At 47.0% G+C, this 123,738-nt stretch overlaps 3 protein-coding genes across 7 annotated transcripts; 2 read left to right on the top strand and 1 right to left on the bottom strand.

Annotated features, from left to right (window-relative positions):
• The first annotated feature begins 5,394 nt into the window (after window positions 1-5,394).
• LOC127585675 (protein FAM83F-like) lies at window positions 5,395-29,064 on the top strand. 2 transcript variants are annotated; one of them, XM_052043334.1, is made up of 5 exons: window positions 5,395-5,860; window positions 15,097-15,264; window positions 16,840-16,961; window positions 21,113-21,771; window positions 26,775-29,064. In XM_052043334.1, exons 1-5 carry the CDS (start codon window positions 5,411-5,413, stop codon window positions 26,855-26,857), a joined length of 1,482 nt encoding a protein of 493 aa, XP_051899294.1. In that variant the 5' UTR covers window positions 5,395-5,410; the 3' UTR covers window positions 26,858-29,064. The 2 variants fall into 2 exon arrangements, with proteins under 2 accessions (XP_051899294.1, XP_051899295.1); XM_052043335.1 differs by lacking the exon at window positions 26,775-29,064 and adding an exon at window positions 24,758-24,803.
• Window positions 29,065-32,226: 3,162 nt separating this feature from the next.
• Window positions 32,227-55,508, top strand: eif3d (eukaryotic translation initiation factor 3, subunit D). Of its 3 annotated transcripts, none has more exons than XM_052043308.1 (15): window positions 32,227-32,419; window positions 35,911-36,047; window positions 38,011-38,056; window positions 38,707-38,843; window positions 40,077-40,165; window positions 41,070-41,142; window positions 42,275-42,390; window positions 42,842-42,974; window positions 43,656-43,803; window positions 43,991-44,145; window positions 48,342-48,427; window positions 49,543-49,672; window positions 50,900-51,042; window positions 53,216-53,408; window positions 55,243-55,508. In XM_052043308.1, exons 2-15 carry the CDS (start codon window positions 35,925-35,927, stop codon window positions 55,345-55,347), a joined length of 1,677 nt encoding a protein of 558 aa, XP_051899268.1. In that variant the 5' UTR covers window positions 32,227-32,419; window positions 35,911-35,924; the 3' UTR covers window positions 55,348-55,508. The 3 variants fall into 3 exon arrangements, with proteins under 3 accessions (XP_051899268.1, XP_051899267.1, XP_051899270.1); XM_052043307.1 differs by having other exon boundaries at window positions 32,228-32,419; window positions 35,914-36,047; XM_052043310.1 differs by lacking the exon at window positions 32,227-32,419 and adding an exon at window positions 32,458-32,478 and having other exon boundaries at window positions 35,914-36,047.
• Window positions 55,509-61,967: 6,459 nt separating this feature from the next.
• LOC127585552 (synaptogyrin-1-like) lies at window positions 61,968-103,032 on the bottom strand. Of its 2 annotated transcripts, none has more exons than XM_052043110.1 (4): window positions 102,902-103,032; window positions 71,670-71,907; window positions 71,415-71,563; window positions 61,968-66,102 (listed from the first exon to the last, which is right to left on the bottom strand). In XM_052043110.1, the coding sequence occupies exons 1-4, from the start codon at window positions 103,001-103,003 to the stop codon at window positions 65,887-65,889; spliced, it is 705 nt and encodes a 234-aa protein (XP_051899070.1). In that variant the 5' UTR covers window positions 103,004-103,032; the 3' UTR covers window positions 61,968-65,886. The 2 variants fall into 2 exon arrangements, with proteins under 2 accessions (XP_051899070.1, XP_051899071.1); XM_052043111.1 differs by lacking the exon at window positions 61,968-66,102 and adding an exon at window positions 66,109-68,679.
• Between the last annotated feature and the right edge of the window lie 20,706 nt (window positions 103,033-123,738).

Raw genomic sequence — 123,738 nt, 5'->3', positions numbered from 1 at the left:
GGAACTGTATATAAGAACAGTGGCTTCTCTTCCCTCTCCTCCTCCACTCCCTGCTTCTCCAGAAGGAATTCCTTCTCACTGGAATCTCAGTGAATTGCAATGTTTGTTGCCTTCAGTTGTGAAGGCCTCTCCCCTGCAGAGAGAACCACGTTCACCTTTGTATGATTCTGAGATCTTAGGTGGTGGTTTGAGCTCTTATCAGCCAGCAGCAATCTGAAAGGCTTATCTCAAGTGAAACACACTATACTGCCAGCTGATTAATAGTGAAGATAGATTTCTTAATAACCCAACAGACTGAAAATGATACTGAGAGGATATGGCGGAAAAGAGGGTTGATTTGAAAGATGTTGGTAAACAAAGCTGTTGGCATCTCTGAGACTTCAGGAGATGGGTTGGGAGAGAAATGCTGGGTTTGCCGACAACACTCACAACCTCAAGTCAAGTCGAGTTTATCATCCTGTGCACAAGAGCAGTGAGGTACAGGTACAATGAAAAAGTTGCCAGCAGCACCATAGGCACCTAGATACAGAAAAAACACAGAATATAAATTATACATAAAATTATACCACACAGTGAAAAAAAATTATGCAAAAGCAAGAGCTCAGTACAAAACAAAATCACAATCGAAGACAAGTCCATGGCAGTGTAAGAGGTGGTCCGTAGTGTCCTGTTGCTGAGGTGGGGTTAGGGTTGTGCAGGTCGGTTCGAGAACCTGATGGTTGTAAGAAATTAGCTGTTCCTGAACCTGGTGGTGTGGGTCTTCAGGCTTCTGTACCTCCTGCCTGATGGTAGCAGCGAGAAGAGGGCATGAGCCAGATGGTGGGGATCGTTGGTGATAGATGCTGCCTTCTTGAGCCTTTGAATGAGAACAAAAAAAAGCAGAACACTGGAAGATCTCAATGGGTCAAGCAGCCAGTACTGGAAATCTCTCCTCTCCCCTCTCAGTCCTGATGCAGGGTCTCAACCTGAAACATTGACTTACACGTTTTGCCTCCACAGATGCTGCCTGACCCACTGAGTTATGCCTGAGTTTTATTTTGTTCTAGATTCCAGAATCTGCAACCTCTTTTGTCTTCAAGCGATTTCAAGAAGTTTGCTCACAGAACATACACGTGCCTGATAAGTCTGACATTTATCGCCATCCTTAACTGCTTCTGAACTGAATGTGTCATTGGGCTAGTTCAGTGTCAGCCACATTCTTGTGGGTGTGCAGTCACATACAGCTCAGACCAAGTAAGGACTTTCTGTCCTCAAGGGCATTAGTGAACCAGATTGGGTTTATAGGGTAACTGTTACTGATATTTATAAGTTGACTACAGTGATAGATCACAGAAACAGGCCGTTCGGCCCAATGAGTCCACGCTAACTATCGAGCACCCATTTACACTAATCCTACAGTTCAATACCCAGGTGTTGTGAGAAAAGGTTCTTTGAGGTCTTAAAAGGTAGAGGACTCTGGACACAGTCTTTGGAATTTTAAATATGATTTATTCAGAAAGACAAACACGGGAACAGAATGAATGGGAACGGATGCACACTCTCACACACACACACACACAGGTGATCACGAAACGTGGGGGAAATTGCAACAGGGTGAGATGTGTGCGCGTGCGCACACACACACAACAAACTGCTTACAAACAAATCAAGGAAGAAACAATACGACCCTTGCCACTCTCCTTGACTCAGTGCAAGCATCGGCTCTTTGATCCCAGGAATCCTTAACTAATTACCCTTAAGTTGTGCACAGCTTACCTCGACATCCCTCGGAGAGACAAAGAGGCAGCAGACCAGCATGTGGCACTCTTTATACTGCTGGAGGGCTGGGGGTGGAGCCAGCCCAGGTGATTCAAAAAAGCTAAACGCTCAGGGCCAGGTGCAAAGGTGTTTTACAAAAGCCAATGGTTAGGTGCGCCCAGAGGGGCGGGGTGGAGCCAAACCTTGATTGACAGTGGTGTGTCTTCCAACCCGATGAGCAATGCTGTCATCCGACCAGAGGGGTCAGTGTTGTCACTGTCACATGACAGCCATGCCCTTTCACACTACACCAGGATCTGGATATTGGCTGTTATGGATAACCTCAGTGCACCCTTAGGAACCTGACAATCAGCAAAGCTTGTCCATTGACTTAACTGCTTCTCTCCCAAGGAGCCCATCTGTGTTGTTGTAGTTGACTGCTTGGATTAATAGCAGGAGAATAAGAGTTCATGATCACAGTGTGCCAGCTGGAGAATCTGAATTGTTTTCAAAAAGTCTGAAAGTAAAAGGTAGGTTTCAATAAGGATGTCAATTGCCCTTCTGGTGAAGGGGTATTTGCCACCATTCCCTAGTCTGGCCTCCACACGACTCCAGAACCTGCAACGTGCTTGAATCTTAATTAAACGTTTAACTTGGCTCAAAGGCTCACCGGGTTACGAGGTGAGTCACATTGACTTCTCAGTACAGCTCCGGATGGTCAATAAATTCCAGATTTGCCAGTGATGATCTTGGACCACTTCCCAACGCATCAGGAGAAAGAGCACACAATCTGGTTGGGTTTTTTTCAAGTTAATGTCCAACCTGTGATCAGGAAACCCAAGCACTGCCAATCCAAACCTGGCCCAGCGTAGTCAATCCAAACCTGGCCCAATGTGGTCAATCCAAACCTGGCCCAATGTGACCAATTTAAGTTTGAACCAACCATGACTGATCTGAGCCAAGCTCAAACCTGATCCTACCACCACCAAACCAGACCTGGTCCTATCACAGCCAATTTCAACCTGGTCCAACCACAGCCAATCCCAATCTGACCTATCCACAGTCAATTCCAACCTGGCCCATCCACAGCCAATCCCAACCTGACCCTACCAATGCTAATCCTAGCCTGACCCATTCACAGCCAGTCCAAACCTTGTCCAACCTCAGCTAATTCCCACCTGACCCATCCTCGGCCACTCCAAACCCAAGGCCTTATTTATTTTCCTTACCTAACCAACGTCATGACTGTAACAACCTCAAACATGCTATTGATCTATCTGAGGATGAAATACCAAATGTTAATCATGAACAGAAGACACAAGCCGGGATACTGAGCAAATCATCCTGACAGGAATAGAAGAGAGAGCCAGGCCAGCACAACCTGACCTGACCTATGTTCTTGCATGTCATAGAATCATACAGAACAGAAACAGGCCCTTCGGCCCACCATGTCCATGCAAACCATCATACCCACTTACACTAAGTCAAGCACCCATTCTATGCTGTGGATTAGTACTTTAAAATTTGCTTAATTGTTCCAATCTCCAGACTTTTCAGTGTAAATTTTTAAGTGCTATTGTTGACACACAAAATTCCCCACAGATTGTGAGTGATTAATCTTTTTCTCTGAAGTCCACTCTACAAAAACTTTCCAGTGAACACTGCGACTCTGCAGTGACTCACAGGAACATCTGCACCATTATAGAAGACCTTTGGCTATTTGATGGAGAAGCCAAGTGCAGTGTCCCACAGCCTTCTCACTGACCCACACCTAACTCTGGGTAATAAGAAGTTAATAATAATATGTACTTGAAGCAACAAACAATCTGCTGGAGATACTCAGTGGGTCGAGCAGCATCTGTGGGGAGAGGGGGACCGACAATTCCTTCCCCCCCGCAGATGCTGATTGACCCGCTGAATTTCTCCAGCAGATCGCTTGTTGGTCGAAATTCCAGCATCTGCAGTCTCCCGTATCTCCAATTTACAGTTGATATTTGCTTTGGAGGGTGACTGCTTCTAGTGGTTGAAGAGAGGATCTCACCAGAAATTTAAGACAATAATAAACATCTTCAAAGTATTTGCATGCACACACACACGCAACACACACACGTACAAACATTTATATAGCATCCTTCATGGCCTTTAGAATCAAACATCATCTTTCATTCTAATTATTTAGATAGTTGTTTGCTTACTAAAGTTTAAATTCAGAATAACTCTGAAAATTTTAGAAAAATCATTTAACTGAAAGTGGCTGCATTAAGCTCCAAGGACCTAGATTTGACCCTGGGCCATAAGAGTAGGGAAACAGGCCCTTCGGCCCAACTCGTCCATGCCGACCAAGATGCCCATCTAAGTTAGTCCTATTTGCCCATGTTTGGCCCATATCCCTCTAAACCTATCCTATCCATGTACCTGTCCAAGTGTCTTTTAAATGTTGTTATTGTACCTGCTTCAACCACTTCCTCAGGCAACTCGTTCCATCTAGGCAGCACCCTCTGGGTGAAGAAGCTGCTCCTCAGGTCCCTTTTAAATCTTTGTGTGTGCACACTCTCCCTGCGACCGTGTGGGCGCTCTGGCTTCCTAAAATGTTAACTGGCCCTGTAGCATAAGGTGGTGAAGCAAGAAATTCTGCAAATGCTTGAATCTGGAGCAATACACAAAAAGTGCTGGAGGATCTCAGCAGGTCAGGCAGCACCTGTGAAGGGAAATAAACAGTTGACATTTCGGTCCTGATGAAAGGTCTCGGCCCGAAACGTCGACTGTTTATTTCCCTCCATAGATGCTGCCCGACCTGCTGAGTTCCTCCAGCACTTTTTGTGTGTTGCTGTAGCACAAGTTAATGACAAAAAAGAATCTAAAAGGGGTGTTGATGGGCACATTTGAGAGAACATAATCTACCAGGGCAAAGGGAAATAAGGAGAGGTAGAATGGGATTATAGAATGGAATAGCTCTGCTTGCCTCTTTCTGTGCCATTATAAATAGACATAAGACACGTCAGACTGCATTGATGCTGCCTGAGCTGCTAAATGTTCACTGTACTTCCTGCTTATACTTTAAATTGGTAAGAGTTCAATAATTTAATCAAATGCTTAGTCAGCAGCCTAAGTGAATAAAATAATTGAATGTTGCTTGCCAATAATCAAAAGGGTGGTGTGTTTGGTCTGATTCAGCAGGGAGAGATTAGTTATTTGTTAAGACTTGTTCATCCCCTGGGGAACTTTATACCGAATTTAAAAGTTTTGGGATTAAAAACTTCAACTACTGTAAATTCTCAACAGATCAAGCGCTGCCTAAAAGGAAAGAAACAGAGTTAATACTTCAAGTGAACAACTTGTCACACACTCTCTCTCTCTCTCTCTGCTGCCTGACCTGCTGAGTATTTCTACCACCTGCTGTTTTTTTATTTCAGTTTCCCTGCATTTGCAGTATTTTACTTTACTCATTTGGTTTCATTCTTGAATTACAACACACCTTTAAAAAGATCCCACCTGCTTAACAGCGTGATAGGTCACTCTGACGACCTGCACTAGTTGATTGGCAGCAATGTTTGTCAGCTGGCCCCTAGAGCAGGAGGAAGGTCTGATTTTCTTTTTGTCTAACCTGTTTCCTTACGTCAGCAAGGTAAGTTAGAAGTTGAAAGAGAGAGAGCCAGTACAGGCAGCAGACAATATGGCTGATTCCCAGTTGATGTGTTTGGACGATAATCACATTAATATTAGCATTAATGACAAGAATCCACAATTCTTTTACTGTGAATCACAACGGTTGGCTCTGGAGGAACTGCTGGAGTCTAAGGCAGTGGATTTCAACAAGATTATCAAGAAACAAGGCTTAAAGGAGTTTCTATCCTCTAAGGAAGTGAAGAAGATCTCCAAGAATTGGGATAAATATAAGGTGGAAAAGACGGACTCTCCCCAAGGTAAGGCAGCAGAAAGTGACGACTCCCTCACCTACTGGCCAGAACAGAGTGACATCCCGATACCCGAGCTGGACTTGGGCTGGACGGAGCACGTGGCCTATCGAGGGATCACCAGGGCCACCATCTACATGCAGCCCCCCAGGAACAGCGAGCCTTTCATCAAAGAAGTTGTGCGGAAGTTGATCCAAGAGGCGAGGAAGGTGAGTGAAAAGCCAGAGGCTCCCTCTGGAAGAAAGCCGCGTTTCTGTAGTGCCTTGGAATGTTCCAAGTACTTTGAAGTCAAGGGTTCTGTTACAGTCCAGTCAGTATTGTTGTAACGTAGCAGCTGGTTGGTGCATAGTAAGATCCCACAACAGCAACATGATGATGGTTCAGGTAACCTGTCCCCATGGGGTTTGGTGGGGGGGGGGGGGTGGCGGGTGAGCGGCGGGGAGTCAACATTGGCCTCTGGGTACCTCTGCTCCTTCTTGAAAGGCTGACAGGACGTTTTTTACATCCATCCAAAGGGGCAGATGGGGCTTTGATTTAATGTCCCAACTGGAAGATCAGACTTCCAACAGTGTGGTGCTCCCTCTGCCACCTGACAGTGTGGCACTCCCTCAGTACTGCCCCTCTGACAGTGCGGCACTCCTCATTACTGCCCCTCCGACAGTGCGGCACTCCCTCACTGCTAACACTGGGGTGTGTTGGCCTAGTTTTTGCACATTTCTGAATCCATGGTCTTCTAATTCTGAGGTAAGGCTGAACCACAGCTGACAGTAGACTGGAAACACAAGGAGGGGTGGGGGTGTCAGTCATGATGGGGCAGCCTCCCAAACACCAGGCCATCTTCCTCTTTGGGATAGCACAGTCATGCTGTATTTCACTAAGTTTCCTAAGGCACAGAGGTTCCACTTTCATTATGTTGTGTCTAAGTTGGTTTCACAAGTTCTCTACCACAGTTTTCAAGGCTCTGCAAAATCTTGTCACCTCCTGCACGATTATCAGTCAAAGCTTTTGCTGCAAGGCCTAATTTTCAGGCCTCCCTCACTAATTCCCACTTACTCCCTCGTCTCCCTCCACCTTCAATAAAAGCTCAATGCCCAACTGTTTTAACCACATACACCATTAACTTTTCCAGATCTCCCGCACTCGTTCACCATCGGTGTGGTGTGGACTTCTGTTTTTTTAAAGAGAGATCTTGGGGAATAATCCAGTGAAACCAATTTTTAAAAAATCCCACCAAACCAGTTTGAGGATTTGTTTTGGACTTGGAAATAAAAACTTGGTTGCCAGGAAGCTTTGTGGGATTTTCATAAACTGGTTCTCTAGGGAAGCAAATGTGTCATCTGGGCCCATAGATGACTCAGTCCCACACCGACTCTTAACTGTGCACTGGCCCAGCAAACTCCTCAGTTACACCGAACCATACTTATGGACGTAGTCCACCATCTTCTCAGGGTTACAGGGGACTGGGCAACAAAATATCCTCGTGACGCCACATCCTAAGAATAAACAGGATTAAGAAAAAAAGTTTCCAGAATTTATTTATAAAGTGCAAAGTGAATCGGGTGATTTTTTCTAGTTATGTAAATATTAATTGTTGATACTTTGTACATTAGAAAGATATATTTTCACGCCTATGCAAGCGCTGACTAAGGTGGTCATGGTAACCAGAGTTCTGGTGATCTCCGGCAGATAAGATCGCTGGGCCTTAAACTTTCTGCAGTGTAACATCCTGATTGGTCCACAGCCTCCTGCTATTTGTTTTGCCTGGGGGATTGAGATGACATTTTGCTAAAAATTTCCCTGAAATCAGAGACTAATGTCACCCTGACTATTTCGGCTTGTTGGGTTTGGGTCCCGTCTGCCTTTAAATTAATCATAAACCCTGCACCTCAGGTCAGGCGACTCTTTAGAAATAAAAGCATTAATGCTCAGGTATTTATAAAGAAAACAAGAGCAGGAGTAGGCCACCAGCCCCCTCACGCCTACTCCGCCATTCAATATGATCACAGCTGATTTACCCCACACCTCAACTCCTCTTCTGTGCCAGTTCCCTTGAACCCTCAATTCCTCTGTCTTTTAGAGAGTTATCCCCCTCCACCATCCTCAGGGACAGAGAGTTCCAGGGATTCACCGCCCTGTGGAATGTGCTGCCAGGGATGGTGGTGGAGGTAAATACGATGGGGGCACTTAAGAAGCTCTTGGATGGCAACATGAATATGCAGAGAATGGAGGGATATGGACTAATGTAGGCAGAAGGGACTAGTTTAGTTGGGCACTTAATTAGTTTAGCACAACATGGTGGGCTGAAGGGCCTGTTCCCGTGTTGTACTCTTCTATGTCCTCTGAGAGAAATACCTATTTTATAAATAGATACCCTCCTACATGTTGGATTGAGCAGGTAACAATGCAATCCCAGGACTGGATTGGGATTCCATGTTTCATTACAATGCAGAAGGAGGCCAATTGGCCCATCGAGTCTATGCTGGCTCTCGGAGCAATCCCATTCCCCCCACTTAATTCTTTGCAACTCATTCTCCATCACGTCCATTCTCCTAACGTCCATCCACGCAAGGGCAGTCAACTAACCCACCAACCGGCACGTACTTGGGACATGGGAGGAGACCCAGAGCATCCGGGGGAAACCCACACCGACACAGGGAGAACGTGCAAACCACACAGACAGCACCGGAGGTCAGGATTGAATCCGGGTCTCTGGAGCTGTGAGGCAGCAGCACTAACTGCTGCTCCACTGTGCCAGCTGAATGGTAATGGGCGAGTTGGGTTGTCAAGCCCTAGCGATGAAGAAGTACCCAATTGTAAATCATTATCCTCTTAAGCAGGTTAGCGAGATGGACCAAGTGAACTTGAGGGCAGGGTGGAAGTTAGGAGCAAAGTTGATGAAATTGATGAGTTCTGCACGGACGCAGGAAGCTGTATCAATGCAGTCGTCAATGTAGTGGAGAAGGAGTTGGGGAACATTACCGGTGTAGGTTTGGAACGTGGACTGCTCCACGTAGCCAATGAAAAGACAGGCGTAACTGGGGCCCATGTGAGTGCCCATGGCCACACCCTTGGTTCGGAGAAAGTGGGAGGAGACAAACGAGAAAGTTGTTGAGGGTTTAAGAACAAGTTCTGCCAGGCGGAGGAGAGTGGTGGAGGAGAGGAACCGGTTGGGTCTGTGTTCCAGAATGTCTTAGATAGACAGATATCTTTACTAGTCACGTATACATCAAAGCACACAGTGGAATGCATCTTCTGCGTAGAGTGTTCTGGGGACAGCCCGCAAGTGTCGCCATGCTTCTGGCGCCAACATAGCACGCCCACAACTTCCTAACCCATACGTCTTTGGAATGTGGGAGAAAGCCCACGCAGACAAGGGGAGAACGTACAAGCTCCTTACAGACAGTGGCCGGAATTGAACCCGGGTCGCTGGTGCTGTAATAGCATTACAGCAACTGCTACTGAGGCCTTCTTGATGGAGGAATAGAAGTGTACAGGGACTGGACATCCGTAGTGAAAATGAGGCAGTCGGGGCCAGGGAACTGAAAGCTGTTGAAGTGGTAAATTGGTTTATTATTGTCACACGTACCAAGATACAGTGAAAAACTTTGTTTTGCATGCCATCCATACAGATTGTTTCATGGCATCAGTGCATCGAGGTAGTACAAGGGAAAAGCAATAACAGGATGCAGAATAAAGTGTTACAGTTACAGAGAAAGTGCAGTGCAGGCAGACAATAAGGTGCAAGGTCACGACGAGGTAGATTGTGAGATCAAGAGTCCATCTTATCATACAAGAGAACCATTCAATAGTCTCGTAACAGTGGGTTAGAAGCTGTCCTTGAGACTGGTTGTATGTGCTTTCAGGCGTTTGTATCTTCTGCCTGATGGGAGGGGGGAGAAGAGAATCTCCAGGATGTGTGGGGTCTTTGATTCTGTTGGCTGCCTTACTGAGGCAGCGGGAAGTGTAGACGGAGGTGGCGAGCATGCCAGGTGTCGGGGATGTAGGTGGGAAGGGAAGGCACCAGGGGGAACTGCCTCTTCAGCAGTTGGGCCTGGAACTTGATTTGTGTGATGCAATGCTTTGCATGCTACAAGCAGGCGACCTTTCTCAAAAAATCCTTTGTGCGATGTGGCCTGGATTATCTCCCACTGAGGTACTCCTCCCATGCTCTCCATGCACCTTGACGCACTAATGCACAGGTCATGCAGCCATGCACGGCTCCCAGACAGCAGAGGGCACCCGTGCAGCAAGAGTGAGGGCTGTTATGGCAGAATGAAGGAGAACCCCCCTCCCCCCCCCCCACAACACCAAATCCTGACACCACTGACATATAAATGCCACCCACCTCTCACTCCCCATAACCGGACTCTCGAGTTTCCGTTCCCTCTCCTCCTCAAGACCTCTCTACTCCCCAGCTCCTGCCAACCTGTGACAGACCTATTTACCTGCAGTGTTGATGGTGACAGGTGACTAATGCCTTGGGCCTCATTGCTGTCACTTTGCACACAGCTCTTTTTAGTGTGGTTTATCGGGCCGTGATCCAATCATGGAAACATTGTCGTGTTTGGGAGCTTGCTTTGCAGAAATTGGCCATTCTGCTTCACTCATTACTTTTGGAGCTGTGTTTTGTTGCCTCTAGAATGCCCTCAGACTGCAAAAGGCCTATAGAAATGCAAGTAGTCTATCTTGCTTACTACATATTAGTTTACTGCCACCTGTGAAATCTGACACTGCATTCTGTATGCCAAAGTCCAGGGCACTGATATTGCAGCTCCTTCCAAGAGTTGCAAAATCCTTTCTGTAGCAGAGGGTTGCACCTCAGTCTTTCGTTTCAATTGACCTTTGAAGCCACGAAAACACTTGACATTCAGGGGAACCTGTGGGGCTGGGTGGTGAGGTTCCTATGCACCTGTTACCCTGAGGGTTGGAGATCACAGGGTTGGGAGGGGTGTTGGAGTACCCTTGGTGAGTAAGTACAACGGTGGATGGTACACACTGCAACTACTGTGCGCAAAATTGGAGGGGATGGACGTTTAGAGTGGTTGATGGGGTGCTTTGTCCTGGATGGCGTTGAGTTTCATGAGAGTTGCTGGCACCACGTTTATCCAGGCACGTGGGGTCCTGATCTATGCCTTGTAGTTAGTGGAAAGTCTTTGGGTATCAAGAAGTGAGTCACTTTCCATAGAGTGGAGTTTATGGCTAACTCGAGGGCACATCATTTTAAGGTGATTGGAGGAAGGTATAAGGGAGAAGTCAGGGGTAAGTTTTTTACACAGAGAGTGGTGGGTGCGTGGAACGCACTGCCGGCAGAGGTTGTGGGGGCAGATACATTAGGGACATTTAAGAGACTCTTAGATAGACACATGAATGATAGAGGAATGGGGGGCTATGTGGGAGGGAAGGGTTAGATAGATCTTAGAGGAGGATAAAACGTCAGCATAACATTGTGGGCTGAAGGGCCTGTATTGTGCTGTAGTGTTCTATGTTCTAGAACACCCAGCCTGTGACCTGCTCTGGTAGATATGGGTATTCTTATAACTGAGGAACTGTGACCCCCAGGACAATGATGGTGGGGATTCCGTGATTGAATGTCAAAGGCAGGTGGTTAGGCTCTCGCTTGTTGGAGAGGCTCATTAGCCAGCACTTTAGTGGTGTGAACGTTACTTGATACTCATCAGTGCCTGAATGTGGTCCAAGTCTTGCTCCTGCCGGAATGGGGTGGCTTCATTTTCCGACTTGCCCCTTGTAGATGGTGGAAAGGCCTTGGGGTGTCGGGAAGTGAGTTCTCACTACAGGATACCCAGCCTCTGATCTGCTCTTGAAGCCATAACATTTCTGTGGCAGGTCCAGTTGAGTTTTCTGGTTAATGATGAGCCTCCACCTCATGTCTCTGGGATGTTGGTGGTGTGGGTCAAGGTGTGTTGGAGAGGAGAGCAGGGGGCAGAGAATACTGGTGTGTAAGAACCCCTCCTCTCTGTGTGTAAGAAAGAACGCTACGTTTACAAACACTCCACCACCTCTGGACAGCACATCATCTCACAAGGTTTAAAGAACCTTACGTAGGAAAAGGGGCAGCAAGATCCCGCAAGCAGCAGTGGTCAGTCTGGACATATTTTGAGCTTAAGGTGCTGCCTCTGCCCTTCTTTCCCACTGCCTCCTCCCACTGTACCCTCGCCCTCCCTCCCTCCTCTGCACCCTTGTTCCCTCCCCTCACTGACCTCTCTAAGCTCCTCTCTCACTGGATGCAACACACAAATCCTTCTTTTAAACAAACTAAAATGTGAACTTTTGTACATTAATGCTGTCCCAGAGCCCCCAGGAGAGGGAGTGGAGGGAGCACCTCCCTGTTGGCAGGGAAGGGGTCGCCACGCTCCCATGGGAGGTATATTCAAAGCCGCGCTGTCGGATATTTGAAGTGCAGGTTATCTGATTTGCATGTCAGAAGCAAGGGGGGGAACAGGAGACTGCCTTATCACACTGAGCCCCCCAGTCCCCACCACATCCACACAGCTGCACGTTAACCCTTTGCGAGCTGCGGAGCTTCTCACGAAATCCACCTCACTGTGAACTGCCCTCCGGTAAACTCCCAAGTGTTGGAAACGGCCTCACGAGTGGGAGTTGAGCTGACGCAACTCTGCAGAACTCACCGTGGGTCAATTTCACGGGAAGGTATAAAATACAGCCCGAAATTTTGATCTTATCTGAATCTGAACTTCCACGGTACACCACATAGTGACAGAAATAATCACTCCCTCCCTCCCTCCTGCTCTCCCCTCCCTCCCTCCCTCCTTTCCCTTCCCACCTTTTCTCATCCTCCTCCCTCCCCTTCGCCCTCTTCCATTCCCCCTCCCTTCCTCCTTCCCCCACCCTTTCCCCTCCATTTGCCCTGTGCTCTCCTGTATTCCCCACCCTGTACCTTCCTCCACCCCCTTCCCCTTTGTTCCTCACCATCTGTCCTTTCCCTATACCACTCTCCCCTCCCTCCCCCTCCATGTCCTTCCTCCCTCCCTCTGCTAGCCTCCATTTCTCCCCTCCACTCTTTCCATCCCTCCTCTTCCTCCCTCCTATCTATACCTCTGTTCCTACTCCTCTCCTCCCTCCATTCCAAACTTTTCCCCTTTCTCCCTCTTTCTCCCCCTTTCCTACCCTCCCTGTCCTCTCATCCCTCCCTCCTCCATCTTCCTCTGTCTACTCCCCTCCCTTTTCCAACTCCCTCTCTCTCCCCCTCCTACCTCTCCCTTCCCTCATCCTCTATCCCTCCCTCTCCCTTCCCTCATCCTCCCCATTCCCTCCACCCTCTCCCCAAGGTGTCTCTGTTCATCCACAGTCCTTGGTGCCCCACCATCTACTGTATATGCTCTAACCCCACCAACCCCCCCCCCCCCATTTTACTTGCCAAAATGGATCACCTCGCACTCGTTGGGATTAAATTCCATCTACCAACTTCCGCCAAGCTTTCCATCTGATCCTTATGGTGGGCCGAAGGGCCTGTTTTGCGCTGTATGGTTTTATGGTTATCCTGCAGTAGCCTTAGACAACCTTCCTCGCTATCCACAACGCCACCAACTTCCGTGTCATCTGCAAACTTGGCATTGGCATTGGTTTATTATTGTCACTTGTACTGAGGTACAGTGAAAAGCTTGTCTTACAAACCGATCGTACAGGTCAATTCATTACACAGTGCAGTTACATTGAGTCAGTACAGAGAGCATTGATGTAGTACAGGTAAAAACAATAACAGTACAGAGTAAAGTGTCACAGCTACAGAGAAAGTGCAGTGCAATAAGGTGCAAGGTCACAACAAGGTAGATCATGAGGTCATGAGGTCATAGTCCATCTCATTGTATAAGGGAACTGTTCAATATCTTATCACAGTGGGGTAGAAGCTGTCCTTAAGTCTGGTGGTACATGCCCTCAGGCTCTTGTATCTCCTATCCGATGGAAGAGGTTTAGAGAGAATGACGCAGGTGAGTGGGGTCTTTGATTATGCTGGCTGCTACTCCAAGACAGCGAGAGGTAAAGACAGAGTCCAAGGAGGGGAGGCTGGTGTCCGTGATGCGCTGGGCTGTGTCCACAACTTACTAAAACTTACTAATCAAAGTTCCTACATTCACATCCAAGTCATTATGCCATTACTATATCATCACAAACAGCAGTGCCAATCCCCGTGGAGCACCGCCGGTCACCGACTTCCAAACAAAAATAAATCCTTCCCACCACTACCCCCTGCTTGTTGGAGGGTGAGGTGGGGGAGGGCAGTGGAGGAAGGGCGAGGGGCTAGGGGGCTGTGGAAGTTGAGGTGGGGTGGAAGGCGTGGAGGGCGGGGGGGGTTGGAGGGTGAGATGGGAGGGCTGGAGCGTAGGGAGGATGGCAGGGGGAGGGGTGAAGGCTGAGGGAGGGGGTGTTGGGTGGATGGTGAGGCATTGGCGTTTTGTTGTCACGTGCACTGACGTACAGTGAAAGTCTTTTGTTTGTCCATCCAAATCATGCCACACCCAAGTACGTTGAAGTAGTTAAAAAAGACAACAGAATGCAGAATATAATGTTGCAGCTACAAAAGCAGTTTGCAGGTAGACAAATAGGTGTAAGGACTGGGAGGTCAAGAATTTATCTTTTGCGTTTAAGAGAAGTCCATTCAAGAGTCTGATAACTGTGGGATAGAATGGAGACACCAGAGACTGCAGATACTGGAATCTGGAGCAACAAACAATCTGCTGGAGGAACTCAGTGGGTTGAGAAGGGTTTCGACCTGAAACGTCGACAATTCCTTTCCTCCCACAGATGCTGTTCGACCTGCTGAGTTCCTCCAGCAGATTGTTTGTTGCTGCAGGATAGGAGCTCTCCTTGAATCTGGGGGCTTTGTTCTCTCAATCTTTTCTATCTTCTGCCCAACAGGAGAGGGGAGAAGAAAGAACGACCAGGGCAGGAAGGGTCCTTGATTACGTCAGCAGCTTTCCTGAGGCAGCGGGAAGTGTAGATGGAGGGGAGGCTGGTTTCCGTGATGGACTGGGCCGTATTCACAACTCTCTCCAATTTTTGCGATGTTGGGCAGACCAGTTGCCAGACCAAGCTGTGATCCATCTAGATAGGATGCTTTCTATGATGCATCCATAAAAATTGGTGAGAGTCATTGGGGATGTGCCAAATTTCCTTAGCCTTCTGCGGAAGTAGAGGCGTTCATGTACTTTCTTGGTCATAACGTCAACGTGGCTGGACCAGGACAAATGGTTAGTGGTCCTTACACCAAGGAACTCGAAGCTCTCAACCATCTCCACCTCAGCGCCACTGATACAGACCGGGGTGTGTATAAGGTGGGGTGGGGAGGTTGTGGAAGGTAGGGGTGGGGTTGGGAGGCTGAAGCTTCAGGTGTGGTGGAGCGGGCAGGGGAGGGGTTCTCCCACTGGTCTGGGCGGCTGTGAGCTGGAGCCAACCCCTCTGTGCGCAGGTGCTGGCGGTGGTGATGGATGACTTCACGGACCAGAACATATTTGAGGACCTGGTGGAGGCCGGTTACCGGCACAGGGTGGCCGTCTACATCGTGCTGGACCAGGGCAACCTGACCTACTTCCTGGAAATGTGCCGCAGGATGGAGCTGAAGGAGCTGCAGATCCGAGTGAGTGGTGATGGGGAGGTTCTGGAGATGGGGTGGGGGGGTGAGGAGGTGGGAGTGAGTGAGAAGAGAGTTACGAGGGGGGAGGGAGTGAGGGGTTGGAAGGGAGAGTGAGGGGTGAGGAGGTGAGGAGGTAGGGGGTGAGGGGAAGACTGAAGGGCTGGGGTGAGGAGGGGGTGGAGAGGGAGTGGGGGGTGTGGTCAGTGAGGGGGTCAGGAGGGAGTGAGGAGGGGATGAGGGGAGTGAGGGGGTGGGCAGGGAGAGAGGGGGTGAGGGGAGTGAGGTGTGGGGAGGGAGTGAGGGGGAGGGGAGAAGGGGTGGAAGGGAGAGTGAGGGGTGGGGAGGTGAGGAGGTAGGGGTGAGGGGGAGACTGAAGGGGTGATGATTGAGGGGGGTGCAGAGTGAGGGGGGGGTGGGAGGGGGTTGGGAGTGAGGAGGGGGTGAGGGGAGTGAGGGGGTGGGGAGGGAGTGAGGAGGGGGAGGGGAGGGGGAGGGGAGTGAGGGGATGGGGAAGAAGTGAGGAGGCAGGAGGTGAGGAGGTGGGCCCTGGACACCTCTCCCCCCTTCCCCAAACACTTCCCATGCCGACACTCCCTTCCCCAGACACTGCCTCTGCAACCTCAGGATTCCCCCTCCCGGACACTCTCTGCTCCCAACATCTCCTCCTCCACCCCAGACATTCCCTCCCCCGATCACTTCTCTCATCATTTCCTCCCCCCCCCCACCCCCAAACACTCATCCCCACGCCCCTGGACTTTGCCATTCTCACTGCAGCCCCCAGTCGCTCCCATTCCCCTCTGGACCCGTCGACCCACCATTGCCACTCCCTCCCCACCCCAACAGGGTAAAGAGGGGGAGGAACAGCTGGGTGCCAAATCGCAGAGCAGGAAATGGGTCAGATTGGGGGCAGTAAGTGTGCCCGCTGGAACATAGTCTGTGACTGGGGGGAGGGGGGTGGGGGTTCTGTAATCTCCATCACTGTCCCCATTACGGCATCCAAGGCCAACAACATTTGTGCATTGTGATTGGTACTGGCTTATTATTGTCACACGAACCAAGATACAGTGAATAACTTGTTCTGCGTGCTATCCCGACAGATCATGTTGTACATAATTACACCAAGGTAGTAAAAAGAAAACAGCTTAGAAATGAGATTTAAATGTAGAATATCATGATTATAATAAATTCACCCTCCAAGATGGTGCTGGATCGAGATTCATTACATTTATCATAATTGTCTCTTAAACCTGAATTCTAAGCTGTTTTCTTTTTACAACCTCTGTGCGTTATATGTTGTGTGATCTGGCTGGATGGCGGGCAAAACAAAAGCTTCTCATTGTATCCCGGTACACGAGACAACAATAAACCAATACCAATCACAATGCACAAACATTACTGGCCTTTGAAGGCTCCCAAAGGTAAATTGCCTTCCCATGCTCATTGAAGGAAGTATCTCAGGTGAGCTGCTGGGAGGGAGTTGGGTCTGCTGGGACTCGTGGAAGTCAGTCCCAGCAAGAGGGAGGGAAGAGGGGGAGAAGGACGCTATCTGTTGCCCAGATGTGTTGCCTTCCACCACAGAACATACGAGTCCGTTCCATTGCTGGCACCGGCCTCTACTTGACAGCGGGACATGTGAAGGGCACTTTAAATGAGAAGTTTATGATCGTGGATGGCGATAAAGCCCTTTCTGGATCTTACAGGTAAACAGCTGGGTCTGAATCCTATCCCAGACACTTTCCCCCACCCTGCTGATCCTGGGTGTTACTTGGCAAGAGGCATTTGAATAAAGGGAGGCACCATAGACCAAGTTAGAACGGTAACTAGGGCTGGCACAGTTTGGAGGGCTGCTGCCTCACAGCACCAGAGACCCAGGTTCAATCCTGACCTCCAGTGCTGTCTGCGTGGAGTCTGCACGTTCTCCCTTTGACCGTGCGAGTTTCCCCCGGGTGCCCCAGTTTCCTCACAAATCCCAGAGCCGTGCCAGCTGGTAGGTTAATTGGCTGCTGGAAATTGCCCCTAGTGTGTAGGTGAGTGATGGAATCTGGGGGCAGTTGATGATGTGGGGAGAATAACATAATGGCATTAATGTAGGGGTAAATAAACAGTATCTGCAGTGTCTCTGGGATTAAGGTAGGATTAGTGTAAGCAGGTGGTTGCTGTCCAGCATGGACTCGATTAGTTTATCATGGGCCTGTTTCAGTGTTGCATCTATGACTATTTGCTCCAAACTTCAGCAGTCCCACAGCGAGGGCTCTCTTGTTGAGAAATAGGGAACCATTACAGCACAGGTAAAGGGCAGTCAGCGCATCAGTTCTTTGAGAGGATCCCAGTGTGAAACTGGTATCACAGAGCCATTCAGATTGGGCAAATGCCCAGGCAAGTGCCGTAGCAAAACTGGATCAGTTTAGCCACCTCCCCATTTTGTCTGTGGTGTGTTAGTGAGATCACCAGGCAGAGAAAAGGACACAAAGGTGTTCCTTGAAAAAAACTACAACATCCTCACTGACTCCTGGGATTCTCTGGCCCATGATTGCTCAGAATGGAGGGGGGAGCCTTGGGAATGGTATTGAGGACTGTCGGATCCGGTTATTTTCAAATCCGTGGGTTCTTTCAGGAGTCCGAGAATGAGTTGAAAACAACTTGGTGCTTCATAAAATTTTATTGGAAAAGTTTAAAACAAAGAAACAGTCACAGAGCACGTGGCACTAGCTTTACTACTGGGAGATGAGCCGAAACAAAAGGAACTAAAGATGAGCTGGGGGCCGTGGGGGGGGAAGAGAGAGGAGAGAGAGAGAGAGTGAGAGCGAGAGAGAAGCAAGAGAGAGACTAACAAAAAATGACACCTTTTACACTTGAGCTAAGAGGGATTCCTTAGCTAACAATAGTCCAGTCAGAAAACCGATTAGATACCTGTGGCAAAACCAACCAATGAGAAAATACGTATTCACCTGATGGCATGGTTCTGGATGACTGGAGGGTCGCAAATGTAGTTCCGCTGTATAAGAAAGGAGGGAGGCACCATAAAGGAAATTATGCTGCTAAAAGACCTATTAGTCTGACATCGGTGGTTGGAAAGTTATTGGAATCGATCCTCAAGGATGAGGTTATGGAATATCTAGAGGTACAAGACAAGATAGGTCCAAGCCAGCATGGTTTCATGAAGGGAAGATCCTGCCTGACCAACCTATTGGAGTTTTTTGAGGAAATCTCAGGTAGGGTGGATAAGGGAGAGGCTGTGGATGTTGTGTATTTAGACTTTCAAAAGGCCTTCGACAAGGTGCCGCACAAGAGACTGATTAATAAGATGAGAGGTCATGGAATTACAGGTAGGATAGTAGAATGGGTGGAGCATTGACTGGTTGGCAGAAAGCAAAGGGTGGGAATAAAGGGATCCTGTTCTGGTTGGCTACCGGTTACTAGTGGTGTTCCGCAGGGGTCGGTGTTGGGGCCGCTTCTTTTTACTTTGTACATCAATGATTTGGATGATGGAGTAAATGGTTTTGTGGCTAAGTTTGCAGACGACACCAAGATAGGTGGAGGAGTAGGGAGCATTGAGGAGACAGGAAGGTTGCAGAGAGACTTAGATAGCTTAGGAGCATGGGCAAAGAAAGGGCAGATGAGATCCAATGTTGAGAAGTGTGCCGTTGTACACTTTGGAAACAGAAATAAACGCACAGATTATTATCTAGAAGGGGAGAAAATTCAAAGTACAAAATTGCAAAGGGACTTGGGGGTCCTCGTACAGGATACCCTAAAGGTTAACCACTAGATCGGATTGGTAGTAAAAGAAGCGAGTGCTATGTTGGCATTCATTTCGAGAAGTATAACATATAAAAGTAAGGAAGTGTTGATAAGGCTCTATGGGGCACTGGTGAGACCTCATTGGGAATACTGTGTGCAGTTTTGGGCCCCTTGAAAGGATGTACTGATGTCAGAGAGGGTTCAGGGAAGATTTACGAGGATGATTCCCGGAATGAAAGGGCTTACTTATGATGAGCGTTTGTCGGCTCTTGGACTGTACTCACTGGAGTACAGAAGAATGAGAGGGGACCTCATAGAAACATTTCAAATGTTTAAAGGACTGGACAGAGTAGATGTGGCCAAGTTGTTTCCCTTGGTGGGCGGGTCCAGGACTAGAGGGCACAGTCTTAGAATTAGAGGGTACCCATTTAGAACAAAAATGAGGAGAAATTTCTTTAGCCAGAGGGTTGTGGATTTATGGAATTCTTTGCCACATACAGCTGTGGAGGCCCAATCACTGGGGGTGTTTAAGGAAGAGATTGCTAGGTATCTAGTTAGTCAGGGTATCAAGGGATATGGGGAAAAAGCCAGGAGTTGGGGCTAGATGGGAATAGTTTAGTTTAGCTTGTGGAGCAGACTAGATGGACCGAATGGCCTACTTCTGCTCCTTTGTTGTGATCAAACCAATAAGCTGGGAAGTGGCCATTCCCCGTGCAGCCACTTGAGGTGTCTTAAATGCTACACATGTTAAAAAAAAAACTACTTAAAACAGTCAAATCCAACAGGACCTAGAATCCATGCATTGGGAGCACACAGAGGCCCAGCACACATGGTGGAAGGGGCACAACACCCAGGACTTTGGTCACTCCCGGCCGCACCTGTGGAAGGGTCTGTGGTCCTGACTCTGCCCTCACCAGCCACCTCAGAACTGGAGTGGAAGGAAATCATCCTCCATCCTGAGGGAGCTGCATGTTTTTGTGTGTGCCTGTGTTTTCTCAGTGTGTTTGTGTCACTAAGTGTGTGCATATTGGCATTCTGTGAAACTAGGCATGTAGTATCAATTTCTTCTCTCAGAGGAGAGTGAATTTCTGGAATTCTCTGCCCCCAGAGATGGTGGTGGTGGTGGCCAGATCACCATATATATTTAGGATGAAGAAAAGATAAATATTTGAAAGACTGAGGAATTGAGAGCTATGGGAAACTGGCACAGCAGAGGAGTTGAGGCCAGTATCGATCAGCCACAATCGTGTTGAATGGTAGGGAGGGCTTGAGGGGTGTGATGACCTGCTCCTATTTTCTCGTGTGTACATGCTGTGTGGATGTATGTGGTATATGCGTACACATGTTGTATGCACTTTGAGAATGTATTGTGCATATTTATGTGTTGTGTATGTGGTCTGCTTGAGCTGTCTAGAGTATTATGTACATGTTTGTGCATGTATGTGCACATGTGTTTTCTGTGTATGTGCTGGGTAGGTAGCAACACACAGTCTGCTGGAGGAACTCAGCGGGTCGAGCAGCATCTGCGGGGGGAAAGGAATTGTCGACGCTTCGGGTCCAGAGTTCCTCCAGCAGATTGTTTGCTGCTCCAGATTCCAGCATCTGCAGCCTCCTGTGTGTCGACCTGTGCTGCGTTGCACGTGTATCGTGGTGCTTTGCATGTGACCGTGCGGTGCGTACGTGCTGTGTCAGCTGCATTCTTTGCATGTGTGTATGTTGTGTGAGTGTGCGCTGCATGCACACACCTGGTGCACGCCGCGTGTGTGGCGTGATGGCTCTCGCTGGGTTTGTAGGAAACTTCTCTCTCTCTCCCCAAGGTCCAGGGTGGGGTGAGGTGAGGTGGAGTGGGGGTGGAGGGGAGGTGGAGTGGGGGTGGAGGGGAGGTGGTGAGGTGAGGGGTGGGGGTGAGGTGGAGTGGGGGGTGAGGAGAGGTGGGGGGAGGTGTCAGGGATGGGGGTGGGGGGGAAGAGGTGAGGGTTGGGGGTGGGGGGGTGAGCTCGGGGGGGTGGGGTGGAGAGGCGACCGGACCCCAGTGCGAGCCGGGACCCCACTCACTACCCCTCTCCCCTCACTGCCACCCAGCCGTCTCTTTCTCTCTTCTCTCCGGCAGCTTCACCTGGAGCTGCGCCCGGCTGCACCGCAGCAGCCTCACCCTCTTCACCGGGCAGATCCTGGAGGCGTTCGACGCCGAGTTCCGGGAGCTCTACGCCAACTCGGACGCCGTGAACCTGCCCGACCAGCTGGGCATCAGCCCGGGCTTCAGCCGCCATGTCAGCAGCCTCGTCCCGCCCCGCTCCATCGAGATGCAGCGCAAGTTCCACAACCCCAAGTACCTGCTGGCGATGGAGGGGTTGCGGCGGGCGGCCTCGGACAACCAGCTGTCCCCGGCGGCCGAGGACAAGGCGCCGGGACCCGGGCGCAACCTGACGCGAGACCGCAGGGGGACCCTCCGGGAAAGCCGGAAGGAGAACGACGGCAAGGGCAACCAGGCCGTCCACGATTGGCTGATCGCGAATGACGTCAGAGGGCTGGACCAACCAGAGCCTCTGGAGGACCTGGTGCCCCCTCACAAGATGCCCAATGGGGGCAAGGTGGGCGGGAGCAGGTTCAGGCTGTCCGACTTGGGGAAGGCGATCTCCCGGAGGGACAACCCGGAGCCGGCCTCCGGCAGCCCCGCGCCCGAGGGGCCGAGCGGCCTGATCCCCAGCAAAAGCACGAAGAGCAAGAGGAAGAAGGAAGAGGCTGAAGTGCAGGACAAAGTCAGCGCAGGTAACGGCGCACAGCAGGTGATGCAGTCTGGAGCCGCGCTGGAGGGGCTCAGCGGGTCGGGCAGCGTCCGCGGAGGCAAATAAACGGTCCACGTTTCGGGTCGGGACCCTTCACCGGGGCTGGAAAGGAAGAGGGCAGAAGTCAGAATGTGGAGGGAAGGGGAGGAGCACACGCAGGCAGGGGACAGGTGAGATCAGGTGAGAGGTGAGATCAGGTGACAGGTGAGTCCAGGGGACGGGTGAGATCAGGTGAGAGGTGAGATCAGGTGAGAGGTGAGTCCAGGGGACGGGTGAGATCAGGTGAGAGGTGAGATCAGGTGAGAGGTGAGTCCAGGTGACATGAGAGATCAGGTGAAAGGTGAGATCAGGTGACAGGTGAGTCCAGGGGATGGGTGAGATCAGGTGAGAGGTGAGTCCAGGGGACAGGTGAGCCCAGGTGATGGGTGAGCCCAGGGGATAGGTGAGTCCAGGTGAGAGGGGGAAGGTAGTGGGTGGAGGGAGGGGGAGAAGATGTTATAAGCTGAGAGGTGATGGGTAGAAGAGGCAAAGGGCTGAAGAAGGAGGAATCCGGTAGGATAGGGCAGTGGACCATGGAATGAAGGATGGGGGAGGAGAGGGTATTAGGTACAGTGGCTCAGTAACACAGTGAAATACGTCTTTTTGTGTTACTGAGAATGTTCTGGGAGCAGCCCGCAAGTGTCGCCACGCTTCTGGCGCCAACATAGCATGCCTGTAGGTTAATTTGGGTTTAAAAAATATGGGCGGCGCGGACTCGTTGGGCCTGAAGGGCCTGTTACCACATTGTAAATAACATTTTTTAAAAAAAAAGTACGTCTTTTGGAATATGGGAGGAAACCGGAGCACCCGGAGGAAACCCACGCAGACACGGGGAGAACATACAAACTCCTTACAGACAGCGGCTGGAATTGAACCCGGGTCACTGGCGCTGTAATAGCACTACGCTAACCGCTACACCACGACGCAGTAGATGGAGGCGGGCAGGTCATCAAGGTGGGGGAAGGGAGCCACAGGAATAAGGGAAGACAAAGGACTGTGGGGGGGGGGGGGAAGAAAAAGAAGGGGTGGGGTTACCGGAAGTTAGAGAAATCGATGTTGAGGCCATCAGGTTGGAGACTCCCAAGGCTGACTATGAGGTGTTGTTCCTCCAACCTGCGTCTGCTCTGGCAGCATTCCCTCCATGGATGCTGCCTGTCCTGCTGAGTTCCTCGAGCACTTTTTGTGTAATGCACCCTTAGAATCAGGTTTATTATCACTGACGTATGTCCTGAAATTTGTTGTTTTGTGGCAGACGTAAAAATTACCGTAAGTTATAAAAATATATAAATAGTGCAAAAGAGGAATAATGAGGTAGTGTTCATGGGTCCATGCACCTGTGGAGGGAGAGACAGTTGACTCAGCTTCCTTCAGCATTAAATGTCTCTTCCTCCACAGATGCTGCCTGACCTGCTGAGTGTTCCCTGCACTTCCTTTTCTTTTAAATGCTGGAAACACTCAGCGGGTCAGGCAGCATCCGTGGAGGGAAATACATGTAATGCTGAAGGAAGCTGAAATGTTTCTCTCTCCGCAGATGCTGCCTGACGCACTGAGTGTTTACAACTTTAAAAACAGAAAGTACTGGAAAGACTCAGCGGGTCAGGCAGCATCTGTGGAGGGAGATACATTTAACGCGGAAAGAAGCTGAGATGTCAACTTTCTCCCTCCATGGATGCTGCCTGCTCCGCTGAGTGTTTCCAACGTTAAGAAAAGCAGAAAGTGTTGGAAAACACTCAGCGGGTCAGGCAGCATCTGTGGGAAGGGAAACAGGGTCAGCATTTCCGGTCGAAGATCCTTTGTCAGGAGACAAAGAGGTAACTTCTTAAGTTACAGGGAGGGTGGGGGAGAGACTGTGGAGTATTTCCAGCATTTTCTGTTGTTGTTTTAGATTTCTAGCATCTATGTTTTCATAAATTTTCATTTACTTGAGCGTTTCCGGCATTTTCAGTTTTTATTTCAGAGTTCCAGCACTTTTGACTTTCAAGTCTCCTCGACCATTTGTGGCATAATGTGCCCCATCCCCCTCCCTGCTGCATGCCACACTGGAAGGCCCCCTTCCCTCTTGTACAGTCCCCCTGAGGCCTAACATTCACAGCCTTGGTGTCATATTTAATCCCGAGCTCTGGATGTGATACCCATCCCTTCACTAACCCTGAAATCCCCACCACTGTATAGAGTCATAGAGTCATACAACACTGAAACAGGCCCTTCTGTCCAACCCATCCATGCCTTCTTACGCTAGAGCTTCTAGACCACAGTGCCTTCTTGAGCTAGTCCCATTTGCCTGTACTTGGCCAATATCCCTCTAAACCTTTTCTATCCGTGTACCTGTCCAAATGTCTTCCTCTGGCAACTTGTTCTAGCTCTAGCGGCACAGTTATTGTAGCGGTTAGCGTAATGCTATTACGGCGCTAGTCACCTGGGTTCAATTCTGGCCGCTGTCTGTAAGGAGTTTGTACGTTCTCCCCACGTGTCTGTATGAGTTTCTTCTGGGTGCTCCGGTTTCCTCCCACATTCCAAAGACTTACGGGTTAGGAAGTTGTGGCCATGCTATGTTGGCGACGGAAGCGTGGCGACACTTGCGGGCTGCCCTCAGCACATTCTACGCAAAGATGCATTTCACTGTGTGTTTCGATGTACACATGACTAATAAAGAAATCTTATCTTGTATACTCACCACCCTGTGTGTGGAAAAACCCCTCAGGTGCCTTTTAAACCTTTCCACTCTCACCATAAACCTGTGCCCTCTAGTTTTAGACTCCCCCACCCTGGGGAAGAGACTGCGACCATCCACCTCTGACCATACCGCAGGTCATCCTCTCCGTGGCTCTGTTAACTGGACTGTTCCGCTAGGCGCTGCTGACACCTCCCTCGTCTTCCTCCCCGTATACAAATAGACCTGAGACATCGATATACACCTCTTGCCTCCACAGATGCTGCTTGACCAGCTGAGTCCTTCCAGTGTTCCGTAGTTTCTTGCGTCTTCCTCCCCTGCTGTCCCTGTGAGAACTCACACCAAGTCCTGGACCCCCTTCATCGTCTCTGCTCACTGAGCAACACTGGCTCCTGGAGTAACAATGCCTTGATTTTCAAACTCTGACCCTTGTTAACATACAATGATATGAATAAATGTATAAAACATCTTAAAACATTATTTATACAGCACGGTAACAGGCCCTTCCTGCCCAACGAGCCTGTGTCACCCAATTACACCTGTGTTAACCTACTAATCTGTACGTCATTGGAGTGTGGCAGGAAACCGGAGCACCCGGGGGAAACCCACGCAGACACGGGGAGAACGTACAAACTCCTTACAGACAGCAGCTGGAATCGAACCCCGATCGCTGGCGCTGTAATAGTGTTACGCTAACCGCTACACTACCATGAATAAATATGAATAATTGAATATTAATATTATATAATATGAATATTCATAGATGTCAATAAATATATAACCAATGCATGTGTAAGCAGGATATGACAAAGGTATAACTGAGTAGACCACTCAGCTCATCAAACCTGTTTCACCATTCAGTGTGATTGTGGCTGATCTGACTGCAACCTCAGCCCTGCATATCCACCTACCCCAGAACTTTATAGCCCCTCGTTTGTCAAGAATCTACTTAACACTGCCGTAAAAATGTTCAAAAAAAATTCTCCTCCCGTCATCTTTTGAGAAAGGGAGTTCCAAAGATTCATGACCCTCAATGAGGAAAAAGAAAATGCTTTGGATGATCCTTCATTTTTAAACAGTGACTCCCCAGTTCTAGGTTCTCCCACAAGAAGAAACATGCTCTCCACATCCACCCTGCCAATACCCCTCAGGACCTTGTGTTTCAGTCAAGCAGAAACAAGCCGAGCCTATCCAACCTTGTAAGGCAAGCTACCTGTGAGAGATACCTCTATGGTCTAGGCACTACCCATGCCTGATCCTTCAGCCCTGTAACACACTACGATCTTTGTGCTCCTAAAATTCTGACCTCTTCAGTACCATCCCCCATTGGCAGCCTTGTCATAATCCAGTTAGCTCTGGAATCCTCCTCTGCAAATCTCCCTGCCTCTCTCTCATCCTGCTCAAACCTTCCCCTCTAACTGAACCAATGGCCACCTGCCCCAATAGCTCCTTAATATATAAAAAAAGGAAAATGCTGGAAATTTTCAGCAGGTCAGGCAGCATCTGTAGAGGGAGAATCTGTTAATGTCTTTTTCCCAGAGTCAGGGAATCAAAAAACCAGAGGGCATAAGTTTAAGGTGAGGGGGCAGGGAAAAGATTTAAAGGGGACCTGAGGGGCAACTTTTTCACGCAGAGGGTGGTGGGTATATGGAACAAGTTGCCAGAGGAAGTGGTGGGGGCAGGTACATTAACAACGTATAAAAGGCATTTGGACTGGTACGTGGATGGGAAAGGTTTAGAGGGATATGGGCCAAACGCGGGCAAATGGGACTAGCTTAGGTAGGCACCTTAGTCAGCATGGACCAGTTGGGCCGAAGGGCCTGTTTCTGTGCAGTTTGACTCTAAATCTGACTCCAGTGTTTCAGCTTGACTGGCAAACTATTTCCAGCATTTTCTGCTTTTATTTGCTGACACAGGAGACAGCAGACTCTGGAATCTGGAGCAGCAAACAATCTGCTGGAGGAACTCAGCGGGTCGAGCAGCATCTGTGGGGGGGATGTTTCGGGTCCTGATGCAGAGTCTCGACCTGAAACGTCGACAATTCCATTCTCCCCCACAGGTGCTGATCGACCCGCTGAGTTCCTCCTGCAGCTTCTTCGTCTCCGCGGTGTTTTGCTTTTGGGACTAATTTCTCATGATGTGGATCAGGCAGTTTTTTGATAATTGCTCTTGTGAAGAGCCTAGGGGGGCCTTCCTTTTGCATCATTAAAGGCGCTATATAAATGCAGGTTCTTGTTGCTGCTCTATCTCAGCCTGTGCCTTTCGGATTTTTACAGGGAAGTCCAGTTCCACATTCCTAGAACGACAAGTCAGCACGGCCACCACAAAGAATAAAAAGGAGAAGTGCCGGATTTCGTGAGGAGTTGAAGGCAGAGTCGAGCTGTATGGAAACAGGCCCTTCGGCCCTTCGAGTCTATGCTGACCATCAACCATGCACTTACACTAATCCTACACTCATTTTATTCTCCCCACATTCCCATCAACTTCCCCCCATGATTCTACCCCTCACCTACACACTAGGGGCAATTAATCTACCAACCTGCACGTCTTTGGGATGTGGGAAGAAACCAGAGGCCCCGGGGGGAAGCCCACACGGTCAGAGGGAGGACGTGCAAACTCCACACGGGCAGCACTGGAAGTCGGGGTTGAACCCTTGTTGCTTGAGCTCAACAAGGTGGGAAAAGGCAAACATTTGGGGAGGGTTCACCAATGGATTTGCTTTCTTAACCTGGTGTATCTGTTTGATTTCTTTTTCTGGTCCTGTGTACCATATCGATCTTAGGACCTGAATGAGCTGCACAACACTGGTGTCCTGTGTGTGCTGTGAGCAGCTTTGTGGACAACAGCACCCCATTGTGGCCAAGCGAAGAACTGTGTACTTCATGGTACTGAGCTTCACTCTTCAGGCAGGTCCCACTTGCCTGGCTTGAGTTGAAGAGGCCTTTCAGGACACAAGCCACTGCATTGGGTCTACATGACCCTTTGTTGAGCATGGGGGTGGTTGAAACAGCCAGAACAGCTCCTTCTGACCCCTCTCCCGATTTCGTATGTTAGGACACAGTAAGAGTCTTGGATGAGATCAGAATCAGGTTTATCATCACTGACATATGTCGTGAAATTTGTTGTTTTGCGGCAGCAAGACAGAGCAAGACATAAAAATTACTATAAGTTTCAAAAATAGATAAATAGTGCAAAAGAGGAATAACGAGGTAGTGTTCATGGACCGTTCAGAAATCTGATGGCAGAGGGGAAGAAGCTGTTCCTGAATCATTGAGTGTGGGTCTTCAGTCTCCTGTACCTCCTCCCCAATGGTAGTAACGAGAAGAGGGCATGTCCCAGGTGGTGAGGGTCCTTAGTGATGGATGCTGCCTTCTTGAGGCACCGCCTCTTGAAGATGTCCTCAGTGGCGGGGAGGGTTGTGCCCGTGATGGAGCTGGCTGAATGTACAACCCCCTGCAGGTTCTTTCAATCCTGCACATTGGAGCCTCCATACCAGGCAGTGATGCAACTAGTCAGAATGTTCTCCACTGTACATCTGTAGAAATTTGCAAGAGTCTTTGGTGACTCCTCATGAAATAGAGCCACTGGCGTGCCTTCTTCGTGATGGCATCAATGTGCTGGGCCCAAGGTAGATCCTCTGAGATGTTGACGCTCAGGAACTTGCAGCTGCTCACCCTTTCCACCGCTGACCCCTCAATGAGTTCAGGTTTACAGAGCGGAAGAGGAAGGCCATGGTCATGGTGTCAGCAGTATTGGGTCTGGCTGGTAAAGCTCCATGGTTGACTAGATCTCAGTGCTTGTCTCCTGGGCATGTGTACGAGTGATCTCGCATTGTGTGCACTGGGAGCGATCACAGAACCAGCTCTGGCTTGAGCCGAGAATAGAGAAGGCAGGAACCAATGGAACTGGAACTCGGAGAAGGCCCATACCATTGAGGCTGGGAGTCATGGGGTTTGTGCAGGAGATAAGAGCTCGGCTGTGATCTTAATGCATGGGAGAAAAGATGCAAGGCTGAATGGTGTACTCATGCCTATCAAACCAGGTCTCATAATGGCCTAGCACCCAATTAAGCACAGACACAGTGAGAGTATAGATGTGTCAGCACCCACAGGGACTGAGGTACAAATACAGCCAGCACCCATGGGATCTGAGGTGCAGACAGAGCCAGCACCCACGGGAAATGGGACCCAGACATGTTACACTTACTTCTAGGCCAAGTGTTTCTTGTCAGTATTTAAAGCTGTTCTGAATTCAGAGGCTTAAAAATTCATAAATCATGGGAATAATTGTTTGTAACCTTGATAGTTTTCTAAACGGGGCTTGGAGTTGGGTCTAGCACGGGACAAACATGACCCAAATAAACGTACCAATGCTTAAAAGCGACACAGGACTGTTACATGAAGTATGTGCACGAGACCTGTGCAAGTTTACTTTTTATTACACTTTACAATAACAATGTGAATATGTATGTTACATAATGGAATGGCTTTACACAAAATATTAAATACAAATATTTTGTGCATTTCTGTAATTTTGTTTAATAAAATTTACTTTGAGGACATTTGACCCAAATGACTTAATAGTGGTTGTTTTGGGTAGCAAATTCCGGACTCCACTGAAAGGAATATTTCAGAAATAAGAACAGGAGCTTCACAGCTGGAAAACCAACATCTGTATTTCACCTCCAGAGACACCGGTAAGGATGCAAGAAAGATTTGCAAGTATGATTTGAGGTAATAATTTTAAGCAAATTGGAATAACTCCAATAAGAGGTCTTTAAAATTATGAATGGGTTCACGTAACTGAGAAAGCAACTTGAAGGATGGTCTTCCCATGGCCCTTGACGTTTCTCCTAGGTGACAGAGGACACTGGTTTGGGAGGTTCTGTTAGAGAAGTCTAACCGCAGTGTGGTTGGCGCACTGTGCACCAACAGAGGAGGGGATTGGTTGTTATTGGCGGTGAATGGGTGCCAGATAAATGGGTTGCTTTGTCCAGACAGTTCCCAGTCTAAAATCGGTGACGTGCAAGAGGCCAGAATTGGACGGTGCAGGTGTCAGGGAATTGTAGAGTTGGGTGGGGGAGGTCACAGAGGTACATTGCAAACAGGAACAATGAGCAGGAGTAGACCATTCAACCTCTGGAGCCTGCTCCACTGTTTTATGAGATCGTGGCTAATTGGAATCTAACCTCAACACATCCCTGTCTAACTGCAGTACCTGTCACCCTTTGATTAGCAGGTATCTGTCTACTTCTGCCTTAAAGAGGTTCAAAGACTTTGCTTCCGCCTCCGTTTTGGGAAGAGATTTCCAAAGACCCAAGAGAGAAAACATGTGATCTCTGTATCTTAAATGGCCAACGGTGGAGGGGGGTGGTCACTTATTTTTAAACAGTGACCCCCACGTTCAAGAGTCTCCCACAAGAGGAAACCTGCTTTCCACATCAAACCCTCACAATCTTATATGTTTCATTCGAGTCCCTCCTCACTGTTCTGCGCTACAGTAGATACAAGTCCGGCGTGTCTACACTTCCTGCTGCCTCGGTAAAGCAGCCAGCATAATCGAAGACCCCTCCCACCCCACACAGTCTCTCTTCTCCCCGCTTTCCGCAGGGCAGAAGGTACAAAAGCCTGAAAGTACGTACCACCAGGCTCAAGGGCAGCTTCTGACTCACTGTTATAAGACTATTTAACGGTCCTCTCATATGTTAAAGATGAACTCTTGACCTCACAACCTACCTCGTCGTGGCCCTTGCACCTTATTGCCTGCCTGCACTGCACGTTCTCATTGCTTTTCTCTTTGTATTACCTCAAAGTACTTATGTTTTGAAAGGATCTGTCTGGACAGCATGCAAAACTAAATTTTTCACTGTATCTCACTATATGGGACAGTAATAAACCAATTATTGACCCTTTGCCTCAGGTATCAGGTATCAGAAAATGCTGGTTATACTCAACGGGTCAGGCTGCATCTGTAGGAAGGAAAACGGGGTAATGTTCTGGGGTCAAAGATTTATCTTAGATTTCCAGCATTTCCTTCCAAATATTAGTCTAGTAAATCTTCTCTGATTCCAATGCATTTATGTTCTTCCTTAAATGAGGACATCTGTACTGCACAGAGTTGTCCAGATATGGTCTCACTAATGCCGCATAACTGAAGCACAACCTCTGTACTTCTGTTCAATTCCCCTCACAATAAGAAGCAACATTCTGTAGCTTCGAGGCACAAAAGACTGCAGATGCTGGAAGTACAGGGAAACGCACGATGATGCCGGAGGAACTCAGCCGGTCAGGCAGCATCCGTGGAGAAAAACAGCTGGTCAACGTTTCGGGTCAGGGACCCTCCTTCAGGACTGAAGATAGGAAAAGGGGAAGCCCGATGTATAGGAGGGGAAAAGCAGAGCAGCGATAGGTGGACAAAAGAGGGGAGGTGGGGTGGGCACAAGGTGGTGATAGGTAGATGCAGGTAAGAGATAGTGACGGGCAGGTGCGGGGGAGGAGGGGAGAGCAGATCCACGGGGGGTGGGTCAAAGGTAAGGAGGGAAAGGAAAAAAAACGTAGAAAAAAAGAGGCTCGGAAAGGGAAGAAGAGGCGTGGGTGGGGGGCAGTGTGGGGTGGGGGTCGTGGGAAGCAATCCTGATCTCTGGTGTGTGGAGTTTGCACATTTTCCCTGCAACTGCATGGGGTTCCCACAGTGCTCCAGTTTCCTCCCACATCCCAAAGGTGTTTTTGTGTTGGTTGGTTAATTAGCCACTGCAAAATGCCCCACGTGTGTAGATTCTGCGTGTTGATAAGAATGTGGGGAGAATAAAATTGCAATTGACGTACTATTAGTGTTAGTGGGTGTTTGATGGTCAGCATGAACTCAGTGCGATGAAAGGCCTGTTTCTGTGTTGTGTCTCTCTGTGACTTTGCACCTTTCTGTGCACAAATGTCTTCTCCATCTTCCTCATTACAGGGCTGACCAAACCCCAAAACTTGGCTTTAACATGTTCTGGGGTGAATTGTGCACAATAGTGAATCATTGTTGGGATTGGTATTGGTTTATTATTGTCACTTGTACCAAGGTACAGTGAAAAGCTTGTCTTACAAACCGATCGTACAGGTCAATTCATTACACAGTGCAGTTACATTGAGTCAGTACAGAGTGCATTGATGTAGTACAGGTAAAAACAATAACAGTACAGAGTAAAGTGTCACAACGGATGTGAAGGTCAGTGGCAATGCCGGCATTTATAGGTATAATGTACCAGTTGAGTGTAGTGTACCAGCTTGGTACACAGGAGTGCGTCATCCCGGAGGGCAGCAATGAGTTGATCACAATGCACTGGCTCACTCTGGATGGTAAAAAAAAGCCTGAAGATGCTGGAACCAGAAATAACAACAGAAAATGTTGGAAATACTCAGCAGGTCAGGCAGCATCTGAGGAGGGAGAAGCAGAGTTAAAGTTTCATGTTGAAAACCCTCACCACATCTGTTTGGACCATCTCTCTGCAGAGCAGACTGCTGCGATGCCCCTCCAGGCCACCAGGTGTCAATAGCGGCAGCAAATCCCAGTGAACGCGAGACCATCTTGTCATGATTCAGGCTCCTTGTTTCCGTCAGCGCTGACTCGAGACGTAGTGTTTACGACAATGTCCTGAGAAGGCGCGGGTCTGCTTTCCGGCAGTGTGGCACGGCGACCGTAAAGAGGGTGTTTAGCGACAAATCGAAGTTTAGGCGGTTTGTTTCCTTGCAGCTGAAGTAATGCGGATCCTTCAGACGGAGCAAACCCCCGGGCGGCGTCCGCACCGACCCGGCGGGAGGGACGGCCCCTAAATTCTGCCCCACAAGCGGTCTCACTTTGCGACACTGTCGCGACCCCGGCCGATCCAGTTTGCGGCAGTGAGGCAGCGCTCCCTCCGTGGCCGAGTCGCCGGTTGTTCGTGAGTTTCTGAATCCGTCGCCATCGGGCGGGAGGGAGCGCGGAGGGAGCGCCGAGCGGGTATCCCCGGCGGGAGGGAGCGCCGAGGGAGGGAGGGAGCGCCGAGCGGGTACCCCCGAAGGGAGGGAGCGCCGAGCGGGTACCCTCGGTGGCCGGGTCCCCGGGGCCGGGATGGTGGCTCCGTGGAGGCAGGCGGAGGGGATCCGGGCAGCGGCCCGAGGGGTGGGGAGGAGGGTTTGGGTTGGGGTTGGGGTTGGGGTTTGGGTTTGGGTTGGGGGGTGGGGTTAGGGGTGGGGTTTGGGTTAGGGGTGTTGGGTTGGGGGGTGGGGTGGGGTTGGGTTGGGGGGTGGGGTTGGGGTTAGGGGTGGAGTTGGGTTGGGGGGTTAGGGGTGGGGTTTGGGTTAGGGGTGGAGTTGGGTTGGGGGGTTAGGGGTGGAGTTGGGTTGGGGGTGGGGTTGGGGTTAGGGGTGGAGTTGGGTTGGGGGGGTTAGGGGTGGGGTTTGGGTTAGGAGGTGGGAGTTGGGTTAGGGGTGGGGTTTGGGTTAGGGGTGGGGTTGGGTTAGGAGGTGGGAGTTGGGTTAGGGGTGGGGTTGGGTTAGGAGGTGGGAGTTGGGTTAGGGGGTTAGGGGTGGGGTTGGATTAGGAGGTGGGAGTTGGGTTAGGGGTGGGGTTTGGGTTAGGCGGTTGCAGGGGTGGGGTTTGGGTTAGGGGTGGGGTTTGGGTTAGGGGGTTGCGGGGGTGGGGTTTGGGTTAGCGGGTGGGGGGGCGTTGGGGTTGGATTTGGGTTGGGGGGATGGAGTTGGGTCGGGGCGGTAGACATCTCCTGGTCCCTCTCCGGTCGGGGGTCGCGGGCCCCAGTATCGCGCCCGCCCCTATCACAGGGTAACGCTGTGGGGGAGGCTGGGCCCGGGGGTGAGGGACGCTGCAGCCAATGGTTCCGGTTCTTTGGAGCTGTGAGTTACTGCCGGCGGCCGTTGTCTCACACTGGCGGGGCCACACCCACTGGAGCTGGACCCTCACGGTGTGATACAGTGATCCTCTCTCCACAGTGACCACCCACTGCACTCCTCTGGGGTTTCACAGTGACCCGCTTTCCATCGTGTTACACAGTGACCACCCATTGTGCTCCTCGCAGTGTTACGCGGTGACCACCTCCCAGTGTTACATGGTGACCACCCCCTTTCCCCTCCCCCCACACACACCCCCTTTCCTTTCCCCCCCACCCTCCCATTAGACAATGGCAGAGGCGTGTTCAGCAATGCTGTACCCCAGTGATACACAGCGACTGATCTGCCTCTAACAAGAGTAAAAAATCTGAGGGAGGTTGGGCACGGATGACGATGTAAAGAATCTTGCAGCTCGTTGTACCTGTTTCTGAAGATGTGGTTACTACTGACCAGCTTGTGCCCTATCCCAGTATTTTACACTGTGACAGACCTGTGCCCACTAGAACTGTACCCCTCCCAGTGTTGAAGTGACCACCCACTGTACCCGTGTGTTTGACAGTGCCAAATGATGTACAGTGACTGATCTCTGTCCATCCATACTGTAGCCCAGTCCAACAGTGACAGACCTGTGCCCTTCAATATTTTACCTCTTTGTGAAAACATTGACAGATTTAAACCCACCTCTGTTACCCAGTATACTCAGCAGTATACAACAGTATGCTCTCCATACTGGATATTTAGCATCATATAAGCAGTATTCACAAGGAAAACATGAATTAAACATAAATTATACACAATTTTTCCAAGAAAGAATGTGATTAGAAGGGAAAAAAAGTCCATCTTGGTGCAAAGTGATTCCCGGGAACTGTTGGTGAGCCGAGGGCTGACTAGTGAGCTTGAGGGGCCAGTTTCCTGTGTACAGAAGTTGGTCTCTGCCTCAACACCATCGATTTCTGAAGCCCCAGGGATTTTGAGTTCACTGTTCATCTGGTCCACCGCTTCTTAGGCATACCTTTGGGATAGAGGATGATTTGCTTCCACTTTAGTTTTGTGGGTTCTGGACTACCTAATGAGGTCCATAATGGAACCACAGACTCTTGCACACATGGGATGGGAGGTGGCTAATGGGGCTGACAGGTGGTTAGTTTGTGTGAGCTCCTTCCTCTGTTTCTGTGTGGCCTCTTGTGTGCTCCCCATGCACGACCTCGAGGTCCTCTGTACCATTCCAAACGCACTTGGAGTGATTGTGGGTCAGAGATTCCCAGGAGTCAGTGGGGATATGGCACTTCTTCAGGGAAACTTTGACAGTATCCTTGAACCTTTTTCTCTGTCTGCCTGGTAATCTGCTCCCTTGATAGACCATGGAACAGAGCGTCTACTTGGGGAGCCTCTTGCTGGGCATACGAGCCAGTGGCCAGCCTAGTGTGGCCAGCTGAGAGTAACTCAGACGTCAGTGCTGTGGATGTTGGCCTGGATGTTCGCTTATCCTTCCACTGAACCTAGCACAGCACAGGAACAGGCCCTTCGGCCCACGATGTCTGTACTGGCCAAGACGCCAGATTAAACTAATCTCATGCATGTGATCCATATCCCTCCATTCCCTGCATGTTCATGTGCTTGTCTAAAAGCTTCTGAAACATCATTACCATATCTGCTTCCTCCACACTCCCTGGCACCACGTTCCAGGCACCCACCACTCTCTGTGGTTTAAAAAAAACTTGTACAAATTTGGAGGATTTTGCAGATAGAGGGTTGGTGGTATTTTTCAGTGCCTTGAGATGCGTGCTGCAGGTAGCCCAAGTGTCAGAAGGATCTAGGTGGCAGCAATCACTGACGTCCCATAGACAGTGGGTTTTGCCCCAGACTGATCTTAAAATATCCTTTTCCTCACTTGACCAAAGGCTGTGCTGCAGCATTGAAGGTGCCGATGAATTTCATCATCAATGTGCCTCTTCATCAAGGGGTGGCTCCAGAGATGAGGAAAGTGGTTCACGTTTTCCAGGGTCTTGCTGTGAACCTGCATTGTCCATACACGAAGGAGATTAACCTTCAGAGTGTGTGCGAGTATGAGATAAGTGTGCAATTGTGTGAGCTTCTTGTTCATGGAAAGAGGCTTGGTATATTGGCATGCTATCCAGCAAGGAACGATCCCACACTCCCAAGAATTGCACAGTTCATGTAAGATTTAGAAAGAGTTAAAAAATAATTGGTCTGGAGGTGATTTCTGGAGAGATTTAGGCCCAGGATGTAGCCCTGATCTGGGTTTGGAGAATCTTCTTTCTCTAATAACTCTCCCCTTTCCCCTCTTTGCTCTCTCCCCTCAACTCCCTTCCACCTTCAGTCCTCTGCCCACCCATTCGCCCCCATGTCTCAGACCCATCCCCATCCCCTTCTCCAGTGCCCCTCTCTGCTAAATTGGAGCAATTATGGTAGGAACCTGGGGGACCGGTATCAGATTCATCTGCAGTCAGTGACCAGGTTTCCCTGGTGCTCACCATGTTGCTCCCCACTTCATTAAGTGTTTCATTGCCACCTCTTTGTATAGCAGAACTGTAGAAGATGGCACGATTCCTGACCCCGGTGATCCAGGATAATCCCTTCGGATGGGGACCATGTGCTGTGCCAGAGCAGTTCAAGGACATGCCGTATCAGCCCTTTAGCAAAGGTGATCGACTGGGAAAGGTGAGTCTTTCCCTGGGATGATGATGTGGAGTATGTGGGATACTGGGGAGTCATTGCGGCTTGGAAGGAGGCCAGTTGGCCCATTTGGCCTGTACCAGCTTTGTGTGGAGTCCAGATGAAGGGTTTCAACTTGAAATGTCGACTGTCTATTTCACTCCACGGATGCTGCCTGACCTGCTGAGTTCCTCCAGCGGCTTGTGTGTTGTGTAGAGGAATCCAGTCGCTTCCCTTCCCCCACTCTGTCCGTATAGCCTGCACAATAATTCATCTCAAGTGCCGTGTAATTTCCTTTTAAAATCATTGCTCATCTCTGCTTCCACCAACGGTGTAGGGATGGAATTGTATGTCACTGCATGGAAGAGATGTTCCTCACATTTCCCTATATCTTAACATCTAATTCCTATATCTGTATCCATTAGCCTTTCAATCCTTCCAAAAGCAAGATGATTAGAAGTAAACACAAAACTTTAGTTATTTCTTCATAAAAGTTCAGCATAACTCAGTTTTAAATTGAAGATCTCTACTAATGTTCCAAGATCCACTTGCTTTTCTTATTATGCTGTTAACAGGTTCTGCTGCCTTCACGTGTAGTCCTGACCTCTCTCTCTCTACTTACTCTTCAGAGCTGTGTCATTATACCTCTATTGCCTCAACCCATTACATTACCTCACATACCTCTGTATTAAATTCTACCTGCCACTTATCTTACTTAATCCATTTTTTATTCAAGCAATGACTCTGCCACTCCATAAGCTTCAGTTTTGTTAATCAGCTTTTTGTGTGGTGTTTTGTCAAATACTTTCTTAAAATCTACGTGGAGAACATTAACTGTGTTCCCCGTATCATCCTCTGTAACTTCAACAACAAAGTTCATTTGGGTTAGTTGAACATGACTTGCCTTTTACAAAGCCATGCTGGCTCTCCTTAATTAAATTTCTCTAAATACCTGTTCATTTTTTTTTCTGATTATTGTTTCTAAAGCTTTATCCATCACCATTCTCAAACTGCCCATCTTGAAGTTACTAGGTATATCTTTTAACCCTTTGTTTTTAAACAACAATCCTCAAGCACTTCCCCGATTGGAGATTGTGTGCTGTGTGGACCTCAAGTTGGAAGGTTATTTTCCTGAGTTTCCAAAAAATACTCGGGAGGGCATGCAGCACCTTTGGATAGAGAGAAACAGAGTTAACGTTTGGGCCAGTGAACAATAGTGGGGGCTTCAGACTGTGAACCTTTCAACTCTGTCGTGATCTTTACTAAATTAGTGAGTGCCATTCTCAAAGTGTTGAATAGTTGGATAAAAGATTGTGGGTGATCTGATTTTGGCCTCAGCTTCACTTTCTTGTCTGAACCCTCCCATAACCTTATTTCCCCAGAAATATGTTTCAACCTTGAATGTATTCAAGAAGTGCAGCCTCCGTGGCTCTCCTGGGTGGAGAATTCCAAAAATTCATGGCCCCTTGAGAGGAGAAATTCTTCCTGATCTCCATCTTAACTGGGTGGCCCTTCATTCGGAAACTTTTCCCTCTAGTTCTAGATTCACCCACAATCTCGCAGCATTTACCTTAGAAGCCTCCCCTAGAGCCACGTGTGTTTCAGTAAAAGTACCTTTCATTCCAGTAACCTCCAACAAGTATAGGCCCAATCTGTTCACTCGGTAATTAAAGTCATCCTCCTCCTCCCAGGAATCAGCTTGGTAAACCTCTGAACTGCGTCCAATGCAAGTGAATGGCCTGTAAAATAAATCGAAACTGTACAACATGCTCCAGGTGTGGTCTTACCAAAGCCTTATACAGCTGTAGCAAGAACTTCTAACTCTTGAACACTGGCTTGGTAATAAAGATCAAATGATGTCTTTTACTTGCCCGTCCAATAATTGAAAGCTAAACTCTGTGTAATTTGGATATTGGGGGTTACTTTGATTTTTTTCACTCAAAGAGGGCATAACAATTTATCTTTGCAGGTCGCTGATTGGACAGGAGCTACCTATCAGGATAAGAGATACACCAGTAAGTACCAGTGTGCTGAAAGTCAGTAACCTGGTTTATTTGCTATTTTCCCATGCCCAGAGTCTCCTATCCTTCCTTTCTGGTAGTACAGATACTGGTGTACATTTTAAAGCTACTGCCTACCTACATACATGGTCACGTTAGCCCAGACTTTTGGGCTATTTGAAAGGCATTGCCGCAGAGCCTGTCCATACCAGACTTCCATCTGCATGCTATTATTTACAAGGTTTAGATGACTTTCAACCAAGTGCAGGAATGTTACTCCTTTCCCTCTTGATCCCAGCTATGCCGAACACAATCCCAGGTCCAGTTAGTCCTGGGAATTCCTGGCGAGTACACTTAGACGGTATGGTTGAATGCATTCGTGAATGCATCTTTGCTCTTATGACCAGAGCAAACATTTAACCCCACTCAGCAAAAGTAAGACAGGTTATCTGGTCAAAACCTGATTGCTTTATGTGAGGAAACTCGCTTTGTGCATATTCACTGCTGCACCTCCCATGTGACATCAGGGATTTCCCTTCTGAATTATTTAATTGGCTGTGGAGCACTTGGGATGTCATTCAACTCCAGGACACTCTAGAAATGCAAGTTCTTTCCAGGGTCCAAAGTGTTGCTGGTAAATTGCCGCCTCTCTCTCCCTCCCACAGATAAGTACTCCTCCCAGTTTGGTGGCGGTAGTCAGTACGCCTACTTCCACGAGGAAGATGAGACCAGCTTCCAGCTTGTGGATACTGCTCGCACCCAGAAGACTGCCTACCAGAGGAACCGCATGAGATTCGCTCAGGTAAAGCCCCCTGGGAGCTGTGCGTACTTCCGGTGGGGTTAGGGAGGGGCTTTGCGATTGACGTGCAGACAGAAAGGTAGTCACATCTCAGGAGAGCCTGATGACAGGTCCAAGGATGTCCGACTCTTGAGACAATCTGCAGAGGTACAGTGGCATGGTGGTTAGGTTACCAGACTAGTATCAAGAAGATCTGACAATTGAACAAGAGTTCAAAACCCACCAAGGCAGCTTGGGTATTTAAAATTAATTATTAAAAGATATTATTGTTCACCATAAATCTACCAGATTGTTGTGAAAACCCTTCCTTACTGGACTGGCCCAGACCTCCAGGAATGGATGTAAATAAGGATGGACAGTAACGGCCTTGCCTTATTGCCAGCAAATATCCTAGTGGAAAACAAACAGAATTGCTAAGAAACCTCAACATTTCAAGCAACATCTGTGAAGAAAATGTTTCCGTGGATGACCTTGCATTGGAACTGGAAGATGTTAGAGACTGAAGAGTGCAGAACCAGGGATTCCCCCCACCCCCCCTTCATATTTAATTCAATGGCAGTAGTTGTGTTCATTCTGACTGTGCAGTATGTCCTGAGGGGTGGGAGTCTTTCTGACGTATAGTTATGTGGCGAGATCTACTTACTTCAACACAACGAGCTGTTTGGTGAAACGTCATGCATTATAGAAGCAGACCTTTAGCTCACTGACTCTACATTGACTGTCAAACACCCATTTACACTCATCCCATTTTATTCTCCCCACATTCTCATCAACGCCCTGCAGATTCTGCACACACCTGCACTAGGGGCAATTTATAGTGGCCATTTAACCTCCCAGCTTGCACATCTTTGGCATGTGGGAGTTGGTTTAATTTGTATTTGTAATGTTTATAATGCACTATGCTGCTGCTGCACAAAAAAGCTAATCTTCATGGCATTTATACCCTGGGTATGTACACCCATGACAATAAACTTCAACTTGTAAATGGAACACCCAGAGGAAACCCATGAAGTCACAGGGAGAACATGTAAACCCCACACAGACAGCACCGGAGGTCAGGAATTAACCCAGCTCACTGGAATTGAGGCAGTGGCTCTCCCAGTTGAGCCACTGTGCTGCCTGTGCTTAAGGTTAACTTGCAGGTTGTGTGGAACAGACTGAATGCCTGCCGGTAAAATTCAATAATCCATTGCTGTTCTTTCAGTGCAGGATTGACATTTGTTTTAAACCTTACAGCAAAGAAACATGAGGCGGGAGAAAGATCGCCGTCAGTTGCTGCAGTTCAACATGCAGACTCTTCCAAAGAGTGCCAAGCAGAAAGAGAGGTAAGCAAACCATTGTAGCAACTGTTTGCCATTCCCTTATCACCTGTCAGGAATGTTTCAAGCCCCTTGCTGCAGGTCATTCTCCTGCTCCCTTAACTATTGTTCCATGCACAAGTTGGCAGGCTGTTCGACTGTAGGAGTCTTCAATGTTCTCTTGATGTGATCGGACAGGATTTGGTGTTGCCTGATCCATTGGTGGAAGCAGATTCAACAATGGCTTTCAGAGAGGGATGAAGTAAATGAAGGGAGGTGTTACAGGAATATGGGGAAATATGGGACAAGCAGGATGTTCTTGGAAAGAGCTGGCACATAAAGGACTAAATTCAGTACTGCATCCATCCAACATGTACGTCCGCGTCACAGAGACTGAGATGAAGTAGGAAGTAAGAAATTCAGGTCAAGATGAACAACCTGTCTGTCTCTTTCAACGTATAAAAAATTTTAATCTTTTCCCCAGTTAAGTGGAACCCAATTCCCTCTTCCTGTTATTGTTGGCACATGGGGTTTAATGAGAAAGGAAGAATTGGCCAGTGTAAGTTAGACTTCTGCGATGGGCGATGCAATGGCAGTGTGTCAGGTCCCCTAACCCTAACCGTAATGTATACAATATGTATACGCTCTTTGTAGCTGCATGACATTTCGGTAAAACTGAAGGATGTACCCTTCCTCCAGACCTTGCATCTTGCTAGCCTGTGCTTTTCACACACGAGTGGTCCCACACTGCCTCTTCCTACGCTGGAGCAGTGGGACGCCCTCGGCAAGGTTCAGTTGCGATGCCTTCTTGAGTTGAGCAGCTGGCCAGTGCATGGGGCTCCATGAGCCTAGATGGTGGACTGCGTGGTCAGGGTCGTTTCCTTGTTATCTAAAAATAATTTCAACCATTCCATCCCTGATGTCGTTCCAGAGATCGTTTGCGACTACAGAAGAAATTTCAGAAGCAGTTCGGTGTGCGGCAAAAGTGGGACCAGAAAAACCAGGTCAGACCTCAAACTGTTCCATCAGGAAGGCAAAAAGTGTTGTTCCAGTCTGAGGTTAAGGAATTTGAGTCCCACACATTGTTGGAGGGGCTGTGTGTGTAATATTTCTGTGGATGTTTCAGAACTCCACAGCAGACAACCCTTTGCTTCCTGTTAACAAGCTATTTCAGTATGTTCACTTTGAGTTTTTTGCGCACTAGAAGATAAATGAGTCACCTGTCTCCAAGACCATTGTGATGAATAGCAAATATATTTAATGTCGGAAGGACAAGTAGATGGTTTGATTATCTGGGATCCCATCCATGGGATAGGTGGGCAAGAGTCTAATCTCTGGACAGGTTTGGTCCCATGGCTGTGGCCCTAACACAAAAGGTTATTGGATTGACTCAGTGATGTTTGGAGTATGAATTAATGTTCGTCCAATCTGTAGCTCACCTCTTTTAATCTCCCATTTCCTCCTTTTTGACTTGGGAGGGATTGCAACTGGAGGCCCATTTCTAGACTACGAATGCCCACTTTGTCAGGCAGCTGACAAGCTGAGGTGACTGGAAACGCAGTGAATGTCCCGGTTCACTCACGGGCTTTCCCTTTGCGGTGAGTGGCCAGAGACATTTGAGATGTTTGAAACTGGGCTTCCCAGGTAAATTAGCTAAGATTTAACACTTGCTGCTTTTGGCAATTGGGAGGACATTGTCCTTGTGAACAAAAGTGAGAAATTTTCCACTGCTGTATTTGAGAGCTTTAGTCCTATGTGCGTTGTGCAGAGTTACTGCACAATAATAGCCCTCCACAGTTCCATCTCTCCTGCCTCCCCCCCACCCCCATGGGATCTTTGAATTTCATGAAGCCTTGAACTTTGCTCGTTCCTAAATTCAATCCCTGCACCACTACTGTCATGGCCCAAAGCTCTGGAACTTGCTCCATAATCCCTTCAAATTATCTTTCCTCCTTTAAAATGCTCCTTAAATCTTCAGTCACCTGGCCTAATGTCCTCGTAGCTCAGTGCCTTTTTTGTTATTGTGTATTTGGTAACATTCCTTGAACCTTGCCGTACTTCTGACACTTGAAAGGATCTGCATAAATAGAAGTTGTTGTCTGTGTTTAACACGTTCCTCGTTCATCACTGAAACAGCTGAAACCGAGAGATTCTTCAGTTGAAGTCCGGAGTGACTGGGAAGTGAAGGAGGAAATGGACTTCCCGAGGCTGATGAAGATGAGATACATGGAAGTGGCTGATCCCAGTGACATGTGAGTGTTTTTAATATGAATTTCGTTTCCCATCTCTTAACTCCACCAGCATTGTTCATCCCACCTTAGCCAGCGTGAACAAAGCAGACAGGTGACATTCTCTGGTCCTTTGCTGTTGTGCCTCTTGTTGGCAGGTAGACTTGGGCAATTGACTCTGCAGTGTGATTCTGACTCGCACAGTGCAGCTCTCATTAGAAAACCCCATGATCATACAGTACAGCCTGCTGTCAGTGTTTTGCTCTGGTGGTAGTCTCAGCTGAGTTACACATGTGCTAAGGGTGTGCTGTATTGTTAGAGGTGCCATCCTTTGGATAAGACATTAAACATTTCTGTTGAACTGGTCATTCCTAAGGGATTCCAGTGTACTTCCTGAAATTTGTATCTCAACAGTGGCATTAGAGTGGGTGATCTGGCCACCTGTGATGTTACGTGGTGTCTTTTATCCCCTCAGAGAGTGCTGTGGTACGTTGGAGTACTATGACAAGGCCTTTGACCGAATTACCACGCGGAACGAGAAGCAGTTGAGAAGTATCAAGAGGATTTTCCACACTGTTACCACCACTGACGATCCTGTAATTCGCAAGGTTAGCAGACAGATCGAATGTTGTTCACCACTTCTGGGGGCAGGAACATCTCGTAAACTAACACAAGGCAACAAAGGGCTGTGCAGAGTGACACCACAGGTCTGAGGCAGACTGCAGACGAATGGAGAATTTTCTCTTGTCAAGTCATGGCTGGAGGCTGCATCGCTGTAAATAACCAGGATTGATCTTACACACATTAGTTATAATGGTAGCTGTCTGGGGAGCAGGAGAAATTGTCCTTCCCAACCCTGGAGACTGATTGCTGCAACTTTGGTGATCAGTTCAGAGGTTGTCTGCTGTAGTTCTGAGAATATTAAAGTTATCCCTTCCCCACTAATCATTGACAGCTGCTTTCTGTTCTCCTTCATCTGGTAACTCCCCATCCCAACAATGCCGGGTGTGGAATGTCATTGAGGGGAGGGAATGGAGTTATCTATCCATGTCTAGGGTAGGGTGTGATTAGGATGGGAGCTTGGAACTACTGGTATGCCTGCCCTTTTCCATGTATAGCTGAGGTTAACGCCAAACACAGTAAGGACCCAGGCCAACGTCAATCCTGAAATTTGCTGACTGTGGCATCGGAATTAATACCAACCCTACTCCTGTGGTCCAGTGGAGATTGAAGTTTGTCTGTTTCTAGATTGAAAGGAATGGTATATTCGAGCCTGTGTTTATTTACAGCTCGCCAAGACTCAGGGAAATGTATTTGCAACAGACGCCATCCTGGCCACACTGATGTGCTGCACCAGATCCGTGTATTCCTGGGATATCATCGTGCAGCGGGTCGGTTCCAAGCTCTTCTTTGACAAACGTGACCACTCTGACTTTGGTAAGGACAAATGTGTGACAATCCAGACAGAATCCGCTGTGCCTTTCCGTGTATTGTGTCCCTCAGCCCCTATGCAACCCACGATTTAAAATGCTTGTCGAATAGAAATCTCTTTATTCTTTGGGTGGTGATGGGATCTGACGGTCAGAGTTAAAGCCATGGCTAATTTGCTCTTGTAATCCCTCAGATTTACTGACGGTCAGCGAGACTGCGAACGAGCCCCCTCAAGATGAAGGGAATTCTTTCAATTCTCCCCGAAACTTGGCCATGGAGGCCACCTACATCAACCACAACTTCTCCCAGCAGTGCCTGAAGATGGTGAGGAAAGGCGCACCCAGTGATGTAAGTGACTTTTCCCTAAGGTTGTGCTTAAAGACGTTAAAGCTTTGTAAAACTCTGTTCAGATTGCAGCTAGAGAGTGGTGCTTCAGTTCTGACCTTAGAAAGTGTGTTGAGGGCTTGGGGCCAATGCTGGAAAACTTGACTGGAACAGTCCCAGGAGTGAGGGCAAGTGTTGTTCTCATTTGAATGTAGGTTGAGGGGGAGATTTGATAGAGGTGTTCTAAATTGTGAATGGTTATGAGAGTAGATCGAGACCTGTATCCAGTTGCAGAGGGATTAGTAACCCTCTGGGAAAGGGCAAAGGTAAAAGAGTCATTGAGTTACACGGTGCGGAAACAGGCCCTTCGGCCCAACTCGTCCATGCTGACCAAGTTGTCTACCCGAGCCTGTCCCATTTACCTGTATTTGGTCCATATCCTTCCGAATCTTTCCTCTCCATGGACTTGTTTAAATGTCTTAACATTGTAATTTCTTTTTCACACAGTGAGTTGTGGTCTGAAGGACACTGAAACAGCAGTGGGGGCAGATTCAATTATAACTGTTGAAAGGCGGCATGGTAGCGTAGCGGTTAGCGCGACGCTATTACAGTGCCAGTGATCGGGGTTTGATTCCCGTCGCTGTCTGTAAGGAGTCTGTATGTTCTCCCGTGTCTGCATGGGTTTCCTCCCAAAGACGTACGGGTAGGTTAATTTGGGTTTAAAAAATGGGCGGTGTGGACTCGTTGGGCCGGAAGGGCCTGTTACCACGCTGTAAATAAAATTTAAAAAAATTTTTAATAAAGAAAATTAGGGCTCTGGTGATTGAGTAAAGAGACTAAATAGAGAGCTGGGACAAGTATGAGAGGCTAAACGGCCTCCTTCCCTGCAGTGTCATTCTATGACTAAGACGGGATTTCAACCTGCTGCATCTAGAGGGGGAAATAATTGGTTAAATGTAAAGCACCTACTTGTTCAACAACTCAATGCAGCCTGTGTGCCACTAAAGACATAATAAAGTCACCTCCTCGAGCCTCAGAAGGCTTGCTGACGTAATCCTGCGGTGTTGACGTTGTAGCGCCTCATCGAATGACCTGTGAGTAGGTGGATTGTCTCCCTTGTTGAGACTGGTTTGCTCAGTTGTGCTGTTTCCAAAGAGCAGTGCTGTCAATCTCAAGCTTCTTCCCAGGAGTCTCGCTCACTTTTAAAATATCACAGGCTCCCCTGATCAATACATCTCTTGCTAATCATGAGCAAGCAGAAGCTTGAGTGTGGGATGTTGTTCAGTTTGGTGTACGGTGGGGAGAATGGATGGAGGGAGAGAAGTTTGCTTCCTAAGCTAGTGGCCTCCAGTATCGGTGGAGACTCCCATTGCATTTCCACAGTCAGGGTAGAGTCGCAGACTCTGACAAAGTGGCAGAGCTACTGCCAGGTGTCTGGGTTTTGCTGCTGCTTTAGCAGCATCAGAGTGTCTCTGGAGGACATGAGAAGAGAGGCTGTTTGTGCAGACGTTTCCTTTGTTGGGTAAAAACAAGGGGCGGGGGCAGCAGAATCAGCCCTTCTCCATTGGTGGTGAGAATACCCCCGTGTTGATCCCCATCCCAGGGTTGTGGGAGGCAGAATCCCAGAGAATGTCCCCTCATCTAATAGCTCCAACTCCAAAGGCTGAAATCTCCCTTTCGTGTTAAATGTGGATCCAAGCATTAGGATTGGACCTCCCTACTTAGCCTGAGTGAAGCTTTACACAAGCATCAAGACTGCTGAACAATGTCTTGTCGGCTGCTGAGACTGCCAGAACCTGAGTAAAATGGGGGTATGAGTCACCCCCTCTCACCTTCCCAGCGTCCCTGCTCCAAATTAACAATGCAGCAGTGTATCATCCTGCCTCATGGTCACAATAACATGCCGAGAAAGAATTTACTGATCTGTTCTGCTCCGTATTACCAGTTCTGATAGAGTCATGGAGTTGTACAGCATGGAAACTTGGCCCAACTCGACCAATGAGCTAGTCCCATCTGCCTGTGTTTGGCCCATAGCCCTCTAAACCTCTCCTATCCATGGACTTATCCAGATGGCTTTTAAATGTTGCTAATGTACCCGCCTCAACAACTCTTTCTGGCAGCTCATTCCAAATACCACCACCCTTTACGTGACGAGATCTCCCTTTAAATCTCTCACCTCTGATCTTAAACCTACACCCTCTTGTTTTTAGCACCCCCTCCCTGGGAAAAAGACTGTGTGCTTTCACCCTGTCTATGCCCCTCATGATCTTATACACCTCTGTCAGGTCACCCCTCAATCTCCTACGTTCCAGGGAGTAAAGTCCTAGTCTCCGCAACCTTTCCTTGTAACTCAGGCTCCCAAGTCCAGGCAACATCCTGGTAAATCTTTTCTGCACTCTTTCCAATTTAATAACATCTCCTATTACTGTGTGCAGTACTCCAAATGCAGCCCCACCAATGTCCTGCATAACTTCCCAACTTCAAAGGCCAGCGTGCCAAAGGCCTTCACCGGTGAAGGGTCCTCAACCTAAAACTTTAACTTTCTCTCTCCACAGATGCTGCCTGACCTGCTGAGTTTTTCCAGCATGTTCTGTTTTTACTAAAGAATTTACTGTGCCAGGATTGGTGGGGAAGGTGTTAAAATGACTGGTTAACAGTTGAAACATAGGATTGTATTGAAATTAGGTCTGTATTCTTTGGAATTTGGAAGATTGAGGGATGACTGTTCAAAGATGGAGGATCTTAACGGGGCTTGACAGGGTAGATATTGAGATGTTGTCAGTAGTGGGAGAATCACAAAGGGATTTAGCAACAAAATAAGGGGCTGGTCATTTAACACTGAGCTGCGTAGAAACCTCTCTTGGAGGGCAGTGAATCTCTGGAAATCTCTGCCCTGAGAGTTGTGGAGACCAGGCCATTGGATGTATTTAAGGTGGAAATAGATGAATATTTGAAAGATTGAGGAATTTGGGGAACTGGCATGGAAGAGGGGTTGGGACCAGCCTGGTGGCATACTCCTGCTATTTTGCTAGGTGTACTGTTCTTTTAATGGAGAATACAATTAAGCAGAATGTAATTTGTGGGGAGCAGGCATTCTGCCGACATTTAATGTGGGATTTATGGGATGAGCTGTAGAGGCGGGTGCAGTTGCAATGTTGAAAAGACATTTAGACGTACATGGTTAGAAAGGGTTTAGAGGAATATCGGCCAAACGCAGGCAAATGGGACCAGCTTGGATAGACCTGTTGGGCGTGGATGAGTTGAGCCGAAGGGCCTGTTTCTGTGCTATATAACTCTGACTTTATTTAGGGTAGTACTTACGGTACCTCATTCCGTGAGACAGACTCAAGCTCTAAATCCTCTACCATGACAAAAAGCGGGATGTGATTTAAGCAGCACTTTGATTCCTGGGTTGATGAACTACCCAGTGCTAGGTTGCCATGGTATCCAGGAATGAGATCAGATAAAGCAACAATAGTGGAAATGTGCCACTCAGATCGTGGCATCAGAACATCACTCATAATCATTGCCGTGTCAGGAAGTTCGTACGGATTTATTTGAGAGGCTTGCCTATTTCTCTTGAGAGAGAGTCGGGCATCAAGCGAGATGCATAGATTGTTGAGGAGAAATATGCGATGACGTAGAATGAAAATCAGACAAGTCTGAGAGACAATTGGAAAGGGGCGACCTGCTCGGAGCTGAACAGAGCAATTGTTACAGAACAAATTGTTTTTTATTGACCGTTTGTTGACCAGCAGTGCCAAATGAGATTTTTAAGACAAGGAAAAGCAAGCAAGTTAAAATGCACCTCCCTCCCATTCAGGACTTTTTCGTAGTTTTAATTCTGTTCAAGCGAATTATTGTTCATCAACTGACCAGATGAAGGGTCTAGACCCAAAACATCGACTGTCCACAGATGCTGCCTGACCCGCTGAGGTCCTCCTGCATTTTGTTTGTCACTCCAGATTCCAGCAACTGCAGTCTCTTGTGCCTCCAATTAAATTAAGGTGCTAGCTGTCATGAAGCCTGATTTAATAATCCTAAATTTAAATCCCACTGCAGCGGCAAGGGAATCTGCATTTACTTAATTAAATAAATGGCATTGCTGACTCCCACTGTGGCCAGTTGATTAATTGTTGGTTAGTGTCCAGGGCTCTGCGTGGTTTTCAGCTGCTATGCTTACCTAGTTTACATTTTCTTTCTCCCTCCACTTGCTGCAGGGCACTGAGAAGTACAAGTTCCCGAATCCAAACCCTTTCGTGGAGGATGACGTGGACAAGAATGAGGTGGCTTCAGTGGGATACAGGTAGGGGACGCAAGAACCAGGGGCAGGAGTGCACCACGTGACCCCTCGAGCTCGGCCTTTGTCAATCAGCTCCACTTTACGCCCTTCTGCCCACTGTGTCCATCCTGACCTTTTTGCCCTTCTACACTAATCCCACTTTCCCACAGTAGGGCTGTATCCCTCTATGCCTTGCCTATTTAACCGTCCATGTAAATGCCTCTAAAATGGTGATTGTATCTGACCACCGCCTCCTTTGGCAGCCTGTTCCCTATATCAACCACTCTCTGTGTGTTTAAAAACAACTTGCCCCTCAAGGTCCCCTCCAAAACTCCTTCCTCTCGCATTAAACATGTGCCCTCTTGTTCTTGATACCCCTACTGTGGGAAAGAAGTTTTGACTATCTACCTTGTCTGTGCCTCACAGAATCTTATTCTTTCAGGCCATCTCAGCCTCCTTCACTCCAGGGAGAACGAGCCCAGTCTTTCCAATATCTACCCATAACCAAAGTGTCCTTCCTGATTTTCCTCGATTCTGCTACCATGCAGAAATCAATTTATCTCGGCATTGAATAGACTTAATGACTCTGCCTCTGCAACTCTCTGGAAAAGGGAATTCCAAACTTTCAGACCCCCTTGAGCAGGAATCCCTCCGTCCATAATTCCTAAATGGATGATCCCCTCACTCTGAAGCCATGTACTCTGAGGAAGCTGGCACTTGCGGTGTAGATCCACCACCCTGGACTGTGTGTTACAGCTGAACTGCCACTTCACACAGTAGTTAAGGGTCAGCAAAGTGGCCAGAGACTGGAGTCTCACATTGGTTCCAGAGCAGCTAAGAATAGCCGGTTTCCTTTCCCAAAGGGACATCAGTGAACAGATTAGGAACTCATGACAACCTGAAAGCTTCATGGTCACTTTTCCTGATCCCAGGTTTTTATTGCCCATCAAAAGCAAATTGAATTTAAATTATTGCACTGGTGGGATTTTGAACTCCTGATGGTTTGTCTTGTGTGGGACTATTACACCTCTCTGCCCAGAGCTGTCATTGCACCAGGCGTTCTGTTTAAGGGAAGCCTTTTGGTTTCAGGTTCTGTTCCCTCCCCCAGCTCACTCTTGGTTCCTATGACTCTCCTGCAGGTACCGGAGGTGGAAGCTGGGGGAAGACATCGACCTGATCGTGCGATGTGAGCACGACGGTGTCATGACAGGAGCCAATGGCGAAGTGTCCTTCATCAATATCAAGACTCTGAATGAGTGGGACTCGCGGGTAAGCCACCAGAAGCAGCGTGGTGATGAGGCTGGAAGTTAATTCTGCGGGGAGGGACCTTGGAACTGATCATGACAGATAACACAGCAGTTGCCAACAGAGCGGATCTGCCCCACCGATTGTGCAATGCAAGCTCCTCCCCTCCATGCCAGAGTTAGGATTCTCTTCCCTCAGTAACCCTGTGGTTCCTGACCTGGGTGACTTCTGTGGATATCTGTGGGGTTGGGTTGGAGTCACCTCCACTGTGACTGAATGTGCTCTGGATATTTCATATCCTCTTACGACATGGGAACATTCAGCCCATCGAGTCAATGCCTGCTCTCAGGACAGTTCCATCAGTCCTATCCCCCCATTTATCCTCCTGTAACCTATCCTTTCCCACATGCCCATCTGTTCCCCCTTGACTCTCTATACTAGGGGTAATTTACAGTAGCTGGTTAACCTTCCAGCTCCTGTGTCTTTGGGATGTGGGAGGAAAACGGAGCACCCGGAGGAAACCCACACGGTCACAGGGAGAACATGCAAACTCCACACACACAGCGCTGGAGGTCGGGATTCAGGACGTGAGGCGGCACGACTAGGATACTGAGCAGTGCCCGACGATCGGAAAGCCAGCCTGTTTCTTCCTACTTCTCACCCCCCCACCCCATTCCTCAGAAGCCCCAGGTGCAGAGACTGGTGGAAGTACCCAACTGCAAATCAAGGAGGAGGCTTCGAGCCGTCTGGTTCACGTTGCTCAATGGCAATCATTGCCGCTGTTATGTGTGTCTCTTGAGAAGGGAGCGGAGCTCAGGGGAAGAGTGATGGGTGAGGCAGAGGGAGAATTTCAATCTCAGAGATTACCCCAAGGGGAAAACCAAGTTGCTTTGCATTCTTTTACATGTTTACACAACACCGTCTGCCTGCCTCGATCGGAGTATCAATGCTTGCAGGAGTTAGTTTCCAGTGAATGGGGGTCGGAGTGTTGTAGGTTGCTAAAGAGAGTGTCTGTACTTGCAGGGGTTGGAGGATATTGGAAACTGAACCAGTGATGTGTGAGTTTACCACTCACTGTTTACCTCTGCTCTTCCTTCCAATCCCAGGGTAGTCCTTCAGATGAGTGTGTTAATAAAACTCACCATTTTTTGTTTTTTAATTCTGCTGTTGGAGCTTTGTTAGGTTTGGGCTCTACTGGGGGATAGGACACTGCCGACTGACTAAATCTTGAATTTCTGCTCCCCTGGACAGTACTGTAATGGTGTGGACTGGCGTCAGAAGCTGGACTCGCAGAGGGGAGCTGTCCTTGCCACAGAGTTGAAGAACAACAGCTACAAGCTGGCTCGATGGACCTGCTGTGCATTGCTGGCTGGATCAGAGTATCTCAAACTAGGGTAAGGGTGCTGGGCTTGGGAAGCCGAGAGGGGAGAGAGAATCTGACAAAATCTTAAAGTAGCAGGTGTAAATAAAAGACCAGAGATTTGCAAGGATGTTCAAAGATCTGAGGGACCCAGGTTATGGAAGTGAGTGGAGGAGGAGAGGAACAGTGGTGCAGTGGGTAGAGCCGCTGCCTCACAGCTCCAGTGACCCAGGTTTAATCCTGTCCACCAGTGCTGTTGGTGTGGAGTTTGCACGTTCTCCCTCATGACCATGTGGTTTCTTCGCAATATCCCAAAGATGCACAGGTCGGTAGGTTAATTGGCTGCTGTAAGTTACCTCTGGTGTGTGTAAGTGAGTGGTTGAATTTGATAAGATATCTTTATTAGTCACATGTACATGGAAACACACAGTGAAATGCGCCTTTTGCGTAGCGTGTTCTGGGGGCAGCCCGCAAGTGTTGCCATGTTTCTGGCGCCAACGTAGCATGCCTGCAACTTCCTAACCCGTACGTCTTCTGGAATGTGGGAGGAAACCGGAGCACCCGGAGGAAACCCATGTAGACACGGGGAGAATGTACAAACTCCTTACAGACAGTGGCTGTAATAGCGTTGATCAGCACAGACTTGGTGGCCTGAAGGGCCTGTTTCCCTGCTGAGTGACTCTGTGACATAAGAGCAAGTTATAAAGGAACAAATAAGAAAAGACTGTTCCACTTTCAGGAAGGTCAGTAATCAGGACACAGCTTGATAGTAATTGGCAGATGAACCAGAGAGGACATTTGGAAACTTTTACTGAGTGAATTGCTGTGATTTGTAATGTGTTGCCCATGGATGTAAATTCAGTTGGAAAATTGAAAAGAGAATTGGATAAATCCTTAGAAAGAAAACAGTTTAAAGGGATATGTATTGGTTTATTATCCTCACTTGTATTGAGGTACAGTGAAAAACTTGTCTTGCATACTGATCGTACAGGTCAATTCATTACACAGTGCAGTTACATTGAGGTAGTACAGAGTGCATTGAGGTAGTACAGGTAAAAACAATAACAGTACAGAGTAAAGTGCCACCGAAAGGACTGGGTCTCTCTGCCGAGGGCTGGCTCAGGCCCAGCTGCTGAATGGATTGCTGCTGATTGTACCATTCTATGAATGCATGTGTCTGATTGATTCTGTTTGACTCCTAAGCCCCTTGTCTCATAGGTTGCCCTTGTTTGTTATGCACGTCCTCCGCCTTGACCCAGAACTTTAGTTCACTTGCCGCTGAATAAGAGGCTGTGGAACAAGTCCATGGACCCCGCACAATGTCCAGGCCAGCGCTTCTGATGCAGGACTGAAGGGTCATTGCCTTCAGAGGGACAACACTGAGAGGGGGCAGCACTGAGGGGAGTCCCTCTCTGTCCGAGGGGCAACACTGAGGGGTTGTTGTGCTCTTGTGGTTCAGTCCTTAAGGCAGGTAAATCGTGCTCTGTCTGACCTCTCAGGTAGATTAAAAATATCCAGTGACCCTGGGGATCTCTCTCAGCTATGTTTTACCCCAGCCTGCATCACTAAAACACATCCCATCCAGCTATTCTTTCGTTCTCTTTTGCTCCTTGGTGCGGTTTACCTTCCTCTGAGCTCCCTTATTTCCGTTGAGCTACAGACAGAGTCATACAGCACAGAAACAGGCCCTTCGGCCCAACTCGTCCATGCTGATCAAGGTGCCCACCTAATCTAGTCCCATTTGCCCACGTTTGGCTTGTATCCCTCAAGTTTTCCTCTACATGTACTTATCCAAATGTCTTTTAAATGTCAATGGTTTACCTGCCTCAACCACTTTCTCTGGCAGCTCGTTCCATATATGCACCACCCTCTGTGTGAAGAAGTTGCCCCTTTTAAATCTTTCCCCTCTCACCTTAAACCCATGCCCCCTAGTTTTTGGTTCCCTTTCTCTGGGAAAAAGACTGTATGCATTCACCCTATCTATGCCCCTCTGATTTTATACCCCTCAAAAAGGTCCAGTTCCAACATCCCTGCTTTCCGTTGAGGTTCTCTGTCCTTGCTTCCTGCTACGATTCAAAGCCTCTTAAAACCAACCAATGTACAGTCCTGTAGCCATGCTAAAGCACGACCTCCCTTGCCCTGTTGCTGTGCCTGTAAAGTACCGGGTGCTGTATGGGTGACTGCTACCCTTGTTTTTCTGTTTGAAGGTACGTGTCCCGATTCCACATCAAGGACTCCTCCCGTCACGTCATCCTGGGGACACAGCAGTTCAAGCCCAACGAGTTTGCCAGTCAGATTAACCTGAGCATGGAGAACGCCTGGGGCATCCTGCGCTGTGTCATCGACATCTGCATGAAGCTGGACGAGGGCAAATACCTCATCCTGAAGGACCCCAACAAGGTGAGGCATTGGGGGTGGGGGGGGGGGGGGGTGCAGGAGGAAGGTTTAGAGGGATATGGACCAAACGCAGGCAGGTGGGACTAGCTCAGGGAGGCATCTTGGTCGACATGGGCTGAAGAAGTCTCCATGCTGTGTAACACTGTGTAGGAGGCATGATTACCGCTTTACACAGATGCACTTAAGAGGACACCGGCTACTTGGGAAAGGAGGAGACATTGGTGGGGTGGGAGAAGGTTGAGAGGCAACGCGCACAAAATGCTGGAGGAACTCAGCAGGTCAGGCAGCATCTACGGAGGGAAATAAACAGTCGACGTTTCAGGTCGAGACCCTTCGTGAGTCCTGATGAAGAGTCTCAACCCAAAGTGTCAGCTGTTCATTTCCCTCTGTAAACGCTGCCTGACCTGCTGTTCCTCCAGCACTTTGTGTGCGTGGCTCCAGATTCTGGCATCTGCAGAAGTACAAGGCAAGTTGGGCCGAATGGCCTGTTTCTCTGCTGTAATGCAGTCCCCTGGAGTAATGAGAAGTAGCTGAATGTTTTGCAGTGTCTGATTGGTGTTGGTTTATTATTGTCACTTGTATCGAGGTACAGTGAAAAACTTGTCTTGCATACCAATCGTACAGGTCAATTCATTACACAGTGCAGTTACATTGAGTTAGTACAGAGTGCATTGAGGTAGTACAGGTAAAAACAATAACGGTACAGAGTAAAGTGTCATAGCTACAGAGAAAGTGCAGTGCAATAAGGTGCAAGGTCACAACAAGGTAGATCGTGAGGTCAGAGTCTACATCTCATCGTATAAGGGAACCATTCAGTGGTCTTTTCACAGTGGGGTAGAGGCTGTCCTTAAGCTGTGGTCTTTGATTATGCTGGCTGCTTCGCTAAGGCAGCGAGAGGTAGAGACCAGAGTCCAAGGAGGGGAGGCTGGTTTCCGTGACGTGCTGGGCTGTCCACAGCTCTCTGCAGTTTCTTGTGGTCCTGAGCAGAGCAGTTGTCATACCAAGCTGTGATGCGTCCAGATAGGATGCTTTCTGTGGTGCATCGATAAAACCTTAGGTGCCGTGTGTGCCCGAGGATCAAACATTGTGTGGGATTTGGGCATGATGTCTACAGTGGGTGAGACAGTGGCACAGCGAGCTGCTGCCTCGCAACACCGGAGACCTGGGCTGCATGGAGTTCACATGTTCTCCCTGTGACCGTGTGGGTTTCCCCCGGGTGCTCTGGTTTCCTCCCACGTCCCAAAGTAGGTTAATTGGCCACTGTAAATTACACCCCCCCCCACCCCCCCCCCCCCCACCGTGTGTAGATGAGGGGTAGAATCTGGGGGAGTTGATGGGAATGTGGAGAGAATAAGATGGGATCAGTGTGAAGGGGTGATTGATAGTGCGGATTCAGTGGGAGGAATAGCCTGTTTCCGTGCTGTATCTCTCCACGACTACATCTGTTGTGTGCTTTGCTGCCAGCTGTTGGTGTGTTCCCTCACCACCGGGATTTACACTGGGACTCCATTTGAAAAATAATCAGAGAAGAATTCGGGGCATCAGGATCTACATTCGAGGGGTTGGGACTGCATTTATTGAATGACTTTAATTTTTAAAACAAGTGGGAGTTTGTATGAAAGTTGAGCAGGAGGGAGGGAGGGAGGTGGGGTGAGGTATTTTTGGGTTGGGTAGGAGATGGTGAGAGACTTTCCAGAGGGAAGGTTAGAATCTCAGCCGTGACGAGAGGCGCCCTGCGCTGGTGACCTGCTCTCCACTGCATGTGCTCCTTGGTTGCTGAGCCCAGGGTTTCTTCAATAGACCCACTGCTGAACCTGCCCCTTTTCCACCCCCACAGCAAGTCATTCGTGTCTACAGCCTGCCCGACGGCACCTTCAGCTCTGAGGAGGAAGAGGACGAGGATGATGAGGACGAGGAGGAGGAGGAGGATGGTGCACAGTGAGGAGCCCGGCCACGCCTTGACTCCGCACGCCTTGGATAGTCTCATGGCTGGGTGGCCCACATCTCACTGGAACCACGCCAGTGATGTTCACCCATGAGGACAGTGAGACTAGAGTAAAGCCGTGTACAGTCACTCAAAATAAAACTCAAATACTTCCCCCAGCAGGTTTTCTCCAGAAGTTCCTGCCTACCAGAGGGTGTTGTTCTGTTCCCTCTCTCCAAGCGCAGTAACTCAATACAAGACATAAGTGTATGAGTTGGGGGGGAGGGGGGCACTGTTCAACCGTGGGGGCGTGGAGCTGAGAGGTTTGAGACAGAAATATTGACCTGTGTCATTACGCACAGAGCAGTTCCACCAGGATGTGTACTTGCAACAATCTCTGTCACCAACTCTCCCCTCAGCTGAAATTCCTGACTAATCCCTTGTTCCCGCCTGCTGAGCACTTGTGCTGAACTTGGGTATGTTATCTCCCCCTCTTCCACCCCCCCCACCCCCGGCGTACACTCATTCACACAGTCTCTCTCTCTCCCTGCCTCTCTCCAGAGACATTGGAAGGTACAGCTGAGTGCTGGGCCAACGTGCAGACTGCTTCCTCTCCCCTTTCTCCTCTTATTTGAATAGTTAATCTGAGACAAATTTCATTGCTTTTAAATATAAATTTAACTAAAGATCTGATTTTTTAACGTCCTCCCGAACACCTTCAGGAAGAAAACTAGTCCATGCATCTTTACTGCCTTTTAAATTTAAGCTCTAGTCCCCCCTTTTTATGACAGAGTTGTAAATCCGGTGCACAATTGCACTGAGGAACTTTATTTGAAACCTCAACCAAGAAATCCATTGAGTGTAGTGTTGGGTTCATGTACAGGGTCAGCCTGGCTTGAGAATAAAGTATTCCATTTTGAAATGTTCTACTTTTCCCCAATTCAGTTTCAGTTACGGCAGCCAGTACATCAAGAATGAGGGCCTGTTGTTGGTAGCTTCCAGCACATCAGAGTATCACAGAGCACGGTTCCGTCAGGCCAGTCAGTTGCGGTGTAGGAAACAGCAAGAGCCCACAGACAGCGGCGTGGTAATGAGCTGATGGTCTGTCTTGCTGTTTGAGGGACAAGGATACAGAGTCCGTGCCAACCGTCAACTGGTCGCTGAGGAAAACTCCATTCAAGTCAAAAGTCAAAGTGGAGTGTATGGTCACATGCACAAGTACATGCATGTGCAGGTGCAGTGAAACACTGGAACAGCGTCACAGGCACAGAGCAGCAGATAAGCAGCATTAAAATTAAACATCAATTGTACACAATTTTTACAAGAAAAAATACAATTAGAACAAAAAAAAGTCCACTGTAGTGCAAAGTGGTCATAGTGTTGCTGTACTGAGGTAGTGATTGGGGTTGTGCTGGTTGGTTCAAGAACCGAATGGTTGGAGGGAAGTTGCTGCTGGTGGTGTGGGACTTCAGGCTTCTGTACCTCCTGCCTGATGGTAGCTGTGAAAAGATGATTCAAGTTGATGTTGAGATGGTGCAGAAATTCCTTACAATTACACCCAGGCTAGTCTGCATTTTGTTCTTTGATCCAGGCTTCAATTCCAACCCTCGCTCGGTAGTGCTCTCCACCGAGCTTCGGCTGAGAATGGCTGTGGTCCGGGTGGCTTTTATGTCACTGATTCCACCCGAGTCTTTGGTCTTGAGTTTCCACCACCAGGTCAGCCTCTGCTACTGAGGTTCTGGTCCCCACCAGTGAGGACCTCTGAGAATTGGATGCCATGCAACTTGGATTTGACCCCTGGTTAGGTGGGAGAAGGGACTGTCGAATTGTCAGCACAACTTCTTCATGGCACCTCTAAGACTGGAACACAACAGGGCGCTGGAGGTTATTCAGCGGGTAAGGCAGCATCTATGGAGGGAAGTGGACAGTCGACATTTCGAGTAGAGACCCTTCATTGGGACTGGAAAGAAGGGGGGAGGATAGCCAGTATAAAACTGGAGCAGGAGCTGTCTCCAAGACTGGAACCATGGCAGAGGTAATGCCATTCAGCACAGTGCAGGAGAATGGACACATACTACTTGCTGCTTGTGGCTAAATGTCCCTACTGGTTTTTGTTTGACAGGGCTGCTCACTGTCTGCAGATCTAGCTCATTGGGAGTGGTACCACTGAGGCTGGGTTTTAACAGGAACAGGCGGCTTGCAGAAGGCGAGAATATTACCCACTCGGTTGATAGCAAACCCTCCAGGGCTGCAGAAGCAGCCACGCTCTTCTGTTGAGTGGGTTTCTTCCTCTTTAAGGCTCTCCTGGTGAAGTTGCAGGGCACTTGCAAAGAGCACGTCAGCCTGTGCGACCATTAGCCAGTGGGCTACCCCCGAAGTGTCGGCTGCACCCAGGGACCTGTGTCATTTAGTCCTGCCAACAGCATGCAGCAAACTAACTGGATAACTTGCGACCCAGGCAAATGTGTAATCGCAGGGGCATCGGCAAGGAAGTGCAGCACTTTCAGAGGGAGTGCAGCCCCACCGGACAGCCATCGAAGAGGTACGACAGCAGGAGGGCCGCATGGTCAGAGGAGTAGGATAGATGGGTTACTACGTTAGAGGAGGTGCAACACTGTCAAAGAGGCAATATGGTTGGAACACTGATACTGGGGCAGTGCAATGCAGGAACAGGCCCTTCGGTCGACCATTGTCTACCCCAAACACAATACCAAATTAAACTTTTCTCTTTGGAGAGGAGGAGGATGAGAGGTGACTTGATTGAGGTGTACAAGAGGCATAGATCGAGTGGACAGTCAGAGACTTTTCCCCAGGGTGACAATGGCTCACACGAGGGGACATAATTTTTAAGGTGATTCGAGGAAGGTATAAGGGGGATGTCAGGGGTAAGTTTTTTACACAGAGGGTGGTGGGTGCGTGGAACGCACTGCCTGCAGAGGTTGTGGGGGCAGATACATTCGGGACATTTAAGAGACTCTTAGATAGCCGCATGAATGATAGAGAAATGGAGGGCTACGTGGGAGGGAAGGGTTAGATAGATCTTAGAGCAGGATAAAATGTCGGCACAACATTGTGGGCCGAAGAGCCTGAACTGTACTGTAATGTTCGATGTTCTAAATCTTCTGCATGTACATGATTTACATCCCTCCATTCCCTTGCAGCCCATTCCAGGCACCCACTGTTCTATGTATATAAAAACACAACTTGCCCTGCACATCCCCTTTAAACTTTCCCCCTCTCGCCTTAAATGCATGAGGAAGGAGTGCTGCACTATTTGGGGTGTGAAAAACACGATGATGCTGGAGGAACTCGGCAGGCCAGGCAGCATCCGTGGAGAAAAGCAGGCGGTCAACGTTTCGGGTCAGGACCCTTCAGGACTGAAGATAGGAAAAGGGGAAGCCCAATATATCGGAGGGAAAAGCAGAGCAGTGATAGGTGGACAAAAGAGGGGAGGCGGGGTGGGCATGAGGTGGTGATAGGTAGATGCAGGTAAGTGGGAGAATTCATGCCATTAGGCTGCAAGGTTCCAAGACAGAAAATGAGGTGCTGTTCCTCCAGTTTGCACTTCGAAATCTGGCAGTGGAGGAGGCCGAGGACTTCTATTTGGGGTGTGGTGAGCGGTACTGGGAACATTGCACTGTCAGAGAGGCAGTATTGCGGAAGTGGCCGACTGTCAGTGCAGTACTGCAGAGATACAACAGCTGCTGCAGGGACGATGGTGGGGGAATCAGCAGTGCAGCACTGTTCGTGCTGGGCTCCCACAGTCGCGCCCCACTGCAGGAATACTGGGCAGTATTGGCTCGGAGGGGCATTTCACTGGAGGGGGGGGGCGGTACTGAAGGGGGTATCATTGCAGTCAGAGGCACAATTCTGAGGGAGCCCTCCACCGACGTAGGGGCGGGACTGAGGGGGCGGTGCAGTGTTCAAGGGTAAGTTGATGGGGAGGGGGAGATCTTCAATCTTCCCCTTGGAGACTGTGGGGTGGGAGGATTCTCAGATCATGCCCTGTTGCATGGAGATGTGAAGACAGTCTCCATGGTTGCTGGCTTTCCCTATCCAACGTGGGGATGGTGGTCCTACACAGCAGGGAGGTCTTAGACTCTCAAACCAGGCAGTGGGGGGCTGAGATGTGAATACTGTTGAATCTGCTTCTACCATCACGTCGAGTAAACCGTCTCCTCAGCACCAATCTTTCTCTCTCCATTCACCAACCCTCCCGGGCTTGGAGCTCCACCAACCCACAGGGGGTTCCATCCAGGACCTTCTGACTCGAAGCTGTGAATTGTAACCAAGCCATACAGGTTTAAACTTAACGTACCACTTCTTATAAATCAGGATCAGATAAAGAGAAGAGGCACCAACAAAACAGACAGTAATTAGAGGGCGTGTGCTATCAGGAGAGGCTGGACAAACTTGGGCTCTTTTCTCTGGAGCGGTGGAGGCTGAGGGGTGAGCTGTTGGAAGTGCATTCCGCGCACGGTTGTCCTTGGAGAGTGAGCACACGGTATCCGCGGACGCCCTGGTTGAGTTCTGCGATCGGTGGGCCCCTCGGGATTGCGTGTGTTGTGGACGGTGAAAATGGGATTCTTATCTGAAGTGTTGCGTGTGCATTTGGTGGTCGTTAGTTGGTTAGCATTATTGCTGTAGTTCTGTAGTTTGCATAGTTTTTCTTCAACTTTCTGTATTAGTTGTAGTATGTCCTTTTGTAGTGCTTTTAGCAAATAAACGTTTGTAAATTTTTTTTAAAAAGAGCATAGATTGGGTGGACAAGCAATATCTTTTTCTCATTATTGAGTGATCCAGTACCAGAGGGCATGCATTTAAGGTGCGAGGGGGTAGGATCAGAATAGACGTCAAGGTACGTTTTTTACTCAGAGAGTGGTGGATGCCTGGAATGCGTTGCCTGATAGGGTGGTGGGGGCAAAGTCATTGGGGGCATTTAAGAGGGGTTTGAATGGGCACCTGAATGAGAGGAATATGGAGAGATATGGGCAATCTGTAGGTAGGAGAGATTAGCTATGTCGGCACAACATTGTGGGCCGAAGGGCCTGTTCTGTTCTGTTCTATGTATCTGGGCAAGGAATAGATAGAAAATGTTTAGAGGGATATGGGCCAAAAGCAGGCAAATGGAGCGAGCTTGGATGGGAATCTTGGTCGGCATGGACCAGTTGGGCCGAAGGGCCTTTTTCCGTGCTGTATGACTCTGTATACACAAGATACTAAGGGCGAAGGGCTGAATTACACCTTCAGTCAGTGATGTGGCTTTTGTCTCCCTCCAGTGGCCATGCCTTTAGTTGCAGCCTGCCTCTGCTTCAAATAGAAAAAGATCAAGGAGGCCATTCAACCCATTGCATCTCTGCTGGCTTGTCGAACGAGCTCCCCAATTAATCCCAATACTTTCCTCTTACCCCTCAGCCCTGCAAGCTTTTCTCCTTTTCTAGTATTTATCCAATTTTCTTGCAAAATGTATTGATTCTGCTCTCACTGTCACAAGATCACAATTCAGGTTTGTCATCTCAGCTCTGGTTCCTTTGCCATTCACCTTAAACCTCTGGCTTCTGATTGCTAACCCCTTCTGCTATTGGAATCAGTGCCAGTGATGCCTCAGTCAATGTCTATCCCATGCACTTTCAATTAGGATTTTGTCCAAATGAAATTTCTCAGGATGCACCAACACTGACCAGAACAAGAATGCATTCAGTGAATGAGTGAGCAATGGCCTGACTATTCCCACCTCTAAATCATCCTCACCTCCTCCTATGCCTCTGCTCCCTGCTGCTGAAACCCACATCTGTGGCTGTGTTGACCCCAGACTTAATGTTTTCCTTTGATTTATGACCTGCCTCCACCTTTCCAAACATCAGGTCAGACAAACCATTGCCGCCCTACCTTACATGAACACCCCTATGTATTCACAAACCTGCACCGGCTCCAGTTTAGGTCTCAGTTTTCACGAAATCCTCCACTGGGTTTGTTCCCCCCATTTCAATAATCTCCCACCACCCTCCCCAACCCTCCCAGATCTTGTGTTCCTCTGGTTCTGGCCTCTCTGCTCATCCTCAAATTTAATCACTCCCCTTGTTGGCAACCAGAGCCTTGCCTCTGGAAATCCCTGCCACTGTTGGAGTAAGAGTTCTGCCAGCAAGAGAGCTGGAGGAAATGGGAACAGGTCCTATGTAGGTTTGAGGAACAACACCTCTTCTGCCTGAGCACCTTACAGCCCTCAGGACTACATATCAAATTCACCAACTTTTGGCAACTCACTTCTTCGGTCTGTATCAGAATGGACTAATTCTGCTGTTAGTCATCCATCTGATTACTGGCTGAGTCTTTCTTCATTAATACAACCTGATCTGGGCACGTCCCACAGCCCCGTTATTGACAACATACAGCATAAATCACCGTCTGTTCCCAATAACCCATTTGAGCCGGCCTCACCCTCTACAGACAATCCTGCCAATTCCCTGCCTTATCTGCAGATTAAATCCTTTGTTTTATTCTCTTTCCCAGTTCTGACCCAGAGCTAACGTCTTCTCTCTGCACAGAGACTGCCTGACCTGCATTTCTCCAGCATTTTTTAATTTCAGATTTCCAACAAGACATTAAATTCAAAGTGAACAGGAAGCGGTTTTACTACATCAAACATCTTTATTGAGAATCACAATTTTACAGTTAAATATTTGCTATCGTATCAACGTACCACAAACACAAGCCGCGGTGTGAGGGGAACGCACAGCGGCAATGATATTTAAAGCCACAAGGGCTCCATATACACACCATGAAGTCTATACACAGAATGCTACACTTGTTCGGCAATAAGTTAGTGGCTAGTGCAGTGCTCTCTCTGACGGCTGGTGAGTCCGGCATCATGTGGAAAAGATTCCAAGTATTGGTAGAGGTGACACAGGTGTTTGAGGTGATAGGGAGACTTACACCTCACGGGCAAGTCACACTCGGATAGATCCCACTGCTGTTCTATGTCCCACTCACCCATCAAATGTCTCACAGTCCCCTGGCTGGCTGTAACTGCTGGCAAGGGCAGGGGTAATTCCGCCCCCCACACCCACAAGTTGTATTTGGGAGAAATCAGCTTGTGTTTCTACAGCACCTTCCACGTCCCTTTCAGAATATCCTCCCAAGCTCTTTACAGCCAATCAAGTGTGGTCATTGTTGTAGGAAACAGCAGCCTATCAACGCACAGGCAGAAGTGTGACAATGGTTAATGGTGTGGAGCGAGAACTGTTTGAGTAGAACCCCGGGGAGAACCTCCCTGCTCCCATTCAAGGCAACGTCCCATAGGATCTTTTCTCCACACCCGAACTGGGAAGGTTGGATCTTGGTTTAGCGACGGTACCCTGGCACTACAGTGGAGAGCTGCTAAAACCCACAACCTCCTGCCCGGGAGATGAGAGGGATAAGTAACTGGGTCACTGCCAGTGGGTTGCTCTGGTCTTCTCTCATAGAAATGAAATGGAATCAGGAGAGGTGAAACTCAGAGCAAACAGCATGTGTGCCTTCTGTCCGCCTCGGGACAAAAGTTTCACGGATCTCCATCTCCACACTCCCAGGACCTCTCGCTCCTGCCCCCCCATCCCCCCAGTACCTGACAACAGCAAGGACTGGGACAGACACAAGTCTCCAAGAGCAGCTCCCCCAAACTCATTTGGCACCCCATCATGGGCAATGATCCTCAGTCCCACCTCACGCTCTGATGCTCCTTCTCCACCCCTTCAGCCTCGTCTTCTCAGTACGTAAAACATCAGACGCAATGGATTTCAATAGGTTACCTTTTACAGACAGAAGATTCTGATGCCTTCACCCACAACTATTACCTCAGACAGCTTGGGCCTAGCCCGTATACATAGTAACACAAAAAATGTATTTTTTTAAATACAACAGTAAAATACTATATGAAATACAGATTTATACACTTTTAAGGATCTGTTGTTTAAAGTTGCAGTTGTTCCCGGTCTGTACACAGAATACTAGGCAATCTGTAGAACGACGTTTGATAAGACAGCATATTTAGACAGGCAGTTCCACCCCTCCCCACCCCCCCCCCACCTTCTCAGACCTTGCCATCAAACCGCAATCTTGTGTGTTGTCCTGTTTAATGTCAGTCTTAAGATGCCGGCTTTGTGTGCTGTGGAAATCCGACCCTCTGCCTACTACACCCAACTCTACCCAGTTGTTGATTCTCTCTGTTGCACTATTGACTGATGACCAATCGGTTCACTGACTGTAACTATCCCTCCCACTCCTCCCTGCTGAGGGTGGTGGTACCCAGCACCATGGGATCTTGCTCTCCATCTGATAATAGGTACAAGAGCTTCAATCCATGGGCTTCTTGACTGCAAGAGGCCATCCCATGCCGACTGTCCTAGATCGATGCTTCCCAAGTGCCAATCAGTGGCTGGAACTCTCTCTGCCCAGAGGTTCTAAAACCGTCTACTGCCTGGGTCGAGACCAACTCCGTTCCCAGCCCAGAAACCAAAAGGATGTCTCTTTCCAATCTGTGCCAGGCTCTGACCTCGCATTGAGACGCAGGAAGTACCAAAGATCCCGGCCAAGGATTGGCTGGATCTTGAGAGGGCACAGGAGAGAGAAAATGGCTGACCCTCGGGGTGGTGAGGGGCCAAGCTGTGACTAAAATGGAAGCCACCCCTGTTCTTGTGCGGTGCCAAGACCTGCCCTCGACAGCCTGGCTCCAAACTGTGTCCCTGCTTAAACACACAGTGGTGGCAGAGCACAAGACAGGAACAACATTGCAAAAGTGTTCTTAGAGACATCCTCCCCCTCCGTCCCTGCATCTAGATGACCAAAGATCTGGCTGAGGTGCTTACAATGATTAAAGGATGGAATAAGAGAGAAAACTATTCTCTCTAGTGTTGGGCTGGACCAGGATAAGACAGGACAATGTTAAAATGAGAGCCAGGCTGCTCGGGATGAAGTCCGGAGTCTGTCCTTCACACAGAGTGTGAGGGAATCAGATTTCATTCCCACTCCCCCCACTGGCTTTTCTCAGGGTGGCTGAATATTTCAAAACAGTGATAGACTTTAGTTGTTAAACGGATCAAGGGATTTGGACTCGGGCAAGTGGGAGCCAAGGTTAGCGTCACCTATGATCCAGCAGAATGAGGGGATGGGCTGCAAGGACTGAAGACCCTCCTCTACACAACGGCTCCCAGCCAGTGATGGGGCAGAAGCCACAGCCACGCCACTCCACACCGTGCACCACCTCCAGCCGCCAGCGGCTCCCGTTGGCCCTGGGGAGGATTTTCACCCCCTCAGTCTCACGTGGACAATCTCCTTGAGAGGGGCGTTTAACAGATACGATCCAGGGACCTCCCTGCTGCATGGGTGGAATCTCTCAATTTCCCACTCAAAGGACCGCCACCATCCCAGAGCCCAGTGAGGGTCCAATTGGCAACTTGAGGCCAGGTCTGTACCAGGGAAAACCAGACTGAACCCGACCCTCTGGGTAACGGGTTCCCCTGAACACTCTCGCCTACAATACATCCTTTGACAGGACTTTTCCAGCTTCCCCCATCACACCTGGTCCCTTCCCGAGTCCCCGCGACCCCCTCCCCGTTAGCCCACCTTCCGTGATGTGGGACAGAGCTTGGCGAGTCAAGGGGTGTGGGGACAGTAACTGCACCCCTTCCCCAATGCCCTCTGGAACCAAAACCCAAAGGACCTGCTTCAATGGCACCCACTCTCCCCCACCATCACGGCAGAGAGCTTCCCCCACCTCCCGCGCCCCCTCCCCCAACATCCTGAGGGGGCAGTGCCTGTTCTCACAAGGCCAACTCCTCGCCCCCCGCTCTCGGTTTGGAGGGCCAGGGTGGATCGTCAATGGGGGCAGAAACCCCCTGTAAGGGCTTTCTCAGTGGAAGGGGGGCTCTGCTTCCTCCCCCATCCTTACCCCACCCAAACGGTTGCTCCTATTGCTACTTTGTGCTTTTAAGAGGTAATAACAAGTTAACACCCCAAGGAAGCACCTGAGCACTCTGTGCTCTCCCACCAACCCACTCCCACCTCCCCCGATCTGGCATCAGTGGGGAGGGATTCGGAACGACACACACACATCCCATGTAAACGGTGGATGTCTGTGCCACACGTGCATGCTTATACACCAGGGAAATGGGTTCTGCACGTTCTCCAGAGACCCCATCAAGCAGGGAAAGGTGGGTGAACAGAGAGTGAGGCGACCCTCAGAGGAAGTTGCTGTGAGAGGGATCCAGCTTTAACTGGCCACAAAACAATAAGTATTATTATTTTAATAGTGATATACATTTCCCACCATCTGCCGTCAGCTGGCCCAGGTTGATCAGAGCAAGAGGTCAGGAAATTGGAAATCTGTCTGTTTTCTGGAGGTCAAAGATTTATAAAGTGCGATTCAAACACAAGGAGATTACAACCTGCCCTAACTACTTCAGACACACTGATGGCTCACACGTGTTGGAGCTTTCTCCGGCTCGGATCAAGAGTTGCCCAGTAAAATGTGTACCTGCCCCGTGCGAGGGCCTCAGTTACTCGCCCTCACTGTGGACGTGCTCAGTAGCCCTGCGACTGGTATCCGTCTGAGCTGGTGCTGTAGGGGCCCGTGGGCAGCGGCTGCTGGTAAGACCCTGGGGGTTCCATCTCATCGCTGGAGACGTACGGTGCGTAAGGGACGGAGGCGTCCTGGCTCGGGTCGGTGTAGTCCTGGGAGAAGAGGGCAGAGTCGGCGCCAAGACGGTACCGCTGGTACCCCAGGAATGCCTGGCCGGCCTGTTCAATGAGGGGAGGGGAGAGGGGCGAGGGCATGCAAGAGAGGGGGGTGGGGCCGGAGGTGGGAGGGAGGGAGGTGGCAGAGGTGGAGGTGGGAGGGAGGGGGAAATGGGGGAGGGAAGAGAGGGGAGGGGGGAGAGGGGAGGGGTAGGGAGGGGAGGGGCGAGGGGAGACAAGAGTGGTAAAGGGGAAGCAGAGAGAGTGAGTGTCAGGCAGAGGCAGAGAGAGAGAAGGGGAGGGGTTACAGGCAGAGCAGAGAGAGAGAGATATGGGGTGCAGGAAAGACAGGGTGAGTGAGCAAGAGAGAGGACACTGCTGTTAGTGCTGTTAATATGTGCAGATTGTTAAAATATAACCCGACAGCAAAGCTTATTGTGAGTTAGACCAGAGCCTGTAGGTTAAGCAGTCTGAAAAGTCTGACTACATGCAGGCAGTACACTCGAGCAGTAAATCCTTCTGCATTTGCAGGTAGGATTACACAAAAGGTGCAGAGAGAGCTATTACAGAATCAGGCAGGGGCTCAGCTGGTAACTCCATCGAGGTGATTAACCCGGCAAAAGTTGCTGGCACTTCCTCAGAACACGGGGACATGGAGCCTGCAGCCCACTGTCCTAAGAAACAATTGCTTGGGAGGAGAGGAAATTCATTGAAACTCAACAGGCCCCTAGACTGGATCAGGATTGGGCTGCGTTTAACGACTGCATCCATGTTTCTTTTAAATTAACTGTACCAGTAGGGTGACCGGGTGATAAAATTCTCACATTTTTCAAATCACAGCACTGTCTTGCCTCATCCCCATCTCTCCTTCAACCCTGTAAGAGATTGGTGCTCCTCCAATCAAGACCTCTTAATCAAGACCCAAATTTATTCCCACCCACTGCCCTCCCCTTAATTGGCATCCGTGCCTCAGTTGCCTGAGCCTCTCAGCCATTTTAATTGCGGTGTCTTGCCACGTTAAAGGGCACGGTGTAACTGCAGGGGATGTTAAACGTGGAGGCTCATTCCCCAGCCTGCTCTCTCATATTTGTTCACAGGACGTGGATATCAATACCAGTGTCGGCATCAAGTGTCCATCCCTAAATGCCTCTGATCTGAGGAGGCAGTGAAGAGCCAACCTCACTGTGGGTCTGCCAATCTGGGTAAGGAGGGCAGAGTCCCATCTGAGATGAGCCTTTCTAAAAAATATGAATTCCAGATTTTGTCCAATTATGAATCTAAACTCACCAACCTAGAGGTGGGATTTGAACACGTGTCTGGACCAAGGGCTCAGAACGCTGTCTGATGGACGAGAATCACAACCACTGCCTACTGTGCCCAGCACCTCTGCTCCCTGGGGATGAACGCTTCCCAACATGGATCCCATGGAGAAAGTTCCCATGGTTTCAAGTCCCCAGTGGCATTTGTTGGTGGAGGAACCTCTTGGGTTCTCACTATACTCTGGCTTGGGTGAAGCTTCAGGCAATTTGCATTCAGAACCTCCTGACAGCAAAAGAAGTTACTGCTTTTCTGTAGCACCTCTCACATCTTTTCAGGTAAACCAAAATTCTGCACTGTCCGCCAACTATAATCAGGAAATGTGGCACCAATTTGTGCAGAGCAGGTTCCCACTGACAGCAACATGACTAAACCAGATAATTGTCTTTTTAACCAGATTTCTTTTTAAAGAATAAATGTTGATACCAGAATACTGAGGCCTCACCTGTTTTCTCTTTAAAATGGCCCCACAGGATCGTTTATATCCAGCTGAAGGGGACTGCCAAACACCTCATGCTAAAGCCTCTCCAACAATGCAGCACTCCCTTGGTACTGCACAGGAGCTGGACTCGAACCTACATTGCTGACTGATAGGAAGGCGAGGGCTGGGGGTGGAGGCGGTGAAGGTAATACTGAAACATGCCCAGGCCCACAGCATAGGGCAGGAGCTGGAGATGAAGGGGGAAGGGGTTGGTGGGGGCAGTGTGAGAAAGTGGGGGCAACTCGCAAGATCACCCCTCGAGAAGGCGGCATTCATCATTCTCACCGTCCTGGACATGCCCTCTTCTTGTTACTACCATCGGGGAGGAGGTACAAGAGCCTGAAGACCCATGCTCAATGTTTCAGGAACAGCATTTTCCCCTCCTCCATCAAGTTCCTGAACGTTCCATGAACCCATGAACACTACCTCGTTATTCTTTCTCTTTGCATTATTTATTTTTGTAATTTTTAATAATTTTATGTCTTTGCACTGTGCTGCTGCCACAAAAACAAATTTCACGTCATTTTAGTCAGTGATAATAAATCTGATTCTGAAGTCCAAAGAGTGCCAGTGACAAATACTGACTGCCGTCTCCCATGTTAATCTGGTCTAGTGGTAGCGGATCGAGTGGTCAGAGAGTTCCCAGTGAAGGTGTCAGCTTGCACACCTCTCAACCCCTGAACTTCAGACAGTGAGTGAAAGCTGGAGGGTAAGGGAAGCGACAGAGCGTAGGGGAGCAGTTAAGCAAGCACGGGGGTTTGCTGTGGTGGGAACAATTTATTGTATTCCTCAGTGAAGGTGATGTCCTTTAAACGTTCCATTGCAAACAGCACCAGGTAACCCTGCAATAGGAAGGTGCAGGAACTGGGTGAAACAGGCAGTGAAGATCAGGGAGGCGATGCAGCGTGTTCTGTTACGCAGCGCATTCTGTTATGCGGCGCTGACACAGCAGCCAAGTGTCAACCTGCCAGCATCGAGCGTTTGCTGCTCCCCCTTCACCCCAATCAAGCACAAGGTTTAAACAATGTTATTAATCTGTGCCTCCTTGGCTCACTTCTCCCTTGAAAGTGTCGGAGGGCACACATAGAATGTAGAACAGTGCAGCACAGGAGCAGGCCCTTCAGCCCACAATGTCTGTGCCAAACATGATGCCAAATTAAACCAAAACTCTTCTGCCTGCAGATGATCCACATCCCTCCATCCCCTGCATATTCATGTGTCTGTCTAACAGCCTTTTAAATGCCACTATTGTATCTGCTTCCACCACCACCCCTGGCAGCCTGTTCCAGGCACCCACCGCTCTCTGTGTGGAAAAAAAACTTGCCCCGCACATCTCCTTTAAACCTCCCCCCCTCACCTTAAATGCATGTCCTCCAGTATTAGACATTTCTATCCCGGGAGAAAGATTCTCATCGTCTACCCCATCTATACCTCTCATAATTTTATAAACCTCTATCGGGTCTCCGCTCAGCCTCTGACACTCCAGAGAAAACAAACAAAGTTTGTCCAACCTCTCCTTATAGTTAATACCTTCCAATCCAGGCAGCATCCTGGTGAACCTCTTCCACACCCTCTCCAAAGCCTCCACATCCTTCTGTAATGGGGTAACCAGAACTACACACAATACTCCAAGCGCAGCCTAACCAAAAGGTTTTATACAGCTGCAGCAGGATTCCTTTACTCTCATACTCAATGCCCTGACCAATGAAGGCAAGCATTCCATATGCTTTCACCACTCTAGCTCCTTGCATGGCCACTTTCAGGGACTTGGACCCCAAGATCCTTCTGTACATCAAGGTGGTTAAGAGTCCTGCCAATGACTGTATACTTTCCCCTGGGGAAGTACTCTACAGGCACCGACTGCTTTCTGGTGTTTAGCCTGTGAAACCAGAGGGAGAGCATCTACAGGATATTTAACATGGGGCATCGCTGCTAAACCTAGTGACTTGATAGAGGTGTACAAGATGATAAGAGGCATAGATCGAGTGGACAGTCAGAGACCTTTTCCCCAGGGCGACAATGGCTAACACGAGGGGACATAATTTTAAGGTGACTGAAGGAAGATGTAAGGGGGATGTCAGAGGTAAGGTCTTTACACAGAGAGTGATGGGTGCGTGGAAGGCATTGCCTGCAGAGGTTGTGGGAGCAGATACATTAGGGACATTTAAGAGACTCTTAGATAGACACATGAATGATAGAAAAATGGGGGCAATGTGGGAGGGAAGGGTTAGATAGATCTTAGAGCAGGATAAAACGTCAGCACAACATTGTGGGCCGAAGGCCCTATACTGTGCTGTAGTGTTCTATGTTAAACCCAGTCGTGCACTTGTCAGGCATCCCAGAATTTACCCGATTTCCTCGGGGTCATTAGGGAACGGTGAACCAGGATGGATTCCCCTCCCGGAGCCCTGGGTTATTCAAGGCTGTGAGGATAACTAGTTTACTTCATACAGTTTGCCTGGAAGTGATGGGGCCCCCAGAGTTTGCCAACAAAAGTAGAAACCCCTGAATGTTCAAGGCCCACAAAACAGTGGGCGGCACAGTGGCACAGCTGGTAGAGCCGCTACATTGCAGCGCCAGTGAACTGGGTTCGATCCTGACATCCGGTGCTGTCTCTGTGGAGTTTGCATGATTTCCCTCCAGGTGCTTCCCACGTCCTGGACAGGTTGGTAGGTTAATTGGCCACTGTGCCCCTAATGTAGGCCAGTGGTAGAATCTATGGTGGGGTGGGGGGGGAGCTAATGAGACTGTGGGGAGAATAAAAGTGGGGTTCATCATGGATTAGCATAAATGAGTGGTTGATGGTCCGCATGGATTCAGTGAGCCAAAGGGCCTATTTCCATACTGTCCTCTCCGTGACCCTTTAACCCCTTAAACAGGCTTTATAAAGAAGGTTAATGTAAGGAACAAATCAAATTTCTCTCTGCACTCTCCCATCAAACACTCCCAGGGGGCAGGTAAGGCACAGGTTCAGTACAGATATAGCTCCTTCTACACTCTCCCACCAAACAGTCTCAGAACAGATAAGGCACAGGTTAGATATAGAGTAGAGCTCCCTATACACTATCCCATCAAACACTCGCAAGGCAGGAACAACATAGGTCAGATACAGAGTAAAGCTCCCTATACACTGCACACCAAATGCTCCCAAAGCCAGCTATAGCACTGGTTAGATACAGAATACATCTCCCTCTACACTGCTCTGTCACACGCTTATAGGATCAGGTACAGCAAGAACTAGGCACACAGTAAAGCTAACTCTACAAAATATTTCACATCCCCATTATTGAGACACCAACCTACTGCTCTGTCCATGGAGAAGCTGAAGGGGAGATTCCACAAGGTTCACTGTCACATGCTCAAAGTGGTGGAGCACTTCAGGCTATCCAGGAAGACCTGATGAACAGCGCTCGGGAACTCCCTTGTGGGGCTGCTACAATCAGGACTTGCAGCCTCATCTAACTTAACAGGCAGGAGAAGATGACACCAGGCCTCAAGAGGGTGAAGTGAACACCACCATCTCGCTCCGTGGGCTTTGGTAATGTAAGACACTGGTCTACAAGTGTCAAATACTCACCCAGGTGAAGATTGAGAAGAAGGAGAAGGTGATCGCGGCGCGGGCAGCGTCTGCGCCTTCCTTCAGCGGGTTATCTTCGGCCAGGTTCGTGGCCTGCCACTGGTTGGTGAGGAAACAGAACCCCACAAACCACAGGAAGGCCCAGCAGGCTGCAGGAGGGAAAGGGGAAAAAAATCAAAGGAAAGCTGGAACACTTTGCCCCAACACGTGTTATCCCCTGGAGACCCGTCATCCCACCGGGAATCCGGCGCTCACCTGAAAATCCGATGTCCCCCAAGACCACCTTCTTGCGGTCCTTGACACTGCTGATCTGTGGGAAGTAGGCATCGAGGGCAAGGAAAGCCAGGCACCCGAGGAAGGCCAGCACGCCGATGGTGATGCCATAGTTACAAGCGTTAGCATTCCGATTGAAGATGCAATGCTCCTCAATCTCGTTCGGTCGGTTCACGTAGCCCTCGTTGACGATGGATCCAAAAACAACAATGGAGAAAAGCTGTGGAGGGTGCACATGAGAGAGAGCGAGAGCGAGAGAGCGAGAGCGAGAGAGAGAGCGAGAGAGAGAGAGAGAGAGAGTGACAGAGAGATAGATAGAATGAGAGCATGAGATAGTGTGAGAGAGGCAGTGGGATAGAGAGATTGAGTGAGTTCCAGTGATGGGGTGTGCACATGAGATAGAGGGTGAGCGAGCCGGGGGGTGGTGAGCCACCAAAAGTGTGGACACAAGAGAAAGAGCCAGGGAAAGGGGAAGGGAGAAGATAAGATGAGATAAGATTTTTTTTATTAGTCACATGCTCATCGAAACACACAGTGAAATGCATCTTTTGCATAGAGTGTTCTGGGGGCAGCCCGCAAGTTTCGCCACGCTTCCGGCGCCAACACAGCATGCTCACAACTTCCTAACCCGTATGTCTTTGGAATGTGGGAGGAAACCGGAGCACCCGGAGGAAACTCATGCAGACACGGGGAGAATGTGCAAACTCCTTACAGACAGCGGCTGGAATTGAACCCGGGTCGCTGGCACTGTAAAGCGTTACACTAACCGTTACACTACCGTGCCTGCCTACACAGTAAGAGAGAATGAGAGAAATATTAGCATTCAATATATTCAAACAAAGTATTTCTGAAGCAATTTTGACAGCCCAGAGGCACCTCATCCCCAGCTGGAAAAATATAAGATGATGCTGAGGGACATGTTGATGTTAGAGCAGGTTAACAAAACCTTGGTGAAAGAGACAATCCTTAAGGAGCATCATAAAGAAGAGGGAGGTGAAGATGTTTAGGGAGGGAATCTCAGACTTGGGGCCCAGGTAGTTTAAGGTAAGCCCAGTGATGATGGCGAGATTAGGTTTACAAATGGTCAAGAGGCCGGGATTGGAGAGTGCAGAGATTGGAGGATTGTGGTTGGAGGAGGTCACAGATACAGGGTGGGGTGAGGGCAAAAGAGAATTTGCAAACAAGGATACAGATTTTAAAACAGTGTAGGGCAGTGAGCACAGGGGCAAGGGAGAATAAGGTGGTGCAAGTTAGGACACGGGCAGATTTTTGATGAATTCAAGTTTAGGGAGAGTTGGATGGGGAGTTTGGCCGGGAGAATGCTGGAATAGTCATCTAGAGGTACCAAAGCTGAGGGTGAAATTTCAGCTCAAATAACCCAAGGTGTGGAGTAGCTAGGCAAGGCTACAAAGGTAGAAATCGCTGACATCAGCTAAAAGCAAAGAAATATGGTCCAAACTCATCTTAAGATCAAGTATAAAACTGAGGTTGTGAGGAATCTGGTCCAACCTGGGACTGTTTCTTTAATTTATTCATTTCTTGAGATCTCAGTTGGTATTGATATTGGAAGTAGCCTAGTCACTGACAAAACCAGCATCTATTACCCATGCCAAATTGTCACTGAGGTGGTGGAGGAGCGCCTTGAACCATTGCAGACCTTCTGGTGAAGGTTTTCCCACAGCGTTTTTCGAGAAGTTGTTACAGATGTTACACCCAGCAATGATGAACCAGCAATAAATTTCCAAGAAAGAATATGTGAGACATAGAACATAGATCACTACAGCACAGTACAGGCTCTTCGGCCCACAATGTTGTGCTGACATTTTATCCTGCTCTAAGATCTATCTAACCCTTCCCTCCCACATAGCCCACTAGTTTTCTATCATTCATGTGTCTAAGAGTCTCTTAAATGTCCCTAATGTATCTGCCCCCACAACCTCTGCAGGCAGTGCGTTCCACACACCCACCACTCTCTGTGTAAACAAACTTACCCCTGACATCCTCCTTATACCTTCCTCCAATCAAAATTATATCCCCTCATGTTAGCCATTGTTGCACTGGGAAAAAGTCTCTGACTATCCACTCGACCTATGCCTCTTATCATCTTGTACACCTCTATCAAGTCAGCTCTCATCCCCCTTCTCTCCAAAGAGAAAAGCCCGAGCTCGCTCAACCTATCTAACATATAACCAAGATATGCTCTCCAATCCAGGCAACATCCTGGTAAATCTCCTCTGCGCCCTCTCTAAAGCTTCCACATCCTTCCTATAATGAGGCAACCAGAACTGAACACAATACTCCAAGTGTGGTCTAACCAGAGCTATAGAGCTGCAACTCTATAGACACTTGGACAAGAACCCAGGGGTGGTGGTATTCCCTTGCACTTGAGGCCCTTGACCTTCTTAGTGAGTAGTTGAGACCGCTGGTTTGAGAGATGGTATTGGACGCAGTCTAGACAAGTAGCTGGTTATAGAAGAAGATGGTGTAGGATGATGGATTGGGTACCAATCAAATAGATTACTTTGTTCTATATGGTGTCAAGCCCCTTGAGAGTTGTTGAAGCTGCACTCTTCCAAACAAATTGAGATAATTCCATAAAACTCATTTGCAGCATGTGGAAAGACTTTGGCTATCAGGGGGTGAATCATTCACCACAGAATACCCACCCTCTGACCTGCTCTTGTAGCCACAATATTTATGTGGTTGGACTAGTTGAGTTTCTGGTCAATGGTGACCAGAATGTTGATGGTGGAGATGCAACGATGGTAATCCCATTGAATGTCAAGGTTAGGTGGTTAGACTCTCTTGTGGGAGGTGATCATTGCCGACCACTTTAGTGGTGCAGTTGTTACTTGATACGTTTATCACCCCATGGCTGAATGTTGTTCAGGTCTTGCTACAGGGCAGCATGGACTGCTTTATTTGCTGAGGTGTTGAGAATAGAATTGAACATTGTGTAATCAACTATAAACATCCACCCTTTTGACCTTATGATGGAAGGAAGATCAGTGATGAAGCAGGTGAAGATGCTTAGACCTAACACACCCCATTCCTGCAGTGATATCTTGGGACTGGGATGATTAATCTACAACAACCACAACCATCCTCCTTTATGTGAGGTAGGACGCCAACCACTGGAGTATTTCCCACTTGGTTCCCACTGCCCACTTTTACCGGGGCTCCCTGACACCACTCCTCGATGTCAAGAACAGTCACTCTTACCTCAGGAACTTAGCTCTTTGGTCCAAGTTTGGACCAAGGCTGTGATGAGGTCTGCAACCAAGGTCATCTTGGCAAAACCCAAATGGACATCAGAGAGCAAGTTATTGGAGAGTGTGCACCGTCAACAACCCCTTTTATCACCTTGCTGATGATCAAGAGGAGGCTGAGCAGTAATTAGCTGGATTGGATTTGTCCTGCTTTCTTGGGCAGGACACAGCTCGGCAATTTTTCACACTGGCGGGTAGCTTCTCCTGTTGTGACTGTGTACCCGAACAGCTTGGCTAGAGGAGCATCTAGTTCTAGAGGGCTACCACACGTTGCTAGGTCTCGTACACTTTGCTGTTTCCAATGCTCTCAGCCATTTCTTAATATCACCCAGAGTGACCAGAGTTGACTGAAGAGTGGCTTCTGTCATGGTGGGATCTCAGGAAGAAGCAGAGATGGATTGTCTACTTGGAACTTCCGGCTGAACGTGTTCAGAATGAGACTAAACGTTGCTTCAACCTCATCATTAGCATTCACATGCTGAGCACCACCATCACCGAGGATTGCGATGACCTTGGAACCCTCTTCAGCCGTTAGCTGATTCCCTGTCCCCCCATCATACACAACCACACGTGGACAGACTGCAGAGCTCTGAATCAATCTGTTTATCATAAGGTGACTTAGCTCTGTCTGTTGCATGCTGTTTAGTGTTGCTGCTTGATTAGACTGGCACCTTGACATTTTTAAGGTTTGCCTGCTGCTCCCCCCAGCATTCCCTTCTGTATTAGGGTTGATCCTCTGGCGTGATAGTAATGGTAGCACGAAGATCGAGGTGGCATACATTTCAGAAGGTCCCGGCACTTCACGGAGGCCCAACTACGAACTGCCGGATCTGGTCTGTCCATCTCATTTAGCATGACAGTCATGCCAGGCAACAGAGTAAAAGGTTTTCTCAATGTGAACATGGGTGTCTCCACAAGGACTGTATGGTGGCCACTTCTACCAGTGCTGTCGTGAACACTGGTAGATTGGGGAGGACAAGATCAAGCAGCTTTATCCCTCATGTTGGTTCACTTACCTGGTGCAGACCCAGACTAGCAACTACGTCCCTCAGAAGTTAGCCAGTTAAGTGGTGGAGCTACCAAACCTCTTGGTGATGGACACTGAAGTCCCCATTCACAGTACATTCTGTGCCCTTACTACTTTCAGCACTTCTACCAAGTGTTGGTCAACATGGAGCAGCCCTTGAGGGAGGTGGGAATCAGGAGGTTCCTTGTCCAAGTTTGACTTGATATGGCAACTGCTCAGCCCAAGACTGCAAGAAATTGCAGACAACTGTGAACATTGCCCGGTCTACCACGAAAACCAGCTTCTCCTCCATTGACTGTCTACACTTCCCACTGCCTCAGAAAAGCAGCCAACATAATCAAGGACCCCTCCCACACCAGTCATTCCCTCTTCTCCCTTGAGAACATTTAGCACCAGGCGCAAGGACACCTTCCATCCCGCGGTTCATCAGAGCCTTGAACAGACCTCTAATACAAGTAAAAAAACAAACTGTTGATCTTCCAGTCTACCTCGTCATAGTCCTTGCAGTTTAGTTGTTTACCTGCGCTGCACTTTCTTGGTAACTGCAACACTTTATTCTGCATTTCTACACTTTGAGTCCAGATGAAGGGTCCCAACCCAAAACGTCAACTATCCATTTCCCTCCATAGATGCTGCCTGCCCCGCTGAGCTCCCCCAGCATTTTGTGTGTTACTTTATTCTGCATTCCGTTTTGCTTTCTACTGCCTTGACGTACTTATGTACGGAATGATCTGTCTGGATGGCACGCAAACAAAAGCTTTTCACTGTATTTCAGTACAGGTGACAATAATAAACCAATACTTCATGAGGGATACTCTCTTCTGGCTGTACACCACAGTGCTGCCTCCTCTGGTGAGTCAGTCCTGTGGGTGGGACAGGACGCACCCAGGGATTGCAATGGAGAAGTCTGGCACGTTGTCAACAAGGTAGGATTCTGTGAGTACAACTACACCAGGCTGTTGCTTGACTAATCAGTGAGACCGGTCTCCTAATTTGGGCACCAGTCCCCAGATGTTCATGAGGAAGACTTTGCAAGGCTGACTGAACTGGGAACAATTCAACAGTGTCAGAATGCAATGCTGGGTGCTCCCTCCATCTTATTCCTTCATTTCAACATACCATTAATGGTGCAACTGAGTGGCTATTTCAGTCAACCACGTTGGGTTTGGAGTTGCATACAGCAAAACTTCTCCCCAAAGGACACAAGTGAACCAACAGGTTTTTTATGACAATCCAGTGGTTTTGTAGTTATCATTGTTAATGACCAAACCTTCTGTAATTTCAATTTGATTAACAGAATTTAAATTCTACAGGTGAATTTGGGTCTCTGCAGTGAAGAAGCTCTGATCAAAGTCACTAAGGACTCTCTCCCTCCTGCGTCTGCAAACTTTGACCTGCCAACTACATACTGGGAAGATGAAGCCCTTGTGATCAGCCACCATCACAAAACTAACCGACTCCATCCTTGGGCAACTGTTTTGGGACAGTGGTGGTACAAGTGGTTAAGATGCTGAACTGTAATCTATTTTGAGCAGTGGGGTGACATTGGGGGAGGAGAGCAGGGCCAACTGTGTCAAGGCTGAAGACCAACTGAGAAGGATGAGGGGGGGGGAGATTACCGGTCACAATCACACAGGAAAGTCGCGTGATTTTAATCAGTATTGTGGAAGAGCTGGCAACCTTTCTGCAGAAGTTCAAACAATTAGTTTCAGGGAAGATGTACTTTAATTTTTGAGAGCAACACTATGGAACTCCAGGACTCATCAAGCCTGTGGTATCCCAACCCTACTGCAGTGTAATACATTACAACATTGACTCCTATTACCTTAGTGTTACAAATACAGTGGCATGCAAAAGTTTGGGCACCCCTGGTCAAAATTTACATTACTGTGAATAGCTAAGTGAATAAAAGATGACCTGATTTCCAAAAGGCATAAAGTTAAAGATGACACATTTCTTTAATATTTTAAGCAAGATTACTTTTTTATTTCCATCTTTTACAGTTTCAAAATAACAAAAAAGGAAAAGGGCCCGAAGCAAAAGTTTGGGCACCCTGAATGGTCAGTAACACCCCCTTTGGCAAATATCACAGCTTGTACACGCTTTCTGCAGCCAGCCAAGAGCCTTTCAATTCTTGTTTGGGGGATTTTCACCCATTCTTCCTTGCAAAAGCCTTCTAGTTCTGTGAGATTCTTGGGCCGTCTTGCATGCACTGCTCTTTTGAGGTCTATCCATAGATTTTCGATGATGTTTAGGTCGGGGGACTGTGAGGGCCATGGCAAAACCTTCAGTTTGTACCTCTTGAGGTAGTCCATTGTGGATTTTGAGGTGTGTTTAGGATCATTATCCTCTTTTCATCTTCAGCTCTTTTTTTTTACAGATGGTGTGATGTTTGCTTCCAGAATTTGCTGGTATTTAATTGAATTCATTCTTCCCTCTACCAGTGAAATGTTCCCCATGCCACTGGCTGCAACACAAGCCCAAAGCATGATTGATCCACCCCCATGCTTGACAGTTGGAGAGGTGTTCTTTTCATGAAATTCTGCACCCTTTTTTCTCCAAACATACCTTTGCTCATTGTGGCCAAGAAGTTCTATTTTAACTTCATCAGTCCACAGGACTTGTTTCCAAAATGCATCAGGCTTGTTTAGATGTTCCTTTGCAAACTTCTGATGCTGAATTTTGTGGTGAGGACGCAGGAAAGGTTTTTTTCTGATGACTCTTCCATGAAGGTCATATTTGTGCAGGTGTCGCTTCACAGTAGAACAGTGCACCACCACTCTAGAGTCTGCTAAATCTTCCTGAAGGTCTTTTGCAGTCAAATGGGGGTTTTGATTTGCCTTTCTAGCAATCCTACGAGCAGTTCTCTCGGGAAGTTCTCTTGGTCTTCCAGACCTCCACCGTTCCTGTTAACTGCCATTTCTTAATTACATAACGAACTGAGGAAAGGGCTATCTGAAAACACTTTGCTATCTTCTTACAACCTTCTCCTGCTTTGTTGGCATCATTTATTTTAATGTTCAGAGGGCTAGGCAGCTGCTTAGAGGAGCCCATGGCTGCTGATTGTTGGGACAAGGTTTGAGGAGTCAGGGTATTTATAAAGCTTTGAAATTTGCATCACCTGGCCTTTCCTCACGATGACTGTGAACAAGCCATAGCCCTAACAAGCTAATGAAGGTCTGAGACCTTGGTAAAAGTTATCCGAGAGCTCAACTCTCTTGGGGTGCTTAAACTTTTGCATGGTGCTCCTTTCCTTTTTTCACTCTAAAATTGTACAAAACAAAAATAATACACTAATCTTGCTCAAAATGTTGAAAAGAATGTTTCATCTTTAACTTTGACTTTTGGAGATCAGTTTATCTTCTACTCACTTAACTATTCACAGTAACAGAAATTTTGACCGGGGTGCTCAAACTTTTGCATGCCACTGTAATTTGACACTTCTTCATCTCTGTGTTGAAGTATGAAAAAGATCTTTAAAACAAAATCAGGGTGGCGCACTGGTGTAGCTAGTATTGTTGCTGCATCACATCTCCAGAGACCCAGGTTCAGTCCTCACCTTGGGTTCTGTCTGTGTAGAGTTTGCACGTTCTCCCTGGGACCACTTGGGTTTCCTCTGGGTGCTCTCACTTCCTCCTAAGTCCCATGGAAGTGCAGGTCAGTGGACTAATTGGCCACCGTAAATTGCCTCGAGTGTGTAGGTGAGTGGTCATGGGGATTACAAAGGGAAGGTGAGTGGGGGAAGTTAATGGGAATGTGGGGAGAATAAAATGGGATTAGCGTAGGATTAGTGTAAATGGGTGCTTAATGGTCAGGACAGCCTCGGTGGGCCGAAGGGCCTGTTTCTGTGTTGTATGACTATGACAAATTCTATTCTTGGGCCAAATAATTCTTGACAATGCTTTCACAGCAGCCACTTGGGTCACGCAATGTAATGAAGTCCCGTCGATTATCGGGGAAAGGATTAACATTAGATCCAGTGTTTGATCCCCGCTGAGAGAGCACCACAGAGGCTACAACGTTCAGACAGAAGGGTCTCTGGCTTTGCCTGCACCTCACATAGCACCTTCTTCCCTTTGTCATCCCCATGACCACTTCATTCTGGTTCTAGGCATCTTCTGTTCTACCTTTTTGTTTTGTACCCTCCCTTCCCGTAATGCATCAAGAACAGACACATAGGACTAATCGTTGGACTGGTAATTCAGACACCAGGACTAACAACACAGACACTAGTTCAAAATCCCACCACAGCAGCCAGGAAACTGAAATTCAGTTAAATAAATTTGATATATAATAAAAGATTGCTGCTGACTGTAAAAAAAAACACTGGAGTTATCACAAAACCCAACCGATTCACTGTAATTCCTTCAAGGAAAGCAACCCTAGCCAGTGTGACTCTAATTAGAGCAGCACAGTGGTGCAGAAGTAAAGCTGTTGCCTCACAGCTCCAGTGACCTCAGTTCGATCCCGACCTCGGATGCTGTCTGCGTGGAGTTTGCATCATCTCCCCGTAGCCGTGTGGGTTGCCCTGGGTGTTGTTCGAGTCTCCTCGCACATCCAAGAGACGTGCGGGTTAGTGGGTTAATTGGCCAATGTAAATTGCCCCATAGTAGGATCTGGGAGGGGTTGATGGGAGTGTGGGGAGAACAAAATGGGATCAGTGTAGGATTAAAGAGAATTCCAAGGTGTTTTATACATACGTTAAAAACAAGAGGGTCACTAGGGAGAGGGTAGGACCACTCAAGGACAAAGGAGGGAATTTATGCCTGGAGCCAGAGGAAATGGGTGAGCTACTAAATGAGTACTTCGTATCTGTATTCACCAAGGAGGACGTGGATGATAGTGAGATCAGGGAGGGATATGCTGATGTTCCAGGGCATGTTGATATCCGGAGGTGTTGTGGGGTCTCTTGAAGAGCATTAAGATGGATAAGTCCCCAGGGTCTGATGGGATATATACCAGGTTATTGAGAGAGGCAATAGAGGAGATTGCTGGGCCCTTGACACAGATCGTTGTATCCTCTTTTGCCACAGGCAAAGTCTCAGAGGACTGGCGAATATCTAATGTCGTTCTATTTTGGAAGGGCAGCAGAGACAAGCCAGGAAGTTATATGCCAGTGAGCCTTACATCAGTGGTAGGGAAATTACTGGAAACGATTCTTAGGGATAGGATCCACTTGCACCTGGGAAAGCACAGAGTTATTAGGGATAGTCAGCATGGCTTTGTGAGGGGGAGGTCATGTCTTGCAAACATGATTGAGTTTCTTGAGGAGGTGACAAAGATGACTGATATGGCAATGGATGTTGTATACATGGACTTTAGTAAAGCTTTTGACAAGGTCATTCACGGTAGGTTGATCCAGAAGATTAAGGCACATGGGATAAATTGGTAAATTGGTTTATTATTGTCACATGTACCGAAGTACAGTGAAAAGCTTTGTTTTGCATGCCATCCATATAGATCATTCCATTACAACTGTGCATTGAGGTAGTACAATGTAAAACAATAACAGAATGCAGAATAAAGTGTAACAGCTACAGAGAAAGTGTAGTGCAGGCAGACAATGAGGTGCAAGGCCACGATGAGCTAGATTGTGAGGTCAAGAGTCCATCTTATTGTACTAGGGGACCGTTCAATAGTCTTATAACAGCAGGATAAAAGCTGTCCTTGACCGGTGGTACGTGCTTTCAGGCTTTTGTACCTTTTGCCTGATGGGAGAGGGGAGAAGAGAGAATGTCCAGGGTGAATGGGGTCTTTAATTACGCTGGCTGTTTTATCGAGGCAGCGAGAAGTATAGACAGAGTCCATGGAGGGGAGGTTGGTTTCCATGATGTGCTGAGCTGTGTCCACAACTCTCTGCAGTTTCGTGCGGTCTCGGGCAGAGCAGTTGCCGTACCAAGCCGTGATCCATCCAGGTAGGATGCTTTCTATGGTGCATTGATAAAAATTGGTGAGGATCCATCGAGACTTGGTAGACTGGATTCAAAATTGGCTTGTCCATAGAAGAGGGTGGTGATGGAGGGGTGTTACTCTGACTGGAGGTCTGTGACCAGTGGTGTTCTGTAAGGATCAGTGCTGGGACCTATATATGATTTGGACAGAAGTGTAGGTGGGCTGATTAGTAAATCTGTAGATAACACAAAAATTGGAGGAGTTGTGGATAGTGAGGAAGGTTGTCAGAGGATTCAGCAGAATATAGACCAGTTGGAAGCATGGGCAGAGAAATGGCAGATGGAGTTTAATCCATACAAGTGTGAAGTGTTGCACTTTGGCAGGTCAAATGCAAGGGGAAAGTATACAGTAAATGGCAGGACCCTTAGGAGCACTGATGTAGAGGGATCTTGGGATGCAAGTCCATAGCTCCCTGAAAGTGACAACACAAATAGAAGGGGTAGTCTTTAAAAGAGTAAACTGTTCCAAGATCCCAGCATCCTCAAACAAACATAGACACTACAGGAGGAGATATTAGGTCAGGTTACTACAAGATGGAGAGGAGTGCCTTAAAAAGAGAAAAAGAGTGTAGGGGCTTGGAGTGGGAATTTCAGAGTAGATATCTGAAGGCATTGCTGCCACTGGTAGAACAATCACATTTGGGGGAAATGGAGAGGCCTTAATTGGAGGGGCAGAGGGGTTCCAGCGAGTTACGGGCCTGCAGGGTGCTGGAGGAATGGCATTTACTGCCACTTCTATTGTCTGTGGACTTGCAACCTTCTGGAATGAACTACGAATTTTCCAACTTCAGATAACCTGCTCTCTCATCATTTCCAATCATCATACTCATGTCCCTTTCTCAGCTGTTTCTATAAAATGCCTAACAGTCTATACTTACACTCCTTATCCCCCAATCCGTTTTAACTAATCTCCACACAGGTGTGGGTCTTATATCCCACTCCTCCCCCAAATGCTTTGAAATCTGTAACCCCTCCACTCTTCCCCATACTGAGCAAAGGTCCCTGACTTGACACATTAACTGGTTTCTCTTTCCACAGACAGTGCTCCAGAGGTCAGGATTGAACCAAGGTCCCTGGAGCTGAGAGGCAACAGTTGGACGAGCTGCACCTACTGTGCCGTACTCTTCCAGCATTTCTTTTTCACTTTCAGATTCCAGGATCTGCAGTTTTATTTGTTTTCCCGTGTTCTAGCTACATCGACAATGGGGTGGAGGAAGAGGTGAATCTGCCAGTGGGGGAGAGTTTTCCTTTATAGCAGAGAGGACAGAAAAACTATGTCAAGTAAATTGAACTGGTGTTACATCCATCAGGAAACAGGGCAAGGCTTAAGTGGAAGACAGTTTAAAAACTTGACAGGGTAGACAGAGCAAAGATGTTTCTGTGCTCATCAAAATTCATAATGACAGAGTACAGAAAATGGCTCTTCAGTCCGACTTGTCCATGCCAACCGAGATGCCCATCTATGCTAATCCCATTTTCCTGCATTTGGCCCATATCCCTCTAAATCTTTCCTTTCCATGTACTTATCCAAATGCTTTATAAACACTGTGATTGTACCTGCCTCTACCACCTACTCTGGTAGACAGTTTCACATACCAACCACCCTCTGTGTGAAAACCTTGCCCCACAGATCTCCTTTAAATCCCTTTCACCCTAAACCTACATACTCTAGTTTTAGACTCCCCGATTCTTGGAAAATAGCTATTGTTATCTACCCTATCTATACCCTTCATAATTTTTATAAACCTCTAAGGTCACTCCTCAGCCTCCTTCCCTCCAGCGAGAACAATCCCACCCTGTCCAATCTCTCCTTGTATCTAAAGTCCTCGACTCCTTGCAACATTCTGGTGAATCTCTTCTGCACTCTTTCGAGCACTACCACTATAGTATGGTGACCAGAACAGTACACAGTATTCCAAATGTGGCCTAACCAGTCCTGTATAGCTCAGAATCAGATTTATTATCACTGACACAAGTTGTGAAATGTGTTGTTTTGCGGCAGCAGTACAATGCAAGACATACATATTACTATAAGTCACAAAAATAAATAAAAAATGCAAAAGAGGAATAACAAGGTAGTGTTCATGGACTGTTCACAAATCTGATGTCAGAGGGGAAAAAACTGTTCCTATATCATTGAGTGTGGGTCTTCAGGCTCCTGTACCTCCTCCCTGATGGTAGTAATGTGAAGAGGGCATGTCCCGGATGGTGAGGGTCCTTAATGATGGATGTCACCTTCTTGAGGCACCAACTCTTGAAGGTGTCCTTGATGGCAGGGAGGGTTGTGCCCATGATAGAGCTGGCTGAGTCTACAACCCTCTGCAGCCTCTTGCGATCTTGAACATTGGAACCTCCACACCAGGCAGTGATGCAGCCAGTCAGAATGCTCTCCACCGTACATCTGTAGAAATTTGCAAGTGTCTTTGGAGACATACCAAATCTCCTCAAACTCCTAATGAAGCAGAGCTACTGGCAAGCCTCCTTCGTGATTGCATCAATGTGTTGGGCCCAAGATAGATGTTCTGAGATGTTGACGCCCAGGAACTTGAAGCTGCTCACCCTTTCCACCACTGACCCCTCAATGAGGACTGGTGTGTGTTCTCCTGACTTCCCCTTCCTGAAGTCCACAATCAATTCATTGGTCTTGCTGACATTGAGTGCGAGGTTGTTGTCGCAACACCACTCAACCAGTCAATCTATCTCAGTCCTGTACACCTCCTCATCGCCATCTGAGATTCTGCCAACAACAGTGGTGTTATCAGCAAATTTATAGATGGCATTTGTTGTACCTAGCCACACAGTTATGAGTGTAGAGAGAGCAGAGCAGTGAGCTAAGCACACAATTCTTGAAGTGTGCCTGCATTGATTATCAGTGAGGAGGAGATGTTATTACTGTCTGTGGTCTCCTGATAAGGAAGTCAAGGATCCAGTTGCAGAGGGAGGTACAGAGGCCAGGTTTTGAAGCTTGTTGATTAGCACTGAGGGGATGATAGTGTAGAATGCTGAGCTGTAATCGATAAACAGCAGCCTGACATATGTTTTGCTGTTGTCTAGGTGCTCCAAAGCCAAGTGGTGAGCCAATGAGATTGCGTCTGCTGTAGACCTGTTGTGGCGGTAGGCAAATAGCAGCGAGTCCAGGCCCTTGCTCAGGCAGGAGTTAATTTTAGTCATGGCCAACCTCTCAAAGCACTTTATCACAGAAGATATGAGTGCTACCAGGCGACAAGTCATTGAGGAAGCTCACCCTGCTCTTCTTGGGAACCAGTATGATTGCTGCTCTTTTGAAGCAGGTGGGAACCTCAGACGGCAGCAGTGAGTTGCAACATGATGTCCCAACTGTTATTCTCAATATCCCAGCCTATGAAGACAAGAAGCTAAACGACTTCTTCACTACCCGTCCACAAGATCATCAGTTTCAAGGAGCTATGAACTTGCACCCGAAGGTCCCTCTGTACATCAATGCTTCTAAGGTCCCTGCCGTTTACTGTATATATCTGGCCAATATTAGACGACCCAAAATTCATTACCTCACACTTGTTTGGATTAAATTCCATCTGCTACCACCTTGCCCAACTTTTCAGCTGATCCTCAGGCAATATCCTCGCTTTCTACAACTCCACCAATCTTTATGTCTTCAGCAAACTTAATCATCAGACCACAGACAATCTCATCAACAACAAGATTGCAGCACCGATCCCTGCAGTACATCACTGGTTACAGACTTCCAGTCAGAGGAACAACCCTCCACCACTAACCTCTGCCTCTTGTCACCAAGCCAGTTTTGGATCAGTTTTCCAAAACACCCCAAGTCCCAAAACTTTCTGGACCAGCCTACCATGCAGGACCTGAAAAGCCTCACTAAAGTCCATGTATACCACATCTTCCACCTTGCCTTCATCAATTTTCTTAGTACCCGCCTCAAAACGCTAAGGTTTGAGAGGCAGGATTTCACATGTACAAAACCACATTGACTCCCCCTAATCCAAGTGATCATATATCCTACCCCTTAAGAATTTTTTCTTATAGTTTCCCTACTATTGATGCAAGGCTCACTGGCCTGTAGATTCCAGGCTCATCCCTACCACCCTTTTTGAATACGGGAACGTTAGCTACCTTCCAGTACCTCACCCATGACTAATTGTGATGGAAAAATCTCAGTCCAAAAGGAGGCTATTCGGCCGATGGTTTACACTCTGATTAACAAGTGTTTTTTGCTTGTGAAGGAGACCACAACTATTGGCCTTAACTGAAAGACTGTCAGTCACTAATAAATGCAGTAAGAGTTTCAGGAGAAACTTTTTTATCCAAAGTGGCGAGAATATGGAACCTGCTCCCACAGAGATTGGCTGAGGTGAAAAGCAGACACGGGTTGGTGAGGAAGCTGAATAAATGCACGAGGAAGACAGGAAATGGAAGGATTTGGTGATGGGGCAGTTGGAAAGGGAAAAGAGGAGGCTCATGTGGAACAGAAACACCAGCACCTGGTCCCAATGGCCTATTTCAGTGCCAATTACTCGATCAATAACCGAACTAAAACAAGGCTACCAGTCATCCCATCAGTCAATGAAGTGCGGTTACTGTTGTATTTTGATATTGGCTCCCTGAATAATTGGGAGCAGTCAAATGCAAAATACCATAAATACTGGAGAAACAAAGGACTGCAGATGCTGGAGGATCTCAGCAGGCCAGACAGCATCCACAGAGAAAAACAATCAATATTTCGGGTCAGGACCCTTCTTCACAACTGAAGATAGGAAAAGGGGAAGCCCAATGTATGGGGGGGAGGGGTGGAAACAGAGCAGTGTTTCCACCTGACAAAAGAGGGGAGGTGGGGTGGGCACAAGGTGGTGATAGGTAGATACAGGTAGGAGATAATGATAGGCAGATGTGGGGGAGGAGGGGAGAGCAGATCCACCAGGGGATGGGTCAAAGGTATGGAGGCAGGCACCCCATGGGGGGAGGGGAGGGAAAAAATATTTTGGCGAGGAGAAAAAAAAAGAGAAAGATAGGCTAGGAAAGGGAAAAACAAGCTTGAAGTACTCTGCAGGTCAGACAGCACCTGTGGAGAGAGGTTCAGACCAAAGGGGACTGGCCCGAACCATGAATTCTGTTTTGCTTTCTACAGATGCTGCCTGACCCGCTAAGGATTTTCAGCATTTTCTTGTTTTTACACCAGTGAAAACATCTATTCTTTGAAAGACTGATTTAACAGCCACATTAAGAAAGAGGCTTAAAGCTTGCTACAAAAAAAATGGCCCTTCCAACAGCAGTATGGTTCTGACAGTAAGTCGCTCCCTCGGATCCACCTCAAGGGTGCCTACCTGGAGTTACATGGTCGGGTTCCATTGTTTGAAACCCAAATACAGAATCGCCTGGTGCCTAACACAAAGGGCTGGTCACAAGAAAACTCATGTGGGAACTGCCTCAATGCTGCTGTGTCGTTCCTCGTGCCGTGGCAGAAGGGGTAGAGGACCGGTCCCACGTGAACCTCAGGCGGGATCTAAATATACCAACGTTAATTTGGTTTCACTGTTGCCACTTTGTTCCTCAAAGTGCTGCTAAAGGTCACAGAGGAAGCACGAGGGGAGTGATGAAAGAGCTGGAAATTTTGCACGGTGTAATTGGTGAGACGCTGGTGCGTGGCAATCCTGAGACGAGAATAATCTCTTTGATTCGCCCATGCAATGTGGAAGTCACCCGAAGGTCATCATTTAGTGCCATCCTTAATTGCCCTTGACGGGATCATGGTGAGAAGCCCCCTTGTACCATCCGTTGAAAACACTCCCTATGGGAGTCCAACTCCATCTGGTAACAGACACTTAAAAATCTGCCACTTTAAAATAGTAAATCATCCCAAGGCATTTAACAAAAAAAAAGCACCAGTGCAGTCTAATGCAAGCTGCCATATCTCTTCACAAAACAATGGTGATTAGTTTAGATAGGGTAAAGCTGTTCCCATTAAATGGTTCAAGGGTCAGGCAGACAGATTTAAAACCATGTGCGACAGATACAAGAGAGATGTGAGCTTCTTTTTAAATGCAGGAAACAGTAATGACTTGGAGCCCACAGCCCTTAATATACAAACAGAATCAAGCAGGACTTTGAGGGGGCATGTGAGAGAGGACAACTTGCAGAGCTACAGTGGGGTCGGGGAAGGACACTGGCAGAACTGCTCCAGAAGAGGCTAGCACAATAGACCTCACCTCTATGCCTTAATTATCCTATAACTGCACTTCCAAGGCCAATCCACTGTCCTTGAAGAGACATCCCCTAATAAGACAAGGCACTGCAGAGGTGTTGGTCTATCTTATTACCAAAAGTGCACAATGGGCTCAAAACCCTCAGGTGTACTTTTTGGACAGAGTTTTGCAAAGGTTGGGTTTTCAAACAATTTGGAGAAAACTCAAAGACACAGCCTTGATTGAGGTGGTGTGGTCAGAACTAAAAGCTACATTCCTGCACTATTAGGAGCTTTGGAATTAAGTTCCTCGGTAAACCAGGCAACAATACTGACAAATGATTCTGGATGGTGAATGACATTGGACCCAAACTCATTCATCCATAAAGACACAGCTGTGCTTCCTTCTGTGTGAGGCATCTCCTGGCATCTATCCATCAGTTATCCCTTCCAGTTTGTCACTCTTGTGATTTAAATTTAATTTGAATTCCCCACATTTGGCTTTTGTATAGCAGTCTTGCACCTCTTCAAACTCGCTTCCATTCCAAATCCAACAACCAAAGTCATAACTTGGATCCCTGCCTCCACCCCCAATTCAGAAAAACAACACTGCATCTCCTCGACTATCCATCTTAACTATTCCAACATTCTCCTAACTGGGCTCCCATGCTCCGTAACCTTGAACATGCAGAGGGACCCCATGCCCTTACTCGTTCCAAGTCCCATTCACCCCTCACCCACTGTGTTCACTGACCTACTGGGATGGACAATCTCAGGAAAGTTGGAGCAAACTGGGCCAAGACTCCAGAGTTCAGAAGACAGGATAGATGCTACAGGAACATTTCCCCTGGTGGGGAGTCCGAAGCTAAGAGACAGTCTCAGGATAAGGGAGATCACCCATCTAAGACTGAGATATTCTCAGAATTTCTTCCCCCTTTGGATTTCTGGGAGCTGGAGCTGTCAAGTTATCAAGTATACCTAAGGCTCAAAAGACTATATGGACTACAGTAGAATCACAGGTGAAGGGGAATAGAGACCAATAACCATTTGTATCATGTTCCCAAAGAATGGTGGAATAGGCTGGAGCTCTCGAATGGCCTACCACTTCTTCTGTTCGAGTTCCCAGTTGCTAACACCCTGATTTTAAAACCCCCATGTTCCAAATCCCTTCACAGCCTTGACTTTTCCTGCCTCAGTCCAACCTTCCAAGACCTCTACATTCCACAAACTCAGGCCTTCAGTATTAAAATCCAACCCAGCCACGGCCAACCTAAACCATACCCAAGCCAAACCCAACACAGATTAGCCTCACCAGGGATAGGTCAGGTATCCAGGTTGTACTCAAGCACTGATGCTTTTAATTGCTCCAGCATTGCAGCTGTACCTTCAACTGCAGTGGCTCATAAACTCTTGAAATGCCTCCCTCAACGTGACCTGTAAGGACCTTCTTAAAACCAACATTGCAAGAGGTGGTAGCAATGTTAAAAAAAAAAGGTTTTATTGCACTGTGTGGTAATAAAATTTACCACAATATACAAGAGCGAGAGTGAGAGGCTGGCAGTTGGAAAGAAAAGGTTCTAGAGAAAGCCACAAACACGAAAGAGAAGATAGAAATGTCTCGATATCCCTTAATGTAGCTCAGTCTCTTGTAAAGCACCTTGGGATGTTTTGCCACGTTAAGGCCACTGGATAAATGGAAGCCATGCAGTTTGGTCAAGGTTTCCTTGCACTTTAATCCTGGGTAGCTGAACACTCCTTTGGTTTTCCAGGAATGTGGGGCAACGGCAGGGTTCGGAGGCTGTGCAGACATGTAGAGAATAGGCTTGAAAGTATCAGTTCTCTTCTCACACTGTGCACCTTACAGGATTCGACGAGAACGCTACCTGAATTTCTCCCCTAGTTTTGCTCATCTGCTCAAGCACAATGGCTCTGCTAACTTGCGCAAGAATCGCGCCTGCTCGTTCAGTCTCCTGCCTTCCCCCAGTCTGTCAGCCACGGTCTTCTTTCTCATTATTTCTCTGACCCTTCCAAGCTGTGCAACGCCTCAGTTATTTTCTGATTTCCCTCTTCCCGTCTCATTAGCCAGAGGTGTCAAGAGCAGGGAACTGCAAAGAATGAGATTGAAGATCGAGAACAATGACAGGTCAGAATCGCAGCAGGTCCACAGAGGGATGTGATGATTTTTTCTTTTTGAAATGGAATGCAATGGAAATACGCTATAATTTTGTCTGAAAATGGTGAACCTTATTGCAGATGAATGAGTGGACAGTGCACTGTAAACAGCACTCTCTCTCACTCCCTATTCTCTCTCCCATCCACATTAAGCTCCTCCCCGTTTCTCTCAGTTTCATTCCATTGAGGACGTTAATCCTCCAATGACCTTAACGGAAAGAAATACACACAAACACTTACATGCATGCACACTCACGAGGAGGAGAGAGAGAAAAGGTGGTGGGGGGGGGGGAGAAAAAAGCAAGACAAAGAGAGATGGGGACACTGATGCTATCATTGAAAGCAGCAAGGTAAAAATGGTAAAAAGCATACATGATCCTGGAGTTATAGAAGGAGGCATAAAGTACAAGAACCAGGAAGTCATGGTGAACCTTTGTAAAACACCAATTCAGCCACAACTGGAGTGTTCTTGGAACCACACTTGAGAGGACGCAGAAGTGATTTACCAAAATGTTTCCAGGCATGAAGAATAGACTGTAGAAGCTCACGCGGTTTTCCTTGGAATAGAGGTGGCCGCAAGGGGAGCTGATAGAATGCAATTTAAAAATCATAAAGAGTACCGTTAGTTGTTACCAATGGCAGATGGGGCAGGAATTGGGACCATTGGGGAAAACAAAACGGTAACTGGCAAAGGAATCAAAAATGAAAAAAAAACTTTTACTTAAACTGCCAGGATTGTAGTGAAGGCATTTCCGGTGCAGAAGTGGAGGCAGATTTGATTGCATTCAAAAGGGAGCTGGATAAGTATTTGAGAAAAAGAAATTTGCAGGGTTATGGGGTGAGGGAGGGGACTGTGACAAACTGGATCGCTCTGACATAGAGCCAGTATGAATTGAGAAGGCTGAATGGCCTCATTTCCTGCTGCAACCATTCTGGTATTCAGAGACACTAACACACAAAGAAACAAAATCAACAAACCCCCTAGTGAAGCAGAAACATATCTACCACACAGCATTTAATCATGCACAGATATCAGGCACCTTGACACATACATCCCTGTCCCCAGCACTGCTGGGATCAAAGTACTGCCTGTACTGAGTGGCTGTTGCACTCGATGGGTGAGCCTCACCAGATGCCTGTTTCTCTGTGATCCATGATTATACAGATCAGTAATAAACAATGGCCATAACAGATGCATTGGAATTAAAGGTACATTCTTAATGCAGATCCAAGAGACAGAATACATCACTGGTCAGAACACACTGACAGGCAAAAATTTTAAAAAATCCAACTTATTTACACGTAATTTATAACAAGTATAAATGGATCAAGTACAAATGGTTAAACAAGCAGTGCACAGAGACCATCACAGGTCAGCCTCTGATTGGCTATCCTTCTATACGTCATCTCCAGCAAGCTGGATTGGATGATAGGCCAATAAATGCCCCCAATACTATTCAGCTCTGAAACCAAGCACCAATTATTGCAGCTGTTCCTTCTGAAATCTCATTGAGAGAAATATCTCTGGGCAGATCCAATTTTTCCCTTGAACAGAGACAGGACTGTCCTTCAACCTCGATTAAATCAAACATAGGCTGTGGAACAACCTTTTCCTTCCCCTGAATATGCAGATTTTCAAATCGATTTACACTCTTCTCCACCCTGCCCCCCCCCCACCCCCCGAATCTAGTTTAATATAGAACCTTGCAATGGAGGATCTTATGTAATTACAAGACATATAACTGGCTTGTATTTCAACAGATAAATCACTCCCAGTCACCAGGGATCAATTTTTATTCCTGGAGCACTCTTGCAACTCATGTTTGTGATCACCCATTCCAAACTGAGACAGACAAGTATACCACCATTTTGATCTGAATAACAACTCCCCTTTAATACTGAGGTAGGGGCAGATAAGGGTATTTTTCTTTTATAAAAAAAGATCAAGTTGGGATGTGGAATGTGCTGCCTGAAAAGGTAGTGGAAATGGATCCAACTGGAACTCTTAAGAGGAAATTGGAAAGAATGAGATGAATTAAAAGAGCTCCTTAAAAGAGCCAGCACAGGCACCCGAATGGTCTCCTGTGCTACTTGACTCTCGAATAGACTGACAAATACTGGGAAGTTTTACTTTTGTTACTGTGGGTGGGTGAGCTACCGAATATCACACAGCAGAATGATTTACTGATTCAGTCTTTACAAATGCGGTGTATCTGGAGTCATTTTAACTCTAAAGCGGAGATATTGGTGCTGATAGGTCTGGCACTGGGAAGGGACTGTGGTTTGAGGTGATAAACTGGAGAGGATCGCGCATCACACAGCATTCCCACTTCAGTGATACAGACGTAATTTCCCCTATAATATACCAACCCAGACACCACCTAACGTTCCACAAGACCTTAAGCTGAGGTTTTGTTTACCCACTCATGAGAACATAAAAGGTTTTAACATTTTGTCAGCTATAGATGGTTAGACCAGCATTTATTCTCCATCTCTAATTTGGCAGGTAACACTCAAACACTTTGGAATCTCTGGAGTCACATATAGACCCAGTGAAGTTGCCAGATTTCCATTCCTGAAGGAACTAGATTGATGTTTTAATGACAATCTGGTAGTTTATGGTCACCATTAATTAATATTAGCATTTTATTCTAGATTGATTTAATTTAAATTCCCCAGTTGCCATGGTGATTTGTGCACCCTAAACATCAGACAAGACCTTTAGATACTTTACTGTTCATCAACCAACCAATTAGGAAAGTCTACCAACAGGTATTTTTCTCCACAACTGATGCAGAGTATCAGGGAGTTTTTCTCTGGTGCACAAGAGACTTGAGGAATGACCTTATAGAGGTATATCAAAGCATGAGAGCTGTAGATAAGGTGGATCGTCACAGACTTTTTTCCCAGGATAGGGGAATCTTAAAACTAGAGGGCGTAGATTTAAGATGACAGAGCAAAGATTTACAAGGGCAACTTTTTCCACCAGAGGGTAGTGGGTATACAGAATGAGCCGGCAGAGGAAGCTGTAGAGGCGGGTACAATTACAATGTTTAAGAGACATATTTGCACAGGTACGTGGATAGAAAAGATTTAGAGGGATATGGGCTAAACACAGGCAAACTGGACTAGCTCAGGCAAACATCTTGGTCACCATGGACAAGTTGGGTCACAGGGCCCGTTTCTGTGCTGTGTAACTACTTCCCAGCAGAAGACTCCTTCGTCTTCTCTGTCTCGATGATATAAGTGTACATCTGGATACTGTGAGATACCTACCTCCACAATCATCATCTCAGGCAGTGTGTTCCAGATTCCAATCATCCACTGGGTAAAAAATATTTTCCTCAGATCTCCTCTAACCCCTTATTTGAAACATATCCTCTGGTTTTTGACATTGCTATAAGGCAAAAAAGTTTCTTACTCTCTATGCTATCTATGCACCCCTCCCTTGGAAAAGATCTGGATCGTTTGTCCAATTCTGGGAGAAGAATTTCAGTTATTCTGCTCGGGAAGTGAAGCCGCTACGTGATCCACCGCAATTTTCTGAAGAAAAAGCAGCTTGGTTTTAGGCATTTGAAAATTGCTGCAAAGTGCCTCTGCAGCGTGTGTGAAAACCTCAAGCTCTGCAACTTCACCAACACCATCAATAGCTGGTGTTGTAGATTCCCCCCTCCTGAGGCAGAAGGGCATTAGTGACTATGCAAAAACATACTTAACTCTCAGTTAGCCAGCACCCCCATGGATGCCAGATAGCAAAGCTTTTATTGTACTATGCAGCAATCAAAATGTTGTACCCTTAAGTTGGAGACACTGACATCATGAGAAAGACCTCATTTGATGATTCAGGATGAATTATTTGGTCACTTTGTGGGATCATGCTACCCTGCTGAATGTTAAAGAGTGATTGCACTTTGGAAAAAGTGAATTACTTTATTGGATGTAAAATACTTTGGGAATTGGGGCTGTGCTCCAGAAACAGTAACTATTTTCTTCCTTTTTAAGGTGTTCTGGTACGTGATTGTAACACAAGTGCCCCCCCCCCCCCCCATCCCACCATTCAATTCAGAGGCAATTAGGAAAAGACAGAAAATGTCATCCCTGTCAGTGATGTAGACACCCCATGAAAGAGTAAATAAAAGGATCTTTTACATCCACCAGAGTCAGAGTACGGAAACAGGCCCTTTGGCCCAACTACTGGTCCACACTGACCAAGACACCCATCCAAGCTTGTCCCATTTGCCCTAGTTTAGAATCTTGTCTGAAAGACACTACTTCTGACACGACACCAATACTCCAGAACGGGGACTCAACCCCATGACCTTTTGATTTAGAAGCATGCAACCAACACCAATCCATCTTCAAAATTAGGTTAAAAGACTTTCAATTAAACAATAAGTGACCTGGAGTATGGTGACTGTTTAACACCGAAAACGTTGCTCCCCCTGTAGAGGTTCCAACACTGGTACCCACTTGGCAAGATTACTGAGCAATGGTACCCGTCAATTGTGATTAGAAAATGATAGTGATTTGTACACAAGAGAGAAAACACAGCAAGAACAGTGAAATAACTATTAGAGAATCAAACAGAACAGGAAATTGAGAAAGTGAATTCTGAGAATTAATATGGATTTTCCAGTGAAGAGGATATCTGGATTGCAATCTGTGTTCTCCATTCTCTCCCATCCCCACAAGATTCCACAGACAGCATTCATTTTAAAATTCTCATCCTTTCAAATTCCTCTTTTGTTTTTCAAATCCTTTCCTATCTGTATTCTCCTCAAATCACCGAGTCACGAAACAATTCCACAACTGTAGGATTATTGAATTAACAGTGCAGGAACAGTCTCCAAGGGTTCTGGATCACCCCAGAAGGCTCATCTCTAGTGTTCTGGGACCCAAGCTCTTGAACTCCCCCCCACCAAACCTCTCTGCCGTTCTCTCTTCCGTTAGGAAATGCTGATCCATCTGTTCCAGCTTTTTAATATCAGCTTTTTAGATTAGGGTTAAACATCCTTGGGATGTTTTACACATGCAAGGCACTACACAGATGAAAATTGATTTCTACCCAGGCAGGGGGGAGGGGGAGGGAGTTGGAAGAGATTCTTTCTTGTTATCATCACCCAATCACCATGTCTGGAGAAATGTCAGATATGACATCAGCCATCTTCCCCTGAAACTGCATCTTATTCCGAGAAAACCATCCTCCTTTGCACAACCTCCAGCCACCTTTGATGTTGGCATCTAGCAGTCTCACGGTTGGGGATCTGGATTGAGGAGGTGGCTGCAAGGGACACAAAGACAGCAGCGTTGGAGGCAGTGTAGGGGGGAAGAACATTAAATCCAAACAAATATCCACAGATTGAGCGAATAGCAAACTGTGGCAAATGGACTTTAAAGTAGGCAAATGGGAAGTCATTCACTTTGGTCTGACAAAGGAGAAAACAGAGGAGTTCTTGAAATGTTTGGAGATCCAAAGGGATTTGGAGTGACGGGGTGATCAGAGGGAGGTGGATGCCAGGGTGCATGTACATTGATAAATAAGTGTTATGGACAGGTACAGAAAATTACTAAAAAAAACACTATTAGAGTGGTAGAACATAGAACAGTATAGCACAGTACAGGCCCTTCGGCCCACAATGTTGTGCCGACCTTTAAACCTCACCTAAGGCTATCTAACCCCTTCCTCCCACATATCCCTCTATTTTAAATTCCTCCATATGCCTATCTAGTAATCTCTTGAATTTGACCAATGTACCTGCCTCCACCACCGCCCCAGGCAGCGCATTCCATGCCCCAACCACTCTCTGGGTAAAAAAACCTTCCTCTGATATCTCCCTTGAATTTCCCACCCATTACTTTAAAGCCATGCCCTCTTGAATTGAGCATTGGTGCCCTGGGAAAGCGGTGCTGGTTGTCCATTCTATCTATACCTCTTAATATTTTGTACACCTCTATTATGTCTCCTCTCATCCTCCTTCTCTCCAAAGAGTAAAGCCCTAGCTCCCTTAGTCCCTCCTCATAATGCATACTCTCTAAACCAGGCAGCATCCTGGTAAATCTCCTCTGCACCCTTTCCAACGCTTCCACATCCTTCCTATAATGAGGCGACCAGAACTGGACACAGTACTTTAAGTGTGGTCTAACCAGAGTTTTATAGAGCTGCATCATTACCTCACAGCTCTTAAACTCGATCCCTCAACTTATGAAAGCTAACATCCCATAAGCTTTCGTAACTACCCTATTCACCTGTGAGGTAACTTTCAGGGATCTATGGATATGAACCCCCAGATCCCTCTGCTCCTCCACACTACCCAGAATCCTGCCATTAACTTTGTACTCTGCCTTGGAGTTTGTCCTTCCAAAGTGTACCACCTCACACTTCTCTGGTAGCCTTTCTATGTGGAGGAATAGTTTACAATGGGATATGCTGCAGCAAAACAAAGTATGATTAGACCACACCTGGAGTACTGTCACCAGTTTTGGATACCACAATGTATTGTCCTTGGAGTTAGTGCTGTATACCAGAATGAAACCTAAACTGCAAGGGTCCAATGATATCGAGCAATTGCTCTAACTAGGGTGCAATGTCTGTGATTCGGAAGATTACAGAATAATGTGATTGACATTTTTAAGATACTGAGGGGAACTGATGAGGTACAGAGAGAGCAAGAGAGATTTTTTTTCCTCCAGTATATTAGAACCATGTCTTTCAGTGTGAAGTTAGGCAATAATTCTCTCTTAGAATGGTAGAGGTTTGGAACTCTCTTCTGTAACTGGCAACTGACACTGGGACAAATGCTAATTTTAAATGGAGATTAGGAGGTTTTTATTAATTGGATGTTTTAAGAGGTATGGAGAAAAAGTAGGTCAGAGTCAGTTAGGGCACCAATCCAAGTCTGAAGGGGTGAATATCCTCTTCCCTTTCCCACGTTTTGATGGCTAGAGGCAGCACACTTCCAGGAGTTGTTGAATCCCAATCAAATTCTTGGTGAACACACAAGCTGGGGAGGAGTTCCAAGCCTGGGAAAGGGAGGAGAGATTGGATAGAATGAAAGAATGATAAGGGTTTGACTTGTAGAAGTTCGGGGAGAGAGCAGGAATCAAGCTGGGGTACCCAAGGTGACCTTCACTACAAATTAATGATGGTGAAGGGGTGAAGATGTTAATGAGCAAGAGGTCAGAACCGGAGTGCAGAGATGTTGGACAACTGCGGAAAGAGAAAAGCAGTGTTCAAGTGGGGATGCAAGGTGTAAAGCAAGGCTGAGAATTTTAAGATTGAAATGTTGCCAGGACTAAGAGCCAGTGCAGGGGAGATGGGTGCACAGGACCTGGTGTGAGGGGAGGATGGAGGGGGACACAGCCCGACCGGGGGGGGGGATGCTGATGGCTGCATGGAACCCACCACGAGTTGAGCTAAGGGGGACAGCCTGCTTTTTCTCTTAAATGAGTGCACAGAGCAGAGGACCTGGTTGATTGCAAACCTCAGAATATTAGGGATAATTGGGCTGAATTGTATTTGGGAGTGGGAGTTAAACTACCCAAAGGAAAAGGTGACAAGGCACTTAACCTCGATTTAAAAGAAAGCAGAGAACATTTCCACCCTCTGATGAAGGGTCTTAAGAACTGAAGCGTTATCTCTGTTTCTCTCTCCACAGATGCTGCCTGACCTGCTGAGTGTTTCCAGCATTTTCTGGTTTTGTTTCAAACTTCTAGCTTCTGCTGTTTTCCAATTTCCATCCATGAGGTGGGACATAGTCAGAGATATTGGTCAATGGTGCATTTGAGAAGTGGTTGCGTAGACGAGTGGAGAAAGAAACCAAGGATGAGCAGAAATGAGGCCAGCAAACTCTTCTTGTACAGTCATTGTGGCTTTGTCATGGATCGGGCAAAGGGCCTGGGTCTACTTAGCTGAGACCAGATCAATAGCAGGTTTAAAATAAAATCAAAAGGCAATGAAAGATGACTCCAGTTTTGACAGGACCAGTCAACACTGGCTTCAACTGTGCACCAATATAATGCTGCCATTTTCTCATAGAGAGTAGGAAACTCCTTAATATGTTGCTGGTGTGTTGACAGCTGAAGCTCTACCTTTGATAGGACAGGACTGTTCCCCAAATAGGGCAATGATCACACCATAGTTAAGCGCCTTGACATTTGGTTTGCGAGATCTCCCTTCACTGACGGAGGGAAGGAGAGGAACTTCAGAGTTATGTATTTGCTTTCTTGGGTCTGGGCATTTACCTTCCATTTTTTGGCTCTCTCAAGAGGGTCCCCGATTATAGGAGGTAGGAGGGGAGGTCAATTATGGGAAGGGTTCAGTTGATGCTCCAACTATCTTGGGTGTGGGGGGGGGGGGGGTAACGACAGGCCTGATGAAAAGTTGATTATTTCCCACTCACAATCTTTGCAGAACAGTTCCCACTGTCAGCAGCCAGTGGTAAATACCAATCAGTACTGCTTTATTCCCCACCACTCCTTTCCTGAAGACATTAAGCGTTTGTGGAGTTGGAATCCATTCAGTTATTCAGGTAAATCTACAGTAAACCCACTCAAAGGCCAGTCAACCTTTTTCACTGTTTAAGTTTAATTAGAAAGAACATATTTACAAGGTGAGTAGAGGAGCTGTTTTAATTCTGGAACCCCTTCTCCATTTCACAGGATGATTTAGCACCATAGGAGACTATTTCACCCACTGTCCTCATGTTGTTCAAATTAATCTCACTACCCCGTTCTTTCCCAATAGCTCTACAATTCATCTTGACAATTCCAGTTCTTTTTTGAAAGTTTCTACTGAATCAGAGTCCACTTCTTTCTCCAGCAGGTTGTTCTATAACTTGCTCTATAAACTATTGATTCCAAACACCACCTCTGGTTTAGTTGTCAATCATTACAGTTCTGTGTCCTCTGGTCAACAACCCTCTTGGCAACTAAACCACTTTGCTTACTCCATCAAAACATTCTGTCACATTGTGCATCAGTAGCAAATCTCTTGACCTTCTCTGTTCTTAGGACTGCAGTTTTATCCAGTCTCTCAACAGAACTAAAACCCCTCATGATTGAGCCATGAAGATAAATATCTGTGCCTTCTACAAAGCTTTGTCATCCTTCCTACAGAGTGTTGCTTTGAGGAGATAACCTTGCATCTTACATTTCTTCCTTTGACAATGAAAGACAATGGAAAGAGCAAGTTCATTCTAAAGATATCAACCAAGACACAATTAACATTCTCACCACCTCCAGCATGACTGAATCTAAAGCACAACAATTGAGCTCCAGGAAACAGAGTAATAATTCCTTTTTTTAATAAACATAATTGGCTTTTAAACACAATGCAAAAGAACTTGGGAAAAATGATGCATCACATTGCACCAATCATAACCTACTTACAATTTATTTACTTGTAATACATTTTCCCTGTATTTTTTTAATGGGAATATCAATATGTTTCCTTTTCACATTCCTGGAATATGGCCATTTGATTTGCATTCCTGGAGTCAAACCAATCATTGTTTAAATGCACTTTTACTTCTCATTTCTCCCATTCTCTCCAAAGTTCAGCCTGTACTGTGATCTCTACCTGTGAACTTGTTGCAGCCCTCCTCACCCAACAACCACTTTGTAGATCTGACCATAGAGTCAAAGTACAGAAACAGGCCCTTCACTCCATGCCGACCATCAAGCACCCATTTACACTGATCCCATTTTATCCTCCTCCCATTCATATCAACTCCACCCCCCACCCCCAGATCCTACCACATACCTGCACATGAGGGGCAATTCACAGTGGCCAGTTAACTTAACAACATGCATGCCTTTAGGATGTAGGTGGAAACCAAAGCACCCTGGGAAACGCCCGCAGTTAAAGGGCAAACATGCAAGCTCCACAAAGACAGCATCGGCGGCCAGGATCAGAGCTGAGAGGCAGCAGCTGTGTCACTGGACTGCTCAGATACTGGTCAGGAACAAGCCCCTCTAAACGCAGTCAGCCCCACTCCACAAGCAGCACCCATACCTGAGGTAACACAAATACTACGAACTGCTCAGGAAAAACATGGCGTGGAGGGAATGGGGATGCAGGATGTGACAGGTGATATAGGAATGCAAATCAGTCTGTCTTTTCCTTCGGTACCAAATGCCATCCTCTCTGAGCATTTTATGACAGACAGTGGGTGGCAATAGATTGACTCAACAATCACCAAGAGGAATAGTGTGCTTCCAAGACACAGACACAAAAGGTCAACTATGAAATTATGTCCAAGTCACTATTATGGCTCCCCATTAAAATGGCTAATTCCCCCACTCAACACACACATTTACCCTCTGCCATAGATCAGAGTGTGTGCCTGCTGACCTGTACCCTACACTGCTGACCTGAGATCTGTCTCGCTGACCACATTAGATCTCTGGCCACACTCTGTCAGTTCTCTCTCATGAGGCAGGAGAACTCCTCTCACTCCAGGGAGTGAGTAGGAAGGGTCTGCTGGATGCCTTACAGCAAGCCCTGGGCAGTATGGAGTTTCTCAGAGGTAATGATGTTTTCATTTAGTTGGGAAGTTATCTTCACTTTAGTGGTACCTTGTAGTTAATTCAGGGATTCTTTTCTCAGTTCAGTTGTCCTTCTTGCCAATACTGGTTGTGATTCATACAGATATACAAATTAGGATCAGGAATAGGCCATGTGATTAGATCCTGATTAGGATCAGGAGCCTATTCCACCATTCAGTAAGATCATGACTGATTTGTTACATCAATTCCATATTCCCATCTAACACATTAACCTTCCACTCATCTATCTAACTCTGCCTTAAAAATATTCAAAGTGAGACACATACTGACACCAACTTAAGTTTAAAAATTCGACAATGTACTTGGATGAAAATAAATAAATTTCACAACTGCTCGATTTTAATTCTTAATAAAAAAGTGTATATATTTTTGTTAACTGTTTGGCAAATCTCCAAAGTAACCCAAAAGGTATAATAAATACTGACAAAAGTTACCTCATTTGGGGTTCAGCTCCCTTCCCCTGTGCTCAATAGACCAAATACTATCAATATCCCAGAAATCCCACGAGATTCTGAAGTATAGAGGGGATGATTTAAACCATAAACACCTACTGTACACATTATGTAGTCAGGATCAGAAACGTAAGTACCTCATAAACAAGGTCAACAAACCTGTGTTAATTGCCATCCGGCAGATTCCAGTTGGTATAACATACATTAGCCGCACAGGGGGAAAGGTACGCAAGGCGTGTATTGATTCTTAATTAACACACACCACAAAATTATCAGGATATTTTGAACAACTCCCGGTCAAACTAACATCTTGTTTCAGCGTGAGGTCACATTGCTCATCCTCTCGCACTCCCTCGCCATCCCAGGACTCGTTTGCAATCAGGCTGAACTAACCATTAAACCAGCTCCTGCTTCGCTGACCCTCCCTTTCTCTGGGCCACCCAAGTTATGGCTGCTTCTCTTCCCTTCTCACCCAACAAGTCAAACTCAATTAAATCCCCCCCCCCACCCCTTTGCAGCCAGTTTAACCACTTCTCTCTGCATCATTTAAACCTTCCTCCCTCCCTCCTGGCCTACATTAACCTCCCCTCCTCACTTGGCCTCCCAGCCTGCATTAACCCCCTACTCACCCGGACCACAGAAACCACCCTCTTCACCCAGCCTGCGTTAACCTCCCACCTCATCAGGCCCCCGTCAACTCCCAATCCCGACCTGTATCAAAAACACCTTCTCCCAGCCACCGCTAAACACACTCCAGACTGCGTTAACCACCCCTGTCCTGTGGTCCTAACCGGTGTTAGCCCCCCCCGTCCCGTGGTCCTAACCAGGGTTAATCCCCTTTCCCACAATCCAACCAGTGTTAGCCCACCCATCCCACAGTGTAATCAGCGTTATTGCTCCCGTCCCACAGCCTAACCGGCGTTAACCCCCACCCCCCGTCCCACACTCCAAATGGAGTTAACCCCGCACCCATCCCAAACTCGAAACGGAGTTAACCCCGCACCCATCCCAAACTCGAAACAGCATTAACCCCCCCATCCCACAATCCTAACTGGAGTTAACCCCCCATCCCACAATCCTAACTGGGGTTAACCCCTGTCCCAGTCTAACCAGGGTTAACCCCCATCCCACAATCCTAACTGGAGTTAACCCCATCCCACAATCCTAACTGGAGTTAGCACCCCATCCCACAATCCTAACTGGGGCTAACCCCCCGTCCCAGTCTAACTGGGGTTAACCCCCCCATCCCACAGTCCAACCAGGGTTAACCCCCCCCATCCCACAGTCCAACCAGGGTTAACCCCCCCCATCCCACAATCCTAACCTGTAACAACACCCTTTCCCACAACCTAACCTGCCACAAATCTATTTTCCCAGCCCCAACCAGCATTAACCCCTTCTCCTACAACATAGCCTGATTTAACCCCTTGTCTCTGTCTGATTTAACCCACCCTCCTCATCCCAGGCTGATTGAATTCACCATCCACCCTCCTAACTGATTTAATCCAACCTTTCCCCCATCCCCACCTTAATTTAACCTCCTCTTCCTTCCCACCCCCCCTCCCCGGCAGTTTTACCCCCCCTCCTTCCCCCACTCACCCAGCTGACAGCCCTGAGGATGGTCTGAGGCTGCCTGATAAAAGTAACGGGGTCAAAGGCTCCCCCAGCCTTGCCAGCTCCATAGGCTGCTGCAGTCTCCATCTTCCTCCAGCCTCTTCTCCCAGCGTCGGGAACGCGCCCGGCACTGCGGGAGCGCGCACTGCCAGGCACGGAAGCCGCCTGGACCAAGGCAGAGTACACGGGTGCGGGTGGGGGTGAGAGAGAGAAAAGGCGATTCGCGAGCAGAGTTCGAAAGACTATCAATGCAGGAACATTAAATAAAGCATAATAATTATTTTTGCAATAATATAAATCTTTAATTGCAAAATATTTTAAAAGTAAATTACCCTATTTTTTTTATATTTGATATGGCACAATGTATTAAGTATTAAAATATCACCATCCCTGCTAAATAATTCTGCAAATATATTTTAAATTATTGAACCTGTTAAATATCCTTGTAGCCGTAAATTGTTATGCACGATAAGGTATAAGAATATATTTTTGATATTTTGCATGTTAATTATCGTTGCGTTTTAAAAGTGCAAATACGAAGTAATCCTGTAAATAAACATTACCGAGTGTTCAAAAAAAATGCACGTAAAATAATCTTGAGTATGCATTGATGTTGTACGTTAAGTAATCGTAGCTTGTTATATGCTAAATAGTCTAGTATTAAAATGCATGTTAAGATAATGTAAATATATGAAAAACCACAATGTATGCTTAATAAATTAGGAAGAATAAAACAAACACGAAATATCGAATGGGATATTAAATAATAATTAATATTTGTAAAGCCTTAGTAAATAAAGTGAATATTTCAAAATATTACTGTGAAAACTAGATAAGAATGTATATTAAAATTTATACGTGAGAAATAATTTAAATATATTAAGCATTCCATTATATGTTAATCAATGTACCAAAACATATTTTCAAATTTAAGTTAAGCAATCACAACTGTATTTAAATATATTATTAAGTAAATCGGTAAATAACTTAATAATACAATGAATAAGTACTGTGTTGAATTCACTAATCAAATGAAATACTGGGCATAATGTGATAAGTGGTGTTACTCTGAGTAGCTGATAACCAGAGGAAAATATTGGATCAATATAAATTACCTGTATTGTTCTAATTCACACAACCCTGGGGTGATGAAAGATTTACATTCCTACAGTACCTTTTCTGACGTCCCAAAGTACTTTACTTTGAATGAAGGACTTTTTGAACTGCAGGCACTGTTGTAGTATAGGAAACTTGGCAGGCGATTTGCACACAGCAAGATTCCACTTGCATCATTACTTACACAGAGCAGAGGGGGGTAAAATCAGCTTTGGGGGAAAGATGGGTTAAATCAGCTGTGGAGGAGATGGAAGGGTAATCAAGCTTGGGAGGAGAATAGCAGTTGTTTCCTTCTGGTAATGTTGAATATTGAATACTGAGGTTCAAACTCCCTCTTCACTGATCCCCAAAAAAACATGTGTGGTATTTTTCCCATCCACTTGACAAGAGTATGCAGGTCTTCAACTAAACCTCTACAGTAAAAGGCAGCACTTCCAACAGTGCAGCACTCCTTTCGAACTGCTTTGGGAGATTCAGTCTAGGTTTTTGTGCTCCTGCTTCTAGAGTGGAACAGAAGGTAAGGATGTTCTGATTAAGAGCTGGGAGGATTTCCGACTGTGCCACTGTGAAACCCTAGGTATCTGTGAGACTTGGAGTTCAAATGTCAATCAGGATTGACAGGCGGATTACCCTGGTCTAACCTGAATTACCCCAGCAGCAACAGGAGGCAACATGATTGACCTTGTCGTTGCCCAGGTTAGACAGGGAAAAAAAATCCAGCATATCTTCTGGAGAGAGAGAGTGATTGTTTGTTTGTGTGTGTGTGTGTGTGTGTGTGTGTGTGTGTGTGTATGGATTGTAAGTGTGCCAGTGTCAAGTTTATGTCTGCAATGTTGTACCTTCTGTGATCAAGCAAGCAGCATTGTGGCCACATGTCTTAGCTGTGGTCCAGCTGAGGTATTAACTGATGAAATATTTCTTTTTTTAAAAAAAAGCAACAGTGCAGAACCCACTGATGAAGGGAGTTCCAGGATTTAAACGCAGTGACAGTGAAGGAGCGATGATATATTTCCAAGCTGGGAAAAGTGCATGACTGTAAGCGGCAAACTCTTGGCCCAGGCCGCTTTTGTTGATTTTAATGATCGCTTTCCCTAAAATGATGAGCCTTCCGCATCTTAAAGTCAGGGTCCGCATTGAAAAGAACTAGGAAGGTGCATAAGGCAGGTGTATAATGGTGAAAGGTGCAAAAAATAATGAGATGTCCAGAAGATTAATGAAGAGAGTAGTAAGAATGTGGAACTCAGGATGTCAGAGAGTGGCTGAGGTGAATAGTGTGGATGCATTTAAGGGGAAATTGAACAAGCATATGAGAGAGAAGAAAATGGAACTCACACTGATAGGTTTAAATGAAGAAGGATGGGAGGAGATTCGTGTGGAGTAAACGTGCTAGCACCAACTGTTTGGGCCAAATGGCCCATGTCTGTGCTGTATAAACTTCAGAATCCCATGCAAGAACCAAATTATAATGATTTGAACACCTACAGACAGCTCTAATTTACTGAGCTCCCTTATAATGTAATCCCTAAGGCTATGACACATCTATGGCCCAATTAGTCTAATAGTCTGTTAAAATACACATTCGTTAATGGGAGCCTGCTTAAAGGGCAACAGCATCGTAACACAGAGAGCAAGGAACAGTAAGGTAATGTGTCATTTCTGCTGCAGTGCAATGTGACCTTGTAACTATACTCAAGGCACGTGCTCAGCTGTTCCCAAGCATGGCTCAATCAGTAGACCTTTGGGTTCTGAGTCAGGAGGCTGTTGGTTCAGGTCCTGCTCTGAAAGGTTGAATGTTAACTGCTCTGATGGTATCCTGGTGCAGCAGTGAAAATGTGCTATTCTGTGATGGCTTTTGGATCTGACATTAAACTGGGATTTGTTCCCCCCCTTTTGTCCGGATTTAAAAAGTACCATTATGCTATTCTTGAAGAGGAGCTTTAGAGTTTGTTATTGAGTCATACAGCACGGAAACAGCCCCTTGGCCCAACTGGGTATTGCTGACCAAGATTCCCATCTAAGCCAGTCCCATTTGGCCTCGCTTGGCCCATACCCCTCCATATCTTTCCTGTCCAAGTACCTTTTAAGTGTTGTTAATGTACCTGCCTCAACCATTTCCTCTGGCAGCTCATTCGATATACTGACCACTCTCTGGGTGAAAAAGTCGCCCCTCGGGTTCCTATTAAACCTCTTCCCTCTCATCTTAAACCTATGCCCTCTAGTTCTTGATACCCCAACCCTGGGAAAAAGACTTGGGCACATTCAACTTATCTATGCCGTCATAATTTTATACACCTCTATAAGATCACCCCTCATTCTTCGCTCCACTGAAAAAAGTCCCAACCTCTCTCCATAACCCAGTCCCTCGAGTCCCAGCAACATCCTCGTAAATCTCCTCTGCAATCTTTCCAGCTTAATGGTATCTTTCCTATAGCAGGGTGACGAAAATTGAACACAATATACAGTGGTCCTGGGAGAAAATGTATTTGTTGACCAATATTTCATAAAATAGTAATACAAATGTAATATACTGCAGGTGCTGAAAGTACTCTGTAGGTCGGAATATCTTTGAAGGGAGAGACAGAGTTAATATTGTCAATTCTTAATGTTTGGAAGTGTGCTTTGAATGCTTTCTGTTTTCATTTTCTGGGTTGGGGGGGAGTTGCTTTGGTGCAGTAAGGTAGCTCTGTTGCCTCGGAGCTTTGGCGAACCTGACTTCTGGCATTGTCTGTGTGGACTTTGGACGTTCTCCCTGTGACAGTGTGGGCTTCCCCCAGGTGTTCCAGTTCCCCCCCCCCCCCCACGTCCCCAAGACCAGCTGGTCAGTAGGTTAATTGACTACTGTAAAATTACCCCTGGTGAAGGTAGCTGATACGAAATTTAGTTGATGGGCATGTAAGAGAAGTTTATAGAGAAATAAGTGGGGTAATGGGACTGTTGTAAGAACTGGCATGGATTTGATGGGCTGAATGGCCTTGTATCTTATTAAAAAGGTGAGAAAATCTGGATACCGCATTGCTGTTTGTGGGAGATTCCTGTGCAGAAATTGGTTGCAGTGTTTCCTACATTATGAGAATGATCACGTTTAATTGCCTAAAATGAGCTTTCAAATGCCTTGAAAAGGGCATGAAATTTGCTACAGAAATCCAGCTTTCTAGATCCCATTTAAAAACCCTCACACAGACAGCCCTTGAAGCCCAGACAAGTAAGCTTGATTTGTGGTTGCATCAGAAGGAACAACTTGCAGTTATATAGGGTCATTAAAATAACAAAAAAAATCCAAAGGTACAGGAGTATTTTTACACAAACTTTGACAGTGAGTCGCATAAGGAGATATTGGAGAAAAAAAAAACTTCTGGAGGAACTCAGCAGGTCAGGCAGCATCTGTGGAGGGAAATGGACAGTGGACATTTCAAGTTGCGACCCTTCATCTGGACTGAAAGATAGAGGTGAGATAGCCAGTGTAAAGGGGCAACATGCAATCAAAAGCTTGGTCAGAGAACTAGATTCTGAGGAGTCTGAGGGGGAGAGAGAGGAAGAGACGTTTGGGAAGGGAATTCCAGAGATCTGGGCCTGGGCAGACTGATTAAATTCAGACATGATCAAGAGGGCAGAATTGGAGGAACTCATAGATCTCAGTGGGTTTTCAGAGGTAGAGGTGGGTTGAGCTGAGGCAGAGATATGAAAGCAGGAATGGGAATATCAGATCAAAATATTCCAGATGCAGGAAATCTGAACTAAAAACAGAATATGTTGGAAATACTCAGCTGGTCAGACAGCATCTGTGGAAAGGGAGACAGACCACATGCAGATTGGGTGACCGCTTTTCATAGCACCTCTGTTCAGTCTGCAGGCATGACCTTGAGCTTCTAGTTGTCTGTCACTTTAATTCTCCGTCCCTCTCCCAGTGTGACCTATCGTCTGTGGCCTGCACTGTTCTAACCAGACCCAACATAAGCTTGAGGAACAGTATCTCATGTTCCGTCTGGGTACGTTGCAGCCTTTGGGATTCAATATCAAATTCAACAATTTCAGATAACTTGCATTTTCTGTGTATATCCAGACTGCCCAGTTCTGCTGTAAGGTTAAACAGCTGTAAAATTAACTCTGTCTCTTTCCATGTGCCAGGCATTTCCACTATTCTCCAGTTGGTTTCAGGTTTCAGCAACAGCTCTGCCCTGCATCTCACAGAATTCACATGTCTCTGTTTTCCCCCTCTTAAAAACCCTCTTCAATCTATCAACCAGACAGCTCCATTGGCAACTCTGGCCTCACCCCATCTGAGATATTCCCCTTGTCCTAAACCACCCCTCCCACACCCTCTGTACAACTTAAAACTACCTTGTTTTCTCACTTTCCCGAGTCTGATGAAAGGTCTGACTTGAAGCAGTAACTCTGTTTCTCTTCCCTTCCAGCATTGATTCATCGTCTATTCCAACTCTCAGAACAACCCCATCCCTCCACTTATTGCTCTGTAACCTATTCTCTCTCATGTGTCCACCAACCCCACCCTGTTCTCCTAGCTCCTATCTACACTTGGGTTAATTTACAGTGGTTAATTAATTTACTAACCAGCACAACCTTTGGGATGTGGGAAGAAGCCAGAGCACCTGAAGAAACCCACGTGGTTACAGGGACAAAAGGCAAACAACACCTCGACAGCACTAGAGCTGGGTTGCCAGAGCTGTGGGACTACCTGCATCACCACTGGGCTGTCCTGAGATCTGCTGAGTGGTTGCAGTATTGTCAGAACCCACTGTAGGTCAGCAGGGACAGGGGGCGATGAACAATGGAATCTATGTGTGGCAGTCTTTGGATGGCCTCAGGTTTAAGGAGAGTGAGGTGTGGAAGGTCAACCAGGAGGGCACTGATCTGGTCGAAAGTCGAGTTTATTGTCATATGCACTACTATGTGTATGCACAGGTACAATGAAAAACTTGCTTGCAGGAGGATCATAGGGAAAACCGCCTTAGATACACAACATTCACAAGAAAAACATAAATTATACAGAATTTTTACAAGAAAGAACACAATTAGAACAAAAAAAAATACTAAGTCCATTGTAGTCATAGTGTTGCTATACATTGGTAGGATTGTGCAGGTTGGTCCAAGAGCCGAATGGTTGAAGGGAAGTAGCTGTTCCTGAACCTGGTGGTGTGGGACTTCAGGTTTCTGTGCCTCCTGCCCGATGGCAGCTGCGAGAAGATGGAATGGCCCGGATAGTGGGGATCTTTGATGATGGATGTTGCCTTCCTGAGGCAGCGCCTCCTGTAGATACTCCCAATGGTGGGGAGGGATGTTCCCGTAATGTATTGGGCTGAGTCCACTACTCTCTGCAGCTTATGTTGCTGCACATTCAAATTGCTGTACCAGACCATGATGCAACCAGTCAGGATACTTTCAACAGTTGACTTGTAGAAGTTTGTTCGAGTGTTCGATGACAAGCCGAACCTCCTTAACCTTCTAGGAAAGTAAAGACACTGGTGAGTCTTCCTTGTGATTGCATCTATGTGCTGGGCCCAGGATTGGTCATCTGATATGTTAGCGCCCAGGAATTTAAAGCTGCTGACCCTCTCCACTGCCAATCTCCCAATGCAGATTACCGCATGTTCGACCTCGTTCTCCTTCCTGAAGTTAACAATCAATTCTTTAGTTTTACTGACATTGAGCGAGAAGAGGTTGTTGTTGTGTCACCACTCAACCAGGTGTCCTATCTTGCTCCTGTACACTCACTCATCACCACCTGTGATTTGTCCAACAACAGTGGTGTGTCGGTGAATTTGTATGTGGCACTGGAGCTGTGCTTAGCCACATATAATTCTCCAACTCACCGACTCACCAACTTTTATTGATGCACAATAGAAAACATCCTATCTGAATGCATCATGGCTTGGTATGGCAGTAGCTCTACTCAGGACCGCAAGAAGCTGCAGAGAGTTGTGGACACAGCCCAGTGCATCACGGAAACTAGCCTCCCCTCCATGGACTCAGTCTATACCTCTCGCTGCCATGGTGAAGCAGCCATCATAATCAAAGACCCCACCCACCTGGGTCATTCTCTCGTCTTCCCTCTCCCATCAGGCAGGAGCCTGAGGGCACATACCACCAGGCTCAAGGACAGCTTCTATCCCACTGTGATAAGACTATTGGATGGTTCCCTTAAATGATGAGATGGACTCTTGACCTCACAATCTACCTGTTGTGATCTTGCACCTTATTGTCTACCTGCACTGCACTTCCTCTGTAGCTGTGACACTTTACTCTGTACTCTGTTATTATTTTTACCTGTACTACTTCAATGCACTCTATACTAACTCAATGCATCTGCACTGTGTAACAAATTGACCTGTACGAACAGTATGCAAGACAAGTTTTTCACTGTACCTCAGTACAAGTGACAATAGTAAACCAATACCAATATAAATGTGTATAGGGAGTAGAGAATAGGGCTAAGCAGGGTACAGAGGTAATAAAGGCACAAGTGATACTCTAATAGTAAATAAGCAGAGGGAGGGCTATACTCAGGTCCTCCTACACACACCCAACACCCCCCCACCCCATCCCCCTATCACCCCCGGGTCCTCTCCCCCCACCGTTCCCATCTGCCCTCCCCACCTCCCTAATTTGGTTCCAGGCTCCACCTTCCTCTCTTCTCAGATTCCACCATTTACAGCCTTTTGTTGCCTCCACCTATCATCTCCCGGCCTCTGTCGCTCTATCCACTCTCCCCTCCCTCACCTGACCCCATCTGCCAATCAACACCTCCTCACCTGAATCCACCTATTGCTTGCCAGCTCTTGCCCTACCCCTTCCCCTGACCTCTTCCCCCCTCTACTCTTTCACTTCAGATAAAGGGTCTCGACCCAAAATGTCGACTGTCCATTTCCTCTGCAGATGCTGCCTGACCTGCTAATCTCCTCCAGCAGTTTGTTTTTTGTAGATTCCAGCATCTACAGTCTCTTGTGTCTCCTACACCCTTATTTAATGGTGTATATTGAACTCTGGTTACAATAAATCTTAACATCAGACTCCCAGAAGTAGTAGTATTGATATCAGTAAGTGGTGTATTTAACCATAAATCTGGTGTCCCAGGACAGTGAACTCTGCAGGGGTAAAAATAAATGCACAATGGTGAAGGTCAGGCAAGGAAAGATTAGGCTTGGGTATGCTGCCTTCCACAGACAACTAGCTAGCAGTCACTTACTGCTGGGTTCACATGGGGAATGAACAAAGTTACCTTCAGCCATTAGAGTTGTGTTACAGAGTGAGTTGGTGTGGGATGTCACAGTGGGGTAGGACTATTGAACGGTTCCCTTATACAATGAGATGGACTATGACCTCACGATCTACCTTGTTGTGACCTTGCACCTTATTGCACTGCACGTTCTCCGTAGCTGTGACACTTTACTCTGTACTGTTATTGTTTTTACCTGTACTACCTCAATGCACTCTGTACTAACTCAATGTAACTGCACCGTGCAATGAATTGACCTGTATGATTGGTATGCAAGACAAGTTTTTCACTGTACCTCTGTACGAGTGACAATAATTAACCAATACCAATACCAATGTCCAAGCTCTTGAGTCTGCTCTGCAGTTAAGTAAATAATGGCATAGAACTGAAAGCAGCTATGTTAAGCAGGAGGGGCACTGGATGGTGGTAGAATCATCTTTTAGAGAGGGAGTATTGGAATACAGCAGGACTCTATCACTACAGGCACTAAAGTTTGGAAGCTGTGCAATACTTTGGATATAAATCCTTTTGAGTGTTTAGGCATTTACAGATCAATTCCCAGCCTCTTCCTGATGGTGGAGATGTTTCTTTAATCTTTGCATTTTTATTCAATCTATAATTGAATCTTATTGGGTTTCTTCATTAATAAAACAACAGCACTTCCCTTTTCAACAGTCAAGTGAAAGTCAAGGATATCCCAAACCAAACAGTGTGTCCGGTGGTGCTGAAATATATTGGGCACATCCTGTGGTGAAGGTGTGATCTCTGATTAAGTGAATGTGACCTTCCAACCTCCAAAGATAAATGAAGCTGTAATAATTATACTTGAAGTGGGAATTGGCTGATTGGTAATGCATGCATATCTAAGTCTGGATTGAGTTGTATCGTTACTTGGCTAAATACCTTGTCAAAATCCATTTGTCCTGATGCTGCCTCTAAACGATCATTCTCCCTCACCAGTCAGTATCCCTCCTGAGTAATTTAAAACTGGTTTTATTTTTAAAGCCACAGTATCACAGAATAATAGGGTAATACAGCATGGAAACAGGCCCTTCAGCCCAGTCACTAATCCTACACTAATCACACTTTATTCTCCCCACATTCCCATCAACTCTCCATAGATTCTACAGCCCACCTACACACTAGGGATAATTTAAAGTGGCAAATTAACCTACCAACCATTCTTATACTATCATCTAATTGATTGTGGAGCAGATTTGAGAGCCTGGATACCTGACTCACTATGACACAGCTCTTATAGCTGCAGGCAGCTTTATTCGTTCTCATTTGTGAGTATTGTGAGTCTAACTGTAAGAGGCTGTCAGTGGAACAAGAGACTGTGGAAGCAGCATGACCAGGCCTGATCCCGTGGTGGGTATTCACTGTACAGCTTTTATCCCAGGAGACTTCAGAGGGTAGCAGTCAGGAGTGGGAACCCCGCCCCCACCTCATGTCTCTTTGCTCCAAACCTCTCCAACTTAGGTATTGGCGGTAGGAATCAAACAAAGGCTTATTAGCTCCTGCTTAATTGATAGAAAAAAGGAGGAGAGACTAAAAGAGACAAGGATTATTCCCAGCAGTTTCTCTTGCATGGTAGGAGTGGCTCAGTGGGTTGCACTCTCTGCTCTGAAGCGGAGGGGTAGAGATTCGAATTCCTCTTCAGGAATGTCCCAGATATCTCAAAGTCAACATCGAGGTTATTGTCAAGGTCATGAATGCACAGGTGCAATGAAAAACTTACTTGCAGCAACATCACAGGCACAAAGTATCGGATACACAACATTCACGAGAAAAACATCAATTAACAACATAAATTATACAAAATTAAACAAGAAAGCACAATTAGAACAAAAAAAAGTCCATTGCAGTGCAAATGTATGCACATCTAAAGTGATATTTCCACTATAGCACAGAGGGACTGCTGCAGTGGATGAAATATTCAAACCTAGACCCTATTACCCTCTCCGTTATTTTTCTGGGATTAATATTTTTCACTCACTGCACATCATTTAATCAGGTTAATTGGCCATCATCACATTGGTCTTTGTGGGAACTTTCTTATTATGCTTTCAACATTTCAACAGTGACTACAAAGCCTGTGAGGTCCTTTGGGATGACGCGAAATGTTCTATAAGAAATGTATCTTTCTCCCTTTCTCTTTCGGATTAGTAAACTTGGAGAAGGGGACTAAACTGGGGTTCAGTAGCAGAAGGAAAAAAGGGGAAAAGATTAGAAACTTCTGTGCAAAGAATAATACTCTCATCTCCAAGGGGCATAAGAAGATGATCAAATCTAATATTAGAGAGTGGATTAAAAAAGCGAAGAAGGAAACTATTTCAGAATAATGTAAAGAACATAGAAGTACAGTTAGGGTAGACAGTTGGAGAACCAAAACTATACATGCTTCCATGATCATACAATATGGGGGGCTAGAGCAAAATGTGGATTTACAATAGATAGCTCTAGGTCATCACCTGTTCAGCCACAATAAGCTGAATGTCCTCCTTCTGATCATGTTGAATGGTGGGGCAGGCTTGAGGGGAATTAACGGGAGTGTCAAAGTGTCCCCGTGAACTCTGCAGACGAGGGAATTTTCCTCCAGCCTTTGGATATGGTGAGTACCTAGGGTGCTGCAAGAAAGGAAGAGAAAGACTGGTGATAGAAGGGAAAGAGTATGGGGAGAGATTTCCATGGGATTGTTTGACCTCAGGATGTTGAAACGTAGAAATGGTAAGCTCCCACAAAGAACAAAGGGATCATGATGTGATCAACTGTTTTAGTAATGCTGACTGAGGGATAAACACTGGGCAAGTCACTAGTGACATCTATCCTGTAGTTATTCGAATTCTTGCTTTGGGAACTTTTCTGACAGAGCAGATAGGGCAGTTTAGCATTTCTTCTGCCATTGCATTCTCCAAGAAAGCAGTAAGACCATCTCAACTCTGCCCTAATTATGTCATAGAGTCATACAGCAGCATGGAAACAGGTCCTTTGATCCATCAAGTCCATGCCGACCATCGGCTACCACTTACGCTAATCCGGCGTCAAGCCCATTCTTTTACTCTCCCCACCTTCTCATCCACTTCCCCCAGATTCTACCACTCACCTGCACAATCTACAGTGGCCATTTAACCTACCAACCCGCACATCTTTGGGATGTGGGAGGAAACCAGAGGGAAACCCACGCATGTGGTCACAAGGAGAACATACAAACTGCACACAGACAGCACCGAAGGTCAGGATTGAACCCAGGTCTCTGGCACTATGAGACAGCGGCTCTACCAGCTGCGCCACTCTGCCACCCTCAATCCATTTATGTTTATCTACTTCCTTTTTTGTTTGCGAGGGCTTTCACCATCCTTCCTGTACTAGTTGTGAGCCTTTGACAGACTTTGCCCCTTCCATCTGTTGACAGTTGCTCAGTGGAATGTCACAAATAGGAGCAGAAGTAGGCTACATGACCTTTGACTTTTCAACAAGGTTATGGCTACTCTCCTGCCTGAATATTTTCCTGCCTGATCCTCATATCCTTTGAGTCTCACAGTTTCCAAAAATCTATTGAATCTCAACCTTGAATGAACCGAGTGACTCACCATCCACAACTCCCTGGGGATAGCAGTGAGTCAGGTCGTGGGTTTGATACCTGCTCCAGAACAAACACCAGACTGACAAAAGGCAGAAAGCGCTGGGGCTACTCAGCAGGTCAGGCAGCGTCTGTGGAGAGAGAAACGTTGTTAATATTTCAGGTTCGTGATCTTCCATCAGAATTAAGAAAAATGAAAGAGCAAGCATGAAAATTTTAAAAAAAACTATTAAAATGAGAAGCAGTTAGTTTCTAATCTTAATGTGCAGGGTCCTCTATTAAAGAGTGACCATACATGATAGAATTCTTCATTAACCTAAACTCAATGATTCAGGAACAGCTTCTTCCCCTCCGCCATCAAATTTCTGAACGATTCATGAACCCATGAACACCATCCCATTAACCTTTTTTTTGCACTATTTATTTATTTTTGTAATTTATACATTTTTATGTCTGTGCACTAAACTGCTGCTGCAAAACAACAAGTTTCATGTCATATGTTAGTGATAGTAAATCTGATTCTGATTCTAAAATTCTAATTCTGAGTCAGGGTACAGGAAGGAGATAGAGAGCTTAGTGGAATGGTGTCATGACAACAATCTTTCCCTCAATGTCAACAAAACTAAAGAGCTGGTCATTGACTTCAGGAAAGGGGGCGGTGTACATGCACCTGTCTACATCAACGGTGCTGAGGTCGAGAGGGTTGAGAGCTTTTAAGAACATCACCAATAGCCTGTCCTGGTCAAATCACGTAGATGCCACGGCCAAGAAAGCTCACCAGTGCCTCTACTTCCTCAGGAGGCTAAAGAAATTCGGTATGTCCCCTTTGACACTCACCAACTTTAATTGATGCACCATAGAAAGCATCCTATCTGGATGCATCAAGGCTTGGTACAGCAACTGCTCTGCCCAGAACAGCAAGAAACTGCAGAGAGTTGTGGACACAGCCCAGCACGTCACAGAAACCAGCGTCCCCTCCTTGGACTCTGTCTTTACCTCTCACTGCCTTGGTGTAGCAGCCAGCATAGTCAAAGACCCCACCCACCCAGGTCATTCTCTCTTCTCTCCTCTACCATCAGGTAGAAGATACAGGAGCCTGAGGGTACATACCACCAGACTTAAGGACAGCTTCTATCCCACTGTGATAAGACTATTGAACGGTTCCCTTATACGATGAGATGGACTCTGACCTCATGATCTACCTTGTTGTGACCTTGCACCTTATTGCACTGCACTTCCTCTGTAGCTGTGACACTTTACTCTGTACTGTTATTGTTTTCACCTGTACTGCCTCAATTCATTCTGTACTAACTCAATGTAACTGCACTGTTTAATGAATTGACCTGTATGATTGGTATGCAAGACAAGTTTTTCACTGTACCTTGGTACAAGTGACAATAATAAACCAATACCAATACTAAATAGTTCAATCTGAAACTAGGACCCTATATTGAAACAAAGAAAACTAAGGTATGAGGAATGAGTAGGCTGATAGATTGGGGAAAATCATTGGAAGGCATGGTGGGATAAGCAAGGACTAACATTTGAGCAATGAATGCAGGAGCTGCAACTGTTATACATTCCTTTCTGACTCATAAATACAAAAGGAAAAGTGACACAGCCATGGCTAAGAGAAGAAGTTAAAGATAGTATCAGACGCAAAGAGAGTCATAAAATTGCCAATAAGTAGAAAGCCTGGGGATTGGTAGCAGTTTAGAATTCAATAAAAAGGGCCAAGAGATTGATTAAGAGAGCAAAAATCAAGTATGAGAGTAAACCTTCAAGAAATTCAGCTGTTTGGTCAATGTTTGGACCAAAGCTGTGATGAGCTCTGAGCTGTGATGTCCCAGTAAAAAGCAAAAAAACCTGAATTGGATGAAATCTGAAACAAAATAATCACAAGGAAACCATGCCAGCATCTTTACTTTCTTAGGAGGTTCCACTTGTCACCGAACACTCTTAACAAACTTCTACTGATGTACCGTTGAAAGTATCCTGACTGGATGCATCATGGTCTGGTATGGCAGTTAGAGCGTGCAGGAATGTAAGAAGCTGCAGGGAATAGTGGACTCAGCCCAATACATCCCAGGCACATCCATCCCCACCACTGGTAGTGTGACAGGAGGCGCTGCCTCAAGAAAACGACATCCATCATCAAAGATCCCGAACATCCGGGCCATACCATGCAGCTACCATCGGGCAGGAGGTACAGAAGTCTGAAGTCCCACACCACCAGGTTCAAGAACAGCTACTTCTCTTCAACCATTTGGTTCTTGAACCAACCTGCACAACCATAGTCGCTAGAGTTTAGCGAAACTATGACCACTCTGATCACTTTGCACTAAAATGGACTTTGTTTTTTTTGTTCCAATTGTGTTCTTTCTTGTAAAAATTGTGTTTAATTTTTGTTTATGTTTTTCTTGTGAATGCTGCTTATGTGATGCTATGTGCTTGTGATGCTGCTGCAGGTAAGTCTTTCATTGCACCTGCGCACACATGTACTGATGCATGTGACAATAAACTCGACTTTGACTTTGACTTTGAAAATGGTTGAAACACTCAGCAGGTCTGGCAGAAGAAACCGAGTTAAAGTTTCAGATTGAAGACCCTTCATCAGAAATAGGAAAGAGAAAAACAAGTTTGTTTTAAGTTACAAAAAAGGTGAGGAGGGATGGATAGGATAAAGGGAATATCTGTGACAAGGTGAGGCCAAGGTTGCCGTGAAGTTCTGCAGTCAAATGGATTAATGTTTTAATTGCAAGAGAATGGGGAAGAATGGAAAGAACAAAGAGGATGTCTGAGGTATGGTGGGGAACAAGAGAAACTGGATGACACAGAGGGTGTTGATTTTGGCTGAGGGAAGGTGTTGAAGGATTGTTAATCACAACTGATCTGGCAGGAGGAGGTGTGAATAGTGGGAGAAGAATGAGGTTAGAGGAAAGTCAAAAAACATTGCAGGAACTGTGAAATACAGAACAGAGCAGTTTCTGGAAATCTGAAATAAAGATAATGAAGAAAATCCCCAGCAGGTCAAGCAATGTCTTTCTCAGATTGTCAGAGCACAGAACAGGCTTTTCAACCCACCAAATCCATGGTGGCTATTAAGCTTCCATTTACACAAATCCTACACCAATCGCGTTTTATTCTCCCCACGTTATCATCAACTGCCCCACACACTAAGGGGAATTTATAGTGGCCAATTAACCTACTAACCTGATGTCTTTGGGATGTGGGAGGAAACCGGAGCACCCAGAGGAAACACACGTGGTCACAGGGAGGAGATGCAAACTCCATACAGACAGCGCCCGAGGTCAGGATTGAACCCAGATCGCTGGAGTTGTGATGCAATGTAGCCCCTTCATGGAGGAAATTTTGAATTAATGTGACAGCTTTATGACCTTGTGCCATAACTGGCCAATACAGACAGAGACTGGAAGGCTGGTTACTGTTGAAGTCCCTGTTGAGTCCCGAAAGCTGCTGTGCATTGAGACGGCAGGTGAGTTGTGTTCCTGCAACACACTTTAGGCTTTATTGGAGTGGTATATGTGTCCAAAGTCAAAGAGGTCAGAGAATGGGTAGGATGGAAAATTCAAGTGGCAGGCAAATGAAGCTTAGGGCTTGTGGGTTATGGAAATATTCAGCAAAGAAGTCACAGTGAGGAAGTGAAGGGTTAAGAATTGCAACCATACCTATAACTGGCAAATAAAATATATATATATGCATTTATATTTCTTTAGCAAGGACTAGCAAGCTGCTGACCCACTAGTTAGGTTGGAATGTTAAGTATGTTAACTGCCTTTGTTTCAGGTAACGAACCATTCCGATATGTCAGACGGTGGCGATACTGTGTAATTAACATCGAGGTGAAAACTTGGTCTGAAAAATGAAGGGTGATACCTGCCTTTGAAAGCCTTGATTATAACTCAATTATACTAAGACAAAAGGTGTGATATCTGTCTCGGGATCTCTATAGCTTGACCGAAATTCGCGGTGCCGTTTGCATGGGATGTGCATGACAATTCCTGTATAAATGTCTGTCTGCCCTTTGTTCGGGGAGAACTCGGGAAGCAACTCTTAGTGAGTGCTGAAGAGAATTCTCCTAGCGGTGCACTGCTAATAAAGGTACTTGTTCGAATCGATCTTGTGGCACTGTGTTATTTACAGCGGAAGGAAAGGGAAAATTGATTTCGGGACGACAACAGAATCTGCGTTTGGTTTCTCTATGTGGAAGTGACCACGGAGCTAGCTCTGGATGCAATGCAATAAGTTCAAGGAAATTCAGAACGAATCGCAGCTTCACCTTGGGTAGGGTGTGTGTGGGTGGGTGGGTTGGAGGGGGGTGGTTTGGGTCTCTTGATGATGAGAAGAAATGAGATAGAAGGGAATGTTTTGCATCTCCTGTGGTTGCATGGAAAGGTGCTACGGAAGGGAAGTGGGTATCAGTGGAGACTGAAGAGTGAAGCAGGGATTTGTGCAGGGAATGGGTCCTCAGAAAGCCGAAAAGTGAGGAGAAGGGAGGGGAAAGATTCTCTGGTTGGGAAGGTGGTGAAAAATATGGAGGGTGATCCATTGATCTAGTGGGGAGGGGGTGGGGGAGGAGGGAAAAAGGGGAGCTCTGTCCTTGCTCGATCCTTGTGGGAGGAGAGGGAGGTGAGGGCGGGTGTGGGAAATACAACAAGTTTGGTTGAGACCACTGACAATTATGGCGGAGGGGAAGTCATGGTTAAGGGAAAAGGAAGAGAACTCAAGAAGATCTAGTGTGGAAGGTGGTGTGATCGGATCAGGTGTGATAGGGCCGGAGAAACTGGACAAATGGAAAGGAGGGGTAGTCAGGATAAATGTGGTGGTCTGTAATGGATATGGATCACTAGTCCATCACCTGAGTTGGAAATCTTAGACTGGTATACATAGAGCGTGACTGAGGGAGCTTTGCCCCGTCTGACAAACTGAATATCGCATGAGACGTCAGACAAAGGCACCATCTGCCCGCTTGGATGGACATAAAAGATCCCACAGTACTATACAAAGAGCACACAAGAGATGCTGGAATCCGGAGCAACAAACAATCTGCTGGAAGAACTCAGCGGGTCAAGTAGTATTAGATGAGGGTTTTGACCCAAAATGTCAACAATTCCTTTCCTCCTACAGATGCTGCTTGACCTGCTGAGTTCCTCCAGCAGATTGTTTGTTACTCTATATAAAGAGCAGTTGCCTTCTTCCAAGTGTCCTGGTCAATTTAGATGATAAATTCAATAAATGCCAAAGGAAATATGTTTACTCATTATGAGAACAAATTGGCTGCTGTGATTCCTGTGTTACAAAAGTGCCTATACTTCAATTAGTTGGGATATTCTGAAGTCATAACAATTCCTATGTGAATGCTGGATCTTTATATTAATATTTTATTTTAAATTCATGCAATAACATTGTTGGATTCCCCTAAATAACACTTAACAAGAAATTGTTGTTATATGAATAAGTTCTTGAAAGGATAAGTTAATCCAATATAAAAGCTCCATGAACATTGAGCTTTTATGTTTGCTATGGTTGATTTAATATTTTCACATGCAGCAACATCAGAGAAGAGCTGGCCGCAAGCATTGAGAGACGCCCAGGGAGCAGCGGGGAGTTAAATTGAAATCTGTAGACGCAGCCATTAATCTGAGCTGCTTCACTGATTATGCTGTTCCAGTGATGTACACATATATTAATTTATGTGCCTGCTTTATCAGCCCGGATCACTCTATAGACCCTGAGGGAAGAGGCTGTAATTGAAGAGGGTGAAGTTACCAAGGCCTCAAATCCGTCAGTTTGCCGGGACTGATTCAGTTCTGGATACCGAATCTCTGGAAGACCAGAGCAACAAACAAAATGCTGGAGGGATTCGGTGGGTCAGGCAGCATCTGTGGAGGAGGACGGACGGTCGATGTTTTGGGTCGGGACCTTTCGTCTGGACTCGATGACCAGCTGAGTTCCTCCACCATTTTGTCTGTTGCTCCAGATCCCAGCATCCGCAGTCTCTTGTGTGTCTCAAAGACTAGATTGTGCTTGGAAGGATCACTGGAATGACAGACGGCTGATGTTAACAAGAAGAGATGCATATACTGTTCCCTCAGTTTTCAAAGGATAAGAAACAGTATAATCAGGGTGTAGAGAGAAAATATTTAATGGGGGGGGGGAGGAAAGTCATAGAATGATAGTATATTGTTACAGCACAAAGAGGCCATTCAGCCCACTGAGTCTGTGCCAGCTCCTGTCAGTTCCATTTCTTGCTGCTTCCCCATAGCCCTGCAAGTTATTCTATCTGAAATGCCTTTCCAATTCCCTTTTTGAAGATCCTGTTTGATTCTATCTCCACCTCTCTGACAGGCAGTGAATTCCAGATCATAACTATCCTTTCCATAAAAAAGCTTTTCCTCCCATCTTCTTGATTTATTCAGCAAATGTTTAAAAATCTGGAAACCAGAAAATGAGGGCAGGGTAAGTTAATTGGCTACTGTAAGTTGCCTTTAGTGTACGTGGATGGCAGGAGAAACAGGGGCAGTTGATGGGCAAGAGAGAGGGAATGGTTGTAGGAAAATAAGTAGAGTCATAGAGCAATACAGCACAGATGCAGGCCCTTCAGCCCAACGAGTCCAAGTGAACCATGGTGCCCACCCAGCAAGTCCCAATTTCCTGCGTTCGGCCCATGTCCCTCCAACCCCACCCCTGCGTGTACCTACCCAAATGCCTCTTAAATTATACTATTATATCTGCCTTAACCACTTCCTCTGGCAGCTTGTTCCATATATTCACCACACTCTGTGTGGAAAAAGTTGCCCCTTTTAAATCTTTCCCCTCTCACCCTAAATCCATGCCCCCTAGTTTTGGACTCCCCAACCCTGGGGAGAAACCTGCTACCATCCACCTTATCTATGCCCCTCATGATTTTATAAATCTCTGTTGGATCATCCTTCATTCTCCTACGCTCCAAGGAATAAAGACCTAGCCTAGCCAACCTCTCCCTATCATCAGGCCCTCTAGTCCTGGCAACATCCTTGTAAATCTTTTCTGCACTCTTTCCAGTTTAACCACATTTTTACTATAACAGGATGATCAAAACTATACCCAGTATTCCCAGTGTGGCCTCACCAATGACTTATACGACTGCTCTCCTTTACTCAATGCCCTGATTGATGAAGGCCAGCGTGCTAAATGCCTTTTTCACCACCCTGTCCACCCATGACGCCGCTTCTAACAAACTATGCACTTGCACTCCTAGGTCCCTCTGTTTCACTAAATTACCTTGTGCCCCACCATTCATAGTATAAATCCAACGCTGGTTTGACTTTCCAAAATGCATCATTTGCCACTCCTTGGCCCACTTCCCTAAATGATCAAATGTGGAAATGGGATTAATCTAAGAGCTGGCATAGACTCAATGGGCTGAATGGCCTATGTCATACAGAAATGTGAGAAACTACCTTCAAAGTTGAGCTAGGCTACTTAGGGAAGATGGCTGGAAGTGTTTCTTCACAAAAAGTATGGTGCAAAACTGACTGTTGAAGCTAGAAATTTGGTACTGAGATTGATTGAGTTTAGTTACACAGAAGGATTAAGCGTTACAGAATCGAGGCAGGTGGTTAGCGTTAGGATACAGATCAGCCGTGATCTAATTGAGTAGTGTAGTATTCTCAAGGGGCTAATGAAACCAGTCATTCAGAAGAGGCAGTGACAGAAACTAGGAGCTGGTTTGTCCAATCTTTTAATTCACTTCAGTCAAAGGCATGTTACATTAACTCAAATAACATGTAACCAACAGGGGGAAAGCAATCATTCAGAAAACACACACACACACACACACACACACACACAGAGAGGCAACATTTGAAGATCTTGGACTCCTTTTGTTCCTATTTTTCTGTAACACTTTTTTACCTCAAACCAATCTCTACTTGCTCTCTATCACATACACGGTTTCTGTAAGATCAGTATTTTTCAACCATGGAGGAGAATAGGTGTCTTATCTGCTGCAAACATGAAGCAAAAGGAAATAAATGTTGGACGTCAGCAATGCTACATTCCATATGTGAAAAAATAGAGGGGCATCACCTTTATGAAGAAAGGACAAAGTATCTCTTACCTCTTCTGATTGCGGTCCAGGATTGAATCCAAGATCTCATCAGTGCCTGCCGACATTTGGCCTCGATCAACTGCGGTGGTAGTGTTGCATATTTTCCATTTGTCATCTCTGTCTCAGTGGTTTGCATTCTCCCGCCTTTGAATCAGACCAAAAATCTAGGTTGACATACACGGAGTGTTGCCCTGTTAGAGGAACAGTACTCAGGGTGAACTCCATAGTTAGAGGGGCAGTAAGATAAGATAAGATATCTTTATTAGTCACATGTACATCAAAACACACAGTGAAATACATCTTTGTGTAGAGTGTTCTGGGGGCAGCCCGCAAGTGTCGCCACGCTTCCGGCATCAACATAGCATGCCCACAACTCCTAACTCATATGTCTTTGGAATGCGGGAGGAAACCGGAGCACCCGGAGGAAACCCATGCAGTCATGGGGAGAATGTACAAACTCCTTACAGACAGCAGCTGGAATTGAACCTGTGTCGCTGGTGCTGTAATAGCGTTACGCCACTGCCAAGTAGTGGTTTACTGTTAAAGGGACAGTATTGAGGGAGTACTGCATTCTTGGAGGGATAGCACTGATGGAGCACTGAACTGACAGAGAGACAGAGCTGAGGGAGCGAGATCATGTATATTGTCCCTCTGGTTGGTGAGAATCCATATTGTGATTCAGGGAGTCTCTTTGGCCACCAAGGAGGAGGAGGTTGTGGAGGACCCTGGTGATTATTTTCCCTGTGGCAGGCAGCAGGGGGACCGTTCTGTAGTTACCA

The sequence above is a fragment of the Pristis pectinata genome, chromosome 33 (genome assembly GCF_009764475.1).
Source record: "Pristis pectinata isolate sPriPec2 chromosome 33, sPriPec2.1.pri, whole genome shotgun sequence".
Classification (NCBI taxonomy): Eukaryota; Metazoa; Chordata; class Chondrichthyes; order Rhinopristiformes; family Pristidae; genus Pristis; species Pristis pectinata.
This window is presented reverse-complemented; position numbering and strand designations above follow the sequence as displayed.

What these genes read in the sequence shown, in the direction of transcription:
- LOC127585552 (XM_052043110.1), bottom strand. Translation starts at nt 103,003, where the DNA reads ATGGAGACTGCAGCAGCCTATGGAGCTGGCAAGGCTGGGGGAGCCTTT. An exon ending in GGGGGACATCGGATTTTCAG is followed by an intron (nt 71,564 to 71,669) that starts GTGAGCGCCGGA and finishes TCCCTCCTGCAG; the next exon opens with CCTGCTGGGCCTTCCTGTGG. An exon ending in TCTTCTCAATCTTCACCTGG is followed by an intron (nt 66,103 to 71,414) that starts GTGAGTATTTGA and finishes CTCATTGAACAG; the next exon opens with GCCGGCCAGGCATTCCTGGG.
- LOC127585675 (XM_052043334.1), top strand. Translation starts at nt 5,411, where the DNA reads ATGGCTGATTCCCAGTTGATGTGTTTGGACGATAATCACATTAATATT. An exon ending in TGATCCAAGAGGCGAGGAAG is followed by an intron (nt 5,861 to 15,096) that starts GTGAGTGAAAAG and finishes CTCTGTGCGCAG; the next exon opens with GTGCTGGCGGTGGTGATGGA. An exon ending in GCAGGACAAAGTCAGCGCAG is followed by an intron (nt 21,772 to 26,774) that starts GTAACGGCGCAC and finishes GGATTTTTACAG; the next exon opens with GGAAGTCCAGTTCCACATTC.
- eif3d (XM_052043308.1), top strand. Translation starts at nt 35,925, where the DNA reads ATGGCACGATTCCTGACCCCGGTGATCCAGGATAATCCCTTCGGATGG. An exon ending in TGAATGAGTGGGACTCGCGG is followed by an intron (nt 49,673 to 50,899) that starts GTAAGCCACCAG and finishes TCCCCTGGACAG; the next exon opens with TACTGTAATGGTGTGGACTG. An exon ending in TCAGAGTATCTCAAACTAGG is followed by an intron (nt 51,043 to 53,215) that starts GTAAGGGTGCTG and finishes TTCTGTTTGAAG; the next exon opens with GTACGTGTCCCGATTCCACA.